The sequence below is a fragment of the Lactuca sativa genome, chromosome 8, assembly GCF_002870075.4.
Source record: "Lactuca sativa cultivar Salinas chromosome 8, Lsat_Salinas_v11, whole genome shotgun sequence".
NCBI classification, from domain to species: domain Eukaryota; kingdom Viridiplantae; phylum Streptophyta; class Magnoliopsida; order Asterales; family Asteraceae; genus Lactuca; species Lactuca sativa.
This window is the reverse complement of record NC_056630.2, coordinates 115,181,912-115,325,026: the sequence shown is the minus strand read 5'-3', so window position 1 is coordinate 115,325,026 and position 143,115 is coordinate 115,181,912. Positions and strand designations below refer to the sequence as shown.

The 143,115-nt window shown below is 36.2% G+C and overlaps 11 protein-coding genes, 1 long non-coding RNA gene, 2 other non-coding genes and 2 pseudogenes across 25 annotated transcripts in view; 8 read left to right on the top strand and 8 right to left on the bottom strand.

Moving 5' to 3' along the window:
* Positions 1 to 1,051, top strand: part of LOC111909448 (uncharacterized) — a 1,556-nt gene extending 505 nt beyond the window's left edge. Inside the window, exons 2-5 of the mRNA XM_023905275.3 lie at positions 113 to 179; positions 267 to 335; positions 425 to 531; positions 832 to 1,051. Coding sequence (XP_023761043.1) covers positions 140 to 179; positions 267 to 335; positions 425 to 531; positions 832 to 909 — 294 coding nt within the window. The 5' untranslated portion in view covers positions 113 to 139 and the 3' untranslated portion in view covers positions 910 to 1,051. The remainder of the gene's footprint in view (positions 1 to 112; positions 180 to 266; positions 336 to 424; positions 532 to 831) is intronic.
* Positions 1,052 to 2,224: 1,173 nt separating this feature from the next.
* LOC111909447 (histone H2A) lies at positions 2,225 to 3,216 on the bottom strand. Its single transcript, XM_023905274.3, has 2 exons — positions 2,953 to 3,216; positions 2,225 to 2,639 (listed from the first exon to the last, which is right to left on the bottom strand). The coding sequence occupies exons 1-2, from the start codon at positions 3,160 to 3,162 to the stop codon at positions 2,382 to 2,384; spliced, it is 468 nt and encodes a 155-aa protein (XP_023761042.1). The 5' UTR covers positions 3,163 to 3,216; the 3' UTR covers positions 2,225 to 2,381.
* Positions 3,217 to 25,042: 21,826 nt separating this feature from the next.
* Positions 25,043 to 26,994, top strand: LOC111909446 (actin-depolymerizing factor 1). 2 transcript variants are annotated; one of them, XM_023905272.3, is made up of 3 exons: positions 25,043 to 25,259; positions 26,302 to 26,567; positions 26,638 to 26,994. In XM_023905272.3, the coding sequence occupies exons 1-3, from the start codon at positions 25,227 to 25,229 to the stop codon at positions 26,786 to 26,788; spliced, it is 450 nt and encodes a 149-aa protein (XP_023761040.1). In that variant the 5' UTR covers positions 25,043 to 25,226; the 3' UTR covers positions 26,789 to 26,994. The 2 variants fall into 2 exon arrangements, with proteins under 2 accessions (XP_023761040.1, XP_023761041.1); XM_023905273.3 differs by having other exon boundaries at positions 25,047 to 25,229.
* Positions 26,995 to 27,211: 217 nt separating this feature from the next.
* On the bottom strand, positions 27,212 to 28,992 carry LOC111909479 (uncharacterized). The gene is made up of 4 exons (XM_023905304.2): positions 28,887 to 28,992; positions 28,359 to 28,784; positions 27,755 to 28,092; positions 27,212 to 27,655 (listed from the first exon to the last, which is right to left on the bottom strand). Exons 1-4 carry the CDS (start codon positions 28,990 to 28,992, stop codon positions 27,212 to 27,214), a joined length of 1,314 nt encoding a protein of 437 aa, XP_023761072.1.
* A 7,058-nt stretch (positions 28,993 to 36,050) lies between these two features.
* Positions 36,051 to 38,127, top strand: LOC111909445 (bidirectional sugar transporter NEC1). Of its 2 annotated transcripts, XM_023905271.3 has the most exons (6): positions 36,051 to 36,129; positions 36,476 to 36,512; positions 36,609 to 36,819; positions 37,058 to 37,219; positions 37,336 to 37,455; positions 37,690 to 38,127. In XM_023905271.3, the coding sequence occupies exons 1-6, from the start codon at positions 36,078 to 36,080 to the stop codon at positions 37,873 to 37,875; spliced, it is 768 nt and encodes a 255-aa protein (XP_023761039.2). In that variant the 5' UTR covers positions 36,051 to 36,077; the 3' UTR covers positions 37,876 to 38,127. The 2 variants fall into 2 exon arrangements, with proteins under 2 accessions (XP_023761039.2, XP_052622812.1); XM_052766852.1 differs by lacking the exon at positions 37,336 to 37,455.
* A 3,525-nt stretch (positions 38,128 to 41,652) lies between these two features.
* Positions 41,653 to 74,175, top strand: LOC122195665 (photosystem II CP47 reaction center protein-like; annotated as a pseudogene).
* A 3,783-nt stretch (positions 74,176 to 77,958) lies between these two features.
* LOC111909478 (uncharacterized) lies at positions 77,959 to 79,536 on the top strand (annotated as a pseudogene).
* A 225-nt stretch (positions 79,537 to 79,761) lies between these two features.
* LOC111909426 (uncharacterized) lies at positions 79,762 to 80,734 on the top strand. The gene is made up of 3 exons (XR_002856202.3): positions 79,762 to 79,882; positions 80,098 to 80,180; positions 80,494 to 80,734. It is a non-coding gene; the product is annotated as an uncharacterized LOC111909426 (long non-coding RNA).
* Positions 80,735 to 102,260: 21,526 nt separating this feature from the next.
* Positions 102,261 to 102,334, bottom strand: TRNAV-AAC (transfer RNA valine (anticodon AAC)). The gene has a single exon. It is a non-coding gene; the product is annotated as a tRNA-Val (tRNA).
* Positions 102,335 to 102,406: 72 nt separating this feature from the next.
* LOC111909443 (THO complex subunit 4A) lies at positions 102,407 to 105,130 on the top strand. The gene is made up of 5 exons (XM_023905268.3): positions 102,407 to 102,715; positions 102,829 to 102,981; positions 103,731 to 103,799; positions 103,874 to 104,058; positions 104,713 to 105,130. The coding sequence occupies exons 1-5, from the start codon at positions 102,539 to 102,541 to the stop codon at positions 104,915 to 104,917; spliced, it is 789 nt and encodes a 262-aa protein (XP_023761036.1). The 5' UTR covers positions 102,407 to 102,538; the 3' UTR covers positions 104,918 to 105,130.
* Positions 105,131 to 105,396: 266 nt separating this feature from the next.
* On the bottom strand, positions 105,397 to 107,800 carry LOC111909442 (uncharacterized). The gene is made up of 10 exons (XM_023905267.3): positions 107,341 to 107,800; positions 107,137 to 107,221; positions 106,864 to 107,036; positions 106,703 to 106,785; positions 106,576 to 106,621; positions 106,433 to 106,489; positions 106,263 to 106,317; positions 106,070 to 106,170; positions 105,786 to 105,983; positions 105,397 to 105,657 (listed from the first exon to the last, which is right to left on the bottom strand). The coding sequence occupies exons 1-10, from the start codon at positions 107,419 to 107,421 to the stop codon at positions 105,490 to 105,492; spliced, it is 1,047 nt and encodes a 348-aa protein (XP_023761035.1). The 5' UTR covers positions 107,422 to 107,800; the 3' UTR covers positions 105,397 to 105,489.
* Positions 107,801 to 111,603: 3,803 nt separating this feature from the next.
* Positions 111,604 to 114,203, bottom strand: LOC111909439 (ACT domain-containing protein ACR9). Its single transcript, XM_023905265.3, has 6 exons — positions 113,811 to 114,203; positions 113,323 to 113,541; positions 113,132 to 113,237; positions 112,474 to 112,825; positions 112,080 to 112,364; positions 111,604 to 111,984 (listed from the first exon to the last, which is right to left on the bottom strand). The coding sequence occupies exons 1-6, from the start codon at positions 113,962 to 113,964 to the stop codon at positions 111,841 to 111,843; spliced, it is 1,260 nt and encodes a 419-aa protein (XP_023761033.1). The 5' UTR covers positions 113,965 to 114,203; the 3' UTR covers positions 111,604 to 111,840.
* Positions 114,204 to 114,541: 338 nt separating this feature from the next.
* LOC111909441 (histone H4) lies at positions 114,542 to 115,090 on the bottom strand. Its single transcript, XM_023905266.3, has one exon. The coding sequence runs from the start codon at positions 115,019 to 115,021 to the stop codon at positions 114,710 to 114,712; it is 312 nt and encodes a 103-aa protein (XP_023761034.1). The 5' UTR covers positions 115,022 to 115,090; the 3' UTR covers positions 114,542 to 114,709.
* A 9,678-nt stretch (positions 115,091 to 124,768) lies between these two features.
* On the bottom strand, positions 124,769 to 129,482 carry LOC111909438 (UDP-glucuronic acid decarboxylase 5). 4 transcript variants are annotated; one of them, XM_023905261.2, is made up of 14 exons: positions 127,766 to 127,942; positions 127,642 to 127,693; positions 127,466 to 127,524; positions 126,976 to 127,078; positions 126,764 to 126,850; positions 126,569 to 126,656; positions 126,377 to 126,468; positions 126,211 to 126,275; positions 126,033 to 126,121; positions 125,842 to 125,919; positions 125,655 to 125,748; positions 125,480 to 125,546; positions 125,308 to 125,412; positions 124,769 to 125,158 (listed from the first exon to the last, which is right to left on the bottom strand). In XM_023905261.2, exons 4-14 carry the CDS (start codon positions 127,060 to 127,062, stop codon positions 124,973 to 124,975), a joined length of 1,038 nt encoding a protein of 345 aa, XP_023761029.1. In that variant the 5' UTR covers positions 127,063 to 127,078; positions 127,466 to 127,524; positions 127,642 to 127,693; positions 127,766 to 127,942; the 3' UTR covers positions 124,769 to 124,972. The 4 variants fall into 4 exon arrangements, with proteins under 4 accessions (XP_023761029.1, XP_023761031.1, XP_023761032.1 ...); XM_023905263.2 differs by lacking the exon at positions 127,642 to 127,693; XM_023905264.3 differs by lacking the exons at positions 127,466 to 127,524; positions 127,642 to 127,693; positions 127,766 to 127,942 and adding an exon at positions 129,338 to 129,482.
* A 537-nt stretch (positions 129,483 to 130,019) lies between these two features.
* Positions 130,020 to 130,091, top strand: TRNAH-GUG (transfer RNA histidin (anticodon GUG)). Its single transcript has one exon. It is a non-coding gene; the product is annotated as a tRNA-His (tRNA).
* A 1,887-nt stretch (positions 130,092 to 131,978) lies between these two features.
* Positions 131,979 to 134,830, bottom strand: LOC111909437 (uncharacterized). 7 transcript variants are annotated; one of them, XM_023905253.3, is made up of 7 exons: positions 134,655 to 134,830; positions 134,394 to 134,514; positions 133,575 to 133,977; positions 133,232 to 133,485; positions 132,903 to 133,156; positions 132,596 to 132,813; positions 131,979 to 132,523 (listed from the first exon to the last, which is right to left on the bottom strand). In XM_023905253.3, exons 3-7 carry the CDS (start codon positions 133,908 to 133,910, stop codon positions 132,164 to 132,166), a joined length of 1,422 nt encoding a protein of 473 aa, XP_023761021.1. In that variant the 5' UTR covers positions 133,911 to 133,977; positions 134,394 to 134,514; positions 134,655 to 134,830; the 3' UTR covers positions 131,979 to 132,163. The 7 variants fall into 7 exon arrangements, with proteins under 7 accessions (XP_023761021.1, XP_023761022.1, XP_023761024.1 ...); XM_023905254.3 differs by having other exon boundaries at positions 133,575 to 133,974; XM_023905256.3 differs by having other exon boundaries at positions 134,394 to 134,502.
* Positions 134,831 to 143,115: the final 8,285 nt, after the last annotated feature.

Below are 143,115 nucleotides of genomic sequence, written 5' to 3'. Positions count from 1 at the left end.
GATTACATTTAAAGAACGTGCTCAAATTTTGATAAACTGCCTTTTCAAATCATGCATAAATTGTACAAAATCTATATTTAACATTGATGCCTAGTATTTTTAAATTCTACAGTTAACCATTTTGTGGCAAACTTACACAATGGCAAAGAGACTTCTTGGATCCCAGCTATTCGTGAGCAGTAATCTCTCCTTCTTTTCCATTTTCCAGACACTATTTTTCCCCTTTTCTCTTTGAGTAAATTAAAGATTATGTTATTGTTATGTAGGATTGTCATTTTACACTACACATAAGGACTTGAAGAGGTTGTTTTCACCTTTTGGTGCAATCACTGAAGGTATATGTTAATTTTTAGTTATTCTTTTTGGTAATTCAAAGTCATTTTTATATCAAGATTGTTTGAATTTTATTGAATCAATGTTGCAGCTAGACTTGTTGTGGATTCAAGAACTCAAAGGCCTAAAGGGTTTGGTTTTGTTTCATTTGAATCAGATGTTGATGCCCAAAATGCAATGAAAGCCATGAATGGGAAGGTAATTTGACTATTTTGATTCTATCTTTAAAGGATACCTATATTTTTTTTGGGTGTGTGAAAAAATTGAATGCTCAAAAAAAAATCTTGTTTGAATTGAAGTAATTCACAAGCCTAAAACCATCTTCTTGTTAATACCCTTGTGACGCTTCATCAGTATTTCTATCTTTCTTGTTTTAGATGGCCAATTTAGCTATACATTTTCTAAAATATCAATTGAAGAAACCTGTAAAATAGATTTAAAGTTGTGGTAATGCAATTGGGTTCTTGAACTAATTAGTTTTTCATACTTAATGTGCAGATTGTGAATGGTGGAATTATTTTTGTTGAGGTTGCCAAGACTCAAACGCCCCAAGATGATAATGACACTCTTAGATAATTATTATACAAAGGATTATCTGATGAGCATTGTTGTTCTATAATTAACAGTTGTATACCTGTTATAATCTGAATTTTAGTATATCTGAAAGATATGTATATTTATTCCATATTCTTAATAGTTTAAGGTATTCGGTTTTATATAGCCTCGTTTGATCAAAAGCATAACCCTTTCGAATTAAAATAAATGATGCTATAGTTATATGGGTAGATTTCTTGGGTAAAGATAAAACATGATTAAATTTGTTATGCAGGTTTTATAGATACAAAATAATAGTTGGTGAATCAGTTTAAAAATGTTATATGGGTTTTTTCAATACAAAATGATGAACCAATAAAATGGTCAAATTTTGTTCGTTTGGGTTTCGTCTGTACAATATGATTTGTTATTGGGAAGGATTATAAAATTTAAAATTTAAAAATAAATAAATAAACATTATATAGTTTTTGAACGAAATAATTCAAATCATAACAAAGCCCCTACATGTACCAATTAAATCATCCATACATTGCATACTAAAAGCATGACACTTGCATAAAATTAAATCTCCATATCAAATGACGTTTTTACCCCTCAAACTGTCAGCATAGAAGGCCAAGGGTAAAAGGAGTCTTCTGTTTCTTTTCCTTTAAAATCCGTGCAAATGTGAGCGGATACACTTTGTGCTTATTTCTTTCTTCCTTAACATGTAAAACTAAACATTACACAGCAACTTCACCTGAAGAAATGGTGAAATTTTCGTTTGATATTCGAGCACAAAAATATTTTGTATTGAATATTCAATTAAATTTAGGTAACAAAGATTCATGGAAGTAAGAAAGCAGTTACTTTTGCTTGACGTTGAGACTGATATTAGTTCATATTAAATAAATCCAAAGAATAATCACTCTTTCCAAACATCTACAACACCAAGTAATAATAAAATGCAATTGCTAAATTGCTATAATATCACATTAACAACACTCAATAATTAATAAGTTAACATACAACTCAAAAAAAAACCAAAATAAAGAGGACATGTTGAGTGGAAATTTGCTCCATAATACTAGTTTGCACATATGCAACACCTATAACAAAGAACACTACAACAATTCAATATATAAATAGAAGACACTCCAACTGTAACAACAAAATAAACATCATAAATGACGTCAAATAAAGGAAAACGTAACAAATATCTAAAAAGTGCATTTAATGATTCGCGAAACTGGGCAGAAGAGTCTGGACATCTGTTTATTTGATTCAGCTCATTTAAGTTATTGAAGTTACACATTAATGTAAGAAATAGTAGAATAACAGAAATAAACAAACAAAGTTGAGAATAGAAACAAGTGGTTTCTTCCATTGATAAACAGAGAGGTGGTAACATACGATCGATAGTCTAAACAAACGGAATGGTTAGAATACTAAACTCCATATGTAATTTAACGACAAATACACACACAGATGAACAACAACCAAACTACCATAGCCTATTCAGCTTTCTTTGGAGTTTTAGCTGCTTTCTTTGGTGACTTTGCAGCCTTCGATGGTGATTTAGGCTCTGTTGTAGCAGACTTCTTGGGCAATAGAACAGCGTGGATGTTTGGAAGAACACCACCATGAGCAATAGTCACTCCACCCAAAAGTTTTCCAAGTTCATCATCGTTCCTGATGGCCAAAAGAACATGTCTTGGGATGATTCTGGTCTTCTTGTTGTCCCTCGCGGCGTTTCCTGCCAACTCCAACACCTACAATCGAACAAAGAGCATGATTAGATATGGAATGTATAATCGAAAAGTATTGAACAGGATATCTCGATTCAGCGCCGTATTTGGAATATAATGTTATAGAACTAGGTCTAATTCTTCAAATCAATCAAAATACTAACTCTTGTTTTGATTTCCATTTCGTATAATACAAACTTTCTGAAAATACATATACACCCCCAAATTGCAAGTTTATACATTGAAACCCTAAAATCATTTTTGTTTCCTTGAAGTGATCGAATCTATAATTAACTACATGAATGAATTGATAAAGATAATAAAGAAGCAAACTTACTTCAGCGGCAAGGTATTCAAGAACAGCGGCGAGGTAGACCGGAGCACCGGTTCCAACACGTTTAGCATAGCGTCCGACCTTAAGGTAACGCCCAATTCTACCAACGGGAAACTGGAGACCAGCTTTGACGGATCGAGTAACAGACTTCTTCCTTGGGCCACCGCCCTTCCTTCCTCCGGCACCCTTCTTAGCTTTTCCGGTGGTTTCCATTTCTCTTTTTGGCTTAGAAGACAAGTGATTTATGGGTATGAAAACAAGTGATTGATGATAACATTCGCCACCGATGAGTTGTTTATATAGCGAGGATTATTTGGGGAGGATCAGGACCGTGAACTGGGCTTGTTTTTGGCCGCTGGATTGGTATTTAATCTAACGGTCTTCGTTTATTCATCACCGATCCGTGTGAAGTGGATCCACCAATTAAAATGCTCCGATGAATTTTGAATTTGGGTTACTTTTTGAGATTATTTTCGGTTTCCCGCCTTGCATGTTTTCTTTTCATGGTTTTTAAAGAAAAATTTTGAATCCTCGTGCTGTTAGGAACCGTCCTTGGGCCAAGTTTAAATTTGATTCATTTCGTTGATATGAATCCGCAAACACATTCATTTCATTAATACTTACAAATATTGAACATATAGATAAAACAATATTGTTTAAAACATTAAAAACATTTATAAGATTCTATTTTATATTGTTTATTCTTTTGGTCTATTTTATATTGTTTGTGCTTTTGGTCCGTAATTATAAATAATTGTTATAAGGTTTATTTTATATTGTTTATGCTTTTGGTCTGTATCGGCACATGACATCTCGAAATTTTGTTTTTTTAATGAAAATACATTTCTTTAAATAAATGTTTTGATAAATTCTTATCACATTTTGTTTTAGGAACAAATTTTGCAGCAATTTTCTTTAAATGATTACTCTTATTTTAAAACAAAGCATAAACAAATTGGTCTTTTGTAGCCGTGAAAATGAGGGTGTCACAGTTGGTATCAGAGCATTAGTTTAAGCGAGCTAAGAATTTGTAGGATTTATAGACTTAAACTTAGAATACTAAGCGATGATTGTGAGATGAGTGTCTACCGTATTTTAAGACACGAGCACTATTATATTTTAGGAAAGATACCTAAAATGTTTTTATGTGTTAAATGCTATATGTTTGCCATATATGAAATTGTTTGTCCGGATCTATGGTCTGTTGGCGACCAGATCTGGAAACCTTATGTGTTTAGGATTCTAAGCGTACGACTACGATATTAGAACTAGTGTTAAATGTTTCAAAGTGATAAGGATGATTTGAATATTTACCGTGAATGAGTATCTAAAATCACCTTATTCGGTGTATAGATCAAAAAATGGCAAGAATCAGGAGTGGAGCTAGAAATGTGAACGAAAACAGGAATCAACCACTTGTGGTTGAGCAAGTAGTTGTGGTAGCAGCAATACCTGAGCCAATAACAATGGTTGGGGTACAAGCGATGATTCAAATGATGTTGGATTGTCAGATGGATGAAACTAAACGTATGTTTCAGCAGAATCGTGAAGAACTTTCAATACAAGTTGAATAGCCCGAAGTGAATGGAGGGCAGTCAGAAAGATGACTTCGTATGAGGAAGTTATGATTTTTCGAAGTTTCGACTTTGCGGTATGCAACCCAAAGTTCGAATATGAGATCGAGTGGTTTCTAGTCGAAACAATCTAAACGATAATCGAAGATCTCGTCGATAGTAGTCCAACGGGAAAAAGAAAGACGAAAACGAACGTTAGATGAAGGAGTTGTGAATTTCTAACGGAGTTTTCCTGTCCCGGCCTACTAAAAATAATATAATAAAATTTAAATTCAAAATTAGCCGATGGAGTCTAAACGAGAGTTATAGAGCATAATCTCACCTTCGCGTGGATATAAAGAACGTCAAAAACAGAGCTCGTATGTGAAAGATATGAATTTCTAAAGTTCGAGGCACGCACACCGAGGAGGGAACGCCCCGCGTTCGGAGCCCAGAGCATGTCCCATCGCATGTCAAGTCTGAAGTTCGTAAGCCATGATGCACGGCGGAACGCGCTGCGTTCGGAGGCCACCCTCACCCTATAAATAGAATGTGAGACGAGCTGAATTTGTTTGCTAATTTCTTTCCTTTCACCCCTAAACTTTCTTTTACTTGGCAAGTTATACCCCCGAAGCCCCGATATCATCCCAAAGCTCCAAATATCCCGAAAAAAATAGTTTTCGAGCCGAAACTTTGTCCGCGAGAAGCCCGGTTTTGGAGAAAACATCTCGGTTTCATCGGAAACGATTGTTTTAAGAAACGAGCTAATGTCCGATAATCATCTTATCAAGTGAGTGTGTAGTTACTTTCTTTTAACACACACACACACACACACACACATATATATATATATATATATATATATATATATAAAGTATTTGCTATGAAATACGTGTAGAGGGTCTTATATCATATCGAAGCAGGGGTGTCTTGGCCGCCTAAAGGCCTCACTAAAGGTACCTACAGTACAAGATAGTTTCATAGGGAATGCCACATAGGGCATAGATAGGAAAAAAAAACAATTCCTTTTTAACATGAAATGAAGTAAGGCATCTACTACTGGCGGCGGTCATTTTTTTTTCTTGTGATCTCTCAGTTCAGCTAGCTGCCGCTCCATATCAAGCACGTGCCTTTCATACACCCTCCGGCGTACTCGGAGTTTTATGACATCGGTTCGTGTTTCAGCCAGTGCTTGCAGCAAGGTTTCATAGTCTTCCTCAGACTTTTCACGAGTGTGCTCAAGGCGATTGATACGGATTGTATGTATTCTTGCATTTGCATCAACCTCTGCGATACTATGGAGAGTTGTTCTGCCCTGAATCTCGTCTCGGGCAACTCTACGGACCAGGATTGGAAAAATTCTATCTGTTGGGGTTCCTTCGTTTATGTTGTAGAAGCTTCGAACGACATAGGTTGATCTTGCTCTTCGCTCCAGATTTCCAAGCACTCTACCCAAGGAGGCATCGGGCCTTGAAAAGCCGGTCGAGGATTGGGATTGGGAACACGGGTCATCAAGGATAGGTTCACCATTTCAGGTTCGGAGTCGGAACCGTCAGCAAGGCCTTCAGCTTGGTGACCATCCACAGGGATTGGGTGATCATTCACTGGCTCCTCTCCGAGCCATTCAGTATTGTTGGGGTTAGGGTAGTACGGGTCGTCGTGGGGATGAAATCCAGCCATGATATCTTCGCGAGAAATGGGGATATAAGAAATAACTAAGTAGATGTACTAATTAGATAATTATAAGATGATCTTTATCAGGTACTTCAATACATTGTTTAGTACATACTAGTCATATGTATTTGGGACAGGATAAACCTTCGAATAAGCGATCCTAACTCTAAATCCCCAATCCAACAAGAACAGGAAGTAAAGCAAAGATCCACAGATTCTAAGTCTATGACGTCCTGGATACATATAATTTTAATGAATCAACTAAGCAATTATTGACCTATTGATAAAAATCTATTTAGTTCTCAGATAAGTAATTATAATAACACCAAATACCCCTATGGTATTTCATTGTGGCAGTGTTGGTAAGTTTTTAGACTTATTGCCATATCACAACCATTCTTGGGCATGTGCTAATCACTCCTCGGACGGGCATAGTTGATCAGGCTATGCCAATCCCAAGACTGACCATACATCCCCGAGCTTACCTGTGATATCCAACAATCATTACTTTTGTTTTGTTCTAGAACGACGTGACCATAGTATGTATGCATGCGTGTATACTTTTAATAAGAAATTACTTATTTCTAAAAGTATAGTTGTTTTGAAAACATAAAATCAGAGACTCTAGTCCCAATGCATTTATAGTTTGTATATCTTATGTGGTTCGATATACTGAGTTCACTATAAACAATGCTCTGATACCAATCTGTCACACCCCCAAACCAAGGATGGCGGAAACGTCCGGGGGTGGAGGACTTCATGTAGGGTATCACAACAACGAGTATAACAGTGCTCAAAGTAAATACAACCATCATAAATATAATTGAAAAAGTTACACCAAAGTATATGTTTACATGATTCGAATCAATTACATTATGAATCAAAATGAACTGTTTGACGATTTATCGTCCCATCCTCAAAACGTTGTTGATTTCCTGTTTTCACTGAACTCCTGAGAATACAAGTAGTTTTGAAAAGTGTCAACACAAAGGTTGGTGAGTTCATAAGTTTTTGTATATAGTTCTGAAAAAGCTCGTCATGTAATTGTATAGTTGTTCCAGAAAAATCCGATATTTTCCTTAAAATGAATAATGTAGTCTTGTATCCAAAGACGGAAATGTATGAGTAATCTTCCTTATTTGCAGAAAATAATGTGTGTTTATTTCAATACAAACGCGTACGATATTAGTGAAACTCTCGTAAATTCTTAAGTTTGTTAATACTTTCTGTGAGCTATTATAACCATACTATGACCTAGGTGGCCTGAATACGACGTTCTTCGGGCGTCGTAGAACTGAAATGACACTTGTCACCACAGACCTGCCGGTCTAGCTGTTGCGAGCAGCTCTGGTGTGGGTTGTCAAGCCCAATATAGATCTACATACAACTATCACGCTCTCCTTCCAGGAGACTCTGGTTACAATACAGGACTTATGATTTATGTGAAGAGGATGTCTATTATAACCATACTATGACCTAGGTGGCCTGAATACGACGTTCTTCGGGCGTCGTAGAACTGAAATGACACTTGTCACCACAGACCTGCCGGTCTAGCTGTTGCGAGCAGCTCTGGTGTGGGTTGTCAAGCCCAATATAGATCTATATACAACTATCACGCTCTCCTTCCAGGAGACTCTGGTTACAATACAGGACTTATGATTTATGTGAAGAGGATGTCTCACAAAGTTATTAACGAATTTACACTTAATCATAATGAAAGTTTCCTTTTTGTAATGTATGCATTTTGAAATCCATCGTAAACTATACCTATTATAGCTTATCAAAACGAAGGTAGTAACAGTAAAGTACGTAATTTTTACTTAACATAGTTTATTTAATGTTTGTGTGTAATGGGTATACTTCAATAATAACGCTTTGTGTAATCTATGCTTTATCTAGTAAAAATCCATTTGTTAATAGGTTTATGTCTAGATACTAACACAAGAATGTCGTATATTGCAAATATACATGAACACGTAATAATATACACCTTGCTCAACATGTTACAAGGTGTTATGAAAATTATATGATGTTAACTAAATTAGACCTTCCTGCACTGTTTTAGAAAAGCCATAGAAAAATCATACGAAGTCGAAAACTAAATCCGTAAATTCTGAGAGTTCCCAAAATGTGTCTAGTTTACTCATAATTTTTATCATGATTTTTAATGACCTCCAACTTGGGTGAAAAAGTCCATAATCACAGACTGGTCCGGATTGGTGCTTGGAATGATAGGCAGTTTTGTAAAAATCACCATAAATTGTAGAAAAATCGTATGGAGATGTGCAAGTAGTCATTTTAAAGCTAAGAAGTGGAACTATATGCACCTAAAACAGTTTTGAAAACAAAAATGTTTAAGATGTCCAAAACAGTCTGTGAATGGAGTTGAACTTTTCTGATGAAAGCTGTTAGAAAAATGTAGTTATGTTCTTAATGTTTTAACTTGTATTCCCCCCCCCCCCCCCCCCCCCCCCTAAAAACTTGAGAAAACATGAAAATGTAGGGGTATGGACTCACCTTAAGTGATTTCAGTAGGTAAGTGTTGAAGAAGAGAAGTGTTCCACCCAAGAACACTTGAAGAATCACTTGAAGATTCGAAGCTCTAACACAAATATAATGGAGTTTGTGTAAGATATCCATGATTTGAGTGGAAATAATTGAGATAATCATAAAGGGAATGGATTATGCTTACCAAATGTGGAGGAAAAACTCAAGATCAGCCCTTGAATCTCGAATTTCTAGAGAGAGAAAGTGAGAGAGAAAAGAGTTTGATCTTGTTGTGAAATGAGAGCAAATGAGAGAAAATGAGGAGAGAGGATGAATATCCAGCTCTCAAAAACGTGGGAAGGAGTGATGATTGAGTGGAAAGGACATTGATGTGACCTAGGTAAGGTGGGGAGGTATGGCTGGTCATAGAGTGGGTGTGGGAGTGGTTGCTTGTGTCATAAAGTAAAGCAAAGTCAACACTCCACCTATTTGTACTTTTACCCACTTGCTTTTATTATTTAAATAGAGATTTTTATGAATTTATGATTAAATTGTGAATATTTAGGGTTTATTATGTTAAAATATGATTTTGGGTGAAAACCCCGCGTTAAAATAATTAAAAACGGGCTTAAAACGCAAATTTGGTTGAAAACCGGGAGAAAAAGGCTTCACAGCGAGGCCTCTCGGTCCTAGGCCGAGGTTCGGTCCCTAGGCCGAGGTTCGGTCAGGAGAATGCTGATTCGGAGGCGAGAGGCGCGAGCCAGAGGCGAGAAGCGAAGGGACGAGGGTTCGGTCCGAAGGCTAGGTCCGAAGGCTCGGTCCGAAGTCAGAAGGGAAGCTTCGGTCCTCGGTCTGGAGATAAGAGGCTAGAATGTCAAAACTGAACGAACTGTAGTGAACAGTAATGAACAGTACCTTCGGTTCGGTTAGTGAACAGTACCTTCGGTTCGGATCAGCAGCCTTCTTCATCAGGAGGGTTCGGTTCCTAAGAGGGGTTTCGGTTCCTAAGAGGAGTTTCGGTTCCTAAGAGGGGTTTCGGTTCATAAGGTCCGTTTTTCGCGTAGACTTCCGTTTTTGGGCTGATTTCGCCAAATTCGAGGGTCGGGATGCCCCGAGTGATTATAGAAAGTTGGGAGAGATTTCGAGAGAGATTTGAGAGAGATTCCACATACTCAGAGAGATTTGGGAGAGATTTGACATACTTGGGGAGATTTCACATACAAAGAGATATTTGGAAGAGATTTCACATTCTTAGAGAGATTTGGGAGAGATTCGACATTCTTGGAGAGATTTCACATACAGAGAGATATGTGGGAGAGATTTCTCATACTTAGAGAGATTTGGGAGAGATTTGACATTCTTGGAGAGATTTCACATACAAAGAGATATTCGGAAGAGATTTCACATTCTTAGAGAGTTTTGGGAGAGATTTGACATTCTTGGAGAGATTTCTCATTCAGAGAGAGATTTGGGAGAGATTTGACATTCTTGGAGAGGTTTCTCATACAAAGAGATATGTGGGAGAGATTTCACATACTTAGAGAGATTTGGGAGAGATTTGACATTCTTGGAGAGATTTCTCATTCAAAGAGAGATTTGGGAGAGATTTCACATACTTAGAGAGATTTGGGAGAGATTTCTCGTAGAGAGAGATAAAGTGAAAATGATTGAGAGAGGTTTCATTGGTGACCTTTTTGAGTGTCCGGCTACGCACTGCAAGGTCCGTAAACCCCGTTAAGCCTTGTTTAAGGATCTTGCATACTCCCGATGAGTATGTAACATTGTTTTATCGGTTTGGCTCTCCACGTACCACCGTTTTAGGTTAAGGAGATCTAGGTGAACGCACTTTTCGACTTATGATCTCTCATTAGAATAGAGAGTTGTTTTGAAAGTACATAACATAAACTCTAGTACTCACGGCAAATTGAGTTGACCGGTTTGACTTGTTGACTTTAGTTGACTTCGACTTGACCGAAAATTGACGGTTGTCACAAATGGACTTTGTGTCGATTCCTTAGTTCAATCCTTAGAAACGAATGAAGGAAGGATAGTCGATTCTTAGGGTAAACCAGCCTCTTTCCTCAATAGTCATCATGTCTAGTCACCAGTGTGAAGGCAACCCAAAAGGACCATGCTCACAATCGGGTCAAGTACATACCAAAATAGTTATGGACTTAGACACTAATCCAACAACCCTAACCTTGTTTGAGTGTTCTTGAGCCATTTTTGTGTGCTTGTGGTGATTGTGAAGCTTGTGAAGGAATAAGGAGCTTGGAAGTTCGAGTAGAAGCTAGTAGATCCAGAGGTTGTGCCCCATTTACAACTCATTTGAGGTATAAAGCTGAAACCTTGACCATCTATCTCTTATATCTCCAATTAGAGTTCATTTCTACCTTTTCTAAGCCTTAAGGGTGCCATACTCGAAATTTTGTGGTTCATTGAGGGTATAGTTTCAGATCTGGAACCATTGGGGGTTCTTATGGCATAAAGGTGCCAACTTTATTGCCATAAGCACCCCATGCATCTTGTAGACTTCATTATAGAGCCATTTGGGCCAAATACCTCATTCATGGACGTCAAGATTGGAACTTTACGTATAATATGGACCCTAGAAGGTCAGATCTATGATTTGGGTGCATTAAGACTGGTTAAAATCGATTGTATAGTTTTGGATAAATAGGGACTCGACGAGTCGCTTAGGTGGCTCGGTGATTTAGGTTGCAGTTTCCCCCAAACGTCTTATGGAATTGGTCTATTGGTTAAGTTAAAGGGAAACTCAGTATGTTGGGGTTTGTTATGCACTTGAAGATCGAATGACTCAACGAGTTCAATAAGGAACTCGGCGAGTTCAAGGCAATGTCCCAACCACATGAAGACGGACTCAGTGAGTTCTATGCGAAATCAGAGAGCCATAAACTAAACACCTTCATACGGATGAAGATGAACTCGACGAGTTAGTTGAAGAAGGTCCTGATGTTTTGTTGAAGGAGAACCCATCGAGCTCTTGCTAAAATCGACGAGTAGGGACAGATTTTGTGGACGTAGGGACTCGACGAGTTGGTGGACTGACTCGGTGAGTCTAGTCAACCAGATATTGACCTTGACCAAAGTTGACTTTGACCAAGGTTTTGACCTTAAATTTGACTTGGACTTGAGTTAACCATTTATAGGGGTTACGAGTATGAAATCGTGATGTAGAAAGGATGTTGTGTATTGATTGAGGAGTCGAGAAGAGTTGATTTCCATACCGAGGATAGTGCAAACACTACACAACATTGAGGTGAGTTACCTTCCAGTAGAGGTGGGTCTACAACCACAATGTCGGCCCACCAGCAGGGAATGTCTTTAGATGATTGTCTTTGTGATACTTGTCTAGGTTTGCTATTACATGATGTGTTCTATGTGGCAGTATGATATGTTATATGCGATAGTGGTAGTAAGAGGGGAATAGTCCCCCGATTCGGTCGTTAGGATTGAAGGGTAGGTCGGACACCCCATATATGTTTGACATCATGATTATGTTATGTTATTACATGGTAGTGGTAGGGGTGAAACAGTCCCGGTGTCCGGTTTAGATAGGCCGGAGGGTAGGCATGCACCCTATAACGACCTGACATAGGTAGGTCAGCACCCTATAATGGATTGGCATGGGTAGGTCAGCACCCCAAAATGGCTTGACATGGGTAGGTCAGGCACCTTATAACTGCCTGACGATATGTATGATTGTAAGGTATGTAGTATGATGGGGGAGCTCACTAAGCTTTGTGCTTACGGTTTTCAATTTTGGTTTCAAGTACCTCTTTGTCTAAGGGGAAGGAGTCGGCAGGGTAGTAACACATCGTACACACATGATTCCGCATTTGAGATATACGAGATTATACTCTGACATTATCACCATTTGACGATATGGTTTTTGAGACATGTAATTATGGTTTATGAATTAATATGATATCTATAATGTTTTCCTCGAACAAATTTTATAAGCATTATGACTGAAACAATTTTTTTTGGCCTTGATTTTTGAGATGTTACAAATTAATAATATGATTTCTAATTAACATATTATAAATCATTTTAAACATCAATTTATTATTCCAAATAATAAACTCAACTCTTTCTCCAAAGGTCATCTTGTCAAGTTGCATGAGTGAAGGCAACCCAGAAGGACTTGTGCTACTATCAATTCAAGTATATACCAATTATAGTTATGGTCTTAGACACCTATTCTAACACTTAGTACCTTATAGATTAACATTGGCAACTATGGACTTAGTGTCTTACAAATTAACGTTGGCAGCTATGGACTTAGTGTCTCACAAATAAACGTTGACAACTATGGATTCAATGCTCTATAGATGAACATTGGCAGTTATGGACTTAGTGCCTAACAGATAACATCGACAACTATGGACTTAGTGCCTATTATATAAACCCTAGCAGCGATGGACTTCGTGCCTATTCCTTAGGACAATCCTTAGGAATAAATATTGACGAATAGATGATTCTTAAGGAAGATACACAAGAATAAAGAAGATAATATGGATGGATAATTGGGTTAATTGTTTGATGATGAAACGTAGTAACTTTATTATTATGGTTTGAAAAATCTATGTACTCACCGGGTTTCCCAACCCGACCCACTCAGTTTATTTGTATCACAGATATCGATACGGATACACATTACACTGAGAGATTAATGGAGATGTAAATCATTAGTGTAAATGAATGTAAGGTCTGTCTATGCTTGTGTTTCTGTATTGACAATGATATCCCAAAGTTTTAACATAAATAAAATACATTTGTTCATAAATTCTTTGATAATATATTTATCATGTTTCCTCGGAACAAATTCCGCAATATTATCCTTTAAAATGGATACTCTGGTTTTTAAATAAGCATAAATAAAAATTTTCAAATGACCGTGAATTTAGGGATGTCATATTTTATATATGGAAATATTATAGCAAAAGATTGAACAAATATCAGACCCTTGTAATAATGAATTAAATCCCATATGCTTCAGATATAGGATCGACTACATATGTTATTAAATTCGATTATTATATTTTTCAAATGCTCTTAGCACGGTGTGAAAAGGATTAGAATTTCATGTGACTAGAGTTATTAAACAAACTGTCAAGAGCATTATAAGTTTATACCAAAGATTGGCATGCTTATGGACAATTAAAAGTATGACATTATTTGGAAGGACCATGGTGACACGTTTTGGATTGAGATGATTCTTGGTTAAAATTGATGGTCATATGGGAATATGGAAATGTTTCCATAATGGGAAATGTTTGCAAAATAGACATATGAGATGGAAACTTTAATGCAAGGAAGTATTCAAGGAGAGTACCCTAAATCTGAGACTTTATAACCATGAAATTGTTTTGTAACATCCCTATTTTTCATAATCAATTAAAACATTTTTCTTTACACTTTATAATTTGAGATGCATAATTTCTCAGTTAAATAAAACATTTTTAAAATAACGAAAGTTATTTTATCAAAACCTTGAGGACGTCATTCATTCGTATCCAAACATACATTACAACGTAAAGTGTAAAAGGTCACGAAACTATTTATGACATGCACATCTCTTTATTCCACTAAACATCCTAACTAGACCACAACAACCTTGGTTCCACTAAATGTGATGTATAAAAATGAGTGGGTCAGGTTTGGGAAAACCTGGTGATATGCATAGGGATTTCAAGCCCATAATAATAATTTAATGATAATAAAAAATATCAATCATGGGGAACAACGTTATCAGATAATATATGTGTATATAGAATTTGACCTAAGACCAACTACCTAACCTAACCGATCCCCACATATCCTAATTTAACAATCATCTGGAAGAATCACATTACCTGATGAATTGTTTGAATATCTCATTTACTATACAACAAGGGGTGTCCTTGTCTAGTGTGATCGAAGTTGTCGTCTCGATAAAAAATAACCTCAAAACCACTAGATAGCTAGGGTAAGTAAGGGTCGAATCCATGAGGAGTTCATGGTTAAACATTGTGTTAAAATATTCGGATGTAAAAAAAAGTAATACTTAAAATTGGTTGTTAAAACAAATACTATAAATGAGAAAACAAGGTACTCCCGGTTCAGTTGTCGGACAGTTCATATTCACGCAATTTCTTCCCTAAAATACCAATTCAATTACTTAAATGTAATTAGGGGTTTATTAACCTGTAACATGTAATTTTGGGCACACATTATGTTCATTCAACAAGTTGTCTTACTCTTTAGGTCTGATTGAATTAGGAACAATTAGTGAATTAGCAATATGGTGTCTTGCAATTACCTATTACAATCTTAATCACTAAATACCGTAAGTTGGAATAACATATGTAAATTCAACCAAATGTCTTAATTCCTATAATATTTGAACTTGGAACAATCGGTGAAATGACAAAACACTATTTTAGTTATGAAATCAAATAAGTTCACACAACAACCCAATTTCAACTATCATTACCAGATATTATCACTTGAAGCATAAAAAAACAATTGAAATTAACTAGAATCAAGTAATAATCAAGTGTATTCATAAAAAATTCCTAAACATCCCCGGAAGTGACCCTAATAGTTTAGCCTTCCATTGAATTCATAACAACAATAACTTCGATGAAATGATTAAAATGCATAGTAAAATTCATAAACAAACTTAAAATCATCCAACAATTCCTAATGATTATCAAATAGAGAAACAAATAAACTTTGGGGAATAAGCAACCATTTATGAAAATGACTGGAATTGATGAGATTCACCGGTTGAATGATCTTCAAATGTTGCTTGACGATGAATTGAATTGATTCTTGCATTAAATCCGAATTGAAATGGAATGCAATTGCATTTTGGAATGATTGTAAGGGTTTAGAAGCCTCGAAACCGTAGGTAAGAGCTTTGATTTTCGCCAATGGGAACCCTAAAAACGGATGCATAGGTCCATATTTATATTGTGTGGACGAAATAACAACATTTTGGCGATGTGGGACGTTGGACGTCTTAGACGTTGTGAATAACGCTGAGTCGTTATTCGTGCGTCTTTGCATGATCTCTATTGTCCTTGAAATACACTCGAAAATGGCCTAAAACGGTCGGCATCGTAGGAGACGTTTTAGACGTTGCATATGGCGTCCTTCACAAATCCAAGCTCCTTACGTAGCACTTCGTTCCAACACGAGACACTATTAAAGCGCCTTTATGTCCCAGGGGACGTCCTAGACGCCTGGTAAAATGTTGAAGGGTTTCCTTATTTTCTCTGCTCCGCAATCTGCCCAGATGTTGACCTGTTTGACCTTGGCGTCCCACGGGGCGTCATACACGCCTAATCTGCGTCCTTCACCTTCCAGGCACGTTTTGGTGATGAAAACCACAAAATCAACAAAAACACAAAACATGAGAGTTGTGGGAAATTGTCTCTAGTTTCCGAAACTTCTTGATTCATGTCAATATGAGGTCTAGAGCTTGAGATATGACCAAAACAGTGAAGAGTGGTCAATTTTCCCATCAACCTTTTTTCTTCATTAATTTAACAATTCGTTTCCCCTATTTGTTAGCTTCCTTTTGTGCGTTTTCTCACAGGTTTCGCTCACTTTTATATTACATAATTACCTGCACATAATGTTCAACATTCCATCAAAGTAGTGCCATTATTGGGCAATTACACATCAATTCAACATATTTAGCACAATCTATGATATTATAAATATAAACTGATCATAGTGTAAGTCATATAAGGCAACCAATATTCAAAGATTTGATAAATATGATATCTCATTTTATCTACGTCCATGGGTTATAAGTCCAATGCTAGCAACGTAATTCACTAGACTGACTGGAATAGTTAAGTTTTGTCATCTACTCTAGTTGATGACTTATACATACTTGTTAGTTATATGATATGGAGCCACCATTTCTGGTAATCCAATAAAGAGGAGGACTTCACCCCGTTCCGATCTTAAATTCTACCCCGACTACAAGACCCAGTCGATATGAAAGTTAATTTGAACTAAGTAAATAAGTAATTCTTAAACTCAAGACAAAACTTATAACTAAAGGCAATATATTCCCAATATAGTATCTAATCCAATTCTTGTATTTATACAAATAAAACGTAACACGAATAATACATGTAAACATTTTGATATTACTTAATAACACTAATACTTTTTAGATTACGATTATGTTCTCGATAACAACTACACACTCACCTGACAAAATGGCTGGTGATTGGTGAACCGGCAGAGCTTTACCTTATACCTTTTTCCAGAAGGCCTAGATGTATATAACGCTAAGTATTGGTTTAATTTCACATCTCATGGAACCATTATCCTACAGGTTTAGATTCCTCAATAATCTCAAAGTCTACTTCATGATCTATCAAGTAAGGATCAACCATGTAGGACTGTCGGGAGGCTAGACCATTTCGACGTATAGTCTTTCTAAAATCCAACAACCAAGCTGACATGACCATTTTAGGCACCTCTCCCGTAAGTGGATCAATCAATATATCGACTTATGATCATTGATAAATCTTAATTATAAGTTCCCAGTAAAGACTTATATATTAATTATAAATTACACAAAAGCAGAGTAAGTGAAGCTTACTTACTGAGTGCTTTTGATGAGAACCGGGATCTAAGCAGACAGAATACTAAATTTGGAACTCCTACTCGAAGATTACAACTAGTTGAGCACTCATGGGTGTTGCAGGCATTCACCGCATGCCAGAAACGAAGGAAATAGGGGCTAAAATAGGGTAGAGCTCGAAAGAATCGTATGAAGGGGTGATGGAATAGCAGGAGGGACTGATTGCTATTTATAGGACGAATTGGGGGTAGACGCCCCGTGCACCATAGAGGCGCGTCATGCTCTTGATCGAAACATAGTGTCGTGGCGAAATGTTGGCTTGACACGTGGCGAAAAGTGGGCGGGGCTGCATGGTCTTGTTCGGCGTGCCGCACTCCTGACGATTTTTAGGGTTTTCATATACATATATTGGATGATATTCATATACTACAACACAATAATATATTCCAACAATTAGGGGTTTCTCACCAAATTATGTTTTTATTTCATTTTATTTTTTTATTTAGGTTGTCTACCAAAATTGAAATAGATTATACGAAAAGATAATCTACCAAAACCGAGACAAATTAAATGAAACCTCATTGTAAACGGAAACCAACAACAAAATCACTTTTAGGATTTTCTACAAAAAAAAAAAACAAAAAAAAAAAAAAAACAAACAAACCACATTGTAAACAAAAATCAACAAAAAAAGGCGCAACCGACACTAACCAATGATTTCACATGATTATAAAGTATTATTGTAGGGTTGTCACGACTCCAAGACTTGCAAAAACATTGAAGGAGGTTTACATTTACAACAACAGGGCTCGTTTAGTACAAGGTTATCGACGAGATCATTTGCTACTTGACATGATAACCTTAAAGGATACATGGTAGTTGAAGAAGTTTGATCGTAAAAGGGGAAACATGTGTGAATTTGATCTCAAGACACCCTTGCCTTAAATACAAGTCGAGTTGTCGCCCAAGTTACTATACTATGGCAATATGGTCTTATTTTTGGTCCACGTTGCATTTACCCAAAAGGGGGATTAATGGTAAGGAATTGAGATTGAAAAGAATCCCTTAATAAAACGTGCATAATCTAAATTAAATGATCTAAGAGTATAAAAAAAATGTTGGACGATCAATTAATGATATTATTGAAACTTCATAAGGCTTTTATGCCAATAACATTTCTTATAATCCAAATAAAAAATAATATTTACTATAGTTTTATTATATTATCTATATATACGAAAAATAATCATATCCATTACATACAAAAATAATCTTATTGTATTTATTTCTTCTAACAATTAGAGAGAGAATATTATGGTGTAATGTATTGTATTGATTGAAACAATGAACATTACAATGTATATAAACAAAAGAGAAAGCAGCTAACTAACTAACAGAATGTAAACTAACTCTTACAATATTTACAATTCTAACCTTGTACTATCATAAGTTACAAATGTGGTCCTTCAGTCTTCTTATAATGTTGATATCCTCCCCTCAAGATGCATTCGGCTGATGAATGTCATTGAGATGCATCTTGGACAATAGAAACTGAAATTGTGGGTTACATAATCCTTTTGTAAATAAATCTGCTAGTTGTTTGTTGGTTGAAACATGTTGTGGTGTAATAAAGCCAAGTTTATATTGATCTCTGACTAAGTGGCAGTCAATATCCAAATGTTTCGTTCTTTCATGAAAGATTGGATTTTCAGTAATATGGATAGCTGATTTGTTGTCACACCATAAGCCAATTGGAATTTTGAACTGGACATTTAAATTTCTTAAAATGTAGCTAATCCATAGTAACTCACACACTGTAGCTGCTAGACTTCTATATTCTGCTTCACATGATGATCTGGAAACTGTCTTTTGCTTCTTTGTTTTCCATGAAATCATTGAATTACCCATAAAAATGCAGTATCTAGTAAGAGATCTTCTTGTATCTTTACAACTTGCCCAATCTGAATCACTGAATGCTGTGATCTCAATTGGGAATGTATTTTTCCCAAAAAATAATCCTTTTGAAGGACATCCCTTTAAGTATTTCAACACATGTATTGCTGCTTTCCAATGTACTTCTGTGGGAGAACGAAGGAATTGACTAAGCTGTTGTACATCATAGCTTATATCCGGTCTTGTGAAGTTGAGATATAACAACTTTCCAACTAATCTTCTGTATTTTTCCGGATCCTGAAGTGTCTTCCCTTGATCAGCACATAAATTCGCATTCTTCATTGTTAGTGTAGGAGCAGGTTTGACCCCAGTAAGACCAGCATCACTTAGTATGTCCATCACATACTTTCTCTGCTTTACATACAGACCTTCAGTAGTTTTTAACAATTCAATTCCCAAAAAATAATTTGCTTCACCTAAATCTTTAATTGTAAATGCTTCATGGAGTTTTGATTTCACTTCTTTGATCAATATTTCATTTGGTCCTGTAATTAAAACATCATCTACATAAACGATTAATGCAATGAAATTCTCTGCTTCTCCCTTCACAAAAAGACAATGATCATGAGCAGACTGTTTAAAACCAAAGCTTAGTATTTTGTTGCAGAATTCAATATGCCATTGTCTGCTTGCCTGCTTTAATCCATATAATGATTTTTCAAGTTTACAAACTTCTCCTTGTTTTGCTTTAGTGTATCCCTGTGGAGGTGTAAGATATACTTCTTCTTCTAGATATCCATGAAGAAAAGCATTATTGATATCCAATTGATGTAAAAACCATCCATTTGAAGCAGAGAGGGACAATAATATCCTGACAGTAACTACTTTTGCAACTGGTGAGAAACTGTTGAGATAATCAATTCCATAAGTTTGATTGAATCCCTTAGCAACCAATCTAGCCTTGAACCTTTCAATTGTTCCATCAGATTTCATTTTTACTTTATACACCCATTTTGAACCAATTGCTTTCTTGTCTGCTGGTAGGGGCATAATTGTCCAGGTATTGTTTTCTTTTAAAGCTTGCAGTTCTTTATTCATGGCATCTACCCATTCTTGATTATTACAAGCTTCTGCATAGGAATTTGGTTCAATAACCTTTGAAACAGAAGTGAGAAAGCATTTGTGTGCTTATGTGAGAATAGGAGATTCAATGTAAGGGTAAGTAGGTGGAGAATGAGGTGAAGTAAAAACTTTTGATTTAGATTCTTCTCCAGGAATATGAGTACAATGCATGATGCAATCATTGAACCAACTGGGTTGTCTTATAACTCTTTTGTTTGGTCTGGTGTTAGGTCCTTCATCTTTAGGGACATTTTGGTCATTTACCGAAGTATTTGGTGAATTAGATGAAGAACTGGAAGATGATGATGTTGATTCAGCAGAAGGATTTGAATATTCTTGTTGGCCTTCTAAATCCAAGTCATCTAGATTATAATCATCAGCTGGTATAAAATCTTCTATATTAACATTGAATTCTGGTTCTTCATGTGGATTTGGTATTGGCATTTCAGGATTATTTGAATCAATGAAAGGGAAAATTGATTCATAGAATACCACATCTCTTGACATAATAACCTTTTTATCTTCAAGATCATATAGTTTGTAAGCCTTCTGACATGGATTGTATCCAATAAAACAACATCTAATAACCCTTGGTGCAAATTTTGTTTTATGGGGTTTGACATTGGTAGCAAAGCATAAACACCCAAAAGTCTTCAAGCTGGAATATGAAGGATCTTTATTATGAAGACATTTGTAAGGTGTTTTCCATTCCAGGATTGGTGTAGGTAATATGTTGATGATGTGAGTAGCCATCAGAATGGCATGTCCCCAGAAAGTAATGGGCATGTTGGATCGTGACAGAAATGCCCTTGCAATTTGAAGTAATTGTTGATGTTTTCTTTCAACTCTCCCATTTTGTTGAGGAGAATAAGAAACAGTCTTCTGATGTATTATGCCCAATTGTGATAAAAGAGTTTGACATTTGTGATTAACAAACTCACTTCCATTATCAGTCCTTAAGACTTTCACAGTTTTAGAAAACTGATTGGTAACATATGCAAAGAAATATGTTAATGTTTGTTGAACTTGAGTCTTATCACTCAAGAGAAATGTCCAGACAGATCTTGAATGATCATCAACAATGGTTAAAAAATATGAAGCTCCTGAAATGGTTTTTGTTTTATACGGACCCCAAAGATCAACATGGATCAGCTTAAAAATATCATCAGCATGTGATTCACTGTTAGGAAAAGGAAGTCTTTTTTTGCTTTGCTAGATGGCATGGAATACACGGTAGCAATTCATTGTTTTGTTTGGAAGGAATGAATTTCAGATAATTCAATACAGACTGAGAAGAGTGACCAAGTCTCTTATGCCATAGAGAAAAAGTTTCTTTATTCTTATTTGTATCCGTATTACAAGAATAAGTGGCAATATATGACTTTTCATTCAGATTCTTATCATCCTTCCAAGTTTTATCTATTACATTCAACAAACAATTACTATCAAGAATGTAAAGTTTTCCAGCTACTCTTCCTTCTCCAATGATTTCCTTAGTCTTAAGGTCCTGCAAAATACAATGTGTTGAGTAAAACTTGAACACAATTGTTGCAGTCATAGCCAAACATCTCACAGACAGCAGATTACACTTGAATTCTGGAACATGTAGAACATTTTCAAGTATTATCCTTGGACTAAGCTCAATTTTCCTGTATGAGTAACTTGTTTAATGCTTCCATCAGGTAAAAAAATAGGTGTAAACCTGTTTACCTTGTTTAGATTCTTAATATAAGACATCTATGAGCTCATGTGTGCAGTTGCACCAGTGTCTAAAATCTAAATATTTTTATCAAATTTATCACTCTGTAAAGAGTTCAGTAAAGATATGTCCATACCTGCAAAATCTCCAAAGTGTGAGAAGTTTGCAAAATGAGAATCCACCTTCTGATTTTGAGCAGCCTTCATGAATTGACTGAATTGTTGAAACAAATTGTTCATTGACTCAGAGTTGTCTTGATTGGAGGAGTTGGTTTCATTGTTATCAAACAATGGATTATGTTCTTGTGCACCGGTGTTAGCCATATGTGCAGAATTATAATTGTTCTTCTTCTTATCTTTCAACTCTTTGTACCAATTTGGATAGCCATTAAGTTTGAAACATGCTTCTCTGGTATGACCATTAGCTTTGCAATGATTACAATATCTGTCATTATTTCCTTTGTTCTTGAAGTATGTTTTAGGCTTAGAGGAGAATTGTCTTTTATCATTGTTATTAGAAGATTTAACAAACATAGCAGATTCAGGTGGATTTGAAAAATTGATTTGAACTTCTTTCTGTTTTTCAACACTTAAGGCCATAGAGTAAGCTTTGTGAACAGAAGGAAGGGGATCAAGTACTAAGATCTAATTTCTGAGACTTTCAAAACTGTCATTCAGTCCCATAAGGAATTGCATCAATCGAGTGGATGAAGTAAAATCAGCCATAGCATTTGCAGATCCACAATTACACATCGGTAATTGTATAAGACAATTAAGTTGATCACATAGTTGTTTCAATTTTGTGTAGTACTTAGAAACAGAAGAATCACCTTGATTTATGGATGCAATTTGTCTTTGAAGTTGATAAATGAGTGGACCATTGCTTTCAGAAAAGTGTTCTTCTAATTCATTCCATAATTCTCGAGCAGTAGTAGCGAATATGAAAGCACCTACAATTTCTTTGGAAATTGCATTTAGTAACCATGATCGAACCATGCAGTCATTACTGGTCCAATCATCGAGTTCAGATCCAGGATTATCTGGTTTCTTTGAAGTTCCATCGATGAATCCAACCTTCTTATTTGCTCCTAGAGCGATTTGAATGGAATACTTCCATTGCATGTAGTTTTCATTACCAGTAAGATGAGATGAAACCAAAAACATGTTTGGATCATTGCTTTTAAGATTGGAATTGGCCACGTTATTAGATGTATGTGGAACAGAATTGGAGTTCGTAACTGGAGAATCACCCATAGATCAGAGTAGATCGAAGCAAAAAGATTAATCGAAAAACAATGATTAATCGGAATTAGAAAGACGATTATGATCAATTGATCAAATAATTGTTCAATATTGTGGAAAAGAAACCGAAGATCATTCAAACAATTGAATGACCTGTGATGTAATGAAAGAAAACGATGCTCTGAAATTTGCTTCGATAATTCGCGGAATCAAGCTCTGATACCATTCTAACAAGGGTAAATGACACAAAAAACACTATTTTTACACAGAAATCCGATTTTGACACCGTGTTATTTTTTGTGTCAATTTTGACACTGTGTTTTCCAATTCGTTACAATTATGACCACTTGACCGGTTAACCAGGTTACATGCTGACGTGGCATGATGACGTGTCAGTTTTGATGACGTGACATACTGACATGATATGCTGACGTGTCAAAATTGATTTTTTTCCACAAAAAACACTAAGTTTTCACTTTTTTTTGAATTTGACACTAAGTTTAATTTTTTATTTCAATTTTGACACTATGTTTTTTTTTGTTCCAATCGAACATCATTTATCAAATTTTGTTCAATTTTGTCTATTTTTCATTTGAAACCGTATAAATATATTTTTTTTATTACATTTTAAACCGTATAAACATATTTTTTTCGTTTAAAAACCATATTTTTATTTAAATACAAAGTGTTTTTTTTTCTTACATTCAAAGCATTAGTTATATCATGAGAATCAAACTAACCATAAGCTTCTAATAAGATGTAAAAATTTGATGGATTGCAAACTTGATATCCAAATTTTGATCAACTACACGCCTATAAACCTTCAAACACTTTTTAAAGTTGCATATTAATATAAAATACAATTTTTATATAGCTAATACATATTTATACATAAAAATATGGTTTGAGTGTAAAAAAATGTATTTATACAAAACTATGGTTTTTAAATGAAAAAAAAAACATATTTATACGGTTTAAATGTATTAAAAAAATATTTATACGGTTTCAAATAGAAAATTGTCAACATTGAACAAAATTGGAAAAAATGATGTTCGATTTGTAACAAAAAAACATAGTGTCAAAGTTGAAAGAAAAAATTAAACGTAGTGTCAAAAACGAAAAAAAAATGAAAACTTAGTGTTTTTTTTAAGAAAAAAAATCAATTTTGACACGTCAGCATATCATGTCAGCATGTCACGTCATCAAAACTGACACGTCATCATGTCACGTTAGCATGCAACCTGGTTAACCGGTCAAGTGGTCAGAATTGTAATAAATTGGAAAACACGGTGTCAAAATTGACACAAAAAAAACACAGTGTCAAAATCGAATTTCTGTGTAAAAAAAGTGTTTTTTGTGTCATTTACCCTTCTAACAATTAGAGAGAGAATATTATGGTGTAATGTATTGTATTGATTGAAACAATGAACATTACAATGTATATAAACGAAAGAGAAAGCAGCTAACTAACTTACAGAATGTAAACTAACTTTTACAATATTTACAATTCTAACCCTGTACTATCATAAGTTACAAATGTGGTCCTTCAGTCTTCTTATAATGTTGATACTTTCGCATACAAATAATCCGGATCACATAAATTAATTATTTCACTTTATTTTTTCATTTATTTTGTAGAAATCATTGGAATCGTTTTTTTTTTTTTTTTTTTTTTTTTTTTTTTTTTGACAAGATCAAAATTTTGAGAACTTTTTTACAATATCATGTACATCTTTGACAATATTCAAAATATTTAGATGTCACAAAGATATTTGAAAATATGAAAGGCGAGTAGCCAGCGATTCAGCAAATTCGAACCCCAAATCTCTGTTTATTATTTATCTCCGGAATGCCATTCCTAATTTGCCTCAAACTTTCTCTCTCTAAAAATTATTCATATACACCTTTCTTTTCCCCTAAATATCCTCTCTACGATTCCGTTTGATTACCATCTCAATCTTCTCCGATCAATCGGTCAATCCCCTGCGGCCATGGTTAGTCCATTCGAAACACATTCATCTATAGTTAGTACTTATTCTCATCTGTATATATTATTTAATTTTCATTGTTTATTCGTGTACTGGTTTGTAACTTATTAGCTGCATGCGTGGTTATGTGTATACGTTTGAGTTGCGCAGTACTTTGGTGTTTTATCGTTGATATTTGATCTGTATATTTCCTTTTGGTGTATTTGAAACCCTAGCGTTGTAATTGTACCTGGATTTGCTTCAGAGTTGGTGCCTTTTGAGTCTCCGGATCTGATTTCTGTAGAACTTTCATGATTGAGAGCTCTCGATCTTGTAGCCTCTGCATAATCTTTGTTTATCACTTGGACCAGTTAAATTTTTGGCGAATTAGTTTTAGGGATTAGCTAGAACGAATAATAGTCGGCTTTAGGTGGCAACAAGTTGGAGCTTGTGGGTTCAAATCCATCTTTCTTTTACCTTTTAAAGCAAGTGTTTGGAACTATTATTTCTGGTTACAATTTTATTCTGTAGTTGATTCAGGATGAAGGTCTGGATCGAAAATGTATCTATCATATCGTACTTGTCATTAGGTGACACCGAACTCAGATACATGATGCAAAACCAAATGTATGAAATCGTTCTTGTTTTTTGATTTCTAAGGAGTAAGGTCTAAGCCATGAATATACAATGACACATATTCTTATTTGATAGTGCAACAAGAAGTCAAGAATAAAAAAAAAATTAAAATTACTTCTTTTCTATTTCACCCATGATTATTTTTCTTCTGTTTTTGCTCTGGTTTTTTGGTATTTTCGCTTTATTGCTACATGACTTATTTCATCATTTGTTTCTCAAGAATTACTAAACATAAGGTGGAATCTGATGGAATTGGAATCCAAGATTCCATTCCATGGTGTGTTTGCTTGTGAAATGGACGGAATTCTATTCCACCAGATTTCTTTTAAACTCCATGTTTGATGGATTTCATTTTCACCTATTCCTAGGTGTAGGAAAAGAGAATTCCATTCCATTCCTTTTTTTTTTCTTCCTTTTCAATTAAAAGACGAAAATACCCTCCTTACATGTAATTAAAATGTAGGCAAACGCGGCGTCTGGAATGGCGGTGCATGATGAATGCAAGCTGAAATTCATGGAGCTGAAAGCAAAAAGAAGCTTTCGCTTCATTGTTTTCAAGATCGAGGAAAAACAAAAACAAGTAATTGTGGAAAAAGTTGGTGATCCAAATCGAAGCCATGAAGATTTTGCTGCTTGTCTTCCTGATTCCGAGTGTCGATATGCTGTTTTTGACTATGACTTTGTCACTCAAGAGAATTGCCAAAAAAGCAGGATCTTTTTCATTGCATGGTAAGATTTTAAATACTGTAGTTTTTTATAATCATAAGTAGTAATTTTATAAAAATGTAAAATTGTAAAGGTCTCCTGATACTGCGAGGGTGAGGAGCAAGATGATTTATGCAAGCTCAAAGGACAGATTCAAGAGGGAACTTGATGGGATTCAAGTGGAGCTTCAAGCAACTGATCCAACAGAGATGGATCTTGATGTGTTCAAAAGCCGAGCCAATTAACAATTAGAAAAAGTAAATGACTTTTGATCGTTTATTGGTTGGTTTATTAGAGAAGAGAAGAGATGTTAATATTTTGGTTGGGTTATAAGGTGTTGTTATGATGGTTTGTTGTTAAAAAGTCTTATTGATGTTGTTTTTGGGATTTTGGGTGATATTTTGTCAGATTTGATATTTGATCTTTCACATAGTGAAAGCCTTGTAACTGAGCTTATGTGCTCCACCGTTACTCCACTTTTTAGATTACGTTAGGGATTATATATGATATAATTTAATAGTTAGTTATTAATAAAATTATTATTTAATAAATATTTTAAATCTTTAGATTAATATATACTAAATAAAATTGATAAAAATATTTGTTAAATAAAATTTAAAATGATTGTTGATGTGTCAGCTGGAATCACTTTTGAAAGAAAAGCAACATTACACCGTTGTCAAAGCTTCGAACTTCTCGACTTGACTTAATGAACCCATCTTTAAAATCTCTGGAGGGATCTTCTCACTCAATTCGTTAATCTTTACGTCAAATTTAATACATTCACTCAAATCTTTTGATATTTCTTTAAGACTTTCAGTAATCAAACCAACGACATTATGGAACACATCATCGGCAGGCCGTTTCCTCTTATTAGAGCGAACACTTGGTGAAGTTTCATCATTTTGCACTGATGTATTATGGCTAATTTCCTCGGATTCAAGTATGTTATCATCCGACTCTTGCATTTCTTCTTCTAAGTTCACATCTTGCTGCATCTCAATGAAATCTCTAGCTCTATTTCCTTGAGCTTGGTCTTTTCCAAAAACAATGCAAAGATCTTCATAGTAAGGAAATGATTTGTGTTTCCATCTAGTCGCTTCTTTATGAACCTATTTACCAACATGATAACTTATATAAAAAAATAAAATATTTCCATATAGTCACTTCATTATAAACTATAAAAATAAAAATATTATAACATCATGTACCTGTAGGTACGCCTCCCAAACCGGATCCTCAACAGTAACACAATGTTTTTCAGAATCATAACCAAACTCGATTGTGTTTGAACCATTTACCATATTGTAGACACATTGACAATCTCTCTTCATGGTTTTTATCTTTGACTCAATATGTGGCTTACCTAAAATACCCGAGTCCGGAAGTGATTGTTTTAATGCTTGCTCAAGATGTTGCAAATAACTTGACTTAAAACCATTATCGACTTTAAATCCTCCAACATTTGTCATATTCACTAATGCCTCAACTAGCTTTGCTTCTTCATTGTTTGTCCATGTCTTATAATTTCTAATTTGACTTGTCATACCTATATAAACATAACAAAAACCAATAGATAAGTATCACAACTAATTGTAGATACATTATAAATAGATAAGCAAAATGCCAATTGTCCAACATAACATTAAGCAAATAACAATTTGTCCAACATAACGTTAGAAAAGCAACAATTGTTCAATGTAACGATAAGCAAACAATACAACAATTTGTCCAACATAACGTTAAAAAAGCAACAATTATTCAACGTAACGATAAGCAAAATGTCAATTTAATTTGCCGCGCCCCTATATGCACACATGGACTCCGCTAAATTATCTCTAAATATGGTCCATTCATTCGAAGTCCCTACAGAAGTAATATTATCAACATCTTCAGGTCCAACATCTCCGGTTCCCTCATCCCGATCACATTCATTGTTAAAAGGATTTACTTCCATTTCTTGTCTTATGAAGTTATGTAGCAGACAACATGCCATTATGATCTTATTTTTCATTTCAATTGGATAATATGAATTGTCCTTTAATATTCCCCATCTTCCCTTCAAAATTCCAAAACATCGTTCAATGACATTTCTTGCTGATGAATGTTTCATGTTAAAGAATTCCTTTGCTGTAGTTGGTTGGTGCCCATGACGCCATTCATTTAAGTGATACCTTTGCCCTCTATACGGGGCTAGAAAACCCTCTCCATTTGTATATCCAACATCAACTAAGTAATAACCTGCAAATAGGATTTATAGTTAATAACGTTTTATAAATAAGATTTATAGTTATATATATATATATATATATATATATATATATATATATAAGATTTACATACCCGGTCTTGGAACTTTCAATCCATGTGGTCTAAGAAGAGCATCCCGAAGAACTCTACCATTCGCAACCGACCCTTCCCATCCCGGTAACACGTAGATAAACTGCATGTCTTGAACCCCTAGAACGTTTGTTGCAATGTCATTCTTTCTTGTTCTATATATAGGCTTTTATTCGGCTGGAACTAGGCACTTTATATATGTTCCATCTAAAGCTCCTAAACAATTCTTAAGCCATTTCCATCTTTGATCGGTGGAGTTGTTGGGAACAAGTTCGGGTCTCTTAAGCAAACGAGTATGCAATCGTATGACATCATTACAAACGCGACTAAAGTGCCTACTAATCGTTTCTCCCGAACGATGAAAGCGACTTATGATGACCCGATTCTTAACATCATGAGCAAGAATATGTAGAAACATGGCAACTTGTTCATCAATATCCATATTCCTACTTCATTTTAGTCCTCCGAATGTTTCAAGCATATGACATAACTTTTTAAAGCACATTCGAGACATCCTAATTTGTGATATAGACATGGTGTCACTCTCATAAACTATTTCATGTAGTATTGGGTATTGATCTATATTTGAAGAAATCCGCTTGATACGTCGTTTATCTATATGGTTTTTGAAGATCATTAACGGGCGGAGTACAGCAATGTGCAAAACCACATTCCACCATTTCAAAATCAATGAATTTTGTCTTTGTCTACGATTATATGTTGTTAAACTAGGTCGGGACATTTTCCTGTGCATACAAACAGATGAACAATTTTATTTTCACATTTGCTGTTGTTACAAGATGTTCTAATTGATTAATTAATAACACTTTGATTTCCAAGAAGATAAACAACATGGTTTTCATAGAAACAACACTTTTGAATAAAGCATGAATCTTCACAGAAACAACTAGATAATCAACTTGATAATCAATGTTACTGATAAAACTAAAAAAGAACAACTTTGATTATCACCGAAATCAGGAAATTAAGAAGAATGATTTTGATTATCACTAAAAAAGAACAACTTTGGATTTGTATTCAATTTGCATTTTCCCCAATTTTCGATCCAGTTCTTACAAGAAGTGATTAAAGGTTAAATTCTCATTTGCATTCTATTATATAAAAAATTAGTGCTATTTAATTTTGGATTGAGCCTCTCAGTCGACCCTTTTCTTGTTGGTTTTGTGGATGTTCAATATTGGGATTAAAAGAGCGAATTTTTGCAGGAAACAATTTAGATATACATGTTTCAGGAAATCGATTTTCGCTGAATAAATATAGGTAATCGATTTTCCTGAAATCGACTTATCACAACAAGAAACAGTGGGCAAGATTACGAGGGAGAGAGAGAGCGCTAGAGAGAGACAGCGAGAGATTTGTACACACACCTGACGAAGAGATGGAGAACGAGAAGCCTGCAATTCGATTTTGACCGAGATGGAGAACGAGAAGCCTATGATGTTGGCCATGTCCAATCCTTTCCTGCCAACCAAATGCAGCTAAACGCAGCCTAATTGCAAATTTGATATGACACAGTTAAAAGATTAGTGACGTTGTAGTGATGTGAATTATATTAGAGGTACATGTTAGGCCGGTGGGTGTGGTGTTATAATTGCCATAGTCAACTTAGGTGTCAAATCACACCTACTATACTAAATATATATTATCTTTAATTAATTTAGAAAATAAATATTGCAAACATATTTTTTTAAACTTAAATTCCATTAAAACAAACATAGAAACTAAAAAAAACATCATGCTAAAAAAACATAGACATTAATAATATCACAAGAATACTAGAAATTCAGAAACATCATGCCATTTGGGGTTTTGCCTCACAATTTGCCAAAACTCAACAAGCTTGAAGAGTTTGACGATTGTATATTTCAGCGACTCTACTCCAAAAAATAGTCGAAGGGTAATCACTGTGGTGTGGATTTTTTGCTATATCAATCCATGAACAAGCGAGTAAGATCTCTTATTCGGTTGACAAAACAATAGCCATTTTTTTGTGATGAGGTGTAGAAAATAATGGAAAAATAAAAAAGTTAAGAGAATAGAATTAAGGAGATTTGAATAGGGTGAATAGTGAATATTGATGATGGTATTTATAGTTGAAGATTAAGGATTTAAAATTTGAAATTTTAGAAAAAAAACAGTTATATTTTTGAAATTAAGTATTTTTTGGAAAGAGGGTAATTTTTGGAAAAAGGGTTTAAATAATAAATGGGTTAAAAGAAAAGAAAAGAAAAAAAACTCTCACATCTGTTTGTCTTTGCCAAGTTGTCGAGCCGAGCTCGGCATGTCGAGGGCTCGACCTAGTGTTTGCTGAAGTAACCAAAAGGAAACCGAATGTCACACCCACCAGCCTTAGAGATGCATGCCGATAGTCCTGGTTTTGGATCGTTTTCGAAAGGGTTTGGTCTTTGCATACTCTTTTTTTGTTCAATTTGTAGGTTTCTTTGGTTTTGGTTTCAAGTTTTTATATTAACAAACGTGTAATTAACATAAAAATAATATGTATATAAAACATGCATCACTTAGGGGCGACGGTTCAACTTTAGCAAACCGTAATATATCAAGGGAAAATACTAGCAATTGTAAAAAAAATGGGGGGTATTTTCAAATTTAGACATGAAAATGAACATTTCTGGGTAAAGACATGCATTCTGTGGAGGTAGTTCTGCGGAATCTACTGTAGCTCTGTGGAATGACAAAATCGTAAGTGTATTAAAAAAAACTCAAGATCCATTCCGCGGAGCTACCTCCGAGGAATGAACTCATTCCGCGGAGATAACTCCGAGGAATGGATCTTCAGATTTTTTTTTCACATCTATTCTTTAGGGTTTATATTAATTCCCCAACTAATTATTTTCAAGAAAAGATTATGATAGTATGATAATCTTTATTGAAAATAATTAGTTGGGGAGTGATTATATAAACCCCAGAGAATCGATGTGAAAAAAAAACTGAAGATCCATTCCTTGGAGCTACTTCCGCGGAATGAATCTTGATTTTTTTAATACACTGATTTATTTACGATTTTGCCATTCCGCGGAGCTACTTCCGCGGAATCCATATCTATATCTGAAAATCCAATTTTTTGTGTCTATATTTTGAAAATACCCCCTATTTTTTTTTTTGCTATTGCCGGTATTTTCCCATATATCATTCTTGTTACAATTAATTCCAAAACATTAAAAGAACTTTACGACCAAAATGAACATTTGTAATAGTTTATTTTTTGTGTTTGGTTTTTTATATTTTCCCCATTAAACAAAAAAACTACCACTTAATACGTTGCAATCTTGAAAAACACACAGAAGATGGAACATTTTTTTTTTCATGAAAAATGGAAAAAAAAAGGCTACCAATAAACAAGTCCTAAATAGTAATGGTCAAATTGGTGTCGATTTTGGGATGGTGATATGGCTACTTTTTTTAATGGTAGAATTGTATTAGATTAAAAAAAAACATATATGTTACAAAGAGAAAAATACTTAAATTCGGGTTTTTAAACCAACTAACCCGATTGAACTTAAGTTGGTTTCTATTACATAACAAAAAATATGATCAAGCAACAATTATATCGAAAACCGTCCTTCATAATCCTTTGCATACAAAATTTTATTGAATTAAAAGAATCAGATGACAATAATGAAGATCAAAATTGTAACTTTCTATACAAAAAAAAGTCTGTATCTAAAATAATTTGTTGTTTGTCGCCAAACCCTAAAACTACTGATTTCTAACCGGCCCAACCCTAAAAGAGTAAAACGTGACATGCAAAATTAGGTATTTAATCACATCATTGAATCGACGATCAATTAGTAAATATCTCACTATACACAGTGACACTACAACTGACAAAGTCTTCGTATGTGGCCTTTGTTTTTTTGTAACTTAGTTGGTAGTTGGAAATTTAAATATGATAATTGAAAATTGTACCTTTTATTTTCAAATCATGTTAACCTTCATATGTGCATGTGTCCTCGTTACAGTGCCATGTAACATGTGCATTACACCGGTGTGGCAAAAGTCACGTCAAACTCATTTACAAAGCACTAAGGATGAGCATGTGACGAAACCAGTACCGACCAGTACCGTTCACGATTTCCTAAAAATCAAATTCAATCGAAAGTAAATATCGAGTACCGAACTCAATTAATATTATCGGTGCATGTACCAGTTTTCGGTACTACCATCGATACCGATGATATATAATCCTGAATTTTATGATTCTAGAGTACCGAGTATCATCCCATATATGTAAATTACTAGTACAAGATCGGGATTTGGTACTAACCGTTCATCCCTACAAAGAACATTGAGAAGTTTAATGTGACCATACTTCAAATAAGACAAATACAAATTACAATTTATTTGAAGTAACTTGGACCTAAATTTTCCAATAATGAGCATAAATGTATTACAAAAGTACAACAATCGACCACGTTGTGTCATTCTATTTAGAGGGTGTTTCGTAGTTTTTAAAATGATAAAAACTTTTTAACTTATTGGTTTATTAACTTATATCGGCACGGAAATGAACGTTTTTTTTTAAATGTACGGATAAATTTACGTGGTATCAAAATGCTATAAGTTGATAAACATTTTTTAGTGTTTGACAAAATGAAAACAAAATGCTTCCTAAAGGTGTGAGACAACTACAAATTATAAGGAGTTTTTTTATAAGTTATGAGAGTAACTTATTGAAAATTACTGATTAGAGGTGTACGACAACTATAAATTACTGATTAGAGGTGTACGACAACTATAAATTATTTTAAAAAAATATCGGTGTAGAACTAGTAATAAACTAAAAAAAATTAAAGTTTTTTCAAACATCCTCTTTTAATAAGTATTATCATAAACATAAGGTTTCAGAATGTTTGGAAGGATTTTGAATGTTAGATTTAGATGGAAAATAAAGTTTTAATATGAAAAATAAAAGAAACACAATGTTATTAAAAACCAAATATTTGAGATTTAGCAAAAAAGCATGCAATAGAGACACCTATAAAATTGTAACCTACCCAACACGTATGTGCCCAATTTAAACAATGTATGGTAAACCCAAATGTGTCTTCATTCCCATTTTTCATAATGTTACTTTTACATATATACAGACAGACATAAACACAATATATGGTGCCTACAATTGTGAATGTGTCTTGATCAATTGTTTTTAAACCTTCATGCTTCAAACTAGGCGAATATTCATTGCGCGAAATAAAATGATTTAGTTAACATTTTAGTAATTATATGTTATATGTTATTGAAAATATTTATGTCATTTATATTAACTAAAAAATAATTATTATTACATTTAGACATTTAATTAATATAACATTATAATTAATTTGAACAATAGATAATATAACACTTATTAAAATATAATCATTTAATAATATATACTTATGTTTTACGTGTGTATAAAATTAGTTATATTTCTCATATATTTTAATTAACTAATGTTATGATTTATTAACTTAAAAAAATTAACAACATTTTAATTTCATCATGATGATTATTTAAATTATCAATCATTGTTTGTGATGTAGCATAACTCAATTTATAACTTTATGTTATTTTAACTATTATTATTATATATAAATTAAAAAACAACTTAATTGAACTTCAGTTATTATAAAAAATAGTTTTTTAAGATCTTTTAGTTAAATTTACTTTTAGATTTATGTCTTTTTATATTTATTGTATTTAATATTTTTCTTTTAACTCATTGTAAAAATATACATTGAGTTTTTTTATAACTTTATTTAATATTTTACTTTAGGTTTTAAATTTTACACTATATTTTTAAGTTTGTTTGATATTAACACTATATCGAAGTTATTGATAATTCAAGAAGTCTTTTATTAATGATAATATTTATAATTAATAACATATTTAAGTTAAAATGTTACTATTTATTTATTTTTGTCTTTAGGTTTAAACAAACTTGTGAGAATAGAGTTTATAATATTTCCATACACTTATAAGCTCTAACTATTTTTAACTTGTAAATATGACATACACTTGTTAGTTCTACGTGTATACAGAAGCGTGAATGTTATGTTTGACAGAACTACCTAGAAGCTAGAAGAGGGAGGTTTAAACATTCAAACTTGGAAGTTTAAATATATAGAAAATGTAACTTTAATTTGTATATAAATATTTGACAAACCCTATTTAAAATTTTTGAAAGTTGTAAAAATGATACAAAACACAATACTTAAAAGCTTAAAGCTTATATAAGCTTTCAAAAATTATTTGAAATAATTTTTAGATTATAAGTTTTTTCTTTAAAATAACAGTTTTAAGTTTGTACTAATAAACAAAACTCTTTGTTTAATTCGAAGTTTTTCTTCGTTCTAAAACTCAAATCTTAAAAACTTTTTATTGAACATACCTGCAACATATACATATTTTATGTTTTAAAAAGATGTAAGAAATCAATGCATATTTAGGGACTTAATGAGGAATACCTCATTTCTATACCTAAAAGATTAAGTGTTGACATCACTAAGTAAAAAACGAGATTAAGTAAACCAAATGAGAGATTTTCGTATTTGTCTTTATTAAACATCAAAATATCGTATTTGACAGCTTAATTTCTAAATTTAATATTTATTTTTTATAAACTTTTAAAATATTATTGGTTCAAATCATTTTTTAATATTTAATAATAATCTTTTATATTTGAAAATCATTACCATTATAAAAAAACAAATCCATTTCCTTATATATTAATGGAATCTTATGAATGTATATCGCAAATTTAAGTGCCAGTACTTCCATCACTATACTTCTAACGACGATAGACATTTATGTAGGAAAATTATCTACCTTGTAATTTATTTGGCATTTTTAGGGACAACACATGAGACTATATATCTTTTAGTAGTACATTTTCATGTAAACTCCCCTAATTATGTCTTCACAAAACACCATAATGACAATTCTCCCCAACCCCATATATTGCTAACCCTAAAATGCATCTAAATTCACTGATACTTTTGTGTCTACCGAATCTACGAAACTGTTCAAGTTACGAATTGATAAACCATTAGTTTCGCCTACCAAATTTTGAGTATATATATCAACTTTGTATTAAGATTTCAACTCACTCGCTCTCGAGCTTAAACATTAATAAAAGCATTGGGATTGAGTCTACCTAAGACATTAGACGATATGTTTCCTTTCTTGAATGCTCGCATCTTGGCTTTCGTCTTCGGCCTCTTAGGTATTGATTTTATGATGCATAACAAAAGTTACATGTGTAGTTTATAAGTACAAAAAAATTCAACAAAACATGTAACTTTAAGAGGTAAAAGGCATCATGGAAAAATATATTTAGTGACGACTTGTCCTGTCGCAATTTCAAAGATATCTTGTCAATAGTTTTTTGTATAAAGTCGAGTTTTCTTAAGGTTGAAGTCTGTGGAATTCAAAACTCAATCAGTTCGATTAAAAATGTATATTTTCAAATGATTACATATAACACCATGTCACTTTTATGGTAATGTTATATTTAATATCAATTATGTTGGTCACATCTTATTTTAAGATTTCTTATTGTGTTTATGTAGGTAATATCATCGCCTTCCTGGTTTTCTTGGCCCCATTGTAAGTTTGAAACTCAAAGCTTAACTATAAACTAGTGATATAATTATAATTTATTTGTTATTTATTGTTGTTTTCTTAAATCTTTTATTTCTATAGGCCAACATTCTATACAATCTATCGAAAAAAATCATCAGAAGGATATCAAGCTATACCATACATGGTTGCTCTTTTTAGTGCAGCATTGTTGTTGTACTATGCTTTTCTCAAGACGAATGCATACATGATCGTTAGCATTAATGGCTTTGGATGTCTAATTGAAATAACTTACCTTGCAGTGTACATATTTTATGCACCCAAAAGTCTAAAGGTATATCATCTTCTTCAGTAGAAATTAAGGGGGTCATTGATGACACAACCAACCAGTAATAGAAACGATGTGACAATAAACATTCCTTTAACGACACATTTTGTCACAAAATAATGTTTTCGTTGTACATGTTACGAAAACTATTTCCATGTTTAATATAATCATTTAGTTATGATTTGAGTAATTATTTATCACATATCTTATGCTTTATCGGTTTGTATGATGATACCATTTTCAGATATCCACAATAAAATTGATATCAATATTCAACATTGGTGGACTTGGTATGGTGACGGTAGTCTCACTTACCTTAGCAAAAGGCCCCAAAAGAGTTGCACTTGTAGGTTGGATATGTGCTATTATCAACCTTGCGGTGTTTGCTGCTCCTCTAAGCATCATGGTAAGAACTTACTATCCCAACAATTTTGATCAAACTTTGCAATGTTAGTGATGAAATCAAAAGTGACGCAATATGTTGAATATGTGTACAACTCAAATTATTGTGCATTTATGTAGAGGAAAGTGATTCGGACGAAAAGCGTCGAGTACATGCCATTCATGCTCTCATTTTTCCTCACTTTATGTGCCATTGCATGGTTCTTTTATGGCTTCTTTGTAGACGACTACTACATAGCCGTAAGTAAAGTATTTTTTAGCAACACTCCATCGTTATCTATACCTATATTTTTGAAGTCTGGCTCACAAAACCCCTAAACTACTTTTAATTCTTTACATTTCATCCCAAGCGGAACTTGAACCCTTAGGCCCCTACCTACTAGCTAGACACACCTCCCTAACGACTTTTGATAGCGTAGACCCTTTGGTATCTCTATTTAGATAATAATATAATGTGGAACTTTACTTTTATAGGTACCAAACATTGCTGGATTCTTATTTGGGATCACTCAAATGATACTTTATTGTGTGTATAAGGATTCTAAAAAGCAAACCGGTGAGGATCAAGTAGCGAAATCGAACGGAAAAGGGAAGAGTCGAGAAGATTTTGATATGGAAGTTATGGTTTGCAACAGTAATCAATCGTTGCACAACAAGTAATTTTGTTATGGTTTATTCAAGATATAATAGAAGATGCATATCTATAGAGGAAAACTTGTTTTCAATGAGTTTTTGAATATGTTAGTTGAAGATAAGGTAAAAAAGCTATATTACCCCTTGTAGGATGAGTATTTAAGATCAATAATGTGGTATGCAGTATAGGGGTGATAAGTTTTAGCCATTACAAACAAATAATGTGGTCTGACTTTCAGACTTGCAAGCTTAAGTGTTATCAATGGTGGTAGTTATATATTTTTATAACGTTCTAATATTTTATATTTTTTAAATATGCTAAAGTTACATATTTAAATTAAGTACTTGATCCCATAAAAATATTTGTAGAAGATGCTTGGATATTATTATTATTATTATTATTATTATTATTATTATTACTATTATTATTATTATTGAAGTGTTTGTGTTAAACACTAGTTATTTTGAAAAAAATACTATCTTTTATTGAATTTCATATAGTATTTCTTGAAGAAAAAATACATTTGTTGATCGATTATTGTTCTTTTATGTATACATCTCGTTTGTCCTAAATCCTTTAAATTTTGCGAGAGATGACGTAATTTTTAGGACACACACGTTTGCATATCGTTAATCACTGTGTGTTATGGTTTGCATGTCATTAAAGGTCTGTATTCTAGTAGTGACTTCATTTAATCAATGTTATTGCTAACTTGTATAGTTCACATTCTTCGGCTCTACCCATGAATTATCCGGTAATAGGTCTTTCACAACGAGCTCTACCTATACAGTAACGATATTTAATTATGAAGGTTGGCTGGGTAGCTGACCTTGTTAGTCCGTTCTTGCAAGATGGGTCTATATTAACTAAGATTTCCTCCGCTTAATGGATAACCATTTGCAACCAATGGAGAATTGCTTCTCATATTGAATTGATGTGAGTGGATTTACACCAATAGAAACCATAAATTTCATACACGGTAAAAGGGACATGCTCCATTTTCTTATTTTTTAGATAGGAAATGTAGTTCGTTTTTCATTCTATCCTATTTGATCATTGATATTTGAACATGGCTCTTTTTCCTTTGTTCTAGTTCATGATCTGAATGAGTCACACATACACCATAGTACATGTACCTCGACGTTGAGGGCATCCGCGAAGCGCGGGGGATTTTGTGACATTTCTAATTGGATGTCTTGTATTTCTAATAAGTTGTTTAATTGTTGGCATGTTGAATCATATACATAATGGACTGGTTTAGATCGATCCTAACCACATGATTATGAATTCCTTTTAGTGGATAGAATAATAAATAAAAGTCATAATATATTAATATGAAACTTGACAGGGGTAACTTCAAATCATGAATTGATGCGAAATCCAGGCCATGCTATTGTCATTCAACCGCTACAAGGTCAACAGTTCCATAAGCTTGGGCCTCTGTTGCTGACATAAAAACATCTATTTCCATGTCTTCGGAGACAACCCATAGGGGTTTGCCCGTTCTTTGTACATAAACCCTTGTCAGGGTTTCACGTAGTTTCAGTGGTTCTGCCGCTTCCAGGATGAATTCTCCCGTTTCTACTTTAGAAAAAGAACCAGCAGGTTGATGGATCGTTACCCTGATGATATAAGAAAATAAAAGTTTATTTATTTCGCATGATAAAGGGAAGATAAAACAAAGATAAAATAATAACAAGAAAAAAAAAGTTAGAATCGAACAACCTTACGGGCATTATGCATTGCATACGACTCTATAATAAAATTGACCCTTACCTTACATCAAATAAAGAAAAAGTAGGATCGATCAGACCCCGATTGGTAAATGATCAACTTACCATCCTTCCTTTCGGAGTAATTCAAAAATATTATGATGTCTCCATTGCTTTATATATTTTTTTATTATATTTTTTTTGTCTGTGATTTGTCTGTGATAAAGCAACCCCAAAGTTGCTTCTTTTTATCAAATAAACTAAGGAAAAAAGAATCATGTTTTTTCTTCGCTCAATAAATATTGTTAAGAGACCTCTGGTGTGAAAAAAAGTTTGTGACGCTGAACTGGACTTCCGATAAGAAAATCGGAAATACCTTTTTCTCATATTACTCTTTCGATACATAATCTAATGTTTTGAAAACAAAATTTCGTATATCGAATTCAAAGTGTCATGCTATTATTACTTAATATTCATATTTCATATGGCAAAGGCATAGTCTTCTTTTTTCTCTCAAATAAAAGCCTCATTGATGCCAAGCGTGAAGGAATGCTAGATGTTTGGTAAGTTCTCCTCCGACCAGGATAAATAAATAGCCACCCCAGGTATTACCCATCCGCCAGGAGAGTTTATAAACAAATACAGATCATTTGGTATCATCCTCGATACTGAGATATATCATAAGACCAATAAGTTGATTCGAGATCTCGCTATCAACCTCTTGACCTAAAAAAAGTAATCTTTCTCAATAAACTCGGTTGATTAGGGTCAAATCCCTTCGGAACCGTACAGACGTCTTTTGATGGATACGGTTCAAAAAAAAAAAGAATCAATATGTAGATTCCAATACTTTTTATTTTTTATAGCAAGTTCCTTCTAACTTATAAAAAATGATTTTCTTTTATTTTTCACTAAACACGAGTTTTGTCTTCCTTTCCTTATTAATGTATAATATAAAAAAAATCATTAAACTTATCCAATTAACTTCTCATTGATGGATTCTTTCATCGTGATTCAATCGAAATCACGATGTTATTTTCTTGCTCTTAAATGGGCATCTTTTAATATTTTTAGGTTTATGCTCCACTCCGGGTAAAGATCCGTCCGATTTTGATTTGCACATATAATACAAATGCTTCCATTACCACTTCTTTTTCTTATGCCTTTTTTTTTTAATTCACACATTTTGTAAAATAGTTGACGGCTACATGCATATTACTCAACTGATTAACATAAAAGTTTGAAATAACTTCTACTTACAAAAAATGATTTCTTTCAAATCAAATAAAAATAGGAATCCTTTATTATATAAAATAGATATATTATCACTTGTTTTTTTTTAAACGGAGCCTGTATACCTCAATGTAGAAGTCCAATTAAGCCAACCATAAATTATTCTAATTGATAATAATAATTTGAATCCCCCAAAAAAATGGATCTAATTGCACTTCACGATCCAAATTTTTAATGATTCAATTAATCTTTCGTGGGCGAAATAGAGGATATCTCGATTGGGGAGAAAACGGGGAAATCTCATATGACCCAATATATCTGACAAGTCGCACTATATGTCAACCCAAGATGCATCTTCCTCTCCAGGACTTCGAAAAAATGTACTTTTAGAACACCAACAGGCATTAAATGAAAGAAAAAAGAACTGAGTACTAGATTTTACTTTGATGTGGAAACGTAACAAAGTCTTTATTATCTTTATAATTATCTTTATAATATTGTACTTTATCCTAGTCATATTTTATTCATAAATTAGAAAATTTTCTAAAGAAAGTCTGAAAAAATAAGGGAAAATTATTACGAACAATGTCCTTTAATGATGAACAAGTATGGTCACATTCACTCATATAAAATGGCATTAACCTCCCCATTGTGTATTGGTACTTATCGAGTATAGAATAAATTTGCCTCTCTTTGTTCCTACGAAAAAATTGTTCCATTATTACCAATAGAATAGAACAAATATGAACCCTTGCGTTGAAAAAATCCACTAAAGAGGGGTCTATAACATAGTCATAATATATTTCCAATGCAATAAAGTTACGTAGTGTCTTTTTTCTTTCATAAAGGGGTATTTCCATGGGTCTGCCTTGGTATCGTGTTCATATCGTTGTATTGAATGATCCCGGACGGTTGCTTTCTGTTCATATAATGCATACAACTTTGGTTGTTGGTTGGGCCGGTTCTATGGCCCTGTATGAATTAGCAGTTTTTGATTCTTCTGACCCTGTTCTTGATCTAATGTGGAGACATGGTATGTTCGTTATACCCTTCATGACTCGTTTAGGAATAACCAATTCATGGGGTGGTTGGAGTATCACCGGGGGGGGGGGGGGGGACTATAACCAATCCAGGTATTTAGAGTTACGAAGGTGTGGTCGGAGTGCATATTGTGTTTTCTAGGTTGTGCTTTTTGGCAGCTATCTGGCATTGGGTGTATTTGGATCTAGAAATATTTTCTTATGAAGGTACAAGAAAACCTTCTTTGGATTTGCCCAAGATCTTTGGAATACATTTATTTCTAGCAGGTGTGGCTTGCTTTGGTTTTAGTGCATTTCGCGTAACAGGTTTGTATGGTCCTGGCATATGGGTGTCCGATCCTTATAGACTAACAGGAAAAGTACAAGCTGTAAATCCATCGTGGGGTGTGGAGGGTTTTGATCCTTTTGTTCCGATAGGAATAGCCTCTCATCATATTGCGGCAGGGACTTTGGGCATATTAGTATGCCTATTCCATCTTAGTGTCTGCCCGCCCCAACGTCTATACAAAGGACTGCGTATGGGCAATATTGAAGCTGTCCTTTCCAGTAGTATCGGTGTTGTCTTTTTTTGCAGGTTTTGTTGTTGCCAGAACTATGTGGTATGGTTCAGCGACTACCCCTGTCAAATTATTCGGGCCTACTCGTTATCAATGGGATCAAGGGTACTTCCAATAAGAAATATATAGAAGAGTTAGTGTTGGGTTAGCCGAAAATCAAAGTTTATCTGAATCTTGGTCTAAAATTCCTGAAAAATTAGCCTTTTGTGATTACATCGAAAATAATCCGACAAAATGGGGATTATTCAGGGCGGGCTCAATGGATAACGGGGATGGAATAGCGGTTGTATGGTTAGGACATTCTATTTTTAGAGATAAAGAAGGGCGCGAACTTTTTGTACGTCGTATGCCTACCTTTTTTGAAACATTTTCGGTCGTTTTGGTAGACAGAGATGGGATTGTGTAACACCCGAAAATCAGAAAGACCAAGAAAGGAAAGAAAACCCTAAGTCAAGGGGGGGGGGGATCAACTCGTCGAGTCCGAGGAGGAACTCGACGAGTCCGAGCAGGATCCGGGTCGAGGAGTAAGTAACCGACTCGGCGAGTCGGAGTATGGACTCGGCGAGTCCGGTCTGAAGAGGGAAACCCTAAATTCGGGGCTTTGGGCACTATTTAAGCACCTCATTCTTTTCCTTAGGGTTCCTTTACACATCCTCTCATCCAGAACATCGAACCCTAGCCGTCATATCCGTTTTTGAACAAAGATCTAGCCTTGGAGTTTGATTTGAAGCTTGGAAGAGAAGGAAGTTCATAGTGGTGCAAGAGGAAACCTTCGATCCAGAGTTGGTGTGGCTTTTCAGAGCATTTGAAGGTAAGAAGTCATTACCTTCACTCATTTACTCATAGTTTCCTTTTTGTCATGAGATTTGGGGCTTTATGCCATATTCTAGAGCCAATTGGAGTTAGAAGTCTATATCTGAAGTTGCTACTTCAGATCTAAGTGTATTCTAGCCTAAAGAGTCATAAAGTATCAGTCTTAAGGGTGTAGGTGAAGCATGGTTGTCTTAAACCCGAGTATGGAATGTTTTGGGCCTAGATCTCCTTAGCTACACGTAAAGTTTGCAACTTTACGTGAGGGATAGGCCTTGGAAGAATGGATCTACAGTTTGGAGTCCCTGCATGACTCAAAAAGCTTCTGAATATATGAAAGACTAAATAGACTCGGCGAGTTGGATGAGCAACTCGGCGAGTCTGTTGAAGTTTGCCTTGGACTCGGCGAGTCAGGTCGCGAAACCCCGAACCCTTCGAGGTAAGACTCGAATCAGTGAGTCGGGTGGAGACTCAGTGAGTTGGACATGACAGGACTTGGAAATTGATGGACTTGGCGAGTCATGGGCTGACTCGGCGAGTCAGTAGGCGGACTCGACGAGTAGGGTTTGACCTGGAAGGTCGACTTTGACCAGGACTTTGACTTTGACCAGAGTTGACTTAGTTGACTTTTGGGGGACAGTTAGACTAAGTGTTGCATTGATATTGGTAGCTCGGGGAGCTAGTGGAGCAGGAGTTCAGAGAGTTGTCGGGTAGCAGCTAAAGGGGTTACCAACAAGTTCAGCAGTACGAGGTGAGTTTCCCTTTATGTGAATGGGTCTACGGCCACAATGCCGGCCCATGTAGTTATGAGTAGGAAGACCCGAGGGTTAGCTCTAGGCGCAGTATGCTAGAATGATATTCAGGACCACGGTCCAATGATAGCGAGCGGGTGCCCAAGGAATGGTTTATATGATACTTTATACATGTTGTCTGTGTGATAAATGTTTGTGCCTGGTAGGGAGGTGAGTGTGGGCGAGGTCCCGTATCTCACCAATAGCAGGGTGTGGACGGTGATCCACATCTCATTAGCAGCAGAACAAGGGCGAGGCCCAAGTTAGGGCAAGAGTGAGTGTGGGTTGGGCCCGTATCTCACTATCAGTAGGAGTATGGATGGGGTTCCATGACTCATCAGTAGCAGGACAAGGGCGAGGCCCAAGATAGGTGAGGCCTTAGGACAGTGTCCATTAATATATGTTTAGCTTATGTGTTGTGATATGCTTGTATGTTGTGATATGCTTATGTGTTAACGGGCGAGGCCCAGTGACAGGCGAGGCCTATGTGAAACAGATCTGTATCCGATCGGGGCTCGAAGCCAGGCGGGGCCTGGAGCGGCGGGGCCGTTGTAGTGGGCGAGGCCGGAGGTAGCGGGCGAGGCCCGAAGTAGCGGGCGTGGCCCATAATCTGTTGTATGTGTTTATGTAGGGTATGTGGTAGGTTGGGGAACTCACTAAGCTTCGTGCTTACGGTTTTTAGTTTTGGTTTCAGGTACTTCCGGTAGCGGAAGGAAGATCTCAGGGTGATCGCATGGCACACACCATAGATTAGTCAGCCCGGGATGTTTTACTCTGATAATAAACATATGTTTGGAAATGATACTCTGAATTCATGTTATGACTTATGATATGTTTTTCATGACTATGGTTTTGGTAATGATTTTAAAAAAAATGGTACGAATTTTGGGACGTTACAAGTTGGTATCAGAGCCTTGGTTTGAGGGATTCAGACATACTCTCGGGTGTGTCTGAACTCAAACTAAGGGATTGGTCTAAAAGTTTTCAAAATGAAAAGACAGTTTTGTGAAAAGAGTTTTTAGAAATGAAACAGTTTTAGAAAAGCGAAAAGAATTCAGAGAGAAAAAGGACTTTGATAAGAGAAAAGGGTGTGGTGCATGCAATCAACCGAGCTCAAGTAAGTGCCCCAAAATACCCATACAAGTTTATGTTATGATTATCAGTTAGTAGAACAGCATGCGATATTAGGACTAAGGATCTAGGGAGGATGCCTTATGTGCCTGTTATATGTGCTTTTAAGCTGCATGATAGTACCGGTTGGACAATTTTAGGATAGCCTGTTTAGGTTATGCCTGAGTTTATGAGCTTATGTTGCATGCTAGTGCAGATTCTTGATATGAGATTATGATTGCTTGAGTATATTATGGTTAGATTTTCCCTTGTCTGAATGTTGCTTGCTTTGTGCATTATGGGATTCTGAGTGATGGGAGTTAGCTATTAGGTGAATATGTCACGTCACATGTGGTCAGGGTTGAATAATCTCATAGTGTTGGATTTGGCCCTATTGCGCAGCTCTCGTTTGATTCTAACCGTTGTAGGGACGAGTCTTTTACTTGAAAGATTATCTGAGTCTCGTCACATGTGATGGTATTCAGGTGATGGATAATTGGCATCACAAGGAGGCCTTCAGCAGCTGAGGACTGGTTTGGGTGGAGTCGGAGATTTCCCTAGGGTAAGCCTAGGATGAGTATAGTGCTGGGAGCAATAGTAGTAATGTAAGGGACTTGGTGGAACCAAGGTAACTCTTGAGGAAAGTACAGATAGATGTGGAAGGTAGTATGGGCCCGTACTACTGAAGGCAGAGGATCTGTACTCGATTCAAGAGGGGCTGAAGTAAAACTAGGAAACTTGTAGTGTGTGTGTGAGATCCCTCAGCAGTGAGGATTATTCTAATAGTTATGTGTTTGTCAGCATGGTAACATTGCGAGAGAGACCAGTAGGCGGATCAGGCACCGGAGAGGGATCAGGCTCAGGTTCAGGGACCGAGCAGCTCGAGGAGCGGATGAAAGAGTTGATATCAGCTGAGGTTACGCGCAGTATCCTAGATCAGACTCCTGTGATCTTTGGCACGATCAAGGAGGGTATACTGGAGATCTTGGATGAGAGACTGGGAGCCTTTTGTACCGAGATAATGGCTTTGATGGGAGCACATACTATGACATTTAAATAGTTCAGAGCTTGCAGAGCTCCAGATTATCATGGGGCTAGGGACCCCATCGCTAGCAGCAGGTGGTTGGCCGATGTTGCCAACACATTCCGTACGAGTCGGTGTCCCAAGGGTGTCACAACTGGAAATTTTGTGTCATGTAATCTATACATTCAAGTTAAAGTGAATCAAAAACTTCAATCAAATACCTCATACAAGTACTACAAATAGTCATCAAACAATTGGAAACCCTAAAAGTTCTTGTTTAGGTACACCTTGGACTAGAACTTCCTTATTGGATCCAAGTGGACCAATAAGCTTCCAAATAGACTATCATGGGCTTAGAACCCTAATTGGGCTCTAATTGGACCCACACTTATTTATCTCAAAATTTTGGGCCATACTGGGCCTAGAATGAAATAAATCACAAGCTTTGATCCATAATTTAACCTAACCTAGCTTAATAAAGCATAAAAATCACAATTTTATTTTATAAGGCCAATGAACACCCAAACTACCTCAAATATTGGGCTTAAGGGCAAAAAGCCCAAAAATCCTTTTTTTCTCTTCCCATTCTCGGCCCAAGGCCCAAACCCAAAGAGAAATGGAAGTGTTGACTTTGGATGCCACCTCACTATTACCCATAGGACTTCCATGCATTATTTCTCATTCTTCCATGCATATCACTTCAAGATCACATCTCTTCTTCCTATCTCTCTCACTCTCGGCCATACACCCACACAAAAATCTCTCAAATTCTCTCTAGATTACTCAAGAACTCTCCTTCCTCCCCTCTCCAAAAATCTCGAAAATTAGGGACTTTCAAGAGGATCTTGCAAGTTAATCATCATCTAAGGTAAGATTATACTTGGATCTATGGTTTAGATTCTTTTGTTATCAAAATCCTTTCCTAATCTATGCAAAAATCATGATCTTGCACCCTAGAACCATCTCAAACTCGAGATCTACCAAGGAAAGGTGCTAAGGCCAAAAATCATCAAGTTTTCCTCCATCTTTTCTTCCAAAAACCGAAACCACACCCAAGGTGAGCTTCATACCCCCTATTTTCTGTTTTTTATGAGTTTTGTGGGGGGGGGGGGAATACAAGTGAAAGTGTAGATCTATATGTGTTTATATGCCTTGTATGATTTCCATGCTTATATGTATGCATTTGTGTGTTATAATGTTGGATCTAGCCATAAAACCCCTCAAAACCGAGATATATCTTGTGTTAAATGATTTTAGCTTCAAATATATTTCTACATACAAAGTGTTTCAAGAAAAATGGTTAAGTGGTTTAGTAACAATTTTCTTTGGGTTAAAAACACAAATTTTGGGCCTAAAATGTGAAAAATACAAAATTAAGGGTCCAAATTGGCATATCACGAATTCTGATGGATGAGGTGTGCCAAAACAGTTTCAATAAAACAATTTCTGGAAATATACTCATTTAGGGGATTAAAAACATAAATTTCAAGCTTAATGGGCTAAAAATGACATTTTTGGCCCAATGAGGCCCATTATGCGAGATTTTCTGTTTTGGAGGGCCAAAACTGTATTTTTCTGTAAAACAGTGGACTATGAGTGTTCCAAATCCTATTCAAAGGTTTAAAATGCTTTTTAAATTTAAAAAGGACCAAAATTGCAAAAAATATTACAATTTGGGCCAAAATTGTCAAAGTTGCGAAAAAGAAGGGTTATAACCGAGAAAACTGAAATTTCAGGGACTTAAACTATTTTCATTGAAAAATATGCAGAAAAATATTAATTTCAATAATTTTTGGTGTTAAAATGTCAAGAAAATCGATTCAAGGACCAAACCGGAAATTATTTTACAAAAGGGTTGAAAAAGTAAATTTTACAATCAATGAGGGGCTGAAACAGAAATTTTTCAAGGCTATTTCAATACATGCAAACAATGGTACCACGGCTATCGAAGAAATACAATACATTACAATACCAAAAGTCGTTGTTAAACGAATTGGCTCGGTCTCGAACCAATAGAAATCTACAACTACTAACACTACGACACTACGATACTACGATTCATACAAGTAACGTTGGTAATTCATTATACATACGAGTGTGCACAGACGTCTACGCACCATCTTTGGGCCCCAAAAGTGTAAAATCTTGTTCGTTGAGCCTAGCTAGCCCAATGATCTGATCTTAAGGCCCGAAGACATTTTTTTTTACGGAGTGTTGGGTTTTACCGACCCGACACAACGTAAATGGACTTTCAATGGCTTGTATACTACTGGTCCCCAAGGGTCCTTTGGTATAGCTAGTAAAGTCTACATTTTATGCGAGGCGGGTCAGGGACCCCTCGTACATTTTATCCCCAACCGGTTAATGGAGTCACCGGGGTCTTCGTGACCTCTTTCTCTTCGGATGTGGGACTACACATAGTCAGGGCGATTGGATAACGTGATTAGTACGGACGACGCCTTCGGGATCGTTAGTATAGCTATAAACTGGGCGTTTGTGTAATGCGGGTTTGTAGTAATTAATCATGCTCAAAAATAATCCAACGTCGCCTGGGACTGACACTATACGCTATGCAATGGTTTCAATGTAACTTCATGTAATACAAGAAATTAGGAAAACATCGGGTTTTCCTAGGGTTTTTCAATACATACAGATTCAAAATGCATACAATCTTAACGAACAAATTTTTTTTTAAGTATAGAAACAAACAAGCATACCTATGGATCTTCACAACATTTTCAAAAGCTTTTCTTTTCAGAAAATATCGGATTTTCTGGTGGTTTTCAAACAATACAAAACATTGGATTTCAAACACTACTTATGAACTCACCAACATTTCATATGTTGACGTTTTTTTCAAAATACTTGTATTCTCAGGGAACCAGTGAACCAAAGGAAAACATATTCAGTGACGGTTGCAGTTTATTTATGTATGAACCGAACAATTTAATTTTTGGAAATGTAATGGTTTGAGACAATGTAATGAATGTAAACACTATCAGTTGTAATATTCAAATGTTGGTGATGAATGATGTTATGTTTCATGTATATTCATTGTGATGGTATTCAATTGAGTCACGACAGCCCCCGGACGTTTCCGCCGTCTGGTTCGGGGTGTGACACAAGGGGGACAAGCTCAGACTCACCTCATGTCTTCTGAAGGACAGAGCGAGGGATTGGTGGGAGGAGGTTGGTCATTCCATTGGTGATGATGTCGCGTTGGACGCGATGACATGGATCGATTTCTTGGCCAAGTTCAGGGCTGAGTTTTCGCCGCTTATTGAGGTGCAGCAAGCTAGCACGGGAGTTTCAGGATTTGACACAGACTACTGAGACTGTGGCGGAGATCACCGCCAAGTTCAGGGAGAGGGACCTTCTTATTCTGCAGTATGTCGCGGACGAGGAGATGAAGAAGGCCCGGTATCATGAGATGTTGAGGGATGACATCAGGCAGTTTGTGAGCAGGTCCAGCTGCAAAACGTTGGAGGATATGATCACACGAGCTAGAGAGAGATTGATTTGGAGCAGATCCGGAAAAGGAAGCCGAATGAGGTTCAGGTAGCCACTGGTTCGGGCAAAAGGCCAGAGGGGTCAGATTCGAGATCGAGGGATTACCCGAGCTGCGGCCGATGCGGGAGGTGCGGCAGAACGCACGAGGGTGCGTGTAGGAGTGGTAGTGGTGGAGATTCAGGCTGCTTCAAGTGCGGCCGGACAGGTGATCTTAGTAAGGATTGTACTGCTACCACCACCCAGGGACCAGACTTGATATGTTTCCATTGCAGTCAACGGGGCCACCAGAAGGCCCAGTGCCTCAGTTTGTTTTCGGCAGGACGGGTGATAGCACCTGCCCCTGCAACTCTGAGGATCACAGACGGACGTCAGGTCCGAGCAGTGGCGCCTGCGGTAGGAGGCAGGGCTTTTCAGATGACTACCTTGGAGACGCGAGCAGCATCGGACGTTGCAGGTATGCGACTTCCGTTTTCAGTTTTTATTTGTGCATGATTATATTGTTATGGTTCTGCATCATTATGTTGGGTTTTGGTATAATATAACATCCTATGGTGCATATACAACCCTAAATACCTTGGATCTATGTTTTCACTAATTATACATGCAAATGGTTTCCAAGGCATTAAACCTATAACTAGCATGCATTTGACATAAACCATATAATATACTAGTTAGGGAAACATACCTTTTATGTGGCTTGAAGTCTTGATGTATTTGGCCTTAAGAGCTTAGCACCTGTGACAACCCAAGTTGTTCCGTTACATTTCCCCGTTACCGTTAACGGAATATTCCAGTTTATAAAAGTTCCGTTAATTGGAGGTCGTCAATTTAATAAACGTTTCAGTTGTTTATGTTTAATATGCCGTTAAGTCGTGATAAAAGGAAATAAAAACACATAACACACATTTCCATTTATTTGGAAAATGTTAAGTTTATTATTACGACCACTAAATCGTGTGCGACCAAAAGCCCCGTATAACGACAATATTGGGTAGAATTCCAGTGAGCTCCAACTCCCACCCATATATAAGGGGGAGTAAACTCCATTTGGAGCTTTTCCACCCTCTCTCTCACTAACCTCTCTCCTCATCCAAGATTAAGGTCCAAAAACATAGATTTAAGGCTCCAAATCAAAAAGATAACATTCCTAACTTGTTATCTAACCTCTTTAGCCTTCAAATTAATTTTTAAAATAAGATTTAGGACCTGGAACAAGTGTTTACGGCCAAGGCACATGCTTGGGCCGTAAACACATAAATATGGGGTTTTAGAGCCAATTAACCCTTCCAAATCATTGTTGGGACTTAGATACGACTTTGAGGCTTACAAACTTGGACTTGGAACACCTTAAACTAGAATTTTGAGGGACAAAAGAGATTTTATGGCCAAGGCATGTGCTTGGGCCGTAAACTCCTCAAACATGGGGAGTAAACACCTTTTTACATGTTAGAATGCCTTGAAACTTAACCAATAGCCTTGTGGTAAATCCTAGACCCATCTAAAAATAGTTAGGAGGCCTTAATCATATCAAAATGTATCATACAAGACTTTACGGCCATGGCACATACCCTTAGGCCGTAAACTCATAAAAGTATGTTAAATGATGCCCTTAAATCACCCCAAGGCTTGGAAAATTACTAGAATCACATGTGATTGCTTTAAGTGCCCCAAATCAATTATCCTTACCCATATGAGAGTTTACGGCCGTAAACTCCAAGTTATAGTCGTGAAATCCCTTTTAAATGGTATAAATTCATTTAGTCCATTCCAAGGCATTTTAGAAATTCATACCAACAAACCCTAAGTCCAAACAAGCCATTAAATACTCAAAATTGCACCAACATGAGTTCACGGCCGTGAACTCATGTATGTATGTGTTATGTGGCTGTAAACTCCCTTAAATGTTTACTCTTGGGGAGTTAACTCAAATCCCAAGTCCCTAGTGCCATTACACGCCCTTAGATACTACCTGGGACACCCCAAACACTTAACCAAAGTGTTTTCCGCTCCTTTGAGTGTGTATACGTGTTTAATTAGTATTAAATATACTAATTGTATGTGAACATATGTTATCATATGTTAAATAGGTCATTGAGTGTGTTCGAGTCCTTACGTGACACCGAACGCCCAAACGACACCTTCGTCGGACCTATTTACACCAGGTGAGTTCATACCCCTGAATGAACCTTTTATATGTTTTTACATGTTTTATAGGGGGGAATTCAAGTTAAACATGCCAGTTATCATATCAATCACATGTGATTGATAACCCGCATGCACAAGATTTTACCATACTGTACACTGTTTTACCGAGTAGGATACTATGATGACTTTCAAAAAGGTTTTCAAACTGTTTCAAACTCTTACTTATACTGTTTTATTCAAAAATCATTTCAAACCGATTTATACTATTTCCAAGGATTTCTAAAGGTTTTCAAACTGATTTTACCAAAGAATACAAAAAAAGCGATTTTCCTAAATATAAAGGTTTTCCAAGGTTTTCATCAAATTTCTCTTTCACGTCGAATACTTATACTTGTTAATTACCACTGCTTTGCTTTCACTTATTGTAAACTCCTACTTGATAACGCTTTCACTTCCTGATACGCTTATACCTGTTATTGCCTTTACTTTGCTTATACTTGTAGTCACTTATACTTGTTAGACGCTTCTACTTCACCAGTTGTCGTTTCCACTTCGTGATACACTTATACCTGCTGGACGCTTATACTTGTTCACACTCTTACTTAGTGATACGCTTCTACTTCACTTATACTTGATATCGCTTCTACTTCACTTAAACTCGATACGCTCCTACTTTACTTGTTATCGCTTCTACTTTGTGATACACTCACTTTTGGCACACTTATACATCACGATAAGAATCCACTTGTTACACACTCAAGCATAGTTAGATGTATGTCTGTGCTTGTCTAGATACATATAAGTAATGATTGAAGGACTTAGGAAGGCTTGTCTGCCCTATTTTCTTTTCTTCGTTGAGATGTGTTCTGGTGGGATCAGATGGCCGTCCGAAGGTCGTTTGATTCATTAGTTATATATTATGTATACGAGCATAGCCATACAGGAATTCTCTAGTCAGTTCAGTTAAGAGTCTCTACCTCTAGTCTACACTTACATTAGAAACACACAACCCACTATTTGGAAGTCTCTACCTCTAGTTCAGCACTTACACACTACCCACTATTTGGGATGCATCTTCAGGACACGGCCTTCTCCGTCGTCTAGTTGGTAACCAGGATCTCATGTAGGGAGAGCGGACATTGTGTGCATAGATCTAGACGGGATTGACAACCCCGCACCCAAACTGCTAGCTACAGTCCCGGCCTACCAAGCCAACGGGTGAAAATGTCATATTTTAGACGCTTGTAGGGCGTCTGGTACTCTAGTCAGTACGGTTACGAGTATCCCGGGTTACCTTATAATTCTTTGGCCTTAAGGTAATGGTATTTCATCAGCAATTTACACTGTATGCTGGTAATTCATTTTCATTGTCACACTGTTTCAACCTTACAAGACGTATATTTCATTTGATACTGTCTGGGGTCTGTTTTCTCTGTTTTGACCTTACAAGACGTATCTTTCATTTGATATTGTCTGGGGTCTGCTTTCTCTGTTTTGACCTTGCAAGACGTATCTTTCATTTGATGCTGTTTGGGGTCTGTTGTTCACCGTTTTAGACCTTACCAGTTGTACCTTTCATTTGGTACCTTCTGGGGTCTGTGTCTCCACTTGTTAGACTGAACCAGGCGTGTTGTTAGTGCAATAATCTCCTGGAGCCTATGATTCCTTTGCCTTAGTCAGCAGTCCTCACTGCCGAGGCATATGTATTTCCCTGATGTCTCTTGCTTCCTTAATAATCAAATTCAGTATTTTGATAATGATAACAATTAAGGGAAAACTACTTTTTACCACATAACACTGACCAGTCTTTGTAGAAGGCTGCTTTTTTTAAAGAAAATATAGGATTTTCTGGAAAGAACTCTAATACACAGAAAACACTTAAACTACTACTTATTAAAGTTATTTGGATAAATGTCACTAAATACTTATGAACTCACCAACATTTGTAAAAATGCTGATACTCTCTTTTCAAATAACTTGTATTCTCAGGTTAGCATTAGACAGGTACATCCCGGAGCTGTTGATGAAGATAGCTTAGTACCATGCGATACTTATTATATTTTACTTGTATTACTTTGATGTAATGTAATGTAACCATGTAAATTATTACTATTAATGCAATGTTTTGTTGTACTTTGATTACTATAATGCATGTGTTGTGATACTTGACATGACGTCATCCACCCCAGAATGTTTCCGCCGTTCCGGTTTTGGGGTGTGACAGATTAGTATCAAAGCATTGTTTATAGTGAGCTAAGTATATCAATTCATAAAAGATATACAACCTATAAACACAATGGGATAAAACACTCTGACCAAGAATTATACTTTAAAATATAACCATATTTTACCAAAGTATAATAACATCCAGAATCTAAACACTTGAACAAAAGTATCACAAGAAGAACAATAATAAAAGTCTTCAGATGTTGAGCATTGCCGTCAAACCTGGGCAGTTATGTAATCGTAAGCTGGAATAAATGTAACCTGATCAGCTACATTTATTCGAGATGCGATGAACGTGTGCTTGGGAGTGATAGTGGTGTTGCAACAAGTATGAAACTTACCAATTAGGAATGCTAGAGCCAAACATAAAGTTAAAATACTATAGGAGTATTTTAGAACACTAAAAGATTCACACTAATCCCAGAATGATATTCAGAAGATAAGAATCAAACAAGAATTAAAATACCATAGGGGTATTTTAGTATGCATAGATAACTTTGTGTGAAGAACTAAAAAGATCGTTATTGATATACCTACAACTATAGAGAGTATACTCCCAATGTTATATATAATAAGGATCCCATAGGCTAAGAATGTGTGGTTTCGCTCTATTTCCTTTTCCTTGTTGGGATGTGGTTCTAGAGTAGTATCACATATTCGAAGGCCTATCGGATCTAAGCTATATATGATTTGTATACCCTGTGTAATCGTAGCAGGACTCGATATGGATCATACAGTGAAATGTTAATAATCTCTTAGGATTCTTTAGACATTTCCATTCTCGCACGAACCTTGTAGAAAACCCTACCCACTTCAATGCTTGACAGAAGAGTTGATGCAGACCCAAAAGAGGTTCATTGAGAAGATTTCCTGTTCGGAAATAAATGAACTAGGTCGAGACTATGGAATTCACCAAGTGCCCATATCTTTTAGGGACATCGGTGAGAAACTCGCCTAAACTTCGGAGATTCCCAGTCATCCATCATGAAGTGATGACACCCAGAGTTGGAATCAGAAGGAAGGCGGAGTAGAAATTCAATATGTCCATACGAGAAGAGAACCCTAGGAAACTACCCGAAGGAAACCAACGCCGATTCCAGTCAAAGATACGAGGCAGGCAGAGGGAGCCAGTACATGGAACCCGAGAATTGTCTTTTCCTCGTGTGCGTCACGCTAATACACCCATAAAATAATACAATTTAGCGAGTTAGTGGTTACACTACTCACGCTATGTGTTAGGTAAATTGTCGTTTCCCGTTTCCAGATACACGATTAGGGCAGATCCCCGCATCTCTATTGAGAGAATTTTAGCCATCTGCCCTTGCGAGCCTCTCTTTCCACAGTTTAGTTCCGAACCATTCTCAAATCTCTCCAGGCCAGAGAGTGAAACCTTTCCCAGTATAAAGGTAACTTAGTAGGAACGACTCGCATCTTGTGGCCTTTTTCCGATACTCATACACCCACTTCGATTACCAGGACTACATCATAGGGATGTAGGTCGACACTCAGACGACCAGTACCCAAGGCACGGGAAAAAGTTATGCCTAATACGTTCAGGACATAAATATCCAGGGTAACCATCGTCTCTCATTACCTTGTATTCCTTTCCTTGTAGGAAAACCATGCCACCGAAGAAGCGTAACCAATCCACAAGCAAGAAACTTGCTCTCTTATTCGATGAAGCTACGTTCCAAACTGCAGTCTCAGCAGCCGTAGCAGCTGTCATGGCTCACCTGAATGCTAACACCGCCAATGTTAGCAAGGGCCCTGTCGGGATTTCCAATCTTGGCGATGGACAACAGCAACCAACACTTTCATACCCAGTCACCCAAGAACCTTCACCGAACCCACTAAAGAGAAAACTCAAGATTGAGGAGGGAAGTACCTCGGCTCAAGGACCTTCTGAAAGGCGACGAGCTGAGGCAGTTTATACCCCTTTAAATCCTTCCCTCCCGACCTCAAGAAGACCATACCTAGGAGACCTTCCCCACTGCAGCAAGTGTTGCAGCTACCATCATCATGGTGCCTACCGGGAACTCTATTGTGCTAGGTGCAACATGAAGGGACATACTGCTCGCATATGTAGAACTCCAATGGAGCGTATTGCATCAATCACCAATGTGACGACCAATCCAGTTTGCCGTCTATGTGGTGCGATTGGACACTTCAAAAGGGATTGCCCAACCGAAGGAAACAACAAAGACACAGAAGGAGCCTAACTCTAATGCTTAGGGAGAAGCATCAAGAAGCCTAGTAGATTTTGGTACGTCTCTCGATCTCGGATAACTAAACTAAAAACAATAAAAGACTAATTCAAACGTAAATTCTTCCAGTAGGGCAAAAGTCGCAGCACTGTTATAAAATTTAAAAAATTCATCAGGTAAAACTATAATGGCTAAACATATACGTTACGGCCATGTATATTTAAGATGGACATACATAGAGTGAGCGAATGCCGCCTCATTTCTTGCTCCTCGTTTGGTTGTGGATTTAGGGCGAGTTCACTCAGTCAACAGTCCTCCCCACTTTAAATATACATGACTAGTATATGTGAGGCGATTATAGAAATGCCTTGTGAGAATCCACTCATGAAAAGGTACTCTATTCGGAAACACTTAGAACTCTCTATAGTTCCGCGTCGATTCTATCAGTCCAGGTATCCGCGGTAGTGATACACAGGATGAAACCCGAGACGCCTAGAACTTGTGTGCCTGTTCGGCACATGACTCTATCGATCTTCATTTTATACCATGTCGGAGTGTGCCAACTTCGATGACTCTATTGATCATGGTTCGACTTCGTGCAACCATGTGTACATTCTTAGTGTTGTGTAAAAAGAACTTTCCCCGTAGCCATGTCGGCAAATAAAGGTTCTCCCGAACCTAAACCTAACACAAATGAATCAAACCTAATGCGATCCGTCAATCGTCCCTCTTATCTCAAACCTTCCGAAGTACCCAGGAGAGGGTACCCAGCGCCGTTGACCAACCCCTCGTAGTCAGATGGAAACCGAAGCGAAAGACACTGTAGATACTCCAGAAGACGACAACCAACTGAAGCGTACTTCATAGTTTCCCCAAAAAGACCCTTCGCACCTCGCACGTCAGGTTCGTAAACATAGAGATTAGAACTCATAAGGGATGACCACCATAACCAGGTATATGCGTAAAGGTGGTATACAATTGAGATCAAAAAGATTTAAGGTGTGTGTTTCCTCCCTACTCCCTGTTCCTCGTTGGGTTGTGGGTTCGGGGTGGAGTCGCACAGCTGAACATCCTGCCGACCTCAATTGTATACTGCTTGCATACACCAAGTACTGGTGGTTAAGCCAAGCATGAGCTCTACCATGAACCTCTTCGCAAAACACTTTCACCCTATTCCATAACATAGGAGCCGGAGTCAAGAGAATCACTACGGGTTAAGCTAGTAAAGTCCCGAGTGATGAGACCCTATACTCACTAGAATTGACCTAGACCGAGGAAACTCAGAACCTTCGGAAGAGTAGTTGCAGTATATGCTCGCACTACTCAGGCACATTGCCCACCCTGTTATAGACAGGTAGTGCCTATCATCCTCCACCCTCTTGCATGGAGGAAATTGTCGTCGCCCTGTAGACGATAAAAATACATTCTCCGAAGTGAACACTAGGATACCGAGGACCATGGGATAACCTCCACAGCTAAGAATACTTGATCAAAGTGCGAAAGTAGTTGCGTTAAGCCTCATGAACCAGATCCCGAAGAGGTTATAGACTTGACACCAGTCCTGGTGTTAGTCGAAGGGTTATGCAGGAGCATGCACTTTCCACGCTAGAATAAACCAAAGTCTTAGAGATTCATTGGACTATTAGGTGTTCCTTGAATACCATCTCACGCAGAGATAGTAGAACCACCTCCTGAGATAGTCCAACGCTCGTCTGGTGAAACCCTATCTCCCCGGCCCTCAGGGTTTCCGTATCTCAAGATTCGTTAGTGCAGGTCCATTTTGCACAAGCTTGAGATAGACACTCTACAGCAGACAGATAACCGTAGATACGCAACCCATCCGATGACCTAGAAAGTCTCTATCAGCCAGTTGACATGAAACGCGAAACCGAAGGACCACCCGAGCTTTCTAAGAACCAACCTGAAGGACTACGCTACCAATACGGGAGAGAACGTTAGGAACTTCGGAATGGTGATCACGCCAATGATGATCTTGCCATAGAAGTACACTATGTTTTGAGTACTGAAAAGCTCTACCCTTCCGAGAGCTTAGGACCATCTGAGAATTCTCATAGAGACTTGGTCCAACCCTTTTCAGGCCGCTACTGCCTTCAGATATACCACAAGATTCACACCCGATCGATCCACTTCTTAGACTTGATTTGTGATTTCCCGACTTCACTATTCGTGCCTCACTCATCTTGATAGAAACCATTGAGAACCCTAACCTCGTATATACACCAGTCGGAACCCACTAGGTACTCGAGACGGGATCCGCATCCCGTACGTTAAGGTTTGTTGGAATGACAAACACAGACCCGAGTTCACTTGGGAATGTGAGGACAAACCATATAGGAAGTACTCTCTTACCTCTACTTGGCCATTCATACCTACTTCCTTGCCTAGACCTGAATTTCGGGACGAAATTCCCTCTAACGGGGGGATGATGTGACAACCCAAGTTGTTCCGTTACATTTCCCCGTTACCGTTAACGGAATATTCCAGTTTATAAAAGTTCCGTTAATTGGAGGTCGTCAATTTAATAAATGTTTCAGTTGTTTATGTTTAATATGTCGTTAAGTCGTGATAAAAGGAAATAAAAACACACAACACACATTTCCATTTATTTGGAAAATGTTAAGTTTTATTATTACGACCACTAAATCAGGTGCGACCAAAAGCCCCGTATAACGGCAGTATTGGGTAGAATTCCAATGAGCTCCAACTCCCACCCATATATAAGGGGGAGTAAACTCCATTTGGAGCTTTTCCACCCTCTCTCTCACTGAACTCTCTCCTCATCCAAGATTAAGGTCCAAAAACATAGATTTAAGGCTCCAAAAAAAAGAGGTAACATTCCTAACTTGTTATCTAACCTCTTTAGCCTTCAAATTAATGTTTAAAATGAGATTTAGGACCTGGAACAAGTGTTTACGGCCAATGCACATGCTTGGGCCGTAAACACATAAATATGGGGTTTTAGAGCCAATTAACCCTTCCAAATCATTGTTGGGACTTAGATACGACTTTGAGGCTTACAAACTTGGACTTGGAACACCTTAAACTAGAATTTTGAGGGACAAAAGAGAGTTTACGGCCAAGGCATGTGCTTGGGCTGTAAACTCCTCAAACATGGGGAGTAAACACCTTTTTACATGTTAGAATGCCTTGAAACTTAACCAATAGCCTTGTGGTAAATCCTAGACCCATCTAAAAATAGTTAGGAGGCCTTAATCATATCAAAATGTATCATACAAGACTTTACGGCCATGGCACATACCCTTAGGCCATAAACTCATAAAAGTATGTTAAATGATGCCCTTAAATCACCCCACGGCTTGGAAAAATTAGTAGAAACACATGTGATTGCTTTAAGTGCCTCAAATCAATTATCCTTAACCATAGGAGAGTTTACGGCAGTAAACTCCAAGTTTACAGTCGTGAACTCCCTTTGAAATGGTATAAATTCATTTAGTCCATTCCAAGGCATTTTAGAAATTCATACCAACAAACCCCAAGTCCAAACAAGCCATTAAACACTCAAAATTGCACCAACATGCATTCACGGCCGTGAAATCATGTATGTATGTGTTATGTGGCTGTAAAATCCCTTAAATGTTTACTCTTGGGGAGTAAACTCAAATCCCAAGTCCCTAGTGCCATTACACGCCCTTAGATGCTACCCGGGACACCCCAAGCACTTAACCAAAGTGTTTTCTGCTCCTTTGAGTGTGTATACGTGTTTAATTAGTATTAAATATACTAATTGTATGTGAACATATGTTATCATATGTTAAATAGGTCATTGAGTGTGTTCGAGTCTTTACGTCACAACGAACGCCCAAACGACACCTTCGTCGGACCTACTTACACCAGGTGAGTTCATACCCCTGAATGAGCCTTTTATATGTTTTTACATGTTTTGTAGGGGGGAATACAAGTTAAAAATGCCGGTTATCATATCAATCACATGTGATTGATAACCCGCATGCACAAGATTTTACCACACTGTACACTGTTTTACCGAGTAGGATACTATGATGACTTTCAAAAAGGTTTTCAAACTGTTTCAAACTCTTACTTATATTGTTTTATTCAAAAATCATTTCAAATCGATTTATACTGGTTCCAAGGATTTCTAAAGGTTTTCACACTGATTTTACCAAATAATACAAAAAAAAATGTGATTTTCCTAAATATAAAGGTTTTCCAAGGTTTTCATCAAATTTCTCTTTCATGTCGAATACTTATATTTGTTAATTACCACTGCTTCGCTTTCACTTATTGTAAACTCCTACTTGATAACGCTTTCACTTCCTGATACGCTTATACCTTTTATTGCCTCTACTTCGCTTATACTTGTAGTCACTTATACTTGTTAGACGCTTCTACTTCATCAGTTGTCGTTTCCACTTCGTGATACACTTATACCTCCTGGAAGCTTATACTTGTTCACACTCTTACTTAGTGATACGCTTCTACTTCACTTATACTTGATATCGCTTCTACTTCACTTAAACTTGATACGCTCCTACTTCACTTGTTATCGCTTCTACTTTGTGATACACTCACTTTTGGCACACTTATACTTCACGATAAGAATCCACTTGTTACACACTCAAGCATAGTTAGATGTATGTCTGTGCTTGTCTAGATACATATAAGTAATGATTGAAGGACATAGGAAGGCTTGTCCGCCCTATTTCCTTTTCTTCGTTGAGATGTGGTCTGGTGGGATCGGATGGCCGTCCGAAGGTCGTTTGATTCATTAGTTATATATTAAGTATACGAACATATCCATACATGAATTCTCTAGTCAATTCAGTTAAGAGTCTCTACCTCTAGTCTACACTTTCATTAGAAACACACAACCCACTATTTGGAAGTCTCTACCTCTAGTTCAGCACTTACACACTACCCACTATTTGGAAGTCTCTACCCACTATTTGGGATGCATCTTCAGGACACGGCCTTCTCCATCGTGTAGTTGGTAACCAGAATCTCATGTAGGGAGAGCGGACATTGTGTGTATAGATCTATACGGGATTGACAACCCCGCACCCAAACTGCTAGCTACAGTCCCGGCCTACCAAGCCAACGGGTGACAAATTTCATATTTTATACGCTCTTAGGGCGTCTGGTACTCTAGTTAGTATGGTTACGAGTATCCCGGGTTACCTTATAATTCTTTGGCCTTAAGGTAACGGTATTTCATCGGCAATTTACACTGTATGCTGGTAATTCATTTTCAGAGTCACACTGTATCGACCTTACAAGACGTATCTTTCATTTGATACTGTCTGGGGTCTATTTTCTCTGTTTTGACCTTACAAGACGTATCTTTCATTTGATACTGTCTGGGGTCTTCTTTCTCTGTTTTGACCTTGCAAGACGTATCTTTCATTTGATGTTGTCTGGGGTCTGTTGTTCACTGTTTTAAACCTTACCAGTTGTACCTTTCATTTGGTACCTTATGGGGTCTGTGTCTCCACTTGTTAGACTGAACCAGGCGTGTCGTTAGTGCAATAATCTCCTGGAACCTATGATTCCTTTGCCTTAGTCAGCAGTCCTCACTGCTGAGGCATATATATTTCCCTGATGTCTCTTGCTTCCTTAATAATCAAATTCAGTATTTTGATAATGATAGCAATTAAGGGAAAACTACTTTTTACCACATAACACTGACCAGTCTTGGTAGAAGGCTGCTTTTATTAAAGAAAATATAGGATTTTCTGGAAAGAACTCTAATACACAGAAAACACTTAAACTACTACTTATTAAAGTTATTTGGATAAATGTCACTAAATACTTATGAACTCACCAACATTTGTAAAAATGCTGATACTCTCTTTTCAAATAACTTGTATTCTCAGGTTAGCATTAGACAGGTACATCCCGGAGCTGTTGATGAAGATAGCTTAGTACCATGTTGTACTTATTATATTTTACTTGTATTACTTTGATGTAATGTAATGTAACCATGTAAAATTATTACTATTAATGCAATGTTTTGTTGTACTTTGATTACTATAATGCATGTGTTGTGATACTTGACATGACGTCATCCACCCCATAACGTTTCCACCGTTCCGGTTTTGGGGTGTGACAGCACCAATAGTATGAAATGCCTCAAATGGAACCACAACACACCTAGGGCAAAGGTGGCTCTTGAGAGAGAATTCCATGCACCAAAACACCTCCATATTTCTCTAAGAAAAGAAGTGGTGATTTTGGCTATGGAGTAACCTATTTATATGTAGGATTCCAAGGGTCATGGGTATAACCCATAATCCATACCCATGGGTTTTATGATCCATGGTTCATGTGGCCCAACTCTTTATGTATCCATATATAAACTTGGACCAACATGGGTCATAAGCCCAACACATATAAATATAACTAATTGTCATAATTAGTCCCCATAGATTTAATTAGTATCTTTTGATCACTAAATTAATTCCAAATTAATTCTTGATCGATACTAATTAAAACATATGATTTCATATTAATATATTATAACTTATAATATATTAATAAACCATAAATAACCTTCTCTCAAAAGTCCATCCTAACAAATTGTCCTGATGATATGCAACCCAAATGGACCATGCTACTCTCGGGTCAAGTACATACCAATAATAGTTATGGGCTTAGACATCTAATCCAACAGTCTCCCACTTGTATAAGTCTAAAACTATTATTGCAAGCACGACTTCATAACCCGACTAGCAATCGTAGCTCTTAAAGCCGCTGTCGAACTCTGAACAAATCAATGACACGTCCATTAGATAAGGGATCATATATTCCTCCATTCTAGATATCATATGGACTGAGACATGGATTATAATCATTCTTTTTGTCCATTCGCTGTTTCCCGATTTCCGATTTATGACGACTGACTAATTGAACAAATCAAATCAGTCCTGGCCCGGCCGAGCACTTCCATTTGTCATCATCAAATCATCGAGGGGCCCACAGATATCGCTTTTATCCCGAAGGTAAAAGGAATTGATAAAATTCGACTCATATGGCTTGTTCTACTACTTGTTGAATCATACACAAAGGCACGTTTTATAACACCGAGTTACCGAGTGCGTTTTCGTGCAATCAATGTACAATCCACTCATAGTAACAAATCATATCTCTAGGTTTGAAGAATATTAGATATTATCGTCTCATGATCACTCGTGATAAAATCCATGAATTGATTCCAATGAGCACGGGTTGAATCCAATACTTAGAACTTATGAGCACTCATGAGTGTTGTAGCCCTTTGTCCAACACCTTAGACCTCTACAAGCCAACCCATGACAGTCTTAATTCATATCTACTTCCAACATATGACCGACTGTGGATGGTTTGAATAACTTAGTCATTCCGGAAGAATAACCTAGTTTATTCTGGAAGTCAAAACATGCAAAATGAAACACAAGAATAATTGAATCCAATATGGTATCAAAACCTATGAACATAAATAAAACACCTTTTATTTATCACCATATGATTACACATTATTCATTGTATACTGTTTCGGCTATCAACTTTATTCTTGAATTTAAAACAATAGTTGTCCCATGCTCCAAGCATGTACACTATGTTTTCTAAACACTAGTCATGTCATACACCAAGTATGCATACTATGTTTGTCTATGATCTTCAGTTTGTGAATTAGATCAATTGAACATAACTCCAATGATCCTCTTTCACAGTCCCAAATCCTTACTGCAAATGCAAGAATTCCAAATTCATGCCATTTATTGAACTCTGTTAGATTCTAAGCTTATATGCATTGATCCTCTTGTAATGATTATGCACAAAGTCAGAAAGACTTGACAACAATCATTACAGAGTATTCCAAAGGAGATCAGCTCCTTGGAAACATCCTTCTTGCATTAAGTTTCCTAATCTTTCACAAATTGAGTGATTTCTAACTTTGAAACATTTCCATATTCCATTTTGACTATCACTTCTGAACAAGAGTTGCCTCCTTACAAATTATGTCAATATGGTCCTTCCAGAATTATCACTATACTTCCAACTGTCCTTGAGCAACCAATCTTTGGTAAACCTTAGATTGTCCTCGACAATTGATTAATCCTTTTAGTCATATCCAATTCTAGACCTTTTCCCTTCTTAATGCCCCAGGCATTTGGAAAATTTTAGAAAGGATGAATATAGCACATGTAATCAATCCTATATCCGAAGCATATGGGACACGATTCATGATGTCTCACATAAAGACCAAACCAGTCTTTTGCTATAACATTTCCATTTCTATTTGCCAAGTTCTCATAATTCAAATTATGAAAAGGGATGTCGTAATCATAATTGAATTTTAGAACGCAAATAATGGACCCATATACAGAATTTCCTTATGTTGAGTCATTCCAACATAAAATTCATATATATATATATATATATATATATATATATATATATATATATATATATATATATATATATATATATCCTTGACTAAATACGATTAAAACCTCAATCTAAGCTTTTAGATTTGAGATGAAGTATAATTTTCTCTCCCTTAATTATAGCAAAACAACTTTTTCAACCCCTGCAACCTCACGAATTGAAACTTTTGTTTTCTATAATTAACATTGCTAACTTGCAATACTTATCATAATTATCAGGCTCCCACTAACATGATGATTATTAGCATAACACTTATGCTCCCACTAGCTTTGACATGTACCCAGAAATCAACTGAACTTCTAGAAATCAATACTTTATTGACTTTCTTACCAAAGTTCAGATTTCTGATACTAGATTGCCTTAATAAGACTTTATCAATATCATACACCTCTCTTAGATAGCTCACATGTGTGTCTAAACAATTATGAATAGGGATGTCGTAATCATAATGTTTAGACCTTTTGTCATTCCCACAATTTCTATCTACTCAAAATCTACTTAGTGAAAGAGTTTCCTTACCATCATTTTCATGAATCGAAGAGAAACCTTATGACACTTAGATTTAATGGTGTATGTGTTCTTATCCATGTGAATTGTCAAAACCATAGTCACATGACAAGGATAATGACAAATCCAAACTCATATGGATTGAACTTGTGCAATCTTAACTTGTTGCCACCTGGCAGCTCAAAGGCCTGCCATTGCTTCCAAGTAGTTATGCAAACAATTGAGAACATGTAGAACTCAATTGTGTAGCCAACTTAACTGGAATGGGCACATAAATGTCAGCATGATAGGTTATAAACCTCTACTTGTGTGCTAGCAATGAAATACAGGTTTTATTCTTGATTACTTCTTGAAACATTTTTTCAGGATCTTTTAGGCTCCCACTATCTCCTTGACCTATACGACTTTCTTGCCAAATATTCAAGAGATAGTGTGGATTCTAATCAAGACATACACTTAACACAATTAGCCTTAGTTGGTCTTTGTTTTATCCAAAAACATCACAACTTACCAATTTCAAATGTACAAGAGTTGAAAACTTTTACTCTTACATTTGACAAGTGTTTTAAACCTTCTTTAAGACATGTCGCTCAAGTTACAATCTTAGAGTATAACTCTATGAATTGTTTTGGAATGAAGTATGAATCATCTTCTTGATTTAACCACTTCAACAATTCATAACTCCTCTTCTTAACTATCAGAATGTACTTAGAGGATGAATTGTGATAAGGTCTCAAAATCATTAAGATGACCTTAAAACATGATACTAAAGTACTCTCCCATCTTTTCAGATTTGAGAAACTTTTATCCTTCTGCCTAATTTGATTCTTCTTATTCGTTCTGTCATACATTGAAAACTTTCCAATGTTTCAGAATTATAATTAAGCTTGTAAGTATAATCATACTTACTAAACCTTAGTAAATCATGACGAATAGTCTTATCCATCTTTTGTGGTGGACTTTGACAAGTGCACAAGAAAGTGTACTTGGTCCCTTAGTCCTTCTCTTAACTCACACATCCATGTGAACAAGTAGTTAGTCTTAATTTTTCCAATGCTCGAAAGTTCTCATTCATCATACTATACAACTTGCATGATTCCAAGTTTCGGTCCAATTGAAAGTTGGGTGATGAGAATATTTCCTTATTTGGTAAATTTAGACACTACCACAAATGAACGAATCAAATTCATATTTCCAATATTGCTATAAACATACAAACATCAAGTTTTCATGAATGCCATTGTAAGGAGATAAAAATAAAGTAAAAAAACTTTTATTTATTTTAAAATGTGGAAAAAACTTTTTCCTTACAATGTAACTTGAAATGAAAACTATGTTATTACTTGTTTCCTAGCAATCTATCATAACTCCTAAGAGTAGCTCAAGAATCCAATCTTCAATCAAGCGATAGAAATGCATCTTCACGATCAGATTCAATATACTCTTTCTTTATGTTTCCTTCACTTTTCCTTTTATTCTTAAACATCAACATGTGACCCAATCACATCTTGTAATAAGAATCTCAGAACGGAAACTTAACCGAGTTAGATAGTGGACCTTACCTGAAATAGAGTCAAACTTATTGACTTTACTAGCCTTATGATCTTTCAGGTAAAATTGACAGCTTCGCAACCAATACCGTTTCCTTTTGGCAATAGGACCATATGGACCCTTAGGTAATAGTACATGGGACTATCTCAGACTTAGCCTTTCTCTTTACCATTTGGTCAACCGAGTTGACTATGGCCGATCCCTTTCCATTGGGAAGAGAATGCTTTTCTGGATTTCCTGTGTCACTATTGTCCCTGTCCATAAAGTTTTGGGAAGTTGATCTCCTAATCAAATTTGCTTTACTAGTACACTAAATCATTTCTGATTTAGCAGCACCAAGCAAATAGATAAGATAATTAAGGGTCTTGTCATAGTCTGTTTCATAGGAGTCCCAAGGAACTCACTATGTGACTTAGAAAGTGATTGAACCACTAACTTTTTTAAGACTTTGACACCCAACTCTTCCGGCTTGTCAGTATGTGACTTCATCTCCAAGATGTGATCACACCTAGACCTTGCCTTGCCAATAGGGCTTGAGTGACCTTGAACTCGTGGGTTAGGGAGAATAATTGGAGGAGGTGGAGGAAGTGAAGTTCCTAGATATTTGGGAAGATCATAGATGTTTGAACTAGACATCTTTTGGGAGATATTCAAGATAGTTGATTTAAAGTCCTTAATATAACACCCAATATGAAATATTAAGGCTAGGACCCAACAAACTATTTTATAACTTGGAAGAGGGATGTCGTAATCCAAGCTATAGAATATTTGAAGGTAGGTGAATGACGATTCACCAATTTCCACCATGAAAAACGAAATAATTTATTAGGTTTTAATTGGATTTGAAACTCCTAGATTTTTTGAGATTCATTGAACTTTTCAATGGCATGTTTAAATCTCGAGTGTGCCCTTCAGGTTTTGTGACTGGGATGCCGAGGATCACAAAACAAGGTGTGAAGTAACCATGCAAATTACTTGGCACCCTTAAGTGTTTACCCCTCAATCGATGTGCCGGTTAACCACACACGCTCCATCGATACTATGATAAACACTAAGTTACCCTTTGCCTACCTTGTTAAATACGAGTTAGTGTGCCGGTTAACCACACACGCTCCACTAACCGACTTAAACAAAGTGCAAAGTGTAATTTCATGGATTAGCACCTTATTCACATTTTCCTAAGTAACTAAGATTGGGTATTTATAAAAGGTTTAGTTACTTAGTATTTATCATTAATACTTTTAATGAAGGGAGAATTATAGTCCTTGTTCTACCCGTTCGACTAACGACCCTCCACCGGTCAAGGAAGCGGTGGGTGAGAGTGGACACCCATTAAACTGCCATTTTATAGGCAGTAACCTTATACCCCCCTTATAGACCGGCTTCGTGAATGAGGCCTACTAACGGTAAGACTGACTTTACTCTTATACATATATATATATATATATATATATATATATATATATATATAAATATTATTAACTGATAATATTATAAAGTATAAGGGTTGAATTTTAACTTTTAAAATTCTAAGGTCTAGTTTGGAATTAAAGTATACATGGGGGTAACTTTACAAATTCCAAAACTTGAGGACAAGTTTTGAAACCTTTCAAAACTCTTGTCTTTTTTCATAACTTATGAGTTTAATTAAGGTTTAATGAAATAAAAATCAAGTTTCATAACTTGATGGAAGATATTAAATCATTTAATGATGACATTAAAAATAGAGACTCTTCTGTTTTCATAACCTATGAGACTTAATGATACTTTAAAAAGAAAAACTCTTCATTTTCCATAACTTGAGGACAAGTTATGGAGTTCATAAGAACCATTAAGATCAAATATCCCAATTAACACAATAATCAAATAATTTTTCTATGATCTAGATTAAACTCATAAGTAAAGATTATTCACATCAACAATTTTCAAGAAATTAGATAATCATATAAACTAATACAAAACTTGAAACTTTGACAATTATCCTTTGAAGACTCTTGGACTTCATAACCTAAAGAGTTAATAAATGAGACATTTCGCATCCATAACTTATGGAAGTTTCAAAACTCTTAAGATCATAACTTTAAAAAAAAAACTTTTGAGTTCCAAAATTATATGACAAAATTTGTAACTCCTTAAAACCACTTAGATCAAAATTTTAAAACAAATAAAATAATCATATCATTCTATCTTTTAATAAATTGACCTAATTCAACTCTTGTAGTAAATTGACTCAAATTTTACAAATAATTAGTTTTTCATAAAATCAAGTAATTATCATATAATTTGACAAATTTCATGTTTTTTTTTCTTTTATTTTTCCATCAACTTGAAAAAAATACATTTGCATCAAATATAGTAGAAAACAACTCATGGCTCTGATACCACTGTTTGGTTTTGGTATAATACAACATCCTATGGTGCACATACAACCCTAAATACCTTGGATCTATGTTTTCACTAATTATACATGCAAATGGTTTCCAAGGCATTAAACCTATAACTAGCATGCATTTGACATAAACCATATAATATACTAGTTAGGGAAACATACCTTTTATGTGGCTTGAAGTCTTGATGTATTTGGCCTTAAGAGCTTAGCACCAATAGTATGAAATGCCTCAAATGGAATCACAACACACCTAGGGCAAAGGTGGCTCTTGAGAGAGAATTCCATGCACCAAAACACCTCCATATTTCTCTAAGAAAAGAAGTGGTGATTTTGGCTATGGAGTAACCTATTTATATGTAGGATTCCAAGGGTCATGGGTATAACCCATAATCCATACCCATGGGTTTTATGATCTATGGTTCATGTGGCCCAACTCTTTATGTATCCATATATAAACTTGGTCCAACATGGGTCATAAGCCCAACACATATAAATATAACTAATTATCATAATTAGTCCCCATAGATTTAATCAGTATCTTTTGATCACTAAATTAATTCCAAATTAATTATTGATCGATACTAATTAAAGCATATGATTTCATATTAATATATTATAACTTATAATATATTAATAAACCATAAATAACCTTCTCTCAAAAGTCCATCCTAACAAATTGTCCTGATGATATGCAACCCAAATGGACCATGCTACTCTCGGGTCAAGTACATACCAATAATAGTTATGGGCTTAGACATCTAATCCAACACATTATTGGTATGAGTATTTTAATTTTGTGTGACTTGCTTGTGATTGAGTTATATGCCATCTGCATACCTTGGATATTTGAATGGTAGTTAAGGGATGTGCCCTATTAGAGAAGGTTACTTAGGATGCAGTAATTGTAGCATGCCTGGGAGGGACTTGGTATGTCTCGCTAGTTCGGAGCTGTATAGTTTTAGAGATGGACTGGTTAGATCCCTAGCTAGGGTAAGCTTGGGTTCCTCAGCATATTGATTATGGAATGGTAGCAGAGAAGATTGGGAATTCTTCTCAAGCATTGAGCAGTGAGGTATAAGCAGGGTCAAAGTGGGGGAGAACCCTCCGAGTGTACAAGGGTAAGAGCACGCAGATCCATAATGAGTACGCGGCCGCATAGAAGGAATGGAAGTGGCACATCGATTGATGGGCTGAGGAGTTTAGGGTTGGTAGTTTGAGAAACTCTCCATCGGTCAGTTTGTGTAATTGTGATGGTTAGTAGATGGTTGCGAATTCAGGTTGGAGGATCGCCTGTAGGACTCAGGTGAGTCAGAATGAGGATCTTGAGAACTGATAGCATGGGATGCTTTCGTATTAGCAAACAGTGATGGAAAGAGTTGTAAGACTATGGGGCATCCGTAGCATTCACTAGCAGTCAGTGGTGGAAAGTGTTATAAGACTATGGGGCAGCCGTAGCATTCACTAGCAGTCAGTGGTGGAAAGTGTTGTAAGACTACAGGTCAGCCGTAACATTCACTAGCGGTCAGTGGTGGAAGGTGTTGTAAGACTACGGGTAAGCCGTAGCGTTCCCTAGTAGCTTCGTTAGTGGAGTTGGGGCGAGGCCCTTATCTACTAGTGATCAGGTAGGGATCAAGAATGAGTAGTGGCTGAGAATAGTATGGAGCTTGCCTGTATAGCCCTAGAGAGGCGAGACCTTGGGAGAGGCCGTTTCAGGATGTAGTTGGGTGAGACCCGTGGGCGAGGCCCGTGTGAGAGTAGTAGTATAGGTGAGACCTGAGAGGAGGGTTGCTCAATAGTATAATCGGGTGAGACCCGTGGGCGAGGCCCGTGAGTTTTAATAGTATAGGTGGGACCTGGTAAGGACCTTAGGGTCAAGTTGGGGGAGCGAGGATCCCAGGACTTGTAGCGCCAGAGTGGCAGAGTAGAGGGGGCAACATTAGATAGTCTAAGTTTCTTCGGAAGTTCCTGGGAGCGACAAGGAGGTTGTGTTGAGGCTAGCGACCCGTGGGAGCCGGTAATCCAAACATTGATAGATCAGCAGGGACCAGGGTGATCTCGGTTCATCCAGAAGGCGGATAAGGGACAACAGAGATTTTCAGTCAGTGGCACTGGAGTTAAGAACTATCCAATGGATACTGGCGGTAATGACCCGTACTGAAAGTAGCGGGGGTAATGGAGTTGGTGAAGGATAGGACCTTCACAGTGACACAGGAAGTAGTTGGTTGTGGAACGTTGCCTTGGAAAGGCCGGAAATCGCACAGGGAAATAAAGGGGTGAATCCTCAGGGTGTTCAGCATGAGTACTTGGGGAGTACCAGAAGGTTTTTCAGTTGAGTAAGTTGTGTTTCCAGGATGACCAGAGTTAGGGTGAACCCGAGGATACTATTCGAAAATATTAAGGGTCGTTAGGATGACCGGTTGAAAAGCCAGCGAAGGTAGGCAGCTGGTGTTGGATTAATAAGTAGAGTATAGAAAGCAGATTATAGGGCGATTGTCCGTAGAGAAACTTCGAGGACGAAGTTTAGTTTAAGTGGGGGAGAGTTGTAACACCCGAAAATCAAAAAGACCAAGAAAGGAAAGAGCACCCTAAGTCAAGGGGGGTCAACTCGTCCAGTCCAAGGAGGAACTCGACGAGTCCAAGCGGGATCCGGGTCGAGGAGTAAGTGACCGACTCGACGAGTCGGAGTATGGACTCGGCGAGTCCGGTCTGAAGAGGGAAACCCTAAATCCAGGGCTTTGTGCACTATTTAAGCACCTCATTCTTTTCCTTAGGGTTCCTTTATACCTCCTCTCATCCAGAACATCGAACCCTAGCCGCCATATCCGTTTTTGAGCAAAGATCTAGCCTTGGAGTTGTGATTTGAAGCTTGGAAGAGAAGGAAGTTCATAGTGGTGCAAGAGGAAGCCTTGGATCCAGAGTTGGTGTGGCCTTTCAGATCATTTGAAGGTAAGAAGTCATTACCTTCACTCCTTTACCCATAGTTTCCTTTTTGTCATGAGATTTGGGGCTTTATGCCATATGCTAGAGCCAATTGGAGTTAGAAGTCCAGATATGAAGTTGCTACTTTAGATCTAAGTGTATTCTGGCCTAGAGAGTCATAAAGTATCAGTCTTGAGGGTGTAGATGAAGGTTGTCTTAAACCCGAGTATGGAATGTTTTGGGCCTAGATTTCCTTAGCTACACGTAAAGTTTGCAACTTTACGTGAGGAATAGGCCTTTGAAGAATGGATCTACAGTTTGGAGTCCCTGCGTGACTCAAAAAGCTTCTGAATGTATGAAAGACTGAATAGACTCGGCGAGTCCTTCGAGTGGACTCGACGAATAGCATGAAGATTAGGAGGAACTCGACGAGTTGGATGAGCAACTCGGCGAGTCTGTTGAAGTTTGCCTTGGACTCGGCGAGTCTGTTCTTGGACTCGGCGAGTCAGGTCGCAAAACCCCGAACCCTTTGAGGTAAGACTCAAATCAGTGAGTCGGGTGGAGACTCAGTGAGTTGGACAGGACAGGACTCGGAAATCAATGGACTCGGCGAGTCATGGGCCGACTCGGCGAGTCGAGTCGCGAATGGAAGGACTCTGAGCATATGAACTCAGCAAGTCAGTAGGCGGACTCGGCGAGTAGGGTTTGACCTGGAAGGTCGACTTTGACCAGGACTTTGACTTTGACCAGAGTTGACTTAGTTGACTTTCGGGGGACAGTTAGACTAAGTGTTACATTGATATTGGTAGCTCGGGTAGCTAGTGGAGCAGGAGTTCAGAGAGTTGTCGGGCAATGGCTAGAGGGGTTACCAGCAAGTTCAGCAGTACGAGGTGAGTTTCCCTTTGTGTGAATGGGTCTACGGCCACAATGCCGGCCCATGTAGTTATGAGTAGGAAGACCCGGGGGTTAGCCTTAGGCGCAGTATGCTAGAATGATATTCAGGACCAAGGTCCAATGATAGCGGGCGGGTTCCCAAGTAATGGTTTATATGATAGTTTATACTTGTTGTCTGTGTGATAAATGTATGTGCATGGTAGGGAGGTGAGTATGGGCGAGGTCCCGTATCTCACCAATAGCAGGGTGTGGACGATGATCCACATCTCATTAGCAACAGAACAAGGGTGAGGCCCAAGTTAGGGCAAGAGTAAGTATGGGCTGGGCCCGTATCTCACTATCAGTAGGAGTATGGATGGGGTTCCATGACTCATCAGTAGCAGGACAAGGGCGAGTCCCAATATAGGCGAGGCCTTAGGACAGGGTCCATTAGTATATGTTTAGCTTATGTGTTGTGATATGCTTGTATGTTGTGATATGCTTATGTGTTAACGGGCGAGGCCCAGTGACAGGCGAGGCCTATGTGAAACAGATCTGTATTCGAGCGGGGCTCGAAGCCAGGTGGGGCCTGGAGCGGCGGGGCCGTTGTAGTGGGCGAGGCGGGCGAGGCCCGAAGTAGCGGGCGCGACCCATAATATGTTGTATGTGTTTATGCAGGGTATGTGGTAGGTTGGGGAACTCACTAAGCTTCGTGCTTACGGTTTTTAGTTTTGGTTTCAGGTACTTCCGGTAGCGGAGGGAAGATCTCGGGGTGATCGCATGGCACACACCATAGATTAGTCAGCCTGGGATGTTTTACTCTGATAATAAACACATGTTTGAAAATGATACTTTGAATTCATGTTATGACTTATGATATGTTTTTCATGAATATGGTTTTGGTAATGATTTAAAGAAAATTTTTGGTACGGATTTTGGGACGTTACAGATTGTTAGAGCTGATGTTTCTTTTCGAATGACAGAATCTAAGTTTAGTGTCAAACAAGTAGGTGTAATTGTTGAGTTCTACGGTGGTGAACTCAATGGAGTCAGTTATAGTGATCATGTTACTGTGAAAAAATATGCTAGACGCACTCAATTGGGGGGAATTTTTGAATAAGATCGTGCTACTTTGAAATCCGATGGTGTTGTTCGTAGCAGTCTGAGGGGCTTGTTTACTTTTGGACACGCTTCATTTGCTTTGCTGGTATTGACCCAAATTTGGATGCTCAAGTAGAATTTGGAGCATTCCAAAGACTTGGAAATCCATTTACAAGAAGACAAATAGGCTGATATAATATTTCTTTGGTGTCTTTCGAATCTATTTTATTTTTTTGATATAGGGTATCAATCTTTATTTGCATCGTCATTTTTTGTTACTTGCTCTTTCTTTATTCGGGATATGATCCCCCAAAAAAGAAACAAAAAATAAACAGGCATGGAAGTTATAATTGTAAACCACGATCAAATCTATGGAAGTATTGGTTTATACATTCCTCTTAGTCTCCACTCTAGGGATATTTTTTTTCGCTGTATTTTTTTAGAGAACCACCAAAAGTTCCAACTAAAAAATAAAACAATGAAATGATTTTTCATTATCACAATTGAAGTAACGATCCTCCCAATATTGGGAGGCTCATTAACTTTGATGTTACGAAAACAGTCACCCCGTTCCCGAGTTCAACTTAACAAGAGAAAATAAATGAAATTGATGAAAATGAGAAGAAAATTGTGTTTCTGAGTTTATTAAAGGAAGGAATCGGGGGAAATGGAATGATCACTTTTCTTTTTAACTTTCTTCCGATTTGGAAGGATTTTGAAAGAAATGATAAAATGATTAATTTTCTTTCTACTTCTTTCCAACTAGGAAACACAAAAAAAAATTATTTTTCTTTTTTTTTTTCTCTTCTTTTCTATTGTGACTTTGTTTTCTCTTCTTTTCATTTCTTTTGTTAAACTCGAGAACTAATGTCAACTCAGCTATAACAACTGCAATAGAATGGTCTAACACTGAAAAAGGAAATGATAAACCAATGTTCGATTAGAAACATTAAAATTAAAATAATAGTGTGAAAATGATATTTTATTATACAATATGGCTGCTGAAAATAACCTCCCATCAACATGCTTTCGACGTCATTACAATTTATTGTATGCAGGGCCGGTCCATGCCGATTTGAGGCCCGGGGCGAAATAAAAAAATGAGGCCCTTCAAATCAAATAGTAGAAGATTTTGATAAGAGTGACAATATCGCCATAATTTTTATCAACTAAATAACACAAAAAAGTACACATTTAACTATGTTTTCGTTTAAAGACAAAATGTATTAGAAAATAAACAAAAGTCAGTCGGCATCTGGACTAGTACAAGAGTTTGGGATGAAAATAAAGATTACATAAGTGGGAAACTAACAACACAAGGTTAACAACACCAGGAAGATAAATCTTGAGGGGCTACCCTAAGGGTAAAATTGTCCAAAATAGAACTAAGAGGAAAAGGCCAACCTTGTGCTCTGCGCAGAGCATTTTAAATAGTATCCAAGTCTTTTTAGTTGATTTTTATTAAAAAAAAAATTAATAAATAAAACGTATGTACTAACTTTTTGGCATTGTATATGTCACTTCATTAATATGAACTTATTCTGTTTTGAAAAAAAAAAATAGCATTCCCAAACACAGCAGGAAGTAAGGGTCATCAATGGCTGCAGAGAACAAATAATTTTTTTTTTCCTTCAACGGCATCATCACATAGAAGTTAACTGTAGAAAACAAACCTAAAACCTAAGGGTAAAAGTGAATTAAAATATACGTTATCTCTCAATAACACAAGTAGTAACATATATACTAATTAAGCTTATAAAACTTATATGAAAAACAGTGCTAATCGATAAACTTAACCCTAGTCAGATTGCACCTTGAAATTTAAAAGAAAAAAATTGAATAATGATTTTACATCTAGAAGGATACTGGATACATGAGCAGCTTATAAAAGATTATTAACTAGTGAAGATCTTATGGTAAAAGATGGACTCATTACAAGCTCTGATCATTTGTTCATTCCTGCCTAGATATAAATCAACACAAGAACATCAGTTGAGCATCACAGTGAGGCAGAGAAATAACCAAACTATAGAACTTTGAAGAGGGGAGATTTGCTTTTAACTTTTGTATGCGATTTGTATGCGATTTTTTTTTTTACTTTTTCTATAGAAAATTAGTTACTTAGTTAGAGGTAAGAAAAATACAAACATAAAAAAATTCACGTTTTAAGAAAATAGATGTCTGTCCGTGCAAAGCGGCGACGATAAATAACTTTTTTGGCGAATAGTTTCTTATAGGGAAATAATTATTGTGTTTTATTATTAGTTATTATGTAATTAAAAATTACCACTTTTAAATAATATATTTATACTTATACCTTATATTTATATTGTCTTTTTATACTATTGATGTAAATTAATTAATATTATTGTCTAGTTTAAGAAATGTAAATAAATTTATATACATGGATTTCATATTTTAAAATTTTCAATTTACTCCAAATTAGATTTCTTAATTACTTTTTTTAATTCAAGTCTTCAAACTTTTGGTAAGTATTAATAAATTATTTATGTAGAATTGATTCATACAAAAAAATTATATTTTATACCTTTTGAAATTCAAGATAAGACTAATATGTTTTATGGTATAGTAGTCGTTTACCCGTGCTAAGCGACCGGTGCAAATAGTTTTTTTCAATAATTAGTCAAGTCCTTTTGTCTTTACATGCTCTTTTTGAGTTTCGGGGTGGGAAAGGGAGGGGTTGTTTCAGATTTTTTTGGATTGGTCTTTTATACTTATTTTGTTTTTTTCTTTTAGTTTTAAAATCTTGTTATTTGTAACAATATGATTACAAATTAGATATTCTTTTATAATGTTAAACTTTGATTAGAAAAATAAAAATAAAAACCTAGATATTTAAAACACAATTATCAAGAAAAAGTTTGTATTAAATATATCAATAACCAAATTATCAAAAACAAAAAGTCAAACTACTTCATTTATGGTTTATTTTCTTATTAGTTTTTTTTTATAGATAATTTATTATTGCATTCGTAATCTAAAATGATAGATATTTTCAACTCCAAATTTATATATATACTAATTTCAAAGTACATGATGAACAAGACTTCTCTATGATTGGTTGTTTTGTTTTTTTTTCTTTTCCGTTTCCTGTGTTTTCTTTATTTGTGAGAAATTTTTTTCTTTTCCAGCTTCTTTGTTACACCGCTAATGTAACCAATAAAAACGGGTTCAGTGTCCGTCACGTGTTACGTTGTCGATGTTCTCACCGCCTCTCATTCTATCATCTTCAGAGAATCCTTTTCGTTTCTGTGGGTATCGCTTTCCCCCAATCGCTTCCACCTCTCAACATTCTCAGCTGCTTGCCTTCTTCCTCACTCCTCAGCCACTAAAAGCAGCAGAACATCTTCCCGCCTCCGATGCTTCTAGGGTTTCCGCTGAAGAAGATTTAGGTTGAGTGTTTTCGCTATTGATGATCCCTCCACCGCCACAGTCTCCCGTCAAAAAACCTATCGCCCTTACTATCAATTGAAGGAGTTCTCACTCTTGCTCTTAATCACTTGCTCCACAACCGTCTGCATCGCCATCTCTATCTTCTTTTGTCGCCGGAAAAGAGAACGACGGAACCGATATATTATGCTTCACCACTCTTTCATCTGATAACATCATTTTTCTCTGTTGTAGTCGAACCCTAATTACGTATGTCATTGATCTGAAGCAATGATTGTAAATTATCAGGTGGATTTTATTGATCACAAGGACTTTTAGACAAAGGTAATTACTTGAATTGATTGCAGTTTTATGTTACTAATTTATTTTGCTACGCCTATGCTATTCCGACTTCATTGTACGATGATTTGGCGTTTTATTTTTTGTATTATATTTGTGGATATTTGAATATGGTGAAGAAGTGACAGCAGAGTGGCAAAGTTGATCAGATTAACTACATGGCAGAAGAAGGTGACATGTAAGATTTTGCAGATGGTGTGGATGGAGGAGAAAACAATGGTGAAGATTGAAATCTTGATGATTACGAAATGGTTAGTGTAAGAATTAAATTTCATCCCTTTTAGTGTTTTTAGTCCAAAATCTATCATCAAATGTATATGTGTTATAATCTACCATGTAATACACTTGATTTCGACAATTCATATCTTTTTAAGTTCTAATTTGAGCAGCTTACAAAGGTGACGGATACGTCCTCTGCTCGAGCAAGATCAGGAGGGAATTCCATGGGAAAGATTGAATATAACAAGGGAAAGTTACAGACGTACAAGACTTGAACAATACAGAAACTATGAAGACATTCAATTATCTGGTGATGTTGTTGATAAGGTACTACAATATCTACTTTCATAGACATAATTCCTTTTTCTACTCTTCATATTATGAAACATTGTTTTTTTATGCAGAAATGCAAACAAAATTCCAAAATTGGTAACTACTATGAGTTCTTTCATAATACAAGATCAGTGAAACCTAAAATCATTCATTTTCAAGCATATTAGATTGATATTACCTAAAAGCCCTAAAGATTCTAAAATTTTATGTGGTATTTTCAAGCATATTAGATTGATATTACCTAAAAGCCCTAAAGATTCTAAAAATTTATGTGGTATACAGCTAAGGAACCTGATATAGGCTACCTCAAAGCATGATGTGTATCTCATGTGTAACAACTCAATCATGCATTGCACATTAATCACAAAACCCGACTGAAATTCTAAACTTTTCTGGGCACGTGGCACCTACTGAGGTACTTACTTTTATTTTCATTGATCATATAATGTTGCTAAAGTTGCAAAAAGACGGAAATTACATTGTGTCTTGACTCCCTTAACTTTAAACCTAAACTCAAGAATTTTAATTTCTTTGTTCATTTTTTTATATCTTTTTGAGAATTGAAAATCTGAAATTTGTTTTGGGGATAGAGAAACATGCAGGTAGTTTGATGTAATGGTTTACACAAACTCGAATTAGAACACTAGCACTCAATGATGATTTCTTGGAGGCAGGAAGGTTTCAAGGAAAGCTTGCTTGTGAGGTAATCTGTTATAAAAAAATATTTTTCTGGGATTTTGGTAAAAGATTTAACCATAAAATGTATTATTAATTTAGTTTTAATACGGAATCTTGATGTATTATATGATGCAAAGATTTGGATAAACAGTGAATGATTTTTTGTACAAGGACGACTTATGAAGATAATGCTATAACAAATGCTATTGAAATATACGACACCTTGGAAGTAATTGTGAAGTAGGATGTAAATCATGCAACTATTTTTGTTATAAAATATATTTTTGAAAACGTGTTTGTTGATATTTTGATAAATGTGGTGGTTTGTAGTGGTGGAATGCATTTAATGGCATCAATTAATGATTGTGGTGTGAGAGAACAGGACATGGAGGGATTTTAGCTTGTGAATCACTTCCGCTTTCCTAGGCCAGTCAATGTGTGTGTGTGTGTGTGTTTTTGGTTCTTATTTGGAATTCCTTTAGATAGTGTTTGTTGTCATAGAATTGGGGGAGGAATGGAATGGCTCATTCCATAGAAGTGAGGAAGTCATGTTTGTTTTCTCTGATGGAATGGAATGAGCCATTACGAATGTTAAGAACAAACTCATTTCGTTGTAATTATTTGTTATATAAAAGTGAGGAATGTGTTTGGTATGATGGAATTCAAAATTTATGAATAAAAATCGGTTAAGTTGCAGCTTTTCATTCCATTCTAGAATGAAATGAAGGATTAACAAAATGGAAGGAGTCACATTACAAATTAATGGAATGAGTGATTCCATTATGATTATGATTCCATGAAATCAAGAGGTAAATTTATAGAATCAAAAGTTAAAAATCAACTCTCCGAATGCAATGCATGTGTATGACTAAGTTTGTGACTGGTCTCTTTTCGGTGGGAATGTTCTATCACCTCTACAATCAGGTACTAAAAAAATATTGTAGGTTTAAAAAAAAAAAAAAAAAAAAAAAAAAAAAAAAAAACTTGTGGGTGATTCAAAAGTTATTATGTGGTATTAAAGATTTAGAACAAAGAGTTGCTCTAAATCTGGTAACCGAAGATTGTGCTTGGATTTGAATTCGATTGTTGTTCTCTCAGTTTAAGTTATTGGTTTGTAAATGTTTAGAATTTTATTTCAGCTGAAAGTTAAAAGACATGGGTGATGGTCAGGGAACCAAGTCTGCCAATGCCAACAAAGGGAACGCAGCTACCAACCTTAGAAGTGAGTGTTTTAACCAAATCATGTATTTTACCTACAGGTGGTGTAATGCATATGAACTTAGTCACTAGCTTTAGTTGGTAAAAGAAAAGAAATGTTTTTTGTGAAAAATTCTAATGATTCCATTGAAAACCTGATTTATGAGTTAAACCTCACGGTTTATTATGAATTACAGATGGATGCAAAATCAAATGATTTTTAATATTCACCTTTAAAATTCACTCTTCTCCTTTTGTACGTCTTCTTTCGTTCTCTTCTGTGTTCAAACGTTTCAGATTTGGGGATAATACGTTGACCGTGTAATATTTAACATCAGCTTTTGATCACCATCTCCCTGCCCCACCACCAGCTGTTTCTGCAATCCGATGCTCAGCGCTCGACATCAACGCTTGATAATGAAAACTTTTGTTGTGTTTCTTGAATTTTGTCATTTTTTAAACCTTTTCCTTTGGGTATTTTTTTAAACAGAGGAAGAATCAATCTAATTATGTAATAATTATTTCATATGCCTGTGTTTCTTCGTTTTATGGTGCTTAAATGATTCTTTTTGATTTCATATTTTGGTGTTTTTAATGGGAGAAATCCATCTTTATTCTTGGATTAATACATAAAGTAAAAGATCTACTTGCAAGATGTAGCAACATACTTTCATTTCCGATCATGTTGCTTTCTTTGGCGTTTCCAACCCCGCAAAGCGGGGATTCTTCTCTAGTTATTAAATATTTATCATAAAAATTTAATCATTTTCAAATGTTTGGTATGATTCGTAATCATAAAGTTTTTGGTTACCCCTCTACAAAAATTTCAAAATTTATCTTTTACTATTTAAATATTTTATAATAATTTTTATTAACTAGATAGCTCCTGATCTCGAGTTACTGTATTTGTAATGGACGAAAATTACATGCAATAAGTAGGAAATGAAGAAATGTGGAAATTTGGAGGAATATTTATTGTAATATATCCAATACTTGTATATTACAAAAACAATGTATAAACTTTTTTTATAGACAATACAACACAATCATAATAAGTTTATACATGCAATAAGAGTTATTGGCCTACTTAGTCTAACAAAACTTCCAGAACTTAAACCATAAAAGATGTTACAGATCATTAGAAACCTACAGAACAAATACAAAACACTATTAAATAGAAATAACTTAAAAGAAATTACAAATAAAGTATTTTTTATTGTTATTTACATGGTTGATTGCTTGAATGAAGCTAATGTCTATTTCAGCAATACAAGCCTCTTTCATATCTGCAACACATGCAACTTAACACTAATTTAAGCTAATATTGAACAAATACACATGAAGACACACACAAAAATGCACATAGTTGCACAAACTTAAAAACATGAATAAACACACGAATATATATGCCTCTTTCTTTTGCCTCCTCAATAACTTGTATTAAAATAAGATTTAGAAAAAACATGTAACATCAATGAGAAAACTCATATCAAAATTCATAAGATTATTGGGTGTCATTGAAACTTGTTTTTCCTGTTAACAAAAGAGAGCCAGGAGATATATAAAACAAAGAATCAACTACGTGTAAAGAACATGTACAACACAAAAAAGGTAAATTTCATACCATTGTTTAAAATGGAATCATCCAAGAGGATGAAACTATTTGCAACCATTTGTTCCAAAAAAGAGCATCGTCGACAACATTTTTGGAAAGAACAAACAACAAAGTAAAATGTCTTGAAGAAATTGGTAGGAGGTGGGTTGTAGTGAAACACATTACCTTAAAAGGGGGGATGTACTTTCATGTCATACACAGAAAAAACATTAGACTTTGAAATCACCAATATGTTACTTTTTTGGTGCAAACTAACTCTGAAATCACCTGCAATGCAAAAAAAAATGGTCCAAAGAGTTAAATATATTTATATTAAGCTATAATAAAGAAAAAAAATACGATAATTTATGACTATTTTAATATCACTTCTCACAGGAACATAACAGAAGTTATAAAAAGCAATATTGCAACAGATTAAATAAAAACTTATCTATTTATATTGGAAAGGCCTACAAATTCCTAGAAACATGACAAAACTTACAAAAATTACCCTACCACATTTACATTCATCCCATCATTTTGTCCCATATTTGTTATATTGACTTAAATCACAGAAGTAGTTATAATACCTTGATATTTCCACACACACAATGTCACATCCCAAAACCGAGAACGACGTAATACATTATGGGGTGGAGGACGTCATATACAGTATCATAAAAATGCATAATAGTAAAGACAAGCAACAACATCCATTGTATTAATATAATAATTGTAATACAAGCGTGTTCTGTACAGTTTGTTAGACACCAAAAGTATAATCAAAATAAAAGATGAGTCTTGTATGTGCTCCATCTTCTCAAAAGCTGCATATGTACCTGTCTACTAATGACCTGAGAATACAAGTTATTTTGAAAATGAGTATCAGCATAAAGCTGGTGAGTTCATAAGTATTTAGTGTCGTTGCTTGTATAAAAGTGTTTACAATCATGTAATATAATAACCGTTATCAATGTTTGAAAATAGTATGATCCCTAGAAAATCCTATATTTTCCAGCAAAAGTAGTCTTCTACCAAGACTCAGTTATTGGTATGTTTGATCCTTTGAAAATGTAAAAGTTTCCCCAGTGAAGCTATCAGTATGGAAATATGGTTTTAGACTTCATTCATGTAAAGTAATTGAGAAAATAATGTTTTACCCCAGCAGTGTCACTGCCGGCTGAATGTAATAAAAATGCAGACTCCAGGTAGTATTAAATGTACAATACACCTAGGGGAGTCTGTTGCGCCTTTAATTCTTAATGTGTTAATTAAAGGTCCGAATGTGAACTCGTATGTAACCATGTTGTTTGACGATCGAATAATTGGTGACCCTCCAGGTCATACGTAGTATGGTGACATTTTGCCACCCCTAGGCCTAGTCGGCTTGGACTGTAGCTAGCAGTCGGGATGTGGGAGTGTCTGTCCCGTATAGATCTATACACATAATGCCCGTTCTCCCTCCAGGAGACTCTGGTTACACGGTGATAACACAGTGAAGTGTCGTATCAAGAAGTAGTATGTCACATTCTGTTTTGGTATATTCTCTTGTATTAGAGTATAATGTACTTCTTGGTATAATGTATAAAGTGTTCTCTTGTATAGTATATAGTATTCTCTTTGCATAGTATTTAACATGTATTGACTCATAATTGTACTAACTATAGTAAGTGTCATGGTAATAGTAGTAATGAGCGTTAATCCCTAACTATACCTATTATAGTTAAATAGAATGTTGGTTGTGTAACGCCCGCGTTTCCAGGCTAGGCATTATCTTTGATGTAATAGTCTAGGTTAACCTTTGTAACCCGTTTTGAAATAATATAAGTATATTATTTGAGTATTATGTGTTTTGTGCTTAATTGCTTAATTATGTGGTTCGATTAATTAAGAATAAAAATAAGCGTCAAAATCTAAGTGTAAAATAAACTTGATATCTTTGGATAATGTTGTAGTAGTTGAAACGAGGTTTCTGAATATATATAGAACGCCCAAATCTGACTTCGTAAGAGGAAGTTATGATTTATTGAAGTTTCGACTTAACGGTATGCAGCCTGAAATACTCGATTTGAGATCGAGCGGTTTTTAGCCGAAACAATCTAAACGAGAATCGAAGATCTTGTTGTTGGTATCAAAGCGATGAAAAGTTAGGTGAGAACGGACGTCAAACGAAGAAGTTATGAATTTATAACGAAGTTTTTCTGTCTCGGCCTACTAAAAATAAATAATAAAAATAAAGTCAAAATTAGCCGACGAAGTCTAAACGAAAGTTGTAGAACGTAGTCTCACCTACGCGTGGATATAAAGAACGTCGAAAACGGAGTTCGTATGAAGAAAATATGAATTTCCGAAGTTTATTAAATATTTAATATTTAAATTTAATTCTACATCTTGGTATTATCCGAAGAGGAGTCATCGGACTCATCCGAAGCACGCCCAGCGTACTGCTGTACGCCCCGCGTACCGCGAAGCATGACGCACCTCGCACTCAAGTGACTTCGGATACGTAAGCAATGAAGATTTCAGACCAGTACGCCCCGCGTACTCCAAGGCTCCAGCCTCCTATAAATAGGATGCGAGGGCAACCGACTCAATTGCTCTTTTTCTCTCTTCTCTCTCCCGTTTTGCATCGATTTGCGTGCCAGAAGTACCCCGAAGCCCCAGTATCATTCCCGAGTCCCGAAGCAAGATCCGAAGCCCCGAGAATCCCGAAGAGCGTGATTCCCGAGCCGAAGCTCTACCCGCGAGAAGTTCGATTTTTGTGAAGATCTTCCAGATCTGCGGAGAGATAGTACTTCTACAAGCTGTAGTGTTGTCTGATCATCTTCTGATCAAGTGAGTGTATACTACCTTTCATAAACATGATAATAATACAAGTATAGTTTGAGTGTATTAAGTATATAGTTGTTTATATGCGTGAGTGTGTAGTTACTTTCTTCTAACGCATAATTATGAAGTATTTTATACGAAATATGTGTTATGTGTATAATTTTGTTGTTATATGTGTGAATGTATATTCATTCTCTTCTATCTCATAGATCTGATTTATTTTCTATGAAATACGTGTTATGTGGGTGTGCCTCATCTGTTATGTGGAATATGTATTGAATGAAAATGATATACAAGTTTTAAACTATGTATAAAAATATATATTTTTATCTACTAATATGTTGGGTAGAACATGGGTAGATAGTTGGTGTGTAATAAACAGATGAGAGGCCTCGATGTTGTTGTTGTTGTTGATCTAGTTATTCAGCGGAGTATGGATAACGACCACTGACTCTTTCTAGACAGTCCTGTGGAACGCTAGCAGGTTCATAACCTGTAGGTGTTGTGAACGATGTGTTCACCGGTGTACTCTATCCCCCTCATGGTTGCCTTTAGGATATCTATTATTGAGGAAACCCCTTAGCAGTAATGTCCGTCCCAATGAAAATCCTAGATTAGGTCCCTTGAGATAGATGTTGTTTTTAGGGACGTAAAGTGAGGATAACGGGAATGGGTAATCGGGATAGTGATTGGTTGGTGAAATTAAATATAATTTATTTATTGTGGGTTGAAAACCCTATATGCTCACCAGGCTCCCAAGCCTGACCCACTCAGTTTTATTTGTATTACAGGAAGTGGCGCAAGGGTGTAAGATGGATGAATCATCGAGTTGTTTTGTTTACAAGTCTGTATATGTATATATTTGTTGAATGACTTGTAATGTTATCGTTTATGCTTTATGGTCTGTATCGGAACATGACATCCTGAGTTTTGATTATATAATGAAAATGCATCTCTTGATGAAATGCTTTGATAAATATTATTTTATCATGTTTTGTTTTGGGAACAAATTCTGCAACTCTTTTAAATCAAAAGGATTTACTCTAAAATTATTTAAAAAGCATAAATGAAATCGGTCTTTTCTAGCCGAGATTTTGAGGATGTCACAGTTGGGATCAGAGCATTAGTTTAAGCGAACTAGGAATTTGTAGGATTTCTAGACTTAAACTTAGAATGCTAAGTGGAATTTTGAGATGTGTGTCTGTTGGATTTTTGACACGAGCACTAGTTTATTTTTAGGAAAGTTGCCTAAAATGCTTTTATGTGTTAAATGTTATATGTTGCCTTATATGATATTATTTGTTCGGATCTACAGTTTGTTGCCAACCGGATCTGAAGGTTTATGTGTTTAGGATTCTAAGTGTATGTATACGATATTAGAACTAGCAAATAATTGTTTCGGAGTGATAAGGATGATTTGAAATCTATCGTGAATGAAGATCTAAATTTCACCTTATTCGGTGTGTAGATCAAAAATGGTGAGAACAAGGAGTGGCGTTGGAAACGCGGATGAAAACAGGAATCAACCGCCAGTAATTGAGCAAATACCTGTTGGGGTGCAAGCCATGATTCGGGCTATGTTAGCCGAACAAAGGGATGAGATGCGACAGATGTTGCATGATAATAGGGACGAACCTATCATACCTATTGAGGAACCCGAATTGATTCCCGAGCAATCGGAGGATGGGAACAATAGTCGCATTATGAGTCAAGTTGGGACTCAAGGAGAACGAAGGAACGATCCGGAAAGGAGAAACAACAAGGATGGGCGAATGTACAAGAACTTCTTGGGCGCCAAGCCGCCAAGTCTTTCTGGAAGCCCAAAACCTGTTGAGATAATGGATTGGATCTCCGAAATGGAGATGTTATTTGAAAGTTGCGAATGTAGCAACAAACAGAAGACCGTCTTTGCAGTTAGACAACTGAAGACTGGAGTCTTGAGTTGGTGGAAGTTGTTGGCAGATACTATGCCACGAGGAGAAGCCCTGAAAATGTCATGGGAGGAGTTCTTAGAACAACTAAGGGTGCAGTATTGTTCAGAGATAGATCTGATTGATCTAAACAATGAGTTCCAAAACTTGAAGAAGGGGAGGATGAGCATAGATGACTATGCTACTGCATTCACTGAGAAAATGAAGTTATTTCCGTACCTAGTGCCAACAGAACTCTCCAAGACTGAGAGGTTTGCTAATGGACTGCCTGCCGACTTTGGTCCGACAGTCAAGATGGCAACTACTCTAAAAACGGTTGTTCGTGCAGCTAAGAATGTGGAGGCCCAGCAGAAGGAAAAGGGTCTGCAAAGGATAGAAGTTGGTGAAAAGAGGAAGTTCGATGGAACTTCAGGGTCCAATCAGAAAAACAAGTTCTCGAAGTCTAGTTCGAGAGGAAGTGGAGGTGAAGCGAAATGGTGTGACAAATGTAAGAAGAAGCATCATGGAAAATGTGAGGTAGTGGCCACATGCTACAAGTGTGGAAAGCCAGGTCACTATGCCAATGAATGTACCCTCTCTAATAAGGTTTGCTATGGTTGTGGTGAGGAGGGACACATGGCGAGGGACTTCCTGAAGAAGAAGGAGGCAGCTAGACTCAACATTCTGCCAAAGCCAAAGGCGAGAGCATTCCAGATGACACTGGAAGCTGCCAAAGATGAAGCTGATGTCGCTTCAGGTACCTTTCTCGTTAACAAATTGCCTACCCAAATTTTATTTGATTCTGGAGCCAACTACTCCTTTATATCGCATGAATTTGGTAGAAAACTAGCTTTGCCTGTTGATAGACTAGATAATGCCTTATTAGTCGAAGTTGCTAGTGGCAAGTTTGTACCTATTAGCCATCGTATGAAAAACATCTTAATTGATCTGAATGGGAATAAGTTCCACGAGGAATTATTGCCTATCGAACTTAATGGTTTCGACATCGTGTTAGGAATGGATTGGCTTAGCGCCAATGACGCCGAAATTTTATGCAAGAAGAAAATAGTCAAAGTAAACCCGCCAGGTAAAGAGTCGTTTATGGTGCATGGAGATAAACGCAGAGTAAATTCTGGAATCATTTCCCTAATGAAAGCCATAAAATGTTTGACCAAAGGGTGTACATCATACTTAGCATTCGTGATCGATGCTAAGAAGGAAAAGAAGGTGATGCAGAATATTCCTGTTGTGTGTGATTATCCGGAAGTATTTCCCGAAGATCTTCCTGGATTACCACCCGATCGGCAAGTAGAATTTTGTATCGACTTGTTGCCCGGAACAACACCAATTGCAAAATCACCTTATTGATTAGCACCGACGGAGATGAAGGAGCTGATGATGCAACTTCAGGAGTTATTGGAAAAAGGTTTCATTAGACCTAGTTCATCGCCCTGGGGAGCTCCGGTGTTATACGTGAAGAAGAAAGATGGAAGTATGAGAGTGTGCATCGATTACAGAGAGCTGAACAAGGCAACAATAAAGAATAGATATCCGTTGCCGAGGATTGATGACCAGTTCGATCAACTACAAGGTTCAAGTTATTTTTCAAAGATCGATCTAAGGTCAGGATATCATCAGCTAAAAGTAAGAGAACAAGATATCGAGAAGACTGCATTCATGTCACACCCCAAAACCACGAACAGCGGAAACGTTCAGGGGTGGAGGACGTCATGTACAGTATCACAACAGTGTATTATAATAAACAAGCAACAACATCATCCATTGAATTATAAGTAAAGTTTAATACATGTGTGTTCTTTCATTGTAATAAGACACCAAAAATATACAATCTAAATAAAAGACGAGACTTGTCTGCTCCGTCTTCTCAAAACCTGGCCTCCGTACTTGTCTACTGATGACCTGAGAATACAAGTTATTTTGAAAGCGAGTATCAGCTTTAAAGCTGATGAATTCATAAGTATATAAGTGTCATTGCCTTGTTTGTGAAAATCTGTTATGAAGGCCATGTAAAATGTTAAATGAAAATGTTGATGTACGTATGAAAAACCCTAGAAAATCCCTTATTTTCTATCAGTTTGAGATGTAGTCTTCTACCAAGACCCGAATGTTTTGTTTGTAAAATGATAGTTTTTCCTTTGTATTGACTAGTACTAAAAGTGCTTAGTCTAACTCATCGTTTTCGTGAATGTATCACAAAATAAAGTAAACAGGAAAATGTACTACTGTAAGTGTTGTCACTGGGTACTAGGACTAACACAACATCGCATTAAGCGAAATATGTAACTTAATGAGCATCCGAAGATTGTCCAAAACAAGTATTAATGTAAGTGTCATCGATGGGTACTAGGAGTAACACAATCATCACAATAAGCGAAAGGTATAACCTAATGAACATCCGAAGATTGTCCAATTGTCCTCTGTAGCAGCAGCAGGTGGGTGGAAGGGTTAGTCCCAATCGATCTACCTAATATAAATAGTAACCTTAGACCTCCGTAGATGGTCATCGACCACTTGTGCTAATCAGTGGGGTTCGGAATGGTAAGTCCCGTCTAGCTATCCCATTGAACCGAGATAGGAAAGACAATTTACACAGTAAGTACTAATAAATCATCCTCGTAGTCCTAAGTACAAGTATCCAGGTAAGTGAATACAGGATAATGCACCTATGTAAAAATGTTCCTGTATGCTATTCATGTATGTGTGTCCATGTAACAGGTAAGTATATGTAAACATATTCATGTATCAGGTAAACATCTGTAAGTACTCATGTATCAGGTAATGTACTAGTATAGACTCATGAATGAACCAACTCTTGTGTGATTCCTTGTAATAGAAGTAATGTTTGATATCTTCAAATTATCCCTATGATAATTTACTGTAATATAACTGGTTGATCATGTAGGTTTATACACTCTTACTACTCAAGGGTGTGGGAAACTAAATGAAAGATGTAAACTATAACATCAATACATATATAAGAATATAAGTGTATATGCATAGTTTAGTTCAAGAATGAAAAATGGTTTTGTAAGACATCTTATGGGTTTTGAACAATAATTAACAATGATTTGATGTCATTTTAATAAACATTTCAAAGGTAAAACATTTGGTAACAATGTGTTTTTAAGATGTAAAACCATTTCATGCATCACATTTTGTAGCATGTGAAATCTGTTAAATGACAAACACAGTTATAAAATACATATCAATGATTAAATAACATGTTTGTTTCTACTTGTATTCCCCCCCCCCCCCCCCCCCCATTAAAGCATTTAAAATAATTTAAAACATTGATTAGGGGTATGAACTCACCTGTAGTTGGTGATTGGGATGAACTGAACGGTATAGGATGGCTAGGTGTCAAGCGAGGACTTGTACACGCACTACGATCCTAACGAACATATAATCACACATATATGCACTCAATTAGACTCAAATCACTAATTGATAATGTTAAGACATCCTAGACATAATAAACACTTTACATAAGTGTTTTAAGCCTTAAGGATTGCATCTAAGCTATTGTGGGACAAGGTATTTGTGTTTAGGGTTCCAAAGGACCCTACATGTGAGTTTACTCCCCGTAAACCATCACACATGGAGTTTACGGTTGTAAACTCTTGAGTTTACGGCCGTAAACTCCCAACCTTGGGGGTTTGGTGTGTTTTGAAGTCCCAAATGATTCCTAGAATTATTCAACTTGGTGGTTAAATCCTTGGAAGAGTTTAAGGTCTAGAAATAATCCAATTAGGAGTTTACGGCCCTGAGGCCATTCCCCTTAGAGTTTACGGCCGTAAACTCTAAGTATGGTGTGTTTTTGATGCTTTCAAGTCCTTTGCATTTGTGGTATAGGTTCTAGACTTTTATTCCAAGCATATGAAGGCATTAGGCACACTTTGGTGCCCTTTTTAGGAGTTTACGGCCCAAGAACCATTTCTTGGCCATAAACTCACTTTGTTAAGTGATTTTGATGTGATTCAAGCCCTTGATTAAATGGGAACAAGTCTAGGTAATTGTCTAAGGCTTTAGGAGCCTTAAACCCCCCCCCCCTTTGGTCCATTTCTATGGAGTTTACGGCCTAAGATACACTTGGGCCGTAAACTCTCATTTGTTTGTGTTCTTTGATGTGCTTAAGGCCTTAGATTTAATGGGTACTAGTCTTGATAAAAGCCTTAAAGCTTTAGTGGCCTTAAAACACCATTTTGAGGTTGAAAAGGGAGTTTACGGCCTATGCAACTCTTGGGCCGTGAACTCCCAAACTTGGGTGATTTATGGTTGTTTTCTTGTCCCTAACACACATACATAATAGTCTAAAGCAGTTGTATAACACAAAGGTCGGTTTTGGCTTTGTTTCGGGAGTTTACCGCCCAAGAACACCTTGGGGAGTAAACTCCTAGATCTAATGATTTAGCCATCTAAATCATGTTATAAGCACACAATAAGCATTCTAACACTACTAGAAAGAGTTACTCACGTTTTGGTATAAAAACCCGAAGATCCGTGAGAGAGAAAATGGCTTTTCTCTAGTTGGAAATGTGAATAATGAATGAATTTGGTTCAGAAATCTATTTATAGTCCTGAAATATTTTTGGCAGAAAATATTTTTATTCCTGAAATGATCTCTAATATAATAGAGTGTTGGAATAACAGTGTTGCACAAAACCCTCGTGCACCCACTCTCCTGATATTTCCTGCAGTGTAAACCCTGAATTACTCGAACTTACGCAGAAAGTCTGAAAGTTAATTGTGACTGCTATAACTTCTATTGAAGTGATATAGTTTGTACAGAATGGAAATTTCGAGTTGTCACATCATTCCCCCGTTAGAAGGAATTTCGTCCCGAAATTAGAATTTAAGCAAGTAAGAAATTACAAATAACTAAGCGAAAAGGTGAGGGTATTTCAGTTTCATCTGATCCTCACGTTCCCAAGTGAATTCCGGTCCACACTTTGCGTTCCAGCGCACCTTCACTATCGGGATACGACTCTGCTTTGTTTGCTTGACCACTCGGTCCATGATCTCTACTGGTTCCTCCACGAAGTTGAGGCTCTCGTTGATCTCGATCTCGTCGAGTGGAATAACAAGAGTCTCGTCGGATATACACTTTTTCAAGTTTGACACGTGGAAGGTAGGATGTACGTTACTGAGTTCGTGCGGTAGATTGAGTTTGTAAGCCACAGGGCTGATTCTTGCCAGAATCTCGAAAGGCCCTATGTATCTTGGATTGAGCTTCCCATGCTTTCCAAAGCGTATTAAGCCCTTCCAGGGTGAGACCTTCAGTAGGACTCGGTCGCCCACCTGGAACTCCAATGGTTTCCTACGCTTGTCAGCGTAGCTTTTCTGTCGGTCTCTAGAGGCTTTTAATCGTTCACGAATTTGAACGATCTTCTCTGTCGTTTCCCGAATGATCTCCGGACCCGTGAGAGTGCTTTCGGGAACTCGTCCCTTAGCTAACTGGGTATCACCCACCTCAGCCCAACACAGAGGGGATCTGCACTTTCGGCCATAGAGGGCCTCGAATGGAGCTGCCTTTATGCTCGTATGATAACTGTTGTTGTAGGAAAATTCAAAAAGGGGTAAATGAGTATCCCAAGCTTTTCCAAAGTCAATCACACAGGCACACAACATATCTTCTAAGGTTTGGATAGTTCTCTCACTTTGCCCGTCGGTCTGTGGATGGTAGGCTGTACTCATATCCAGCCTAGTTCCTAGGGAACTTTGTAATGACTGCCAGAACCTCGAAGTGAATCTACTATCTCGGTCCGAGATGATAGATAAAGGAACACCGTGCAACCTTACAATCTCCCTAATGTAAGTTCTGGTAAGTTTCTCCATCTTGTCTGTTTCTTTGATCGGTAGGAAGTGTGCAGACTTGGTCAGTCTATCGACGATGACCCATATGGAATCAAGTCCACCCGTCGTCTTGGGCAACTTGGTTATGAAGTCCATAGTGATCCGCTCCCACTTCCATTCTGGTATCTCCGGTTGTTGTAGAAGACCGGAGGGTTTCTGGTATTCGACCTTGACCTTTGCGCAAGTAAGGCATTTACTCACGAAGGTAGCAATATCTGCTTTCATGTTAGGCCACCAGTATAACTTTTTAAGATCCAGATACATCTTATCTGAACCCGGGTGGACGGAATAACGAGTGTTGTGAGCTTCGGTCATGACCAAGTCTCTGAAGCCACCGTGTTTCGGTGTCTAGATCCGATCCATGAGGTATAAGGCTCCGCCACCCTTGACTTCCAAGTTCTTATCCATCCCTCAAAGGGATTCACCCGCCACGTTTTCAGGTTTCAAAGCGTCGAGCTGAGCCTCCTTTATTTGCGTGGAAAAGTGTGAATTGATAGTTAGAGTCAAAGATTTGACTCTACGACCAGTATATTCTTTCCGGCTTAGGGCGTCGGCTACTACATTGGGTTTGCCTGGATGATAACGAATTTCGCACTCGTAATCACTAAGTAGATCGACCCACCGTCGTTGTCTCATGTTGAGCTCTTTCTGGTCGAAAATGTGTTGTAGACTCTTATGGTCTGTAAAGATCGTGCTTTTTGTACCGTATAGGTAATGTCGCCAGATCTTCAGAGCAAACACAACTGCTCCTAGTTCGAGATCGTGGGTTGTGTAGTTAACCTCATGTGTCTTCAGCTGTCTCGAGGCATAGGCTATGACTTTACCTCGCTGCATCAGAACACATCCGAGTCCCTGATTGGATGCATCACAATAGACAATGAAGTCTTATATCCCTTTAGGAAGGGACAGTATCGGGGCGGTGCATAAGGCTCGTTTGAGCGTTTGGAACGCTCTTTCCTGTTTCTCTTCCCAGTCAAAGGCCACGCCTTTCTGGGTCAGGGTTGTAAGAGGTTTCGCTATGCTGGAGAAGTTCTGAATGAACCTGAGATAGTAGCCAACTAGACCTAGAAATTGACAAATTTCAGTAGGTGTCTTTGGTGCTGACCAGTTCTCGATGACTTTAATTTTGGAAGGGTCCACGTGCATACCTTCTTCGCTAACTACATGGCCCAAGAATTTGACTCGCCGAATCCAAAATTCGCACTTTGAGAACTTCGCGTAGAGCTTCTCCGATCGCAATGTTTCTAAGATTTTACGGAGATGTTGACTATGCTCCTCCTTACTTCGAGAGTAAATGAGTATGTCATCAATGAAGATGATGAAGAACTGATCCAAGTAAGGACGACACACCCTATTCATCAGATCCATGAATACTGCGGGCGCGTTAGTTAATCCGAATGGCATTACTACAAACTCGTAGTGCCCATAACGAGTTCGGAAGGCTGTCTTGGGAACATCCTCCTCTAATACTCGTAGTTGGTGATATCCGGATCGCAGATCTATCTTCGAGAAGTAGTTGGCTCCTTGAAGTTGATCAAATAAATCGTCAATGCGGGGCAAGGGATAACGATTTTTAATGGTAAGTTTGTTGAGTTCTCTATAGTCGATGCACATGCGAAACGATCCATCTTTCTTCTTGACGAACAGGACCGGTGCTCCCCATGGTGAGAAGCTTGGTCGAATGAATCCCTTCTTGAGAAGTTCGTTAAGTTGACTGGAAAGTTCTTGCATTTCAACTGGTGCCATATGATAAGGAGATTTGGCTACGGGGGTAGCCCCTGGCACTAAGTCGATTCTGAACTCGACTTGGCGTTGTGGTGGTAAACTGGGAAGTTCTTCTGGGAATATGTCGACTTGCAAGAAGTGTTAGAAGTTTTGAAGCAGGAGAAGCTGTATGCAAAGTTCTCCAAATGTGATTTTTGGATTCGTGAAGTCCAATTCTTGGGTCATGTGGTCAACCAAGAAGGGATAATGGTTGATCCAGCGAAGATCGAAGATGTGATGAAGTGGGAACCACCGAAAAGTCCCACGGAGATCCGAAGCTTTTTCTGATTAGCCGGATATTACCGAAGGTTTATCCAAGGCTTTTCTTCGATCGCTACTCCGTTGACAGCTTTGACCCACAAAGGAGCTACTTATGCTTGGAATGATAAGCATAAAGAAGCATTCGAGAAGCTAAAGAAGAAACTATGCGAGGCACCGATACTTTCTTTACCCGATGGAGTTGAAGACTTCGCTGTTTATAGCGATGCGTCTGGGGTTGGATTGGGTTGTGTTTTGACCCAAAGAGAAAAGGTGATAGCATATGCGTCTCGACAGCTGAAGGAGCATGAAAAGAATTACCCGACTCATGATTTGGAGTTGGCAGCGGTAGTTTTCGCTCTGAAAATATGGAGGCATTACCTCTATGGCACGAAGTGCAAACTTTTCACTGATCATAAGAGTCTCCAATATCTCTTTAATCAGAAAGAATTGAATATGAGGCAACGACGCTGGCTGGAGTTACTCAAGGACTACGACTGCGAGATACTTTACCACCCCGGTAAGGCTAATGTTGTTGCTGATGCTCTCAGTCGGAAAGTCAATCTTGAAAGGAAAAGGCCAAGAGCGTTGAGAATTGAAGTTGTCTCGACCATTGTGGAAAGTATAAAGAAAGCTCAAGAGGAAGCTTCTGAGAAGAATGACCGAAAGGAGGAACGTTTGGGCAAAACGTTGGTGTTCGGTGTAAACAGTCATGGACTGAAGGTGTTCCAAGATCGGATTTGGATACCTAAGACAGGAGGAATCAGAGATCTTCTGATGGAAGAAGCTCACAAGACCATGTACTCGATTCATCCCGGTAGCACTAAAATGTATAGGGACCTAAAACCCTACTACTGGTGGCTGACGATGAAGCTTGACGTTGCAAAGTATGTGGCTGAGTGTGTGACTTGTGCGAGAGTAAAGACACAACATCAGAAACCGTACGGGAGTCTAGAACCATTGCCTGTGCCTATGGGTAAGTGGGAAGACATTGCTATGGATTTTGTCACTAAAATGCCCAGAACAAAGAATGGTCACGACATGATTTGGGTGGTCGTTGATCGATTCACTAAGAGTGCGCATTTCATAGCAGCCAAGGAGAAATGGTCTATGGAAAAGCTTGCGAATTCATACGTGAAGGAAATTGTGAGGCTTCACGGTGTTCCGTTAACGATTGTATCGGATCGTGATAGCCGTTTCACCTCGCGATTTTGAGTACCAAGTTGTGTTTAAGTACAGCTTACCATCCGTAGACTGATGGTCAGAGCGAACGAACGATACAAATGCTTGAAGATATGCTGAGAGCATGTACTCTGGAATTCCTAGGTAACTGGGATGAACATTTACCTTTGGTAGAATTTTCCTACAATAATAGTTTCCACTCGAGCATTAAGATGGCACCTTACCAAGCTATGTATGGACAGAAGTGTCGTACGCCGTCTTGTTGGCTTAAGGCTCGTCAAAAGAATGTTAGCAGCTCAGGATCGTCAAAAGAGCGATGCTGACAAAAAGCGAAGACCGATGACTTTTGAAATTGGAGATTTGGTTTTGCTTAAAGTCTCGTCGTGGAAGGGACTTATAAGATTTGGTAAAAGGGGAAAGTTAAGTCCAAGGTTTATTGGACCGTTTAAAGTTCTTCAGAGGATTGGGAACCAAGCTTACAAGCTCGAACTACCAGAAGAACTGAATGGAATTCATAACACTTTTCATGTGTGTTATTTGAGGAAGTTCACGGGAGAAGTTCCCGTCATGATTCCACTTTCGGAGTTGAGAATCGATGAGAACAAAAGGTTGATTGAAGAACCAGAGACAATTATTGACCGAAAGACTAAGAAGTTGCGACGCAAGATGGTCGAGTTAGTGCTTGTCTGATGGAAACATACGAATGGGCCGAATCTCACCTGGGAGATGGAGAGTGACATGATGGGTCGCTATCCGCATTTGTTTGTTGATATAATGTTGATATAATCGAAGATCTTGTTGTTGGTATCGAAGCGATGAAAAGTTAGGCGAGAACGGACGTCAAACGAAGAAGTTATGAATTTATAACGAAGTTTTTCTGTCCCGGCCTACTAAAAATAAATAATAAAAATAAAGTCAAAATTAGCCGAAGAAGTCTAAACGAAAGTTGTAGAGCGTAGTCTCACCTACGCGTGGATATAAAGAACGTCGAAAACGGAGTTCGTATGAAGAAGATATGAATTTCCGAAGTTTATTAAATATTTAATATTTAAATTTAATTCTAAATCTTGGTATTATCCGAAGAGGAGTCATCGGACTCCTTCGAAGTACGCCCAACGTACTGCTGTACGCCCCGCATACTGCTGTACGCCCCGCTTACCGCGAAGCATGACGCACCTCGCACTCAAGTGACTTCGGATACGTAAGCAATGACGATTATGGACCAGTACGCCCCGCGTACTCCGAGGCTCCAGCCTCCTATAAATAGGATGCGAGGGCAGCCGACTCAATTGCTCTTTTTCTCTCTTCTCTCTCCTGTTTTGCATCGATTTGTGTGCCAGAAGTACCCCGAAGCCCCGGTATCATTCCCGAGTCCCGAAGCAAGATCCGAAGCCTCGAGAATCCCAAAGAGCTTGATTCCTGAGCCGAAGCTCTGCCCGCGAGAAGTTTGATTTTTGTGAAGATCTTCCAGATCTGCGGAGAGATAGTACTTCTACAAGCCGTAGTGCTGTCTGATCATCTTCTGATCAAGTGAGTGTATACTACCTTTCATAAACACGATAATAATACAAGTATGGTTTGAGTGTATTAAGTATATTGTTGTTTATATGCGTGAGTGTGTAGTTACTTTCTTCTAGCGCATAATTATGAAGTACTTTTTACGAAATACGTGTTATGTGTATAATTTTGTTGTTATATGTGTGAATGTATATTCATTCTCTTCTATCTCATAGATCTGATTTATTTTCTATGAAATACGTGTTATGTGGGTGTGCCTCATCTGTTATGTGGAATATGTATTGAATGAAAATGATATACAAGTTTTAAACTATGTATAAAAATATATATTTTTATCTACTAATATGTTGGGTAGAACATGGGTAGATAGTTGGTGTGTAATAAACAGATGAGAGGCCTCGATGTTGTTGTTGTTGTTGATCTAGTTATTCAGCGGAGTATGGATAACGACCACTGACTCTTTCTAGACAGTCCTGTGGAATGCTAGCAGGTTCATAACCTATAGGTGTTGTGAACGATGTGTTCACCGGTGTACTCTATCCCCCTCATGGTTGCCTTTAGGATATCTATTATTGAGGAAACCCCTTAGCAGTAATGTCCGTCCCAATGAAAATCCTAGATTAGGTCCCTTGAGATAGATGTTGTTTTTAGGGACGTAAAGTGAGGATAACGGGAATGGGTAATCGGGATAGTGATTGGTTGGTGAAATTAAATATAATTTATTTATTGTGGGTTGAAAACCCTATATGCTCACCAGGCTCCCAAGCCTGACCCACTCAGTTTTATTTGTATTACAGGAAGTGGCGCAAGGGCGTAAGATGGATGAATCATCGAGTTGTTTTGTTTACAAGTCTGTATATGTATATATTTGTTGAATGACTTGTAATGTTATCGTTTATGCTTTATGGTCTGTATCGGAACATGACATCCTGAGTTTTGATTATATAATGAAAATGCATCTCTTGATGAAATGCTTTGATAAATATTATTTTATCATGTTTTGTTTTGGGAACAAATTCCGCAACTCTTTTAAATCAAAATGATTTACTCTAAAATTATTTAAAAAGCATAAATGAAATCGGTCTTTTCTAGCCGAGATTTTGGGGATGTCACAGTTGCGTGCCTTTGATACACAAAGGTATTGAACTAAAGTGAAGACTTTTATATCCAACACAAATATATATAATATACATAACTAAGAATTCAACGACAGTCGGAAAGATAACAATATACCCTAAGTCCACAATCAAACAAGAACAGGAAGTAAGGTGAGCTATCAGTCCTAAGTCCTTCAAGTCTTACTTATATAAATATATTAGTGTAGATATGGTTTGGGAACAAAAGAAGTTTAAAAGAGTTTGGAAATAGTTTTATAACAATTTAGCATGAAAAATGAGTTTGATAAACATTTAAAGCAGTTTTGTTTGCAAAGCAGTTAAAAGTATAGAAAATCCTTTTTGGTTGCAAGTTATAAATCACATGTGATTGATACTATAACTTTTTGGATTCAACTTGTATTCCCCCCCCCCCCCATAAAAGCATTTAAAAACATTTAAAAGGTCAATTAAGGGGTATGAACTCACCTGCACTGAGTGGATTTGATGGAAGTGTCGGGTAGGATGCTAGGTGTCAAGTGAGGACTTGAACACACACACGGATCCTATGTAACATGTAGTGATACATAAATGTATCTAGTTAGTTATTTAATCACTAATTTAGTAAGTAAAGACACTCTAATGCATGAAAACCCTTTGTTTCAAGTGCTAGGAGTGTTAGGGGTTGTATCTAAGGAGAGTATGGCCTCACTTTGGAGTTTACTCCTCAAATGGTAGCCCTTAAGGGAGTTTACGGTTTCTGGACCATTTCCCCCATGAGTTTACGGCCGTAAAATCATGGGAATGGTGTATTTGTGTGCTTCAAGGTCTCATGCTTCACAAAAAAGTGTCCTAGGGTTGAATCAAAGGCTTAGGAAGTGGTTAAGGCTCGAATTGGCACACTTTTTGGAGTTTACGGTCCTTGGACCACCTTTGAGAATTTATGGTCGTAAACCCATGAGTTTACGACCGTAAAATCATGGTTACTCCAACCATTTCGTGTTTTGGTGTTTCTAGTTCATGCATGCAAGGTTCTAGCCTCTTGTCCAAGCATTAGAAGGTGTTAGGGGCATCAAAACACCCTTTGGGGGTGTTTACGGTTTTGGGAGATCCCCAAACCGTAAACTCATGTTCTTGGGGGTTTTTTGGTGTTTAGTCCATGGATTAACAAGTATACTAAGCAAACAACTAGCTAGGAGGAGTATACTTACTTATATGAAGCTTGTAAGAGTGTTTAGGACCCAATAACACTAGTGTGTTCTTGGTGTTTTGAAGATCACTTGAAGATCTATGTAAAAATTGAAAATCCATGGATGAAATGATGTATAAACACTAGATTAAGTGTTGTAGGAAAGAATCTAGGAAGGAAAACTTACATTTTTGGCGGATTTGGAAGAATGAACTTATGATACTTGAGAGAAAAACTTGGTGTTCTTGAGTGGGAAGTGGAAAAAATGAGGACAAGAAGTGTAAACTCATGTTATATGCTTGAGTCTTGGGAAAATGGTGTTTACGGCCCAAACTCCTATTGTTTGGCCGTAAACACCTAGCTAAGGTGTTGGATTGTTTTGCTTGTTACACCTCACTAATAACGACACTTCCTTTTATTTAATCGTTTGACGAAAAATAAAATAAAACACCAAACAAACTTAAATCCGGCCAAAAATGTACTAGAATGTTTTTGACTAATATTTGAAGCGTTTGACTGTTGAAATTATACAAATGAAAATTTCGGGTTGTCACACACAACATGAAATAGCATTGTGCTTATGTTAATTTAACAATTTTGGCATCCTACTTCCATTTCTTTTAAATAGACAAAACAATGAAATTAATTGCTATAATAAGTTCAAAATTATCGCCTGGTCTTACAAAGGATGTTAAGAGGACACACAAACACACTAACACATACAAATACACACGCATACATACAAATACATCAAGATCTGTTATAAAATAATGTGTATATGAGTGAGACAAATCTAGATGGAAACTCTCATTCTATTCACCATTTTCTCCAAAATTCTATGTTAAATATTACAAAAAAAAACTCCATATCAGACCAATATGATTTAATACCCAACTGAATGTGATTTTGGATCATTAGTGATTGTGAAAAAGAAAGATGGTCAACTTATGGAAGCCTGCAACCCCTGAAATCTTTTCGATACATGATAAGCATTCTTTTTTTCTTTTAACTTCCAAACTGAAAGAAAGATAATCACTTTAATTAATCCCGTGATAATTATAACACAAACCGAAAGAAATAGCAATGTTATACGTGCCACATACCAGTAAAATCTAGATTAAAACTATCCACATACTTTTCTTTTGCTTCCAACCTAATAGGCCAATAAAGGGCAAATATGTCACTTCAACAACAAAATGGAGGGTAAATTGGGCAATTTAGACAAATAAAATACAACCAACGGACCTAATAGGCCAAATTGGTATGACAAAATGAAGGGCAGAGGTTGCTAAAAATTAATTTCCAATATTAAAAAATGTGAACTCATGCAATCACAATTCACTTACATAAGGTATAAATAGTGAAAATAATTGAAATTACAACAAAACAGAAAAACATTAACTTGATAGAAATAGAATTTTAGCAGATGAAAGCTATGAAACTAACCACAAAACATAATTAGTCATACTTCCACGAATTAGTCATACAATAATAAGAAGACAAAACATAATATAGTTAGCAGTAAATGGAATGATCAAGAACTTTAACCTCTTCCTGTTAAAATTTAAGATAACTAGAATTGAAGATTGTAGGAGAATGAGAACAAAGAATGACAACAAGAGAAGTGGGTGCACCCCCAACCGACCTTAACTTCAAATCAATTGAATATATCAACAGTTAGACATATGATTTTATAAACGCCAGATGATTAGCGAAAAAAAATCAAGATTCAAGAAAGGTGAAGTAATTATCGATTTACTTGATTGGAGTTTGGAGAAGATCAACAATCAATAACACATAGATAATAAAGGCACATGCAGCGAAGTCAGCATTGGAAAGATATTTAAGAGACATATTTTCTTGCAACTAAATCTCGTGACGGTACCAAATCAGAAAAATAAAACCCTAATTGGAACAACAGGAAAAAAACAAAGAATTCGCAATTGTGACTAATGGAAAAATAAAGAAGAAGCACCCGAGAGTTGAGATACCAAAATTTCGTTTTCTTGTTGTGTGGTTCATCACAACTTAAGGTTAGGGGTTAGGGGTATGTGACATTGGTGTTGATGGGGACGACGGGATAGGGTTAGGGTTTATCGGCTCGACAGAAGCGGTGCGACAGAAGGGGTGGTGGCAGAAAAGGTGGACTTCTAGGAGGTGGTGAAGGGCGGTGGCAAAAAAGGTGGGACTTACAAGGGGTCGATCACCTAGTTGAGAGGGAAGAACAAGGTGACCGGTGAGATACTTATGGGTTGTAGCGACGACGTCATGAGGGTCGTGGTAACGAAGGCCCGCTGAAGATTCAAGAGAGCAAGTAGAGAGACAAAAGAGATTTGGGAGAAATGATAGTATGTAGATGATATTAGGGTTTTCCATACATATGGACGTTTAGAGATAGGGAGATGGTAGTTTTCATTATGTTTAATAGATTTGTACACAATGTTATAATAGATGTACATTTTAATTTTTAAGAAATTGACAATATGTTTAATAATATAGTAAAGATAAAGATAAAAGATAAAAACAAATATGACCTTGCCAAATTGCAGGTACGAATTAGATGGCGAGAAATACAATGAAAACAGATTCAGGATATTTAAAAAGCAAAATGTTAAATTTTGTTCGTATGCAATTTTAAATTTGTTTTCATTATCTTTTCTTGTAACAAAACAAACTTCAGAAAACTTTAAATGTGTTTTCATTACATTTTCTTAGAACAAATAGAGTTCATAAATTTATGTGTATGCGATTTATTTTGTTTTCGTTTTAGTTCCTTAGGGAAAAAAAAAAGTCCAGTAAATTTTAAATATTTTACAAGAAAGTATTTGTATTTGAAGGTGAGGGGAAATACAAAAAGAGCAATGATTCTGGATAATAAAAAGTGAATTTAAAATGGCTTCGCCCGGGTTCGAACCGGAGACCTTCAGTGTGTTAGACTGACGTGATAACCAACTACACCACGAAACCAATTGATCTTTATATATTTAAAATGGTTTATCAACAATCAATAAATATCCAGGTTTAAATATCTGCGGTCTGGTGCGAATCATTCAACCCGAATCCTGAAAATTTCCCTCTCGATTCCAAACCCTAATTTATTCATCTCAGCTACAGCCACGAATTCACTCTAAACTCGTCTTCTTTTCGCTAATCGACGGTGTATTTGGAGTAATGGCCGGTGCTGCTTTAGATATGTCGCTTGACGATCTCATCAAGAACAATAAGAAATCCGCCGGCGGCGATGGCGGTGGTCGTGGTCGTGGTCGGGGTCGAGGAGCTGGACCTGGACCTGCACGTCGCTTCAATAATCGCGGAGCTAACCGAGCGACTCCTTACGGCGGACCTAAGGTTGATTAGTTTTAGATCGGGTAGATTTGATGCTTGTCGTGTTTATTAGGTTGGTATGTAGATGTAGGTGATGATTAAAGTATGTTTGTAAAGGGTTTCCGTGTCTGATTTAGGCACCAGATGCGGCTTGGAGGCATGATATGTTCGGTGTTCCGGATCAGGTCATGGGGAACGTTGGACCTGGCGGCCGTCCATCTGCGATTGAAACTGGGACGAAGCTTTACATATCAAACCTTGATTACGGTGTCTCGAATGACGATATTAAGGTGATTGCTACTTTCTTTTTTACTTCTGATAGCTAACTTTGGCTAGATCTGGGTACCGTACTCCCATGTTTGGATTAACCAAAAAAAATCAGACTTGAATATTTCAAAAAATCAAACTGATTTGTTTGTTTCTTGTCTATTGATGATCTAATAAACGCGAAATTGAAATCTTTGTACTTCTAAGTTTGGTACTTGGTAGAAGGCAAAGTTAGTATAAATTACAATACATCATAAAGATTCTTTGAAGATGTATAAATCTGTTTCCAGATTCTTTTACTCATGTGCAAGAGAAAAAATTAAATGGTGCATAGCCAATCTAAGGGGGTGTTTGGATTAGATTTTTAGCTTATTGCTTATAGCTTATTTGTGGTGGGAATAAGCAATAAGCAATAAGCATGAGGAGGAATGCTTATTAAAATTAGCTTATTTAGCCTAATAAGCTGGATTTTATCCAAACACTTAAATTAGCTTATTGTGGGAATAAGCAATAAGCAGCTCTTTTTTTCCTATCCAAACACCCCCTAAGTTATAGTAGAGATTAATGGTTGCGTGTAGTACTGTAGTTAGGCAAACCCTAAAAGTAACAAGAAAAGTGTGAAGTGTAGTTGATGTATCTGAAGACTGTTTTGGTCGAATTGTGGATGAAACTGTATTTTGTGCACACTATACTTTCTATTTTGTTTACTGGAAAATCATAGAAGTTCTTGGGTAAAAATCTTACATGGTTGAAACCACTTCAATATGTGCAGGAGCTTTTTGCAGAAGTTGGTGACCTGAAAAAGTATTCTATACATTATGATAGAAGTGGGAGATCAAAGGTAATTTTCAAGGTTTTAGTACCTTTTGTAAAGTTTCATGTTTGTGATTCTGTTGTAACTAAATTTTCTCTCAGGGGACGGCTGAGATTGTGTATTCAAGAAGGCAAGATGCATTAGCAGCTGTCAAAAGGTATAACAATGTCCAGCTTGATGGGAAGCCAATGAAGATAGAGATTGTGGGATTAAACATTGTAGCTCCTGTTGCTGGTCTACCATTGCCAAACAACTCTTTTGGAAACATGAATGGTTTTCCAAGAAGGTATGGTTTTTTCTTGTAATTTGAATCTTTGGTTGCATTAAGTTGCGAAACTTGAATATCGAATGACATTAAATGGTTTGGTGATAGCTTGTAGGTTACATAAATGTCATCTAGTAAATAGTAAAATAGGTTCTTGGTAGGTTTGACTTCATGGTATCTCGTTTGGGTTAAATGCATTGATAATCACCTTTTTTTGTTCATTTGCATAAGTATTATTCTTAACAAGAATTTCACTGCATGTATTTGGGATGTCCAATGTTTTAAAGGGTAAATATTGTTAGACTTATTGAGGCATAGCTTTAGCTAAATTCTTATGTTTTATTTAGTTATAATTTGGATATTGGTAGCTAGTTTATTCCTCAAAGATACAAATAAACAATGTTGTTGTATTGTATTGTAAGGTAATTACTAATTAGTGTTTAACTTCCTCATAACATGTATTAACTGTCAAAAGTTTAGACAAATTACAAAAATGGTATATAGGTCTTCAAATCTTGTCCTTTTTAGGTAAAGCTGAATGTGTAATCTCACCCAATTTAATAGGAAATGAAGTGCATTTGTAGTATGCATGTTGAGAATGTTTACATAATAAGAGAGCATTTAGATGAATATTGGATGTCTTACTAGTTTTGTTGTGGTGCATGTTATGAACAGCGGACAAGGAAGAGTTGGTGGATTTGGTGGAAGATCAGGTGGTGGTGGTGGTGGTGGAGGATTTGGAAGGGGCCGTGGTGGACGTGGAAGAGGAGGAGGAGGAGGGCGTGGTGGTGGTGGTGGTGGTGGTGGAGAGAAGATATCTGCAGATGATCTTGATGCTGATTTGGAGAAGTACCATCAGGAATCAATGCAAACCAACTGAGATCATCAATCATCAGTTGACAGTTGTGCACCAAAACCTTGTTTGTATTTTGTTTTTTGTCAACTGAACACATACCCAACTCTCTAGGCTAAAACTGGTGGTAGGGTGGGAGGATTGTAGAAACTTAGTTTCTTTTTATGGAGCTTTATCGTTATTACTATAGATGTTAGACCATTGTATTGTATTGATTATTATGATACTCAGTTTGTGGTATGTCTATCATCTTCTTTTTATCTGTGCATCCTTCAAGACATGGAAAAGCATCAAAGTCTACATCAATTGCCAGAAATAACTACTTCTTGGAAGATGTATGAGGAATTCAAGGTAGTTTTCTCTGTGTTTCATTCAATAACATGGTTGTAACTTTAGTTAACATGTTGCCAATGTGGACAAACAGGTTGTAGCTGCTCAGTTTTTTACTTGGTGGACATGGTTGGGTTGAGACTTTTGTGTATCTATCAACTACAACAATTTAAAGAGATTCACAAGCCAATGTAACTTGAAAAAAGGGTATACAAAATATAGTTTCAATTACAATCAACCGTAATACAACAAACATAATTCCACAACAGCTACATGTGGGGCTCCCTCAACTTATGCGTTGGGAAAATGAGCCTCTCAATCGAATACAATATGGCGTGTATGCATGCCAACACAAAATTCCAACAAGAGGATGGCCAGTACCATGGATATAACAGCCGGAAAAACAAACTTATAACATGTCGAGGATATTGCCCAACCTTATTAACATTTAAAAAAAAAAAAAAAAAAAAAAAAAAAAAAAAAAAAAAACCCATTTATTATTCAATCATATATTTTTATCATCGGATGATAAAATTATATATAAAAAAAAAAAAGAATTACTCACCGGAAAAAGAAAATCAAGAGCATCCCAGGCTGCATGACGAACGGCTCGTGTTGGATACATGGGCCCACCAGGAGACGTGAAGCTGTACAAGCATGTTTTAAGTCTGGTACTTGTCGTCATTCGAAGCTCCAAACCTTGAAGAACTTTAATGCGTGAAAGGTAATGTAACAACACTGGCTCCACTTTTAATTTTTGAAGCTTCACAAATATGGATAATGTTACATAAAAATTAAAAATATCTGAATTAGACCGGATTTTTTTTATTATTGCATTGTAGCTCTCACCTGATTAGTTAGTTCGATAACAAAAACATCCGCGGGCCCTCCTATCAAGAAAGCATTTGGGAACTCCGGGAAGTGGTGAAATAAGGATTCAAGCTTTTCATCTGTAACAAGCGTTTTTTTTTTTGAGATTATAACTAGTATCTAAAGTGGTAAAAGGGAGAGATTTACTAGCGGTTTTAAGGTATATACCTACCTAGATTATAAAGGAATATAAATCTTGAAAGAAGAAGAAACAGATCTCTTTGAGCCTGACAGAGGAAAGAATAAAAAAAAGGGGTTTTAATTTTTCAATGTTTTTAACTTTTTTTATCGTGTAACATTTATTATATACATTGTGGAGTCATTTTGATATCGCTACTTAACCTGCAAAGGGATTTTCTTCAACTTCTCGGGCACCAATGCAACATCCTCAAGAAGATACTAATAATCAATTTAAAAATGGAAAAAGTCTCAAATTAGTATATGCACAAACAATAAATAAAACAAGAAGTAACAACGTGTCTTACCCTAAAAAGACTTTGGAAATGGGTGGTGTTTGTCTGGATGTCAATCCTACCAATAAACATAATACATGTATCAACAAAACCTACTTCATTAAATCAAACAAAATCTCTGATATTGCAAACCCCATACCAGAAAACATTCATAGCACCTTGGACAAGAGCTGAAGAGTAGCGAAGGAGGAGATCTGGACTATCAACTTCAACCTCAAACAACTGCAAAATAGATTTTTTGAGGATTTAAATGAATATTAACATAAATTGAATAAACAAGTAAGGTGTTCCTTTACATACCCATTTATGGAACAATAATGCAAATATATGAGAGGCAAAAGGCTGGCTCCATAGTTGAACGATCAAATCAATGATTGGTTTCCCTCGCTCAAGTTCATTCGCAAAATGGTCAGCAAGAACATCGTAAAAACATAAAGAACCCTTAATCTGTAACGCATCCTCAAGGATTATATCTGTTTCAAATTTCAATCCCGTTCAAAAATGATCAACAGTGTGAATTTCTGAGATCCAAAGTAAATAAGCATATAATTAATGGTGTCGGTTACTGATTACCTCTAGCTCGATCGTCAACTTGTAAAGCTACGTCTGCAAATAGCTGTTGTAATAAATCGCGTCTTTGAGTTGGTGAAGCAAGTGCCTGAGGAACACACAGGAGAAACAAGACCTCAAAATCACCATACCAATTCAACTTATAACACAGTTGAAGAAAACCAATAACGAAAAGACGTAAACAAAAAGGCAAAGGCAAAGGCAAACCCTCTGAAGCTTTTTGTCGATCTCTTGGGTGAGAGCAGAGAAATAAGCAGAGCTTCTTTGAGTATAGGCTAATGGTCCCATTCTTCTAATAACAGAGCATTTAATTTGGAATCAAACAGAAGAAAGTGTTAAAAGCGTAACCCTAACTCTGATTTTGATGATGTGTTGAAGATGTTCTCCGAGGAACAGTTAGCAATGGGTGGAGTACCGACAAAACCTTGGAAATGATTCAATGGCGTAGCAACGGTGGTGGGATGCGGCGTGGCAGCAAAGAAACGCCACACGCGTAGGAAGGGAACACCGGTGCAAATAATCAAAATTGATGATGACACCAGGTGACGTATCTTTCAAGAGATCAGGACTTTTGTTAAAACGGATACTCAAAGGAATCCAGAATTAGTAATGATGCGATGCTACGACACTAGAACAATCTGCAAGTTTCACCCATAAATGTCCATTCACATTGAAAACACGAAATTCACATTAAACACTTAAAAGTTAAAAGTAGATAATTCAGATTTAGTAACATAAAGTGCACGTTAATCAGCTGATTTTCATATCGAAAGCAATTTAGAATTGAGAAAATTACAAAAATACCTATCAAGTATCATTCACCACAAAATAACTGTTACGTATTATTTTTATATTTTCTCCGAATCATCCTTTTAACTACAAGCATCATTTCGAGATCCCTTACCATCGTGCTGATACTTGCATATCAGTTGGTTACATTTGAAAGTCAGCTTTTGTTTTATTTGAAATATTGCAAGTCATTTGATTATTTAAGGTTTTTTCCCGAAGACGAAACAACTTGTTTACCTCTATCCTGTCCAACCGAACCTTGAAACGGTTCTTCTGTTGCAAGTCTATTATACTTTAGGTAATATACCTGAATCGACACTAGAAATATCTTACTTTAGTATAAGATAGCTAATTTGTTTTTATGTGCTAAATGATTTATATTATAGCATGTCTTAGGTTTCCTACATAAATTGCTATTACTTGACTAGATATAAGGTCTATTGCTGACCTTGATTTGGAAACTTTATGTGTTTAGGATTTTAAACATATAATTAATGTATTAGAACTAGCATGTAACTTTTTATAGCGATAAGAAGTATTATGCGTCAAACATAAATAAAACATTCCCTATCATAATAAACTTTTATCTCGTTACACTGAACACCTGCTTTGGTGTGCAGATCGTCATGGTGAGAACACGTAGCGGATTGGGGATGGTAACGGAAATCAGCAGCATGAGCCTCGTATAGTGGAGTGTGCACTGGTCATTTCCTCTGCACCTGGACCTATTTTTATGGCAGGAGTTCAGACAATGATACAAGCCATGCAAGACCAAAAAAATAGAGAAGACTAGACGAATCCAAGGGGAAATAGAGATGAACCTACTGCACCAGTTGTACAACCTGAACTGGATGAGGAACAGTCAAAAGAAGGAAACTATAGCAGAACTGTTAGTCAAGTAGAACCACAAGTAGTAAGGAGAACAACCTAGATGGAGGAAATGCAAGGAATAAATGTAAGTATAAAGACTTTATGGAATCTAAACCACCAAGTCTTTCTGGAAGTCCAACACCAGTGGTAGTCATAGAATGGATCTCCAAAATAGAGATGGTATTCGAGAGTTGTGACTGCAGTGAGAGGCATAAAACAATCTTCGCTGCGAGACAATTGAAGATTAGTGTACTGAGTTTGTGGAAATTGTTGGCTGGTTCCATGCCCAAGGGAGAAACAAGAAAGATGTCATGGGAGAACTTCATTGAGAAACTGAAGAGGCAGTATTGTTTTAAGCAAGACCTTGTGGAGATCAACAATGAATTCCAAAATATGAAGAAGGGAAAGATGAGTGTCAGTGAGTTTGTTGCAAGTTTTACTGAGAAAATGAAGCTACTTCCTTTCTTGGTTCATACTGAACTCTCCAAGATAAACAAGTTTGCTAGTGGAATATCAATGGATTTCAGACCAATGGTAAAGCTAGCAACTACTCTGAAGGCAACTGTCTCGCCAGCTAAGAATGTTGAAACCCGGATAAGAGAAAAGGGTATGAAGAGAGTTGAGTAAGGAGAAAATAAGAAATTTGAAGGATCTTCAAGATCCAACATGAAGAGTAGATTTTCGAAGACTGACACCAACGACAAGAAGTTTGGGGGTAACAAGGAAGCAAAATGGTGTGAGAAGTGCAAAAAAGAAGCACTTTGGGAGATGTAGCGAAGAAGTGACATGTTGATTAGAAGATCCAACTGAAGGGTACTCCGACGAAGTCCTCCATCGAAAAAGGGTACTCTGGTGAAGTTGGCATCCGTGAAGTTATGGTTTTAAGTGCAGATGTGGTGGTAGTGGTGGTATTTTAAGTTTTAGGTAGGGTGGGTATTGATCGTCATGAAATGGGTGATGGTGTTAGGAGGATGATGTCCAACAGGGAGAGAAAGAATGAAAGAGAGGGTAGGGGTGATGACTTAGATGGGATGGGGTGGATTTTTTTGTATTTTTAATTAAAGGAATAATTAAGAAAACTAATTTATGAGCATATTGTCATTTCAGGTTGTGTATGTACCAAACCTACAAAAGATAACAACAATGGACCAAAACCAAATAAAATATCTAAAATTAGACCATTGGAGCAAATGCAAAAAATTTAAAATAAAACCACATATTTTCTACAATCATGAAAACCGTTTTTACAATTTTGTCTATATGTTATTGTAAAAATAAGCAAATTACGCATTATTATATATATTAATTTCAATTGCAAAAAGAACAGTGCTTTTGATTTGTGTCACATGATTTTAGAATATTACAATATTTGGTCCTTCTATGTGTAATATTCATTTTGGCCACAACACTTTTATATGCTAGCAAGTTTGGCCCTTGTGTGAAAAAAAATTACAAAAGTTGTCCCTATAATTTACAGAAAATGTCCTTATACAAAAAAAAAAATCACAGAAACGGTCCATATATTTAATACTTTTGTATTTTGGCAGCTTTGGTCTATGTGTAGAAAATAAATTATAAAAAGTATCCCCATAATTTATAGAAAATGTCCTTGTGCATATTTTTTTTTACAAAAACGGTTCATATGTTCAAAAAATTACAAAAATAGTTCATATCAAATCCCCTGCAAAACATGGGTATCATTTACTCTAGTTTAAGCTAAAATCTAATTAAGGGGTCGTTTGATAGTTTGATAGTTGTTGACTGTGTTAATGTTGATTAAGTTAAACTTCTCACTGAAACTATGTTGTTTGATTATCTTTGTAACTCATTGTGTTGAATAATAAAATCACTATTTTATCCTTATGTTATATATTGTTGTGTTGGATATAATATATTTGTTTGAAAAACTATACGAATAAAGTTGCTAAATAGTTATAAAAAATATAAAATGTCATACAAAATCCAAATTAAACATAGTCATTTCAAACCCAAATAAAAACATACCAAAATCAAAAAGAATGTCACATTCTTGCTTGAGGTTTTTAACATAAAATTAACCATATAAATTGGCTTGATTATAAAAAATGACAATGAACTCATTCTTTTCTTGTATAAATCTCATTCCCTTTTGTATTAAAAATTCGGCGCAAAGCCACTACCAATCATATGAAGACCTTAATCGATTGATCTAGAGCGAATGCAGCAAGTGCGGAAATTATAGCATAATTTGTGAAGACACAATTTTGTATATAAACGTAGGTAGTTAGGTTTATATCAAAAATCGGTTATGGAGGTGGAGGGCGTAATTTTGAAAGACCTTCGATCTAATGTATTTAGTATTACCAATGGAAGAGGGTCAGAGGCGGCGTTGGGTGGACGTGGGAGGCCCTTGGCAGAGGTGGGAGGAAGCGTCTGGAATAGATAAAAGGTAGGAAGCAATATCGATCTGCCGGCAAAGGGAAAAAGGGTCATCTTGACCGAGACGTTTTTTTCCCCTTGGATTGAGTTGGAGGATTTCAGATGCTTGTGGACCGAACTAGAGGCTATATTGATGGCATCAAATAGCCCCTAAGCCAATTGGATTTTATTAACTTCCACCTTTAATTAATGTGAGCCCAATCTAACCCATTTCTCGTTATTATGAGTTTTCTCAAAGTATATGTTTCATTTAAAAGATTCTACGAAATAAAATTATACTGGATCAAGTTTAGTCGTGAGATTTTCAATTTATAACACAACTTATTAATTATAATATGCAAATCACTTAAATACAAAACCATTACGGATTATAACAAAAATAAAATAAAAAAGTTTTGTTTGGCTAAGCTTCTATAAACATCTTTTATTAATGAAAATATATTGGAGAGAAAAAGGGCAAACATCATCTTCTATCTACCCTACCAAATCAAATCAAATTAGTGTACAACTAACAGAGGAAACATAAATCACAATCTCCCAACTAAGTAGAACAAACATGAAGTATTACAAGTATTGAGAGTTTGGAGATTCTTATGACACATTTGACACAAATTTTAACAAATTAATACCTCACCATCCCATGAGTGCTCTTCTAACCTTGTCAACAATTTGATTCTTCACCCCCGTTTTGTATTTGCTTTTCTCCTCTAAAAGGAACCTATACACTTCCCATACACCATTCTCTCTTGTTGAATGCCTCCTTCCAATCTCAGCCTACAAAACATACAAAACCATCACTCATTATGCAACAAAACCATGTATATTTACATTTTTACCCCCCACCCCATGAAATAACATATATTACTTACCGAGAACACACATATCCCAAGAACCTTGAGCGCAAGAGTTGCATCATAAAACACCTGTGGCCTACCCCTACCAGATAATTCCACCGGATTAGCAACCACAAGTTCCATATCGGGCCCACGATTGGTTATAATCACCCGCAACGGGTGTAGCATTTGCAATTTCAAACGCGAAATGATTTCATCTTGCATCTCAACATTCAAAATCTTTATTCCATCTCTTTGTCTGATAAAAAGATCCAAATCACGTTGCCCCTTGTTAACAGGCGAAAATCTCCCATAAGCTATCTGTCAAAAACTCAAAAACAACACAACAACATTTATCATTTATCAAATATATTAAACAAAAATGTGACATGTATGATGTATATGTATATGTACAAATACAAAGTGTAACCTGTATATCAAAGTCTTTTAACACTCGCATGATGTCATAGAGAAAACCTTTGTGATCAACACAGTTGATTTGAAGGAGGGAATGAGCTGGACTTAAGGAGTTATCGATTATGACATTGGCTCGTTTTAACTTCTTTACATCTGTACTCAGAGCTTGTGAACGTTCTTCTGTTTCTGATAATTCTGACCGGAATAATTCTCGGGCAGCTTCTTCTGAAAGAGAAGAGATGGATGGGATGCTGTCATTTTTATAACCTGCTGACCGGATATCAACATTTGTACATGATTCGCCTAACACATCATGCAATCTATCACATGCATCATCTCTCCTCTTTTTCGTGTGTAACAGCTCCCTGAAGTAATATAGCAGCAAAAAAAAGGTATACATTCAAGAAATTTAAACAAATCTTTAACTACTCTGCTTGCACAATAGAAGTGTAAAATGGTCATTTTACTCACATCCAGATAGAGTCCAAAGTCCAAACAAGAAACAATATTTATGTATATAACACTCATCATTTATCCATTTTTTTTATGTATACAGCACTTAGGGGAAAGAAAGAGGCAGGAAGAATTCAAAAAAGCCTCAATTTTTATAATACCCAAATTGAAATAACTGTAGACAGAGTGCAAAGGAGTATTAAGAAACAAACCCTCACAAGTTATCGGTAATAAAGAATAGATCCATGACACGTCCATCTGGTGTTGTTGTCACTTTAACTCTTTGGATCATAAGCTCAAGCTCAAAAAGCACTCGAGTCACATCTAAATGAAAAACAAATAACAACACATCAGACTGTGAAATGAATATAATACAAAAGTAAACTACACAATGAGAAAAAAAAAATACCATTTAATAATCCCTTTCGATCAGTGCTGCAGAATGTTAATAGGTAGACTGGAGAAGGTGATGGTTTTGGGGGTGTTTCATTTAAGTAAGCTGATACAGAAAATGTTGGGCATATAGAAAGGAGACGCTCTTTTAGGGTTGACCATCTTACAGTTGGTGAAGTTGGATGAGGAAACACCCATAATACTATGTAGCACCATATTCCATCGGTTGTAAAATCTAATCAAAATACACAAATTTCATAATCAAACAGGAAAAGAATAGATTCTCCAACTCAAAAGAACCTCTAGGGTTATGAAATAACATAATGTGGCATCGCATGGTATTAACTAAAGAAAAAACACAAGAATATGAAAAACGATAGATTCAGCAATACCCGAATCCTATAGAACATACACAAATTGATTGAATGAGAAATACACATTGGATTTTGGGGGATGATATATATATGAGAAATCGTATAAGATATGTTAAGGAAAAGTACTAACCTCCTTTAACGATATATAGCCCGAAATCAAGAATAATCCAACAGATATCGCAACCGAGGCCAGTTTTATCGGGGCAATTGACCGTAATTACAAATGGGTCCCCTTGTTTCTTCCCTTTCTGAATCACCACCGCATCATCACTCGGCATACCCATGTCGGGGACGGCACCGGCAGCCTGAAACGACCAGCATCCGGAATCCCCTCGGCCGTTGGCCGGAGTTACGTCGCGTTGAGTGAAATACTTCGCCAGCTTGAATGAAATTCAAAACCCAACTCGCTCAGAAAAGGGTTTTTGTTCTGGAGCTCGTAGAGGAATCTGGTAAAATATACAAAGCTAATGCTATGTAATATGTATGTTTGTAAGAATCTACACGTGCCCCAGCAAACTGATATATTATTTGATGATGTTTTGGACCCACATGGAGAGAAACTAGATCTACCGTTGATGGAAGAACAAAGTACCAATCACTCATTGCCACTTTCAATATTAAAATTGATTGGAATTGTAAACAATATCCTTTCAATAATTACAAACCACTCAAAAAAGACAACAAATCTTAGAACAAACTTGAAAAATAATGAATATTCAGAGCCTCCTCAGATTTGTCACATATGGTGAAATTAATTGTATGTAAAATACAAACAGTAATTAAAAGCTTATAGATTTAGATGATGAATGAAACTCAGACGATCATAAATTCAAACACAAACAGTAAATCAAAGATTATAGATTTAGACGATGAAACTCAGACGATTGTATAAAATAGGAGGATTTTCATAACATAAATTCAAACCCCGAGATGGGGTTTGACAACGATATTGAAACAGGATACAACGAAAGGGGAAATTAGATACGATCTACAGTGAATACACACTAACACACAACCAAAACCCTAGACCTAACCACCAAACCCATATAGGGTACGGCCCTGTCGTTTCAAAGCATAGACGACATCCATTGCAGTAACAGTCTTGCGGCGAGCGTGTTCAGTGTAGGTTACGGCATCTCTGATGACATTCTCAAGAAAGATCTTGAGAACACCACGAGTCTCTTCATAGATCAAGCCACTGATACGCTTGACACCTCCTCGACGAGCCAATCTTCGGATGGCGGGCTTGGTGATTCCCTGGATGTTATCACGAAGAACCTTCCTGTGTCTCTTTGCTCCTCCCTTTCCGAGTCCCTTGCCTCCCTTTCCACGTCCTGACATTGTTGGAACAAGCTCAAGGAGAGATGCTGAATTTGAGTTGTGATTGAGTGAGGAATGAGATGACTTTGTTGATGAATGATGGGGGAGTTTATAGATGTGGGTTTTGAAGAAGGGCGGGATTTGAAAGTTTTGAGTTAGTGGTGATGGAGCGAGCGTTGGCGGATGAAATGTTGTGAGATAATTGGAGCCGTTTGATTGTGAATCAAATGGACGGTGATGCATATTGCGGATCCCGATCCGTGTGATGTGCTTTCTGCCTAAGTGTCCATTGACCATTGGCGCATGTTAATTTTCGAAATTTAAATTAGTTATCTTTATTTAATAGTGAGTTAAGTTAACCTCGTGGAAAGAAAAATAGTAGTATATTTTTACGGTTGTTATTTTACAAACTACATTATCCAAAATAACTTTTAACATATGTGAGATAGATGTGTAGAAGAATGAAAAATAATTAACAGTAAACAAAATAATACTGATTAGTGGTTACAAAGTTAAATTCATCAGGTTATTTAATTTGTTTACTCCTATGTTTTGAATCTCAGACAATCAATCTAAAAAAATTTCATTTTTATCAAGTGGACTGGTAAAAAATTGTTTATTTAAACTTGCATTATTCGTATTTTTTTCATCTTTATAGATGGACTACTAAAAAATTGTTTATTTAAACTTGCATTATTCATATTTTTTCCTAATGTGTGTAAAGTCTTTATGTGTTGGTGTCTTGTTGCTTTTTTAACATTCTTTTTTTCTTCTACAAGTTTATAAGAGTTTTTAATTTTTATTCTAATTATAAAATTCTTTTTTTAATATATTTATGTGATAAACATATGAATTTTCTAAAAAAACATAAATTCCCGCGCGCACGACAGCATGCTCGATGCGCACTGTCACACCAAAATGCGACATGTGGCACCATGCAGAAAGCGTCATGTCACTCTCTTCCGGCTAGATGTGCGGTCCTCACCTTATCTATGCGCGGCGCGCACTCCAATTTAACCTGTATAAACCTTCGAAAATCATATATTTCCTCACACCATTTTCCCATATTCTATTTGGAACGCTTTCCACCATTAGTCATTTTTACTCCCGAGTTTCGAAACCTGCGGTGACATTTTCAGGTGTCGATGTATTGTAGTTTTGTACAGAAGTATATTATAATATTCCTCTTAGATGACCAAGAATGGTGGGTACATATCAAACAATTGTAACGGTATGTCATGTCACCTCCAAGAGTTTGTGACAACATTTGATCATTCTACATAGTCTTGTAAATTACGTTGGTGGAGTTAGCTTATTACGCACAAACGTAGATGAAATGGGATATCATATTCATCAAATACTCTAGTGACTCATATGCATTTATGATTGTCCCATGCAAGGAAGCCCTTATCTGAGTAGTCAAGCTTTTTAATTGTTCATCAGGTGAGATAATTTATCCCTGATAATTTGTAAGGATCGGTAGGAACAAATATGTAGGAATATAAACCTATATGGATATTGTATGGCTACGGTTGATTTTACAAGTATGGTAATTAAGGAATATTGTCATAACAAAATTATGGGATTGAAATCTTTGTGGATCTCACCAGGTTTACTAGCCTGACTCACTCAGTTTATATGTATCGAGACTTAAGCAAGTAAAACTTGATTAGGATGTTGAGTGATTATAAGACAATATGCAATAAAGTTCAGGACCAATATGTATTTACGTTGTAACTTAGTTATGTATCGATTATGATATCCTTAATGTTTTATTAAACTGAGACAATCACTTGTACTCAAAAGTTATCAAATGTATTGGGAAATTCTGCATTAATGATAATATAAGAGTGAAAAAAAATTATTTGGTTCTGAAAATTAGAGGATGTCACGGTTGGTATAAGAGCATTAGTTTAAGTGAACTATGAATAACGATTTATTTATAGACTTAAACTTAGAATGTTAACCGATGATGGTAAAAAAGTTGTCTAAAACATCCTAGATTGTATACCTAAATAGACACACGTACTAGAATAATTTAGGGTAGATGCCTTAAATAACATTATATGCTAAATATGAAATATTTATATAGAATAACTTAGGTTGAATATCCTACCTGCTACAGTATGCCCTGACATACTTTAGGAAGAGATGTCTTATATGTTAACTAATATATGACATAATATGCCTTAGATGCTTACCTAGGTTGCTACTAATGGAAACTTAAGGTCTATTGCCAACCTTGGATGTAAGAAAGTAAATTTTATGTGTTCATGCTTCTAAACAATACTTACTGTATTAGAATTGGCATGTAACGTTTCGGGAAAATAAAGTGGATCTACACGTCTAAACAATAATAAAACCTTTCATATCATAATAAACTCGCCTTTCAGTACAATGAATGTCTAATTTGATGTAAGGAACGTCATGGTGAGAAGAGTAACAGATTGGGGAATGGTAATGGAAACCAATAGACAGAGCCTCGTGTGATTTAGTGGACACCAGAAGTTGTACCAGTAGCTGAACCCATCATAACGACAAGAGTTCAAGCTATGATTCGGGTAATACCAGCAGAAGGAACCATACAACTACTCCAAGGAGATAGAAGAGAAATCACCACACCGATTATTAAACCCGTGATAAATAGAGATCGGTCTGAATAAGGGGTTGACAAAAATGGATGTAGTTTAAGAGATCTGAGTGCCCGATAAGGGAGAAAGGATTTGGCCATTTTTGGATGTGGGTGTTGTAGTTTAAGAGATTTGTGTGCTCGATGGTGTTTCGGAGCCCAAGGGTATAATTGTCATTTGTTAACTCAGTCCTTTATGAATTTTGGGTTTGGTTCGGGGAGTTTTAAGGAAAATATGAGTTGTTAGAAGTGTAAGTATTCTCGTCACCTTTTCATGGATATAAAGTTTGTCGGAAATGGGCTTGGATCGAAGGAGTTATGGCCAAACAAGGTTTCAACATTTTGGAGTTTGGCCGAGTAAGCGGGGCGTACCCACCAAGTACGCTGGGCGTAATGAGCTATTTTGGTCGCAGGTTCTTTTGAGTACGCCGAGCATACTAAAGGGGTATGCAGGGCGTACTCCCTTTAGCCACGAAACCCTAGCTTTTGGACCTTGACCCTATTTAAACCTCATTTCCTTCATGAGCCTTGTCGTTTATCAGCCTGTAAGCCTTCTACACCCTAGTAGTTGACCCTTACCTTTTATCTTGGAGCCTTTAAGCCATTGTGAGTAATCTTCGAGTATTCTTGTGTACCTTGAAGAGTTTGGAGCTTATTGAAGGATCACCACCCGGAGGGGAGCTTGTAGATCCAGAAGTTTATCTTCTTTTGCAATCTATCCGGAGGAGAAACTTTAACTCTCTCTCCCTCTCTCTCTCCCTCTCTCTCTCTCTCTCTCTATATATATATATATATATATATATATATATATATATATATATGGCTTAAGTTATTTTGTTTTTACTAACTATTGTGTGTCAGAATGCACAAATCTGGACCACCAGGTGGAATAGAATCAAAGATCATGATCTGAGGGTCTATGATATCACAATAGGATAACATGTACCATATAATCACACAAATTCCAATATAAGGGCAATTTAGTCAATTAACCTATATTAAAAAAGGAAATTTTCTGATTTTTAGGGATAATTAATTCCTTTGTTTTTAAAATATGAATATTTTAAATTAATTCAAATTTAAAAATCTGATTATATTCTATCAAAATGTCATCAAACATCAATTAGTAAAGATATTTTCGATTTTATTCTTGCGGAATATATTTCCAATGCATATATTTTTGATAATTACCCTGATTTAATAATTCAACATATATTCTTCATATACATTATAACGTGAATACAAAATCATACATATTCTTACAAACTAATAGTCTTATACAATTTAATATAGTTATACATATTTTAACAAAATATCATCAAAATGAATAAAAATATTAAGAAATAACATTTTTAAATATACAATTACTAAGCAAATACACATGATCTTCATCAATGGTCCAAATAATGCACTTGATTCAAACTATGATGAAAGTGTGATATATCATCGTAAGAATATAATTATTCGCAAAATATACTTGTTGTTGAACTCGATTCCAAATCTTTCCCTTGTATGATCAATATTGAATTCCTTCTTCAAGCCATTCCGAAAAAATAAGATGCATTATTCGTTAGTATTACCAGTGAAGCTAATGTACTTGTTGTTAACAAACATTCTCAAAGACATTTTAACATAATGCATTTATACAAATAAATTATGACAGAATACAAGCATTACTTATTTAATAGAAACTATATAATAGAGAATGATAGCATATTCTAACAGAATGTATTTCATTTTTCCTATTTTGCAATGTTTTTTACTTTTCCTATCTTGACAAATAAGGAGATTGAAATTGAATTCTGTCAGAATAATAGACATTCTAAGAGTTTTGACATAATACATACCACATGACCAGATTCTAACAAAATTTGTTTCATTTTTCATATCTTGCAATGTTTTTTACTTTTCTTATATTGACAAATAAAGAGAGATTGAAATTGAATTATGTCAGAATAATAGTCATTATAAGATTTTTGACAGAATACATTATTTTGTAGGCATTTCCACAAACACCAAGTAACATCCTAATAAACAAACCAAAAGAACTTAAAAATCCAAAATACATATTACATCCTAATAAACATCCAAATTAATAATATCACCCTTCCAAAACCAAAATCTCTCTATCGTCTTCTTCAATTTGCCAAAACTTTTGTACGTTTATAGGATCACTTCTTATCACATCCCGAAACCGAAAGGCGGAAACGTTCTGGGGCGGAGGACGTCATGAAGTATCGCAACCAATGTACATAGTAAACACAAAACATTACATTACATAAATTCATTACATTTGCTTGAAAGTAAAGTAATACAAGTTTTGTAGATACATAAGTTTAATCAAAAGTAAGACAAGACTTCCATACACTCTGTCTTCTGCAAAAGAACGCATGATACTTGTCTAAGGAGAACCTGAGAATACAAGCAGTTTAAAAATCAGCATAAAGCTGGTGAGTTCATAAGCGATTTGTTTTTCTGAAAATGAACTAGTTTCCTTTGGTTTTCTGAAAAAGTTATGAATTCAAGAAAATCCCATATTTTCTTATAAGTAAAGTTTAGCTATCCATTAGTTACACGGTCTAGTTAAGAACAATTCAGTTATCCCAGGAAAAAAGCCTTATTTTCCTAAAAGATTGTGTTTGGTTATCGAATCCAAGTGTAATGTACAAGTATCTACCATACTTAAAATGTTTGTGTGAAGTTTCCTGAAAGCCTGGTTATCCTTGAAATGTATGTTAGTTTTAACACGTATATAAAACTATTGTGTGAAAAGTAAACTAATTCTTAAGGTTATTAGCTTACTAAATTCATTATTACCAACAAGTAAATATCCGTTATCTAAATTGCGAGTTCCATAACCATACGATAGACTAGATATGGCAATAAGAAGTCCAAATCATTTTATGACTTTCGTCACCCTTGAACCTTTCGGTTCAGCTGTAGCTAGCAGCCGGATGCAGGGTAGTCAGCCCCATATAGATCTATACACTCAAGTCACGCTCTCCCTCCAGGAGATTCTGGTTACGGGGGCGGTCCTCCACTCGCGTATCTTTGTGGATTGTTACAGAGCACGTGTCTCCAATGATTAAGATTAACGAATTTATAAGTAATAATGCGGAAAATCCTGTTTTAGATTCTAATTACAAAGGGCGGCCCTCCACTCGCGTATCTTTGTGGAGTGTTACAGAGGACAAATCAAAAGTACTAAATTAATGCCTTTAACAATAATAAAGTGGAAAATCAGGTGAGAAACATATATTATAACAATATATAATAATATTTGAAAACTAACTCTGCAAGTCAAACTGTTGGTTAATACGTTTTCGATTGTTAAAAGCATGTGGAATATGAAACATTTCAAATGAAATAATAAGTTTGAGTACAAGATATCCTTGTACTTTTGCTTGTATTCCCCCCCTAAAAACATTGAAAAACACGGAAAAAGGTGTAGGGGTATGAACTCACCGGACGAGACTTGTGTCGGTTTGGATGTTAAACATCAGTTCGGGGGTTGAATGCACGCGAGGTTCCTATGTAATATGAAGAGATACAAATTTGTATCTAATTAGACCCTGAACCACTAATCAAATATGGATAAACACTTCGAGATGTGAAAACACTTCAATTCAAGTGTTTGGAGTGACCCAGGTGGCATCTAAGGGGGTGTATGGCTTAGGCATGGAGTTTACTCTTCAATAGTAAACTCTTAGAGGAGTTTAAGGTCCAATGACCATATCCCCATGAGTTTACGGCCGTAAACTCATGGGTGGTGTGTTCTTGGGTGCTAAATGGTCTTACAATGCACAAAGGAAGGTTCTAGGGTTGATTCCATGGCTTAGGAAGTGACCGGGACTTGAATTGACCTTGGAAAAGGAGTTTACGGTCTAAGAAGATGTTCTTGGTGAGTTTACTACCTTAAACACATGATTTTACAACCGTAAACTCATGTTTTTCCATGAATCATGTGTTTTGGTGGTTGTAGGTTAAGCATACAAAGTTCTAGGTCCAATTCTAAGCCATACAAGGTGTTATGGGCACTTTAACACCCTTTGGAGGAGTTTATGGTATAAGAAGCGGTGTTTATGGTCCAAGAATGTTCTTGGGCTGTAAACTCAAGTGTGATTCATTTGTGTATGTTTTGGTGCATCTCATGAAGGAATATGAGGTTCTATGCACTCGTGGAAGCTCATAGAAGCTTTTGGAGGTGTTTAAGGGGCAATTTAACACCTTAAAAGGTGTTTATGGTCTATGAATGAGGGTTTATGGTACAAGCATGATCTTGGACCGTAAACTCAAGTTTACCCCCTAAATGGTAAGATTTTGGTGCTCTAAGTCCATTCCTGCAAGTCTAAAGGTCATTACTAAGCACTAGAAGTGGTTTGGAAGAGTTTTGGGGCTTCAAAACCCCATTTAAAGGAGTTCACGGTTTTGGGAGGGTTCCTAGACCGCAAACACAAATTCTTGGTCCTAATTCATGATTTAAACACGAATTTGAAAACCAAACATGTTATACTATGAGCTAGGATGGATTTCTTACCAAATTGGAGCTTGAAATGGATGATTTTGGATCAAAGTCGAGTTTTAGAGAGAGAGTAGAGAGAGAAAGTGTTTTAAGAGAGTGAAAAGCTTCAAAATGTGGTCACTCAATCCCTTATATATGGGTTGAGTTTATGTCTCGATGGAAATCTACCCGATACCGACGTTAAACGAGGTTTTTGGTCGTACCCGATTTAATTGTTGTAACCCGACGTAGTCGTAACTAAAAATTTTCTAAATAATAATTTAGGATGTTTTCATGTGTTTCTAATGGGTTTGGATACTCATGAGGTCATAATAAAAGTCCCACTTTAATTAATTTAAATCGAAAGTTAACGGAAAAATTGAAATACGAACGGTTTTACTAACGGAAATGGAATATCGTGACAGAATAAATTTCGGGTTGTCACACTTCTTATCTTGGTCAAAGCTTTGAACTTCTCGATTTGACTTAATGAATTCATCTTTAAAATCTTCTGATGAATTTTGTCGCTCAGTTCGTTGATCTTCATGTTAAATCTAATACCTTGATTCAATTCCTTTAATATTTCTATAAGACTTTCGGCAATCAAACCAACCACATTATGGAAAACATCATCGGTATGACGTTTCCTCTTATTAGAGTGAACACTTGGTAAAGTTTCCTTATTTTGCACCGTTGTATTATGGCTAATTTCCTCAGATTCAAGGAAATCATCATCCGACTCTTGGATTTCTTCTTCTAAGTTCACATCTTGCTCCATATCAATGAAATCTCTAGCTCTATTTCCTTGAGCCCAGTCTTTTCCAAAATCAATGCAAATATCTTTATAGTAAGGAAATGATTTGTGTTTCCATCTAGTTGCTTCTTTATGAACCTATTTACCAACATGATAAAGACATGGTGTCACTCTCATGAATTATTTTATGTAGTATCGGGTATCGCTGTATATTTGAAGAAATCCATTTAATACACCGTTTGTCTATATGGTTTTTGAACATCATTAACAACAAGAGTACAACCATATACAGCACCACGTTCCACCATGTCAAAATCAATGAAGTTTGTCTTTGTCCACGATTGTATGTTGTTAAACTATGGCATTTTCCAATTCATAGAAGTTCATATCACATTGAGAATGTAATGTATTTCTCAGCAAGTAAATCTAAAACAACACAAGAACAAAACATAAAACATACGAAAGAGATCACATTTGCTGCTATGAAAAAAAAAACAAGAATAGAAAACAGTTGCTACTATTATGAACACGCAAGAAAAAGAAGAATGTAAACAACATAATCAATTCATTTTTTGAAAGATATCACAATCAATTCATATCACATTGATTAACACCAAATTTGATTATAACAAGCATAGATTGAGATGGACACCAACATTGATTTTAACAAGCATGCGTTTTTAATATAAATTGATAAACATAACAAATTCGATTTTCACATAAATCAATTTATAGGAAGATAAATGCATTTCATAGGATTTGATTTTAACAGATATTGACATCAACAAGGATTTTAACTAACCATCGCATTTCACAAGAAAAGACGAGGAAGAAATGGAAGAAATTAAGAGGGGGAGAGAGAGTGATAGTGAGAGATAGCGAGATTGACTTACTTGGCAGAAGAAAGCAGGAAAAGATGGGGAAGAAATGGAGAAGACGAGGTCCTGTTGTTGTTGGTTGCAATTCTATTTTGACAAAGATGGCTTAACACGTGAGATAGTGTTTTGTAGGTATAATGGTAATTGTTCACGGTCCTTATTAGTAAGGAATTGATTCCATCCATTTGATGAAGGTAAATATTCCCCCTCCAACTGGTTTATATAAACAATCCCAAACACCCATCAAGAATTCAATTTCAAAAAAAACTATCACCTAATAACCATTCATTTCGTAAGAAATATGAAATCAGTTGTTCCCTTACAATAACATTTCATTTGTAATTTATTTCACTAAACTATTGGTGTGTGCAAATTATGAATAACCACACAAAATACTACCCTCCACGACACTACAATGTCCTTTAATTAATTAAGTGTAAAGAGAGTTAAGACATGTTTGACAAAACTAACTGTAGTTTAGAAGTTAGTAGCTATAATTTTTATTTCTATACAAATATTACGCAAACTAGCTGAAAACTTTTAAAAATGTAAAATTATATAAAAGTTAAAAGTTAAAAACTCCGAAAAACTTATAATTAACTTTTGGAATATGATTATTTTGTTTAAATAAAATCTTTAAACGTGTACCCAAATGAAGCTCTTTTTTATTTTTATTTTAAAAATTTGAGGCTTTTTTTTGGAAAATTAAAAGTTAAAAGCTCTAAAAACCTGACGCCGAACACAGACAAAGTTTTTTGTGTTGCTTTTTGGTGACATTGTAAAAGCATAACCGATACATTTTTTTTTAACTGTTGAAAAATTTATATACCAAAACTAATAAGGAGCTAGAAAATTACATAATGTTCATGTGGTTTTGAAATTTGAAGCCAAGGTACACAAGACAAGTTAGTTTTACGATTCATATTAGAATACCACAATAAAGGTAAATCAACAAATATTCAAGACGACAAACACATGGCAAAATTACAAGTAGAAGAGCTTCAAATTAAAAAAAAAAAAACAATACCTTTCATTCATAAACAAGTTTATAAAAAAAGTTGTAACCGACACAAAGACTCCGACTCGCCCCATTTATTTTCACTTATACGGGAGTAGTGTAAAGTAAACACTTCAAAAAACATAACACACACGTGACAATAGGTTTCCAACAACCTTAAAAAACAACAAAAAAAAAAAAAGTCGTTCTTGTTTACACCTTCTTAGCAACTCCAAGCCTTAGCCTAAAATCAGCCTCCATAAGAGGAAGACCATCGCGCAGTTTAATCTTGGGCTCCCACCCGAGCAACTTCTTTGCATTTGTGATATCCGGTTTTCTTTGCCTTGGATCATCAGGTGTATTTTCCACCATTTTAATCTCTATACCCGGATTAATAAGCTGCAATTTAACCCCCCATTTTTAATCTTTCTATTCCAATTTCCAAGTCATACTCATAATACATGAAATGGAATGTAATCACCCATTCCATTCCATTCCAACCCTTTGTGATTCCAAACAGAAAAAAAAATAAAATAAATAAGACTAACCTCCTTGACTGTCTCTGCAAGTTCAATCATTGTAAATTCACCTGGATTACCAATATTAATCGGTCCAGTATTCTCCCCTTCCATCAGCCTAATAAGCCCATCCACCTGCAATAAAAAGTCAACGTTTGACCACCACCATTACATAATTAAATTAAAACAATTGCCACATTACCATATCAGAAACATAACAAAAACTGCGAGTCTGGGTTCCAGGGGATTGAACAGTCAAAGGTTCATCACTGCAACAATTTATGACATTAATTAAAATTAGTAACTTTATATTTCAATAATTAACTCTAAGTTTCAAATAAATATATACATATACTTTTCAATTTTTTACGACTTACCGAAGTGCTTGAGCTATAAAATTACTCACAACACGCCCATCATCAATATTCATCCGGGGTCCATACGTGTTGAAAATCCGGGCAATTCTTATTTCTATAATAACAATCATAATAAACAAAATAAAGAATTAGAGATTTAAAAAAAAAAATCCTCATTTTATGTTGACTTGGTCAACTATTATTTTACCAATGCCATGTTGCCTGTGATAATCAAACATCAAAGTCTCTGCCACACGTTTTCCTTCATCATAGCAACTCCGAACTCCTGTAAAAACATCAAATGGTAAAAATTTGAAAGTATTATTGGTAAAAAATTTCAAGTATATTGCCTATATTGGTAAAATAAATAAATGTTGTTATATAATGATTTGGGCTTACCAATTGGGTTGACATTACCCCAGTAGCTCTCTGGTTGTGGATGCACAAGAGGATCACCATATACCTCAGAGGTAGATGTAAGCAAAATTCTGAAAGTAAAAATAAATTTAATATACTAAATTATATAATATGAAGGTAATTAAAAGCTCTTATAAATAGAAAAAGTAAAAATTTCAACCTTGCTCCTACTCGCTTTGCAAGACCAAGCATATTTAGCGTGCCAATCACATTTGTCTTTATTGTCTGTTACACATTACACATTTTATAAGTTCCCGTTTATAATTATTGTGTCATGATAAGAAAATATAAATAAATAGAATTATAATTTATTGATTTATACATACCTTTACAGGGTTGTATTTGTAAAAGATTGGTGAAGCAGGGCATGCAAGATGGTATATTTGATCAACCTCAACTAGCAACGCCTCTGTCACATCTACAAAAGTATATACATATAATATAATTTATGAACATATTTCAGAAAATAAATATGAAAAAAACTCAAAAACTATTTTTTTAATGTGTTAAGAAATTACCATGGCGAATAAGCTCGAATCTTGGATGGCCAATCCATTTTCTAAGATTGTCCTTTGATCCAGTGAAATAATTATCAGCAACAATCACCTATTTAATAATTAAAAAAACATTAGGAAAATATCAAGGTCATTTTGGTGTAAATCATAAATGTCTACTACTAAAAGATTTGGTACAATGAGTTAAAAAATTTTTACCTCATTCTTTTCATTTTCCATTAGTTTATCGACTAAGTGAGAGCCAATAAATCCAGCACCACCAGTAACCAAGATCCTCATATTTGACTGCAATGCACAGAAATAAGTTTGGATACTTTGAAAAAAGATTATATATACAAGAAAGAAAACATAACGTTAAGTGGCATTTTGGGTATAAAACAAATATAAATTAATCAATGAAGCCACAATACCTGAAAGAATTTGGAGTTTCGCAATGGAGAAGGGGTTGGAGGTGGTTTTGTAGACTTGTGTTCTCCATTTGAAGCACTACTTGCCATTGTTAAAAGGCGAAATCTATAACAAGTGTTGATAATTTATTGAACCAAATGATTTAACAAATTTGAATCAAAATCAAGGCAATTTAATTAAAGATGACATTGAGAATTGTAAAATAATAGATGATGATCATCAAATGTACAAACCTAAAAGTGTGTGTGTGTAGGTTTTGACTTTTGATTATGAATTTGAATGCTATTAGTTTGAGATTTCGAAAGCAAATGGAAATCTTTTGTAGCTCAAAGAGTGAAATTCTAGAGCAGACTAACAATGTAAGATTCAAGCATCAATAACAAATTAACAACAACTAAGAATCAAAGCAATGCAAATCAAACGCAAGATCAAAATCGGAGACGAATCAGATCAGATGAGAAGAAGCAGAAGAAGATCAGGGGAAAGGGAAACCTGAGATTTAGAGAAAAACCCTAGTTTACGTGCCGCTGTTGGAGCTATTACTTCTGTGTCTGTGTGCGAATTTACAGACGCAAACAAACAATCATATAAAGAAGGAGAAAAATTCAAAATCTCACCAAACGATGCCAACTCGAATTAAAATTAATATTAAAAAAATGGAATACCACCTAATCAAATGCTTCAAAACCAAGGTAACGCAGAGGAACCTAATGATGGGTCCTCAATAACAAAACAACATAAAATAAATTATTAAATTAACAATTGATTATTCAGTGAAGAAGTAAGACTTACTCAAACTTGAAAATCTTCAAGGTTTTAGGATAATAAGTCAACGAAGACGATACCAGAGGGATTCTTGGATGAAGTTGGTAGCCATGGAAGGGCAATTTGTAGTTTGCAATTGCGTAGGATTTAAGGAGTTTCGTTGTTTGGGCTTTTCGATCGATAGTCGATCCTTGTTAATTCAAAGACGTTTCGTGGACTTGGAATTTGGAAACTACTGTATTCGTCTTCGGTCGACCTTTTTTCTTTTTCAGGTAGGACCAAATTTGTTTTTTTTCTTTATTTTTTGTGATATCATTTTCAATAAAAATTATTTTTAAAGATTTAAATTTAGATATTATTTCAAATATATGTAAAAATAAATACGTGACTTTATTTAGATGTAGATTGTAGAACAACTTAAAAATACATTATTTCAAAAATTTTATAGCTTTTAGTTTTTTCAGAAACTTACATTTATATTTACCAAATACTCCGTAATACTTTACACATAAAAGTAACGGAGTATTAGTTTTAGTTATTAACAGTTTTTGTGAAATATATAGCACACCAACATGTAATGAGTTAAATTACATAAAATAAAGTTTTTTTTGTGAAATATATAGCACACCAACGTGTAATGAGTTAAATTATATAAAATAAAGTTTTAAAAAAAAAAAGAAATGACGATAACTAGTCATCCATGTATGTTATATGCACCTTAAATGGCTTGTTGAAGTTGAGCAATGTTTTCTATTTTAATCAATGTTTGTTAGTTTTGTGACCAAATTGAAAGGTTTCCTAGATGTAATCCATCACTTTTCAGCCCCTCGGTGTTCTTTGTTGTGTATGTTCAACAATTTGGAGCTTTTGAAACTGAAATTTGGGATGTTAAAATTTATGATCTTTCATTATTTATGAGTGTACACTAAGTTATTTTAGTTTCTCTTAGAACCTAGAACCTAGAACCTAGAACAAACATGTTTAGATGAATCAAATGTATTTTTTCTTAGTTTTGTGCCTAAACTAGAAGTGTTCTTTTCGGATTATTCTGTTATTGATTTTGTGAAACTTGGACTTTTGGAAAACGTATATGCTATAAGACATCCAAGCTTTTTCAATCAGGTGGAATAAAATTTGGGTTGATTAAGTTGTGATCTACCTTGATTATCATTCTATTGAAATCCTTTTTCTAACCTTAACCCTTTTCTGACATTGTTTGATCAGTGGAAGGAACAAAAAGAAAACTAGAAATATGATAAGTGGAATTTCTGAATTCTGATCTGATAACATAAATACATCATACATGAACGATCGATTAGACGATTTCAACAAATCAACAATCAACGATTCAACATTATTACATTAAGTGTTCAATTCAACTCAAGTATTCAAATAGAAACTGATAATCGACATTCTGATTGAGTGATTTCTGTATCTGATAATGATAATTGACATTCAATTACAAACTGATAAGTGATAATCGACATTCAATATTTCAATTACAAACTGATAATTCAACTCAGTATTCTGATTTCGACATTCAATTTATCCAACGCAGGAGTTGAAGATTTGGATAACATCAATTAACCGATTACTTACCTGATTAGCAGTAACAGAATAGCAGGACTGCAGGAGTGCACAAATCGACCCTTCACAGAATCACAGTAACCCTCGGCCCTCGCTAGTCGATGTTGTCGCTGAAGCGTGAATGATCGATGATCGATCTGCTTCTGCTGCGATCGATCGATGCTGCCTTCGTGGACTACGTGACAGATTGGACTATATTGTTTTGGGCTGAAATTGAATAGGGATATATCATTAAAAACTAACAATAATATTATGGGCTTCCATGAAATTGTCCCAACATTATGGTTTAAAAAGGTGTTCATTGCGTAGAAATTTAAGCATTGTACAAAAAAAAAAATTAAACATGTCAGGGCCAAAATAACCTTTGATTTTCCAAATGATTATTTTTTTCACTGTTATGCAAAATTTCAACCAGCGATATGCATAAATAGTCTAGTATGATTCAAAAGTAGTCCTGAAAACAAGTTTTTTTCCAACTAAATCGTTTTGGGAATTTATGATCCACATTCGTTTGTCAATCATCAAAAAATCATATTTTTGATAAAAAAAAATATAAATACGTGCTTGTATTATCCTGTAACTTATACTATTTTACTTGTAAATCCATGTTGATTTATTATTCCCTTCGTTTACATATATGTTTACTTTGTTGAAATAGTAGTTTTATAGTTATATTGATAAATATAAAACAAAAGTGGCTGTAGTTTAGTGGTAAGAATTCCACGTTGTGGCCGTGGAGACCTGGGCTCGAATCCCAGCAGCCACACTTTTCCCTTTTAAGTTGTCTGTTTAATTTTTGTCAATTGTGCCATTTTGGTCCCTTGAAAAAAACTGTTTTCACATTGCTTTTTTGATAAAATAGTAAAATACATAAGTCGTCTCTCTTTTCTTGTAACAGTTGTGCAATTTTCGTCCCATCACAAGAGAAATTCACTTTCAAGTTTTCATTATTGGGTAGTTTCACTGTGTCCCAATGAATGTTTTAAAAATCGGTTTGAACCGGCCGGTTGGATCGGGAACCGGGAGAGGGAGCGGTTCAACTATCACCGGTTTTACATTGATTTCTGAACCGGATTGAACCGGCCGGTTTTTAGAAAAAACCGGTTGAACCGGTCAAAATAAACCGGTTGAACCGGTTAAACCGAATCAAAACACATGAAAAAAAAAAACCATTTACATAATAAACTTTGGTAATTTTTTTCAAATCTATTTAGTTTTCTCTAAATAAAAACATATGGTAAATGTTATAAATTTTTTTGATGTGTTTGTATTCATCAAAAACTATATTTCGTTTCGGTATTATACTTTATTTTCTTTTTGACGTATATAGATTGATGTAAAACACTAAAACTTATGGTTAAGTATTATTTTAATATATTTAGATTCATCTACAACTTATTTTTATATGTATTTTTAATGTTTGAACTTATAAACATCAAATTCATAATTTCTATATGTATGCATGTGTAGGAAAATAGAAAAATACATGAAAAATATAGAAACCGGTTCACCCGACGGTCGAACCGGTTAAACCAGTTGAACCGGGAACCGGTCACCATACCGGTTCAACTAAAAAACCGGTTTTTAAAACATTGGTCCCAATTAATTACTTTTCCCTTTTACATTTGATGAGGACATTTATGCTAACACAAAAAATAAAATAAAATAAATAAATAAGAATAAAAAAATAAAAATTCTCCGGGCCAAAATTTGCATAATCAGAATTTTAATAGTCTTTAAGGAGTTTGGAGTTTGGAGCTTCCAAAAAAACTAGAATTGAAAAAAAAAAAAAAAAAAAAAAAGTATACAACTTTAACTTCAGATAAAGACTAGGTGCTGTTTGTTTTTTTGAAGCCAAAATGTTTGCAGTCTGCGGACCATATCTGCAAGTCTTAGCGGCAGAAGAGGTGGACCAAATGTCTGCAGTCTGCAATAAGAAGACTGTTTGTTTTTAACGTCTGTAGCTGTTGAAATAAATTAATTTTTCAAACTTAATTCCATGTCATTAACATTAAAAATGCATTTTCAGTAAAAAGAGAAAGAAAAAAAAACGGGTGGTCTTTTTTTTTTTTTTAGGTTAAAATGAGGTCTGAAGACCTTTGAAGACAATGGCCCATGTCTGCGCCAGGAAGACCTCGCGCAAACGTTTTTTTGTCTGCGCACTTCCAAAAAACAAACACTCTGCGAGGGCATATGTCTACGCGTTGTCTGCGCGGCGCAGACAAAAGTGGTTGCGCAGCTCTTCACAAAAAAAAACAAACAACCCCTAAACTTTTGGCAGCAAATAAAAGTTACAATTTTTCATTATAATATTTTTTTTTATCAAACGTGCCCGTAAGACTGTAATCAAAACATAAATATCCATGAACATATAAAATGGACTTAGGAGCTTCCAAAAAAACTAGAAGTAAAAAAAAAAAAAAAAAAGAAGTATACAACTTCTAACTTCAGATAAAGACTAAACTTTTTGCAGCAAATAAAAGTTACACTGTAATATATATACTTTTTTTGTCAAACGTGCCCTAAAGGTTGTAATCAAAACATAAATATCCATGAACATATAAAATTACTTGCATCCAAATATAAATCTTTACACTTAAACGTTATGAAAATATTTTAAAATTTGGTCATTCTAATAACAAAAATATAAGAATTGTTGATAAAACCATATACTAAATTTTAAATAAACACACTTACAAAACAAGAACTGTAGTTAGGATACATACATTCGTTGAGAAGATACACTCGATTGGTATACATAAATCTACAATAAGGACATATATAAATCATACTATAAGTTAATACAATTTATTCACATCTAATAAAAATACAAATTCCTCAAACTTGTAAACCAGGACGAGTTTCAGGGTCAAGTATTCCAGCAATAAGAGCAATTAACGCCCACACCATCAAAATCCCGACCACAGCAGATCTCAACACCCTCTCACAACCTTCATTCACATCACCAAACTCATAATAATTATTCTCAAACCCCCCTTCACTTCTCACTCTCTCCACATTTAACCCTTCTTCATTAAATTCATTAATCTCCAAATGCGAGTTCCCAACCTTTACACATCTACAACACCCACATTCGCCACCTAGATACGATGGAAATGTCCTCAGGTACTCCTCAAGGGCATTTTTGTACATTCGCCCTATTATTTTAAGTTTTTGTCTCGTTGCGGGTTTCAAAACCTAATAAACAATAATAATCCGGTAAGCTCAGGGACCAAAAATGTAATTTAGTTTTGAAAAGAAAAAGCTTACTTGAATGAAAGTCTGTGCAATAACTCTAGCAACAGGAGGAAGTCGAATAATAAACAAACAGCCCAAACGATTTGGGTAGTTTTCTTGAAGAGTAATTGAACATGATCTAAGTAGTTGCATTGGGAATCTTAGAGATAATCCTTCACAATCCACCAATACTGTTACCTCAGGATTTTCAGCATTTACTAGATGTAGCATCCCATGTTCTACCTGAGATACTGACATGGTAAAAAGTAAAAAAAGTTAAAATATTATTACTTTTTTTTTAATAAAAATGTTGAGAAAACTAATGGAAAAATGAACATACTGATTGCTTGTGAGAAACGGGGTCTTTCACTGGGTGGCAAGTGGATGCACGCAACTAGACGAACAATGAGACATGGGCGGTTTTTAACATCAGTTCCATGCCAAAATACCATATTTGCCCATGCCTCGAGTTCTTCTTGTGAAAGAATTTTATATGTTTTTCTCCATTGTATTGACTTCTTGACTGATGTAACCAAACTTGAAAAATCACCATTTGCTGCATAATGGAACCTATGAAGCTCATCCTCGTTTATTCTGCATAAACATAAGTCTGTGTGTTTAATGGTTTTATTTTATGCATTAATATCATAGTCATAAATAGTTAAATACCTTTCAGGTAAATGAAGACCCTGGTTGTCAAGCTCTTTATAAAGATCAATTAACCAATTTGTAGATGATGGAACTTCATCATCAACCCTAATGGATTGTGTAGGAGGCAATTCAGGATGTGAATCTTGAACACCATGATAATCGCTTCCATCTGAATCTACTATTTCTATATCATCTGAATCAAGATTGTTTTGTTCTGAATGATTTGAGAAAGTTGTTGCAATAGAGAGCACTAGTAATGGTCTTGACAACATCTACAACCAAGGAAACCATATCATATCCATCATCATCAACATTCAAGAAATGTAAATGAAAACTTAGATCATGTTATATAAAAACAAACCTGCATCCCTTTAATCAAATTCCCAAAAAGTTTCCATCTTTGGAGCCATTTAAGTGGTGGGTAGCAGAAAACTTGTAAAGTTTGCAAACTGGACCATATAAAAGGACACCTGTGCTTTGATAATCTCCTTACTGTCTCTAGGGCACCAACTTTAAGTAAAAACAATGCCATGTCATTCACGTGTGATTTTCTGATTCTCCCATTGTTAAAAACAGGTATTTGTTTTAATGATTTGTGGGAAAGAGACTTGGAGCAAGAAGCAACCAAAGTTAATTTGGAATTTGATGGTTCAGAGCTTGTTGGACATGGAACATGATTGTGAAATGAGTCTCCCATTATTTTTTAAGCTACCAAGCTTGATCTTTAGAGAACTTTTTATACAATATATGAGGTGTAGAACCTACTGAAATGGAAAAGAAAAGAAAATTTGCAAAGAGCAATTATTAGAATGTAGCTTGTAGTGTATAACTGTATGTATATACGTCTATATGGTATGATATTGATAGCAACCACATGGAGGACCACAAACTATCATACATATACTGGTTTTGGATGGTGATTACAAGGTTTTCAGAAAACAAATATTTTTCAGTAGTACTTGTTTATCTGATTATACCGAATAAAAGATCACAAAACATTGGAGAAATATGAAATTTCCCAGTTATAGGAAAGCAAGTTGTGATATAATAGAATTTTCGATGGAGGTGAATTTTAAAATTAGATCGGGTAATCATAAACGCCAAATTGTAGGCAGCAGCCTTCTGGATTATGGAATAACAAGAAGACGAAACAAAGAAAGAACACGTATGTACGACAAACCTGATTGATAAGTGTCATAAATCTTAGATTCTTAGTCATAAATCTTAACCATACAGGCGAAGCTACAGCAAAACCCTAAACCATCACAGCTAAAAGCCATCCGAATCACCTGATAATCATGCTAGAAACATAAAATTCCGTATCAACATCGTAAATCTAAGCAATATTCTTACGAAAAGAGCTTCCATTACAGCATTCAGTTCAACAAACAATATGAAAAAAGATATCGGAAGTCGAAAACGAAAAAAACACAAAGTTCACCTGGAACTGATGAACAACTCGAATCCTCCATCGAAACACTCGATCTTCAATTGCAAAAATGGAAACAGATATCGTAATCACATTAGTTTGATCTGAGAGATTTTGGTGTTCAAATTAGTTAGGATTTGGTTTATTTGTGTCGGCGCTGTCCGTTTGTTAAGTCATCCACGTCAGTTCGAAACTTGGAGGTGACCACCGTTCTATTTATTTCGGTTAATTTTATTAAAAATACCAGGTTCATGTAGCTTTACTTTTAACTAGGGGTGAGAATTTGGATTGGATCGGACGGACTCTTGGATCGGATGGGTTTCAAAGAATTTTATGGATCTTCGACTGGACCGATATCGGTCTGGATCCAAAATTTTCGTTTCTTGTATCTGTTGGACCGTTATAACTTTAAGTGTATATGATACAACTCGTTATAATAAATACGTTTTTGGGTTTAGTATTTTAATATGTTTTTGTGTTTGATACAACTCGTTAAAACGAATATGTTTTTGGGTTTGATACGATATAACTCATCAAAAATATAAATGTTTGTTTGATTGTTCATTTTAGATAAAAAAAAAAATTTGATTGCTTATACCATTTATATAAATATTAATCATGAGGACCCTTAGTGAAAAGTACCTGTTTCTCATTGGCTTTATTTATTATTTTTTTCTTTTCTACGATGTTTTATTTTATTTATCCATTTTTTTTATTCTATAGTGGATTACACGTGTAGTTAAGTGTGGCCTTACCATCTACGTGTCCTTCTCTGCTGCTTTTGTATTGACATCACACGTTATTCCACCGACGATGGTTTAACGGCACCGATTGTGTAACCCAATAGGGATTAGATTGATGTCACCGTTTTTGCTTTCGCTTATTCCTCCTCCACCGCTTTTCTCCCTCGGTTGCCTTCTCCTTTTACTTATCTACTTACTTGACCACGCCCAATCAGGCCCCTTACCTCAATCATCTGATTCCCCCTCATCCCTACAGATGTCGAAGATTTCTCGCTTCAGCAACTCAATCTCCTCGGTTATCCTACCTCTTCGTCATCTCTCTCACCTACATCAAGGTGGACTAAACACTAAACTGCTTCATCTTCCTCTGCATCTGCTTTCACCAACAACATATTCAGGATGCTACAAGACCAAAGGCTTCGATTTACGGATTAGTCGCCTCTTCCTTTTTATGAAATTAGGGCTTTCATCAACAAACCTTCAATTGTAGTCAATGACTCAATATTTAAGGGTCCTAATCAAGTATGTTGTTTTCCCAAAACTATCCCCTTTCATGCATTCGTTTCCAATCCATCGGTGAATTTGATCAGCTTAAGTTTTATAGATTCGGGGTCGTCACCGACGATGCTTTCGGTTCACGCTTTGTTGCTTAATAATGTGTTACAAATTGATTCTTCCAATGATTTGGATAAAGCATGATTGTGGCATTGTCGTCTTGGACATGTCATTCGACTTAAAGTCGGATGACACTTTCGAATCTTGTTTACTTGGAAAGATGACCAAGTCACCCTTCACTGGTACTTGTGAAAGGGGTGAAGGTGTGTTGGATCTCATACACACTGATGTCTATGGACCATCCATAACCGCCACAAAGGATGTTAATCGCTTACATGTAACTTTTACTGATGATTACTGTAGATATGGCTATGTCTACTTGATCAAGCATAAGTCAGAATCCTTTGAAAAGTCCAAAGAGTTTAAAAAAGAAGTGGAGAATCAATTGGGCAGGAAGATAAAGATGTTGCGATCCGATCGAGGAAGAGAGCATCTTAGTATCAAGTTCTTTGACTATCTTAAGGAATGTGGAATTGTTTCGCAATTAACGCCACCTAGGACACCACACTTAATGGTGTGGCTGAGAGGCGCAATAGATACTTGCTAGACATGGTTCGTTCCATGATGAGTCGAGCTTCATTACCTATCTCATTATAGGGGTATGCCTTAGAGACTGTCGCCCATATCCTTAATCTAGTCCCTATCAAAAAGGTTTCTAAAACACATCACGAGATGTGGACTGTGAAGGTTCCCACATTAGACCACATCAAGGTTTGGGGTTGCAATGCTTTCGTGATAAGCGAGACTCATGACAAGCTTGAACATCGGAGTGAGTGATGTATTTTCATCGGATACCCGCAAAAGTCCTTTGGGTATTTGTTCTACAAACCGAGTGACAATGTTGTCTTCATCGCGAGGAGAGGAGTCTTTCGTGAGAGAGGACTCATATGCCAAAGGGACAATGGGAGGCAAATTGACCTTGAAGAGCTTCAAGAGTCAAGCGGTGAAGGAACATCAAACACTAGCACTTAACCCGAAGAGGAAACTCCGGTTGAGCCAATTGATGAGTCCGTACCTTTGAGGCATTCCAGTAGAGTTAGAGTTCCACATGAGTTTTATGGTTTCCATATTATTGCAGAAGGTGATACATTTATCAGTGATAGCACATTGGTAAATCTGGATGAACCTAAGAACTACAAGGAAGCCATGGCATGCCCCGAGTCTGCTAAATGGAAAGAGGCTATGTACAGCAAAATTCAGTCCATGTATGAAAATCAAGTTTGGAGCTTGGTTGACAATGTACCAGGTCGAAAGACAGTCGGGTGCAAATGGATCTTCAAGAAGAAGACCGATATGGATGGGAATGTATACACATATAAGGCGCGACTGGTTGCGAAAGACTTTACTCAAACTCCGAGAGTTGACTGTGATGAGACCTTCTCACCAGTAGCGAAGATTAAATCTATAAGGGTTATGTTGGCCATTGCTGCATTTCATGACTATGAAATATGGCAAATGGATGTCAAAACCGCTTTCCTTAATGGAAAGTTGGATTGAAAATGTTTACATGAGTCAGCTGGAGGGTTTTGTCAATGCAAAGTACCCTAATAGAGTGTTGAGAAATCCATTTATGGATTGAAACAAGCATCTCACAGATGTAATCTTTGTTTTGACGAGAAAGTCAAAGAGTTCGGATTTTTGAGAAGCGAGGATGAATCATGTGTATATGTTAAAGCTAGTGGGAGTATAGTCAGTTTTCTGGTATTGTATGTAGATGACATACTGCTCATAGGAAATAACATCCCGACCTTGTAGGAGGTTAAGTCTTGGCTTGGGAAGTGTTTCGCTATGAAGGACCTCGGAGAAGCTGCCTATATCCTAGGGATAAGTATATTGAGAAATAAAAGTAAAAGACTAATAGGACTTAGTCAAAGTACCTACTTGGACAAGGTGTTGAAACGTTTCAACTTGGAGAACTCCAAGAAAGGTAACTTACCTATCCAAGGCAATACCAAACTAAGTAAGACTCATAGTCCGAGTAAAAAGGCTGAGATAGAAGAAATGAGTCATATACCATATGCTTCCGCAGTTGGTTCGATCATGTATGCTATGACTTGTACTCGCCCTGATGTGGTCTTTGCTTTGCGAATGGTCAGCAGATATCAATGGAACCTTGGTAAAGCCCATTGGACTACGGTTAAGAACATTCTTAAGTACCTGCAGAGGACTAAGGACCGGGTCCTTACCCTCAGTGGAAGTGATGACTTGAGAGTGACAGGGTATAGTGACGCCAGCTTTCAGACCGACAAAGATAATTTCCGCTCTAAGTCGGCCTGGATATTTACCCTAAATGGAGGAGCAATGACATGGAAAAGTTCCAAGCGGGAGACTGTAGTTGATTCAACATGCGAATCAGAGTACATAGCAGCAAGTGAAGCATCGAAGGAGGCGATATGGTTGAAAAACTTCATCGGATACCTTGGAGTTATTCCTTCCATAAAGGAGCCTGTGGAGATTTTCTACGATAATGAAGGGGCGGTTGCCTTAACCAAGGAACCGAGAGATCATGGAAGATCCATACATATCGACAGAAAGTACCACTTCATAAGACATCAAGTAGAAGAAGGACACCTCGTGGTGAAGAGGATATCGTTAGAGGACAACCCAACAGATCCCCTCACAAAGGGACTGACTAAGGTTAAGCACTTAGATAAACCGAAACGTGTAATATATAAATTGTAATTGACATTTGAGGATGAATAAAAGGAGCTTTATTTATAAGTAAAGTTACTGTCTTGTGTCAATCATTTACTATTGTTTCACTTTGCATGTTTTGACTTCCAGAATAATAAGATTTATTCAAACTATCCACATGCAATCATACTTTGGAAGTAGGTATGAACGAAGAATGTCATGAGTTGGCTTGTAGATTTGTCTAAGGAGTTAGGCATAACAACAGGTTTGTTGCACCATTCATGAGTACTTCTAAAATAAGATTTGGAGTATTAGATCAACCCGCGCTCACTTGAATCACTTCATGGAATTTATCTCAAGTGATTGTGGGATGATAGTATCATAGAAGTCTCCAAACCAAGATATATGAGTTGTTGACTACAAGTTGGTTGTGCATTGATGATACAAAAACGCATCAGTAATTTGATGTTATAAAATGTATCGTTGTGCATGATGTAACGAGTAGTTAGTACAAACATATAATGTCGAAGTTAATATGTTCCCTTTTATCCTAAGAGGATTAAAAGCGATATCTTGGGCCCCTCGATGATTCTGTTTTGACTTTGTGTCGGGTCCGGTCAGAACTAAATTGATGTGTTTAGTTATGTTCTTTGTCAGACGAATAGGAAATCGGGAAACAAACTGCTAGACAATAAGTATGACATTGTTCCATGTATTTTTCCAGCTGGTATCTTGAGAACAGAGAATTATATGATCCCTTATCTAAAGGATGCATCACTATCTAGGTCAGAGTTGACAACGACTTTTGAAAGCTTACGATTGCTAAGTTGGATCCGAAAGTCACATTGGCAGCTACAATTATTAGACTTATCCAAGTGAGAGACTGTTGGATTTGGTGTCTAAGCCAATAACTATAACTGGGATGTACTTGACCCGATTGTAGCATGGTCCTTTTGGGTTGCCTTCACCAGTGCAATTTGATAGGATACTTTTTTTGAGAATAAGGTTATTTGTAATTTATTAATATATTACAAGTATAATATATTAATATTATTTAGTTAGTATTGATCAAGAATTAATTTGGAATTAATTTTGTGATCAAAAGAGACTAATTAAATATATGAGGATTGATTATGTAAACCAATGATTCTTGTAATGTGGGCTAATGATCCATGACTATATAGTTGGGCTAAACCAATAAGATAATCCATGGATAGTCCATGGAGGTTAACCCACGGAGCATAAGAATGTGAAAAGTCATGGAGCATTAGGGGTTACAAAGTGTAACCCTAACATTTGCCAAATTATAAATAGTGACCCCATAAGCCAAAATCGGCTACACACTCCCTGGAGTCAAGTATCTTATTCTCTTAAATCCTCCTCTTGCGTATTGGTGTTTGTGAACCATTAAAGGCATCACACTTGAGGTGCTCAAGCTTTCAAAGGTCAGGAACTCTACCCTACTCAAGAGGTAAGCATCCAAACTAAAGTTTTATATTATATAGCTTCAATTGTACGCTAGATAGGGAGAATTCTTTGGAAAAACAAAATGCATGTATAATTAGAGAAAACATAGATCTAAAGCATTTAGGATTGCATGTGCACCATAGGAGTGTTATAGTGCTCAAAACCCAACACTTAGATCATCCATCAGACTGTTGAGAGGTTGAAAATGATTAGAGAAAGGATGCTAACACCTTAAAATCATTAGAAGAGATGTGCAGATAAAAAGCGACAACCAATTATGTTTGAAGTTTGAGACCAAGTGTTGCTTAAGGTCTTTCCATGGAACGGTTGGGAAGTGAGGGAAACTGAGTCCACGGTTCATTGTACCATTCAAAGTTCTTTAGAGGATTGGAAATTAAGCTTACAAGCTGGAGTTGTCGGAAGAACTAGACGGTATTCATAACACCTTTCATGTGTGTTATTTAAGGAAGTTCATGGGAGACATTCCAGATATGATTCCACTTTCGGAGATGGGGATTGATGAGAGCAAGCGGTTGATTAAAGAACCTGAAACCATTGTTGAATGAAAAACAAAGAAGTTACGACGTAAGATGGTCGAATTAGTGCTCGCGCGATGGAAACATGCGTCTGGGCAGAAGCTCACCTGAGAAACAAAAAGCAAAATGAGGAGTTGTTATCCACATCTATTTGATGATGCATGATTCGGGGATGGAATCATCCTAGGGGGGAGAATTATAGTGTCGGCGTTTCTCGCTAGACATTATTAGAATATGTAACCGACGTTGGTCAACATTTGTAATTATATGATGAATAAATAAAAGGAAATTGTTTGAATATATGTGATTTATGTGCTTATATTATGTATATATAATATTAGGCGATAACGTAATAAAGGGCCAATGGCCTAGCGGTATGGAGTGACCTTCTCAAATGAGAGGTCAGGGGTTCAAGTCTCTATGGAGACATAGGTGGTTATTTAGGTGTAGATTAGTTAGTTTGCCGTTTCAAATAAAATAAAATAAAATAAAATGTTAATCAAGATAAATTGCCTTGATTAAAGTTGAAGTAGTCGCAACGAGGGTTCCGGGGATATCAGGAATGCTCAAATCAGACTTAGAACAAAGAAGTTGTGATCTGTCGATGTTTCGCGTTTAACCATAGGAATAGGAATCAAATCGATCGAGAAAGATACTCCGAAAATCTCCAGCATGCAACCCTGATAAACTGAAACAACAGAAACCCCGTGTTCGTTGGTGATAGAAACTCACAACGGACACTCCAACTCTCCTATGGGCAAAGCAAACTCCCTACTAAAGGACAGAAAGACGAAAGAATGACTCGCACTCGAGTCAAACAATACAAGAGCAGGCAAGGAGTTCACTAAGAACGTGCCTAAAAGAGGTACAAACATATGAGCATAAAACAATCATAATAAAAAAGATAAGAGATAGTAACATACCCGTCACAACATCTGGTGCTGCTTTGGGCTCCTTGGCAGTAAGCTGGAAAGCGCGACCTCAAACCCTAGGGGGCCTCCCCCTGCTGTAACATCCAAAATCTCAAATCAGACTTAGAACAAAGAAGTTGTGATTTGTCGATGTTTCGTGTTTAACCATAGGAGTAGGAATCAAATCGATCAAGAAAGATACTCCGAAAATCTCCAGCATGCAACCCTGATAAACCGAAACAACAGAAACCCCGTGTTCGTTGGCGATAGAAACTCACAACAGACACTCCAACTCTCGTATGGGCAAAGAAAACTCCCTTCTAAAGGACAGAGAGACGAAAGAATGACTCGCACTCGAGTCAAGCAATACAAGAGCAGGCAAGAAGTTTCACTAAGAACGTGCCTAAAAGAGGTACACACATATGAGCATAAAACAATCATAATAAAAAAGATAAGAGATAGTAACATACCCGTCACAACATCTGGTGCTGCTTTGGGCTCCTTGGCAGTAAGCTAGAAAGCGCGACCTCGAGCCCTAGGGGGCCTCCCCCTGCTGTAACACCCAAAATTTCAATCCAATGTAAACTTTAAAAAGACATGTCAAGTTCATCGAAACATTACAACTTTTTTTTTTCAAAATACTAATTTTCAAAGTTTTCCCAGAAACATAAACATAATAGGAGGAGGTATACGATCATGCCTTTGCCTTGCCGCGATCCTCTGATGTACCTGAAACAATAAACTGAAACTGTAAGCCAGAAAGCTTAGTGAGTTACCCCCAAAATACCGATACACATACAGTCCACATAGCCATGTCAGCAATAACATATCATAATGAACTGAACATAACAGCACATAACGGCTCCACAGCCCTACAGACTGCAATAACCACGATCCCACTGTATGAGTCTCCCTTAGCCCGTAACCGGAATGCCCCCGAGCCCACAGTACGAGTCTCCCTTAGCCTGTAGCTGGAATGCTCCCGAGCCCACAATACGAGTCTTCCTTATCCCGTAACTGGAATGCTCCTAGGGTTTGTTGGCTACCGCACGAAGCAGTACAGCCTTAACCCATCCCATATAACAAACACATAAATCATAAGAATCGAGCATGCACTAAACATATAACATCACAGGTAGTCCTACATACCTACCTAACAGGCATAACCACTAGCATGCAACACTAAGTCATACTCAGCATCTAACACAGCTCAAGATAACATATCAAATGGGTCAACCTTAGTGCCTTAGACCCCTTAGTATAGTGAGGATAACTCACCTCGTAGATGTCAACTCGGTAGATAAATCCCAACTCTCCGATCACTTGTCAAGGACTCCACCACCTATTACCATAGTACGAATATAATCATATGCCCTCATCCTTACAAAGTACTCCATAAACCAACTAGTTAACCCTTGGTCAAAGTCAAAGTCCTCAATCAAGGTCAACAGTCCATGTTGACCTCAACTCGCCGAGTTCCTTGAAGCACATTCCAACTCGCCGAGTCATCGGGGTGACTCGTCGAGTTCCTTCGATTCTTAAAAAAACTTTAAGGCCACCAGTCGAG

What these genes read in the sequence shown, in the direction of transcription:
- LOC111909438 (XM_023905264.3), bottom strand. Translation starts at nt 127,062, where the DNA reads ATGGCAAGTAGTGCTTCAAATGGAGAACACAAGTCTACAAAACCACCT. An exon ending in TGGAAAATGAAAAGAATGAG is followed by an intron (nt 126,657 to 126,763) that starts GTAAAAATTTTT and finishes ATTATTAAATAG; the next exon opens with GTGATTGTTGCTGATAATTA. An exon ending in ATTCGAGCTTATTCGCCATG is followed by an intron (nt 126,469 to 126,568) that starts GTAATTTCTTAA and finishes ATACTTTTGTAG; the next exon opens with ATGTGACAGAGGCGTTGCTA.
- LOC111909446 (XM_023905272.3), top strand. Translation starts at nt 25,227, where the DNA reads ATGGTTAGTCCATTCGAAACACATTCATCTATA. An exon ending in TCGAAACACATTCATCTATA is followed by an intron (nt 25,260 to 26,301) that starts GTTAGTACTTAT and finishes ATTAAAATGTAG; the next exon opens with GCAAACGCGGCGTCTGGAAT. An exon ending in AGGATCTTTTTCATTGCATG is followed by an intron (nt 26,568 to 26,637) that starts GTAAGATTTTAA and finishes AAAATTGTAAAG; the next exon opens with GTCTCCTGATACTGCGAGGG.
- LOC111909442 (XM_023905267.3), bottom strand. Translation starts at nt 107,421, where the DNA reads ATGGGACCATTAGCCTATACTCAAAGAAGCTCTGCTTATTTCTCTGCT. An exon ending in TCGACAAAAAGCTTCAGAGG is followed by an intron (nt 107,222 to 107,340) that starts GTTTGCCTTTGC and finishes TGTGTTCCTCAG; the next exon opens with GCACTTGCTTCACCAACTCA. An exon ending in TATATTCCTTTATAATCTAG is followed by an intron (nt 106,171 to 106,262) that starts GTAGGTATATAC and finishes CGCTTGTTACAG; the next exon opens with ATGAAAAGCTTGAATCCTTA.
- LOC111909479 (XM_023905304.2), bottom strand. Translation starts at nt 28,992, where the DNA reads ATGCAGTTTATCTACGTGTTACCGGGATGGGAAGGGTCGGTTGCGAAT. An exon ending in TAATTTAGCGGAGTCCATGT is followed by an intron (nt 28,093 to 28,358) that starts GTGCATATAGGG and finishes ATGTTTATATAG; the next exon opens with GTATGACAAGTCAAATTAGA. An exon ending in TTTGGGAGGCGTACCTACAG is followed by an intron (nt 27,656 to 27,754) that starts GTACATGATGTT and finishes GTTGGTAAATAG; the next exon opens with GTTCATAAAGAAGCGACTAG.
- LOC111909445 (XM_023905271.3), top strand. Translation starts at nt 36,078, where the DNA reads ATGTTTCCTTTCTTGAATGCTCGCATCTTGGCTTTCGTCTTCGGCCTC. An exon ending in CTGGTTTTCTTGGCCCCATT is followed by an intron (nt 36,513 to 36,608) that starts GTAAGTTTGAAA and finishes TTATTTCTATAG; the next exon opens with GCCAACATTCTATACAATCT. An exon ending in TAGACGACTACTACATAGCC is followed by an intron (nt 37,456 to 37,689) that starts GTAAGTAAAGTA and finishes TTACTTTTATAG; the next exon opens with GTACCAAACATTGCTGGATT.
- LOC111909447 (XM_023905274.3), bottom strand. Translation starts at nt 3,162, where the DNA reads ATGGAAACCACCGGAAAAGCTAAGAAGGGTGCCGGAGGAAGGAAGGGC. An exon ending in TTGAATACCTTGCCGCTGAA is followed by an intron (nt 2,640 to 2,952) that starts GTAAGTTTGCTT and finishes GTTCGATTGTAG; the next exon opens with GTGTTGGAGTTGGCAGGAAA.
- LOC111909441 (XM_023905266.3), bottom strand. Translation starts at nt 115,021, where the DNA reads ATGTCAGGACGTGGAAAGGGAGGCAAGGGACTCGGAAAGGGAGGAGCA.
- LOC111909437 (XM_023905253.3), bottom strand. Translation starts at nt 133,910, where the DNA reads ATGGGAGACTCATTTCACAATCATGTTCCATGTCCAACAAGCTCTGAA. An exon ending in CCGTTTCTCACAAGCAATCA is followed by an intron (nt 132,814 to 132,902) that starts GTATGTTCATTT and finishes TTACCATGTCAG; the next exon opens with TATCTCAGGTAGAACATGGG. An exon ending in TTGCACAGACTTTCATTCAA is followed by an intron (nt 132,524 to 132,595) that starts GTAAGCTTTTTC and finishes ATTGTTTATTAG; the next exon opens with GTTTTGAAACCCGCAACGAG.
- LOC111909443 (XM_023905268.3), top strand. Translation starts at nt 102,539, where the DNA reads ATGGCCGGTGCTGCTTTAGATATGTCGCTTGACGATCTCATCAAGAAC. An exon ending in CTCCTTACGGCGGACCTAAG is followed by an intron (nt 102,716 to 102,828) that starts GTTGATTAGTTT and finishes TGTCTGATTTAG; the next exon opens with GCACCAGATGCGGCTTGGAG. An exon ending in ATAGAAGTGGGAGATCAAAG is followed by an intron (nt 103,800 to 103,873) that starts GTAATTTTCAAG and finishes ATTTTCTCTCAG; the next exon opens with GGGACGGCTGAGATTGTGTA.
- LOC111909439 (XM_023905265.3), bottom strand. Translation starts at nt 113,964, where the DNA reads ATGGGTATGCCGAGTGATGATGCGGTGGTGATTCAGAAAGGGAAGAAA. An exon ending in GCTATATATCGTTAAAGGAG is followed by an intron (nt 113,542 to 113,810) that starts GTTAGTACTTTT and finishes TATTTTGATTAG; the next exon opens with ATTTTACAACCGATGGAATA. An exon ending in TCGAAAGGGATTATTAAATG is followed by an intron (nt 113,238 to 113,322) that starts GTATTTTTTTTT and finishes TTTTTCATTTAG; the next exon opens with ATGTGACTCGAGTGCTTTTT.